Genomic DNA, 121,896 nt, shown 5'->3' on the forward strand with positions numbered 1-121,896 from the left:
CAGAGGCTGTGGTCCTGTTGGGAGGGGGAGGCCATCAGGAGTCATCTGTGGCCACTTGCTCCCAGGGAGTCCGACAGCTGCTGGGGGCGTCAAGGGTGCTGCTGCAGGGAGAGGACACCCAGACTCACAATAGGTCCGCTCCAGACATCCTCCAGCAGAAACTCTGTAGGGGAGCAAACTCCACCCTTAGTGTTACAGGGGGAGAGTGAGGGGCATCTCACTTGGCCTCTGGAGGGGCGGGCCGAGCCAGGGACACTGTCCTTGGCTGGAACCTCTGGAGTAGTGGAGGAGAGAAGACTGGTGGTCGTTCCCTCAGCTTGGCAGGTCTGGTGGACACTGCCAGAACTCCACTCCAGGGCAGTGGAAGGAGATCAGGTGGATGCTCCCTCCACCTGGTAGGTCCAGTGGACACTACCAAGGCTCCCTCCTGGGGTAGTAAAGGAAGAAAGTCTGGCAGACATTCCTCCCGCCCGGCAAATCCAGTGGACATTACCGGGGCACCACCCATCCCAGGGACAACAGGAAGAGGAAGTTCGATGGATGTTTCTCCGGGGTCTGCAGCAGATCCAGTAGACACTACCAAGGTCCTGCTGTCAGGGGAAAGACGCAGCTGAGGGGTATCCGGTGGATGCCCCCTCTATGGCAGGTCCGGTGGATGCTACCAAGGCTCTGCTCCCTTCGCTGGGACTACAGGTGGAGGAAGTCTGATGGATGTTCCTCCGATGGCAAGTCTGATGGGCTTTACCGTGCCCCTCCTCCCACTGGTGGGTAGCAGAAGAGGGAGATCCATTGGATGCTCGCTTCACAGTAGATCCTGTAGACGCTAATGTGCTGCTGCTCTCCTTTGGATACGTAGGACTGGGAAGACTGGTGGTTGTTCCTCCTCTTCTAGTGGCAGGTGCAGTGGACACTACCGCCAAGGGCCTATGTGGGACTGTATGAAAACAAGTCCCACCCCAAGTTTGGTGAGTGCTGTCCTGGTCGGAGGGTTATACACCTGGGCAATGCACTTCCTGCTGGTCTGGCTGGATGGAAGAGAGGCATATGATAGCGAGGGACATGGGCCGGTGTGGCTCAGGGCCCCTGTGCTCATCCTTTGGCCCCCTCTTGGGATGGGTGTCGCGCCCTCCCCGGAGTCTCTTCCTTGGGTGGGTATTTCAAGATCGAATCCACTCAACTACCAACCAGTGTTCTAAGTATGATACTAGAAAAGCTGATAAAAAAAGTTTGGGTAAACCATCTGGAAGAACAGTGTATGATAACAGAAAGGCAGTTTGGTTTTGGAAAGGGAAAATCATGTGATACTAATCTATTAAGCTACTATGATTGAGTTACGGAAACATTACAGAAAATAGAAGGATGGGTGGACAGTATCTATTTAGAGCTTGACTCATTCCTGTAAAGATATAATTAGGTAAGAACACACACACATGCTCACTGGCTTAGTGGTAACGCTCTCGCCTGCTTACTGGTGGACGGGTTTGCGCCTCGCACAGGTTGCGAAAAGTTTCACGGATGAAGCGAGTGGTTAGTCCCCCTTGAGCAAGGGGATGGATGTGTGCGTGTAAGAAGGTCACAGGCTTGCCCTTTGATTGGACTATATAAGCTCTCAGCTCTTTTCCGGGAGGGTAAAAAGCTGACGATCATGACCATCACGTGATCCTGCTGACTGACTGACCCAGTGAATTACAGGGCATCCAGACACCTCAAGTGACAGCACTGGGAACAGCAGCACCCACTGCCGCTGAGCCAAGACATGATAATCCAACCCGTGGGGAAACGTGTCATGCTACACGGTCAATCAGTACTGACTCCCCTCAAATAGTATGCATCAGTGCTACGCCTATCAAAAATAAATTTTGTGACCTTAAACCTCTACTGGCTACAGTAAGAACAGATACTATAGCAGAGTCATGCTACTGGGAATTATTTTATTGGAGAATTCCATTCAGTATCCTTACTTTTCAATTATTTCAGAGATCAATTCATTCAAGATGGAGGAAGAGTGGCACTGTATATCCAGGACTCCTGGATCCCATGAACCTCACTGTGGATTCAGGTGTGTACAGATTATGTTTGATACTGTCCACCACACTAGCTCACTGATGATGATATAGAGGTAAGTCAGCTTTTTATGCTTCTTGTTCAAGGGTCAAATTCTTGTCCTCTGAACACAAGCGACTGAGCTAGGGTTCCCTTCAAGACCGGGTATAGAGCATGCAACTAGAGCAAAAGGGCATAAAAATTAGGGTCAACCAACCTTACACGTACATTGCCTTAGTTACAACACAACACTAAATACAGTTGTTATGCAGCGTGTTCAGGGTTCAACTTCTTGAACACAGAACACAGGCATGGACTTCGATTCTTTTGTTTGGGACCGAGCAAGAGTATGCAACAAAGAAATAGGGCTCAAACACAGGCTAACCAGTCTTACACATTTATTACCTTACAAAGATACAATGCAGAGCACAAGACATATGGCACAGTACAACACTTATTGACACATAAAGGTTGGACACAGACTAGATCCCAGATAGGTGCAGGTGGCAGCCAGATGTGGGAGGTGGGCCATCCGGGGTGCGCTCTCAGGAGAGGTGCTTGTCTCGGGGGGCATGGTAGGGTGTCCGGTGTGGGCTGTAGGGAGGCGTCGTGAGTGGCCCTCTCCTGGTGGGGCCCTTAGGTGAGTGGTGGCCCTCGGGACTGGGGCCAAACAGGGCTAGTAGGCGCACTGCTTGGTGCTTGCCCTTAGAAGTGGTGGGAGTCCTGCTGGAGGGTCTAGGCTGATCCTGGCCGAGGGTCGGGAGCTGCAGTCTCGTCAGGATGGGGATGCCGTCAAGGGCTGCCTGCAGCTGCTCGCTCCCAGGGAGTCCGACAGCAGCTGGGGGCATCGAGGGGATGGATGCAAGGACAGGACACCCAGGCTCATGACGAGTCATCTCCAGCCATCCTCCAGCTGGAACATTGTAGGGGAGCAATCTCCACCCCTAGTGGTGCTGGGGAAGTGGAAGGGGCATCTCACTCGGCCTCTGGAGGGGCAGGCCGAGCCAGGGATGCTGCCCTTGGCAGGAGCCTCCAGGGTAGTGGAGGAGGGAAGACCGGTGGTCATTCCCTCAGCTTGGCAAGTCCAGTGGACGTTGCCGAAACTCCACTTTAGGGCAGTGGAAGGTGGTCCGGTGGACGCTCCCTCCGCCTGGCAAGTCTGGTGGACGTTACCAAGGCTCCCTTCTGGAGTAGTGGAAGAAGGAAGTCCGGTGGACGTTAACGGGGCTCCATTCGTCCCGGGGGCAGCAGGTAGAGAAAGTCAGGTGGACATTCCTTCGCCTGCAGTCAAGCCGGTGGACATTACCAAGGTCCTGCTGCTGGGGAAAGTTGCAGCCGAGGGGAATCAGGTGGAAGTCCCCTCTATGGCAGGTCCGGTGGACACTAACAAGGCTCTGCTCCCTTCCTGGTGACGACAGGTGAGGGAAGTCCAGTGGACATTCCTCCGACAGCAAGTCCGATGGATGTTACCGTGCCTCTGCTCCCAGTGGTGGGTGGCAGAAAAGGGAGATCCGATGGACGCTCCCTCTCCAGCAAGTCCAGTGGACATTACTGTGCCGCTGCTCCCCTTGGGGTGTGTAGGTCCGGGAAGATTGGTGGTCATTCCTCTTCTAGTCGCAAGTCCAGTGGACATTACCAAGGGCCTACATGGGACTGCGTCAGAATAAGTCCCACCCCGAGTCCGATGAGTGCTGTCCTGGTTGAAGGGTAATGCAGCGGGGCAATGAACTCCTCGCTGGTCCAGCTGGGTGGAAGAGGGGCCCCCGTGGCCTCCTCGTGGGGTGAGTGTCTTGCCCTCCCTGGGGTCTCCTCCTCGGGTGGGTATTTCAACAATATTAATATTACACACTGTACAGGTAAGAGTCAAAACAAGACAGCTGGACTCTGGTTCAGGCTGCTGTGGAGTTTGGCTGCTCACAGTTGTCATCTGCGTGTGGGAAGAATCTCGTCAGGTGTGCCCTCCCGCAGGAGGCACAGGACCACTGCTGTCGGGCTTGAAACGATCATGTACTTGCCGCCCACCCAAATACCGCTGCTCCTGACGTCATCTCCACCTCTTACTCACACAGCCCTTTTAGACCGAGGCCTGGGTCGAGTGGGACTACAGAGGGAGAGGAGGAAGGCGGAGAAAGGAGTGAAGAAGAAGACGGATGCAGGGCAGACAAATATGGAGCGAGGGACGATAGGACAATGGATCGCCAATGTCAGAAGTTCCTGAAAGCAGCGTATAAAACATTCCGACGTAAGCATGGTGCTGAGGTTTTGGCACGTGCTCAGCAGGAGTGGAAAAGAGCACAGGGAACTGGGAGACAGCGAGGGCTGGAGAGAATTGCAGAGGAAAGGGAAGATGAAACACAAGAATAAATGAAGTGAATAAGGGAGTGATGGGAAAAGGAGGGTGACTATGTAAGGAGGGTGACTGTGTGAGGGGCAAAAAACACCCAGGACGTAGATTAATAATAGCTCTTGAGGGGCCGGGGTGCAGAGGCTAATGTACTCAGAGTGCCCTAGGGTCCCGGTGGTGGTTGTCATCTGTGAAATCTCCACCCATAATGGTGTGCCAGTGAGTGAGAACAGAGGGTGTATACTGGGATGGAGTATGGTGTATTAGTGACTCAATATCCGTATGGAGGTGTATATAAGCATGCTCATGAGAGAGATGGGGCTAGAGAAGGTTTGGCGGTCAGACAGAATTGTCTTGTGTCCAGCTGGGATAGATGGGCAGAACAGCCACGACCATGGGCTTCGTGGTACTGGTGAGTAGAAGTAGTTAAAGAATAGTCTTGTGGGAGAGTAACACAAGGTGAATAAGTGCCGTTAGAGTAAAGTTCCGGCAGTCTTTACTTGGAAAACCAGCAATATTATTTGACACGAATGTTCAAGGTCGTGGCGAATATTAATTAAGTAGTAGAATTAACTTAGAGTAAGACTTATAACATTTAAGTGAACCTTTATCACTCACGGATGGTTGTCTAGTCTCTTGAGTAAGTAGACTGAAGTCATATATGGCTATCAAGTTAAGTACTCAGTTGCTATTAAGTCATAAATAAGCGATTGATACTTCCCTTGTGTCGAGATGAGACTCGGGATATTAAGTTAATGTTATAGCTGTGTAACTTGTTTCTGAAGTAGTGTAAATAATCTGTAAAAGATTGTAAAAAATTGAAGTAAAAATTGTTTCTGTGTTTTGTAACCTTAGTGTGGAACTGTTAATTTTTGGAAGTCCGGGAGGGAGTCTAGGGCAGAAAGGGGTACTTAATATCTTGTTGTCCGAACCTACGAGGTTGTAGGCCCCCTCTGGGCTTGTCTCCACGCTCTCCACTGCTACTGTCACACGATACCAACTACTCATTAGTGGCAGCCGTTCACCGTACTTGGCGAGACTGAGTGCGAAGCATACCAAGGGTTATGTACAGAGTGTAGGATACGACACTGCCAAGGGCTGGGGCGTCTGGAGTGGGTTGCTGGGCGGCATGGAGGGAGGCCTTTCCCTAGTGGGTCCTCGGTGGGGAAGGCAGCCTTCGGGACTGGGGCCGTGCAGAGTGAGTAGGTGCGCTTGTCTACCCCCGTACCTGGAGGAGGACTGCATGCCGATAGGGCTGTGGAGGTCACGCCCCAGAGTTCTTGGGGTGCCCCTAGGTGACTGGGGGCTACATTCTCGCTCGGGTCGGGTCGCCATCGGGGGCTGCCTGCGGCGTCCCTTCTTCCTGGAGTCTGACAGCGAGGGGTGTTGCCGGGGTGCTGGCTGCAGGGCACGGATCCTCGGATTCACCACGAAGCCTCACCAGATCTCCTCCAGCCGCAACTCCGCTTAGGAACTGTGGGAAGAGAGCAGGGTGTCCCACTCGGCCTCTGGGTGGGTGGTGAGGCAAGCACGTGACGTCCTCCGTTAGTCACAGGGGCAGCAGACAAGGGACGTACAGTGGCTGATCCCTCCCCGGCGTGGACGGTGGCCATCATCGAGGTCCTGCTCTCTGAGGAGGTGGCAGACAAAGGACGGATGGTGGCCGATCCTTCCCTGTCATGGATGGTGGCCTTCATCGCAGTTCTTCCCTTCTCTGGGGCCACAGCAAGGAGACGTACGGTGGCCGACCTCCCCCCGGTGCAGACGGTGGTAGTCACTGCGGTGCTGTTCCCAGGAGTGGCTGCAGGTGAAAGGCATATGGTGGCCATCCCTTTCTGGCGAGGATGGTGGCTGTCGCCATGGTCCTGCAGGGTGTAGTAGCTGAAGAGCGTACGGTAGCCAACTCTTCCTTGACGCAGACAGTGACTGTCATTGCGGTGCTACCTGGGACTGTATTGCTAAAAGTCCCACCCCGATCCTGGTGAGTGCTGGCCCGGCTGGAGAGTAGTCTGCCGGGGCGACATTCTTGTGTCTGGCTCCGTTGAGGGAAAGAGGGGAGCAAGGTAGTGGGGGACATAAGCCTGTCTTGAGTGGGCCCTTCGTGTGCCCTATGCACCACCCTGTGGTCTCCCCCTGAGGTGGATGTTGCGACACCCTTTCCGTGGCTCCTCCAAGGCTCCATGTGTTGCCACCCTTTCTGTGTTTTCCCGTTGGGGTGGGTATTTCACAGCTATTAAAGGAAAATGGTACTGCTATCCTAGGTAACTTCAACTGTCACTGGCCAAACAAAACAGGAGATGCAAAAGCAAGAAGGCTGACCAACTTTGCTGATGAATTCTTAACTCCATGAGTAACCAAGTTCACTAAGGTGAAGGACCCTAGGTGTTTGTCACAGAAGATGACCTCGTTTCCAGCTTGACTTTACGATACACGAACCATTAGGGGTTAGTGACCATAATCTAATGAGACTTTTCCTGCATGTACCTAAGTTTGAAATCAAGTGTCAGCAACACAGTACACCTGACCTAGGGAAAGAGGACTTCAATGGGCTTCGACAGGGAGTGTGAGCAATGCATCTGGAAAAGTGATAGAGTGTGTATAATTTCTGTTGATCATTCAGAGACCATGTGTGCCAGAGCAAGAAAAGTTTGTACTCTAAGTTAGTTTGATCATCACTGTTCCAACCCAAATGGTTTGCATTTGAGACGGCAGCAACAGTTAGGGCACAGCCACACTGCTCGCTGCTCACAGTGAAGGAAGCAGGGAGAGTAGCACTGCAGATAGTGGTCTGCATAGAGGGAAGAAGTAAGCGATTTTGTGGCCATACAGGAAGTGGGGAATGCAGTGTGGTGGGACGTCAGCCATTGATTACTGTCCCCCAAGACCAGTGCAATGGCACTATCAAAGCTCTCTAAAAAAAATGTTTTAGTGCAGGATGCATCCTTAAAATTTGATGACCTTTTATATCGGTATTATTATTTTCTTAAGTTCGTGGCTACAGGTGCATTGTTATGCTGCGTACTCAGAGTTCAACTCATTGTCCTTTGAGTAAGCATGCAACCAAAGGAACAGGACTCAAACACAGGCTGGCCAATCTTACCTGTATATTACCACAAAGATATATACAAGTGCAGGACACAGTACAATGACACAAAACAAACACAACTTACATGTATACTGTACAGTATTACCACAAAAGATACAAGTGCAGGACACAGTATACAAATAACATAGAACAAACACAGTATTAATACATAAGAATAGGAGTTGGACTACAGGAGACCATGTAGTTGCAGATGTCGGCCAGGTGTGTGTGGGAGGCGTCCCGTCAGGTGTGCGTCCTCGAGAGAGGCGCAGGGCCCTGGTCATATGATGGACCGTCTGGTGTGGGCTGTGAGGCGGCTTTGAGGGAGGCCCTTCTCTGGGGGGGCCTTGGTGCATGTGGCGGCCCTCAGGACTGGGGCCAAATAGGGCGAGCAGTGATGCTGCTCTGCGTTTGTCCTTGGAGGAGGAGGATGGCTCACCGGTTGGTTTGGGTAGATTCCAGCCTGGAGTCTTGGGTGCGTCCTTTGGTGGCTGGGGGCTGCGATCTCGCTGGTGTCAAGAGGCCGTCAGGGGCTGCCTGCAGTGTCTTGTCCTTGGGGAGTCTGGCAGCGGCTGGTGACGTTGGGGTGCTGGCTGTAGTGAGCACATTCCCAGGCTCACAATGGGGCCACTCCAGACATGCACTCTCCAACAGGGACTCCACTGGGGAGCAAGCTCCGCTCCTAGGGGTGTAGGGGGAGCAAGAGGGGTGTCCCACTTGGCCTCTGGAGGAGTGAGGCAAGCAAGGGATGCTACCCTCAAAGGGAGCCGCAGGGGTAGCAGATGAAGGAAGTACAGTGGACATTCCCTCCCCAACTGTCACAGTGGGTGCCGCTGCAGTTCTACTAGTCTCTGGGATGGCAGGTGAGGGAAGTACTGTGGTCGTTCCCTCCCCAGCAAGCACAGTGGGCATTGCCACGGTCTTGCTGCCAGTGGTGGACTGCAGACAAGGGAAGTACAGTGGACATTCCCTCCCCTACGGGCACGATAGGCACTGCCGCGGTTCTGCTTTGTCCTGGGAAGGCAGGTGAGAGGAGTACAGTGGACGTCCTCTCCCCGACAAGCATGGTAGGCATTGTCGCAGTCCTGCTCCCGGTGGTGGGCTGCAGACGAAGGAAATAAGGTGGACGTTCCCTCCCAAGTGGGCACGGTAGGTGTCGCCGCGGTTCTGCTTTGCCCTGGGATGGCACGTGAGGAAAGCACGGTGGACGTTCCTTCCCTGGCAAGCACGGTGGGCATTGCTGTGGCTCTGCTCCCAGTGGGTCCTGCAGGTGAGGAAAGTACAGTGGATGTTCCCTCCCTGACGAGCACAGTGGGCGTTGTCGCGGTCCTGCTTGGGTACGTAGGTGAGGGAAGTGCGGTGGATGTTCCCTCCTTGGCAAGCACGGTGGGCGTTGTTGCAGTCCTACCGGAGACTGTGTGAGCACAAGTCCCACCCCAATCCTGGCGATTGCTGGTCTGGCTGGAGAGTAGTGTAGCGGAGTGGCATACTTCCCGCTGGATCCGTTGAGGGGAAGAGGGGCGCATGGTGATGAGAGATGTAGGCCTGTCTCTTCTGGGCCCCTTATGTGCCTCCCTGTGGTCTCTCCCTGGGGTGGGTGTGTCATCATCCCATCCATGCACCTCCCTGTGGTCTCCCCTTAGGATGGATATTTCACCCACCAACCCCTACCGCCACTCCCCCACCCCGCACAACACCACAATCCCCCGAAATCCAGTCTCTCACATACTTACACCCATCACCCTACTATGTCAAAACCACCCCCCTTTGCAGCAGTACTTTTGCATCCACTTCCACGAATGACAAGTCAATCCCCAGGTCAAAGACCATCATCTGACTCCCTGCAATGACTACAGCCACTACCTTCGCCACCATCTCCTCACTCCAACCACAGCTGAACCAAGTCAGCATGTTCATCTGATATGTCTTCTGGGTCTCACATGACAAGCAACAAAGAAGAATTCAGAAGCTCCAACACTTGCCCTGCCTGTTAGCCCACTCTCTCCACTCCAGCTCCTTGATCCTCATCGAAGACCCCACCAGAGAATCCGATGAGCGATCCCGCTCCTGGTACCGCCTCCTCCACATGCTTAAACCAACCACCACCACCAGCCGAGAACAAATATTCAACCTCCTGCCACAAGGACGTGGCTTACAAGATGGTGGGGGTGGTAAAATACCCAGGGCCCCTGTCACGAGTCGGCGCGATTTTATATTTAAATAAGCTCGTGACATTAGACTTTGGTGGGAAACCGCGAATTCTGGTGGAATCTCAGTATTTATCACTCAGTCAGCTGCCACGTATTCACCCGATCGGGAGTGTTTTCAGAACAATTTTTCACTGTGTCATAAGTGATCGTCTTTGTGCGCGACTTTAGCACATCTGTTGAGTGCTTTGTTATGGGCGTGTTTCGCTCATTCTAGCCATTAGGAAATGCGGCTCGACACTTGTCTCTCTCTCACTATTTGAACTCAGTCAAGGTTTGAGCGCCGCGGAAGCAGGTAGTGTGTGTGGCAGCGTCCTTCCTCAGCAACGACACCTAGTTCCCACCACCGCCGTTGGATTCCCACCTAGCGTGATTGGCGAGAGGCTCAGCGTATGCAGTGTCTAAAATACCCGCCGCCGGACCACCCACCCCGCCACCCCCCACCCCACCACCGGGCCGCTACCACACCACCACCCCAGGAGGACACAACGGTGGGGCTAGTGACCCAGGTCAAGAGGGTCACCGGGACACTACTGTCCTGAGTCCCTTTTCCCCGCAACTACCCCAACACCAGGTGACCGGAAAAAGCCAACGACCTTGCGGGTGGGACAGCCATCGCCAGAATTGGGGTGGGACTGAACAAGATTCAGTCCCAGGTAACACCGTGTTGTTACACCCTCAAGGGCAGGAGGCCCAAGGCTACAGCCTAAAGTGTGTACCAGGGTAGTGAGACCCTCAGCTATGGCCTTAGTGCACACCGGAGAGAGAGTTGCCTCTGTGCATCCCTCTCCTGCTGTTCTATCCTACGGCAGCAACGCCGCGCCGACAGCCACTGTATGTGGCAGGGAAGGAACGGCCACTGTACGCCCTTCGGTTGCTTCTCTACGGGAAGGTCAGCTCCCGGGTACAGCTAAAGTACGTACCAGGGTAGAGAGGCCCTTGGCTACAGTACATGCGGCTTTTCCCTACTACGGGAGCAACACTGTGCCGACGGTCACTGTATGTGGAGGGGAAGGAGCGGCCACTATACGCCCTTCAGTTGCTCCTCGTAAGACGGGTAGGCTCACTGCCACAGCCACAGTACGTACCAGGGTAAGGTGACCCAAGGCTCCGGCTTCAGTACGTACCGGAGAGGACACGGACTCCGTGAATCCTTCTCCTGCCTCTCTCCCCTGTGGGAGCCCTTCGTCACCATCCGGGAGTGTTGCCCCAGAGGTGTTGCCAGAGGGGTGGCAAGGCCCGATACCAGACCTACCTCCTACACCTGGGAGATCTCTGTTCCTGCCAGACACCCGACGGAGACGGTGCCAAAACCAACCCTGTCGGCTCCTCTCCCTATAGGCGACCGCAGTCCCAGGACCCCCAGGCCCGACCAGCAGACTCCAGATGAGGGCAACCCAGGCTCCCTCACTCCACGGAGCCAGAGACGACAGGCCCACCTCCTCCAGCTGTTCGGCCCCAGTCCCGAGGGCCACCTCTCAGGTCGAGGCTCCCGGACAGGAGGGCCTCCCTGCACCTCACCGACGAGCAGGACCCGGGCAGTGACTCCCCTGTGGGTAGTGCATTGCCCTTTGCAGGCCGGGTCTCCCTAGGGTTCTCCCCTCACGCCCCTGCTACGGAGTGAACATTACCCAGGAAATACAGGTAAATAGTGATGCCCCTTGTACCGAGAACAAACCAGGGGAAATAACAGTGAACAGTGACCGAGTGAAGGCCAGTGTAAAACCAGTGACAGCTACTATTAGTCCAAAAGGACTCGATACCCGGCAGAACAGAAAATGACTTAAACCCTCAATAAGAGAACTTATAGTAATTGTGTGAGTCCCCAAGTAAAAGAACTTTCAGTAACTGTGAATGAAGAATAAGGTGCGCGAGCGAATCAAAAGCCTGTGTATAAGTGCAGCCGCGACTAAGTGACTACGTCAAGTGTCGCGATCCGCACCCTATCTTATTTATAGTAGTATTTCCCCCGCGGACTCTTAATCTTGTTTATTCCCCTTGTTTCTAACTAAGTATATATTCTGCCTAAAAGTGAAATACGGGTATCAACATATATAGTTCAGGACATTAGTGTACATGCATTATATCGTGTATTAAGTGTGACTGTGCATTGTGGTGTCAAAGGCTAACTTTGTGTCCCTGTCTCCTGTATCTCAAATATCACTGTGTTGTAACGGTGTAGAATTAAGGCAACAGATGTGTTAAGGTATACTGCCTGGTTTTTATGTCCTGTTCCTTTGTGGGTGCTTTACTTCCGGTCCGGAAAGAGGACCCCACTCAGTCGCTAGTGTTTTTAGGACGAGAAGTCGACCTAAAAACACTCAGCATAACAGCGTCCTTCCTCAGTAACGACGCCCAGTCATCCACTTTGTCCACTTTTCTGACCAGTATTTCTTTTCGTTTTTCCTAGGTTTAAGGTTAGCTTTTGAGTGAGCGAGTGAGTGCGATCTCCTTATTTTGAATTCACTTTGAAATGTAACGTAAATTTATTTTATTGTAATCAATAAATTTAACAGTTCTTTTTCTTGAGCTTAATGTAATGTAAACTCGCGTTTTATTTTCCATATTAAGCTTATTTCACTTATAGCTCCTAGTTTGCATAAACGCTTTGCTATTCATAACTGGTACTTAGGCCAGTCCTTTTGTATTAAGCTTAAAATCCGTTGTGCAACCAGGAGTTAATGCATCAGCAAGAACTTATTTATCATTAATAGCATTAGTTATTGATTGTCAGGGGTGGAGTCACTTTCTCCAGAGGCCAACAGTACTAATAAACAGCATTTGTGAGTAATTAGTCTCTGCTGTGTACTGTTGAGAAAGTTTATAAATTCTCGTCCTTAGAGAATCGGCGAAGCCGGCATAAAGTAATCATTGCTTGATTTTAACAAGACAATTCATTGTCCTGTTCTCAATATTATTGAATAATTATTCTTTAATACTGCATACTTTTTAAAAACCCTGTGACACTGGCGACCTCATTCCAGGATATTAACTCCTAGCTCTAAAGCTATTCACGAGATAATACTCACTCACTCATACTTAAGTATTTATCATTAAAGTCTATAGGCACTATCTTACTGGTGATTATTGATTCAGTTCTATTAATTTACGTAATAGTTTTCACAGTCAGTTGTTTGTTTATATTTTCTTTCTTTACCAGTTTAATTAGATAAAACTGGTCACCACTAATCTGTGCCTATATTCTTTATTCTTGATTACTGGCATCTTTCTTTGCAAAAATTGCAGTCAGTACTGAGTTGCTAGTTTATTTAGATTGAGTTAGTATCATGTCCACCAGCGTCTATGTACAGGAAGCCGAAGATATGGGGCTTACGGAACCGGAGAAAATAAAGGACTATGTCCTCTCTCGGTTTAATTACGAGCAGCAACGCGAGAATGATGCTCGTGAAGAGCGTCGACTTCAGCGTGAGGAACGCGAAAAAGAGCGCGAACACGAGCGGAAACAACTCGAACTCGAGTTAGAACATGAGTGTGAACAACGAGAACATGAACGTGCCGAGCGAGAAGCACGCGAAAGACATGAACTTCAAGTGTTGAAGCTCAAGTGAGATTCCTTGGCTTCAGACACATCTGGTGCAGCTGGCCCAAGCTTCACGAGCGCTATCCCTGCACATATTATGGCGACCCCACACATCAAGCTTCCCCCATACAAGGAAGGCGAGCGAATCGAGCCATACATAGCTCGTTTTGAAGACATGACTCAACTTTACCAGCTGGATGATGCAGCTAAGCAGCTTCAGTTTCTTAGCCTGTTTGAGGGCCCTGCCCTCGATATTCTCCACAGACTTCGTGGAGACAATCTCACATATGAGATGATGAAGGCCGCACTCATCAAAGCGTACGGTCTCACAGTTGACGACGCCAAGAGTCAGTTCATGAGGGCACGTTTACAGGAAAAAGAAACTGCCGTTCAGTTTCTTGACCGGCTTACTGCTTACTTAGATGAGTGGATGGAGAAAGATGAAATTCCTTTCACTCGTGAGGGGATAATTGACCTTATGCTGCGCATGCAGCTGGAAAAGTCGTGGCCTACTGAACTTATGGCTCAGTTTAAGATCTGCTAGGTAAAAGATGCCAGCCAAATGGTGAAGAAAGCTGATGCATTCTTCACTGCATACGGGTATCAAACTCGCAAGCAGCATACCTGGAACAGGAAAGCTGATAAATCTGGGAAACCGTCTCAGACTGAACCGCAGCAACAAGGCCATTCTCAGAATAATGGCCAAGGTCCAAAACCGCAGTGGAAAGATCAGGGGCAAAACACTCAGAAGCCTGAGTGGAAGAGGTACAACAAGTACCCTAATCAGCAGTAGTATCAGCCACGCAACCGACCAACGGGACAAACCTTTTCAGCACCAGCCCCAGTGTATCGGAGGCAGGAGGCGAACGCAGCCTTCACAGCATGGTGGTGTTGTCCCTAGCAGTACGGATACTTCCCCACAGTTCACTAGTCCCACAGCGACAGTGAACCTCCCCCCAAAGATGGCCAATGCTCCATCTCCCCAGGCAGTGAGTATGACCCCTCAAGTATCAAATTCTCAGGGCACCATGTTTGCCACATCATTTATTCAGCAGCCTAATCAGTGGCTAGCTGCTTCCTCCACAGGCCCTCTCACAGGTGACAGTGCCTTCCTTGTTCAGCCAGGGTTTGTGGGAGACATTGCTGTGAAGGTCCTGAGAGACAATGGATCCTCAGGTTGCTCTGTCAGGCAGAGTCTAGTTCGGTCTGAGCAGTACACAGGTCGACAGATCCAAGCTAACCTTATTGATGAATCAGTGAGATTGTTCCCTGAGGCACGTATCCAGGTGGCATCTCCATTTTATACTGGTACGACACTCGCAATTGTCATGCCAGAACCTTTATTTGACCTTATCATAGGCAATATTCCCGGTGCCAAGGATAGTTGCACCGAAGATGACGCTACTCAGACTTCAGCTGCAATAACATGAGCCATGGCTGAGGCTCCAAACTGTGTCACCCCGGTGACCACTGAATCGCCGCAAGATCTGATGTTCAGCCAAGTTGTTGTTCAAGAACAACACTCTGACCCAACACTTGCTGCCATGCGAAAGAAACAAAAGGGTAGAGTGATAAAGTATTCACATGGAGGTCAAGCCAAGTTCCTTCGTAAACAAGGACGGCTGTACCGTGAGTCACGAACACCCCAGGGCGAGGTTCGGCTGCAGTTTGTCGTTCCCGCTAAGTACCGCCTAGCAGTGTTAGAATGGGGTCATTGTTCAGCCTCAGGAGGTCACATGGGCAAAAGGAAGACCCAGGGCCGTATCCGAGCTGACTTTTTCTGGCCAGGGATGGGACGGGACATAGTTTTGTGCGTTCCTGCAATATGTGTCCACGTACCAATAATCAGGGACATGTCCTTCCTGTGCCGTTTGAACCCACACCCATAATCTCTGAAGCAGTTGAAAAAGAGGGCAGTGGTAATGTGGGTGTAGAGCCGATGTCTTGCCTACTAACTGATGACTAATACGGGCAACTGTTGTGTGCTGGGTTCCATAAGATAGGCGTTCTCAGAGATTTGAGTAATCCAAGGACCAGCCTGGTTCCCAGTTAAAAGTGTACCAGTAATTGCTGACATCTTGCCCGTTGGTCCCACAGGACACGTTACGTCCAGGACTTGTATATACATATGTACCGTAGGTTAAGGGGGGAAGTTTGAGAACTCTGCAGAGACAGTCCGAGGCTGTGTATGAATTACCTTGTGGAACGTCTCGAGCTGTGGGCCTCTCTGAGGATTCCCGGAGAATGCACATTATCCACATGAGTGTTCACACCCACTGTGGGTGTTAAAACATGACCTGCCCGAGATTGCGTAGCGATTCTCAGCTTCTTGTCATTAATCGTACGTGTAGAGTTAGGTTAACCAGTAAACTGCCTGTTCTAAAAGATTTGAGCAATTCAAGAACTGGCACGTTTCCTGGTTAATAATGTTAGGTTAACTAGTAAACTGCCCATTCTAAGAGATTTGAGCAATTCAAGAACTGGCACGTTTCCTAGTTAATAAGCGTTAACCAGTAAACTATAAGAGTCCTGGGAGATTTGTGAATCCTAAGACTATGTTTCCTGGTTAATAATGACATAAGTGCTGATTGCTAGGCAGAGAGAAATGACACTTTTGATGCTCCATCTTGATTCCTTTCGCAGGTGCAGCTGGCGGGTGCAGCATTGCCATGCAGAACAGCTGATCGTCCCTGATACATCCTGCTGCCTCTTCTCTTCTGCCTCGTCGTCATTTATTATTGATTTGCATTATGTAATTTTACACGTAGGTACAGTTACACCACAACTGTCACACCTACACCGTGTATTACATACATCACGCTACATAACAATTAGTTGTTAATGTAAATGTAGCGAACTTTTCGCTCAGTTTGACCTGAGTACAGGATTTTTCACCTTCGTCACAGAGTTTTTCCCTCAAGCTTGCTTCTATTAACGTAAATACGAGGTTTTTTCGCTCACTGGCGACTGTGACTTTCTCCTGTAGCAGGATAGCACACACACACCACAGTGTGAATCTTGTGCGAATGAGTTAGGATTTATATGTATGTATAATGAAGTGCTTTTTTCTGAAGAAAAAAAAAATTTGATTTTCATGGGGCGTAATGTCACGAGTCGGCGCGATTTTATATTTAAATAAGCTCGTGACATTAGACTTTGGTGGGAAACCGCGAATTCTAATGGAATCCCAGTATTTATCAAACTCAGTCAACCGCCACGTATTCACCCGATCGGGAGTATTTTCAGAACAATTTTTCACTGTGTCATAAGTGATCGTCTTTGTGCGTGACTTTAGCACCTCTGTTGAGTGCTTTGTTATGGGCGTGTTTCACTCATTCTAGCCGTTAGGAAGTGCGGCTCGACACTTGTCTCTCTCTCACGATTTGAACTCAGTCAAGGTTTGAGCGCCACGGAAGCAGGTAGTGTGTGTGGCAGCGTCCTTCCTCAGCAATGATGCCTAGTTCCCACCTCCGCCATTGGATTCCCGCCTAGCATGATTGGCGAGAGGCTCAGCTTGTGCATTGTCCTTCCTCAGTAACGACGCCCAGTCATCTGCTTTGTCCACTTTTCTAACCAGTATTTCTTTTCGTTTTTCCTAGGTTTAAGAGTTAGCTTTTGAGTGAGCGAGTGAGTGCGATCTCCTTATTTTGAATTCGCTTTGAAATGTAACATAAATTTATTTTATTGTAATCAATAAATTTAACAGTTCTTTTTCTTGAGCTTAATGTAATGTAAACTCGCGTTTTATATTCCATATTAAGCTTATTTCACTTATAGCTCCTAGTTTGCATAAACGCTTTGCTATTCATAACTGGTACTTAGGCCAGTCCTTTTGTATTAAGCTTAAAATCCGTTGTGCAACCAGGAGTTAATGCATCACCAAGAACTTGTTTATCATTAATAGCATTAGTTATTGATTGTCAGGGGTGGAGTCACTTTCTCCAGAGGCCAACAGTACTAATAAACAGCATTTGTGAGTAATTAGTCTCTGCTGTGTACTGTTGAGAAGGTTTATAAATTCTCGTCCTTAGAGAATCGGCGAAGTAAGTCGGAATAAAGTAATCATTGCTTGATTTTAACAAGACAATTCATTGTCCTGTTCTTAAGTATTATTGAATATTATCCTTTAATATTGCATATATACATAAAAACCCTGTGACAGCCCCAACATGGCAGGTCGAAGCCCAAGAAGGAGACAGAGAGCTGGCAGCACACCCAGTGGCTACAAGTCCCTCAGGCCTGAAACTGCCACACCACCCCTATTGCTGATTGAGCCACCAGTACCAGGAGCGATGAGGGCTTGTCAACTTAGTTCTTGCTAGAGGTGGCTGGCACGGTGGCTTAGTGGTAGAGCATCAAGCTCGTAATTGGGGGATTGTGAGTTCGAGCCTCGCCCGGGACTGCTGTGCCGGGAGTGGTAGCGCGTTCCTGTAACCTCACGGGGCTATATGATCCAATACAGGGTCTAGCTTGGGGGGACGCCATTTTTTTGGTGATGCAGAAGGAGTTCCAGTATTCTAGCGTGCTTGCTAGATGCGCCATCCCCCAGCTTGCTGGAGGTCACTTGGCAATGCAGAAGGAGTTCCAGTGTGCCTGCTAGATGCAGCACCCCCGAGCTTGCTAGAGGCAGCTTGGCAACAGAGTAGACCACACACTCCCCGACGCCTGGCAGGCTTCCCCAACGTGACGCTGAAGCTGGAGGGCTTCCATGTCCCCTCCCACAGGTAGAGAGTGCCCTCTTACCCCTGGAAGAGGAATTCCGGGCTTGGTAACATAAACTTGTTGTCCCGACTGTCTTGGGTCCCAACTTCACCGCTACACCCAATCTGGGCATAAACCACAAAACCCTATCCCCAGACAGGGAGAATGATCGAGCCAGACGTCGGGCCTCCACTTTTCCGGGGCCAGGGTCGTAGCCTATCTCCCCCTTAGCCTTACCGCCACTAATTCACCACACTAAACACCCATACAGACGTAGTTAACCCGGCCCCCTTCTTTTTCAAGAGAATACCCCGGCGGTGTCATATCCGGGTCATCTCCCTCCAGATTCTCTCTTCACCCCAGTTGACAATTTCCTACAGATAGATCTCACGATCTCGGATGTAAAACTGTGTATAAAGGGTAGTGAGACAATAAATTTTTCGCCCTGCCATCTGGAGTTTCTATGTTACCCTGTACCTACTGTGAAGGTGTACTGAGACTTGCTACGTTTGGTGTTCCTCTCTCTTATGAAGAACCCCAGTGGACTAGGAAAATCTTAGTATTAATAGTTGGTATGCATGGTGTGCCTGGAAGAAATGAAAATGGGGAACGAATGATAGGGATGTGTGTTGAGCGAGAGATGGTGATTGGAAATACGCTGTTTGAGAAGAAAGATTTTTGTAAGTATACATGGGTGAGACAGGAGGGTGGAAGGGTTGTTGAAAGAGCTTTGATGGACTATGTGGTTGTGTCTAGGAATGTAATAGGAAGATTGTTGGATGTGAGAGTTCTGAGAGGGGAGGGTGGAGGTATGTCTGACCACTACTTGGTGGAGGGAAAGTTAAGAGTAGGTATGAGATGGGTGAGAGCTAGGAGGGTTAGGTGTGGCAGGGAGGTTTTGAAAGTGAGTTAGATAAAAGAGAGAAAATGATAGAGTATCAGGAGAAATTGAAAGATGAGTGGAACGCAGTGAAAGATCAGGAAAATGGCAGTGTGGAGGAGGAATGGCAGTTGTTGAAGAGTGCTGTGGTGGGGCATGCAGAAGAGGTGTGTGGTGTGAGACGTGTGGGTGGTGGTGTAAGAAAAGGAAGTGAATGGTGGTGCGAGGAAGTAAGTATGGCTGTGGCAGAGAAGAGACGTGCATATGAAGTGTGGCTGCAGAGGAAGGATGAGGTGTCATATGAGAGGTATAAGGAAAGGAGGAATAGGGCGAGAAGAGCTGTGCGTGATGCTAAAGTGGCAGCAGATGAGAGGTGGGGTAGGCGGCTGACTGAGAATTTTCAACAGAATAAGAAAATGTTTTGGAAGGAGGTGAAAAGGGTGCGAAAGGGAGAGTCGGGGAAGGAAGAGTGAATAAAAGCAGAGGATGGAAGGATGTTAATTAAGACTGATGCAGTAAGGAAGAGAAGGGCAGAGTATTTTGAAAGACTGTCAAATGTAGAGGAGGAAAGGGTAGCTGAGATTGTGGCAGATGGAAGGGTGCAAGGAATAAATGTGTTGGGAGAGTTGAATGATTCTTTGATCACGAAGGAGGAAGTGGAGAAGGCAGTAAAGGAGATGAAAACAGGGAAAGCTGCAGGTATGGATGGGTGTGCTGTTAAATGCCTGAAGAGTGGTGGAGTGACTATTGTTGACTGGTTAGTATGATTGTTGAATGTGTGCTTGTGAAAGGAATGGTGCCAATTGACTGGCCAAGTGCTTGTGTGGTCCCGTTGTATAAAGGCAAGGGTGATAAGTATGAATGTACTAGCTTTAGGGGTATAAGTCTGTTGAGTGTTGTAGGTAAGGTGTATGGCAGAGTGTTAATTATGAGAGTTAGAGAGGGTACAGAGGGAGTAATTGGTGATGAGCAGTTTGGCTTTAGGAGAGGGAGGGGATGCGTGGATCAGGTGTTTGCTGTGAGATAAATGTGTGAAAAGTATTTAGCGAAAGGCAAGGATGTGTTTTGGGCATTCATGGATTTAGAGAAAGCGTATGACAGAACTGATAGGGAGGTTTTGTGGACTGTTTTATGATTGTATGGACTTGATGATAGGTTGCTAAAAGTGGTGAAAAGTTTTTATCTAAACAGTAGAGCATGTGTAAGAGTGGGAAATGCTGTGAGTGATTGGTTTCCCGTGAGAGTGGGGCTGCGACAGGGATGTGTGATGTCGCCTTGGTTGTTTAATATTTATATGGATGGTGTTGTAAGAGAGGTGAATGCAAGTGTTTTAGTTGGAGGTCTGAGTCTGATCAATGTCGATGGTGGAGAGTGGCATCTTAAGCAGCTGCTGTTTGCAGATGATTCTGCACTGGTGGCTGATTCAGAGGAGAGATTGAGACAGTTGGTAGAGGAGTTTGGAAGGGTCTGTGAAAGGACGAAATTGAAAGTAAATGAGAATAAGAGTAAAGTGATGAAGTGTACAAAGTTGGTAGATGGTAGGGGGATGAATACAGTTTTGAATGGTGAGTTGCTTGAGGATGTGGAGTGTTTTAAATATTTAGGGTCGCATGTTGCTATGGATGGAAGAATAGATGCATAAGTTTAGAATAAATGAAGTAGGAAAGGTGCTGGGAGGAATGAAAAAAGTGTTTAGATGTCGTTCGCTTAGAGTGGATGTAAAGAGAAGGCTGTATGAGGATGTTGTGGTACCGATTGCGTTATATGGGGCTGAAACATGGAATATGGGTGTAGCATAGAGGAAAAGTTTGAATGTAATGGAGATGAGGTGTCTGAGGAGTATGTGTGGAGTGACGTGTATGGATCGAGTGCGAAATGATGAAGTGCGAAGGAGAACTGGAGTTGTTCGGGAGATGGCTGGTAGAGTTGAGCAGAGGGTATTGCGATGGTTTGGGCATATGGAGAGAATGGATAATGAGCGATTGGTGAAAAAGATAACTAGATCTGATGTGAGAGGTGTAAAACTGAGAGGGAGACCACGAATAGGATGGATGGACAGTTTGAAGAGAGCTCTGGATGCGAGAGGGATGTCTGTTGAGCAAGGAAGAGTGGCTGTGCGTGACAGAAATAAATGGAGAGAAATTGTGAATGAATAAATGATGACGCAGCCCTGAGGGGATATTCTCCCTCATTTGGTGTGATTAGCTAGTCAGGTCAGGTGCGAGTAAGGGGATGGGTCTATTATGATGTGGCAGGGGTAAACCAGCTCTGCTGTCGGGCCCTGCTGCTGATGTCACTGATTGCACAGCGCAGTTGACCCATGTGTGGTGTGGTGCGGTGAGGATCTGTCCCTTCTCCCCTTTGGGGCTAAGATGAGATTGACTGTTTGAATGGATGAGTAAATGGGGAGTGCGTCGTCCTGTCTCGGCTACCCCCCTTTCCATGGGGGAAGCAGCCTAAGTATATAGATAGATATAGATAGATTTCTAGACCTTACCTTACGCCATCCTGTGGTTGGAAACGAGTAAAGTAATGCATGGTGCATTTGCCGGTTATCATAAACTGAAGGAGAGCAACTATTTCAATCAATCTATTTGTAGATGTAACTATACATGTAATGAATATAGTGCTTTCTAGAACAACGAGGTAAGGATGATGATGGAGATAAAGGGCTTTGGCCAAGCTGTGGTAAACGAACGAGAGCTGAAAGTAAACTATAAGTTGTCATTTCTGAGTCCTCCCATCGGATAGGCTCACTGTAATCTACTGTATTTTTATCTTAGTCACGATAAGTTAGGTGATCAAAAAAATAAAAAAAAAGGAAAAATATGTGAGAACGACTAATTATAAGTACTACAGGCGTTGGCGCTTACAAGACAACAGTTAACTAATCTGTCAATTGCAAATGCAACACTATTCTTGTAACTAGGGGGATTAGTTCCGAGAAAATTTTGTTAGTTTTATAGTTCGCGAAAGAGTTTCGTCCAAATTAAGCTTTTATGCTTAAGAAAAGTGGGATCAAGTTGTACAAATATGTGCAAGAAGCAACATTTCACGATATTCATGTATTCTTCGTTTCAAATGTAGTTTGGATGTGGGTATATGATGAAATAAATGCAGGACTTCTTTGTCTCCTGCACGAGCTTCGAAGTCCCAACTACATACCAACCTCTCAAGAACACTATTACTTCTTAATTGTTTCTGACAAGTTCTTTTACTACTTACCAATAAAACGATTAATATTTATATGTAAACCGTTGAAATGCCAATGATGTATGAATAGTTCTTGAATTGAGGTTAATAAAAATGACTTGAATAATAAATCCTGTAGGATTGGCAGCCATGATGTCAGCCACAAACAGCTGATTCCCTGCTGGAGTGATGGCAGTGGGCAACGGGGCAGCACTGCAGAACATGTGACGACAGACAGGTAATTTTTTACTCCTATGACATACTCATGAACATGTCATACACACACAAGAACCAGTGAACATACCATCCACTAGGAGGAAATGTGAACTAAGGTGTAGTAGTGGTGTAGGGGTAGAATGAATGATATAATGGTTGTTGTGGAGGGGCCAGGGGTCGTTGAGAACATTGGGTTGGATGGGAGCCACTAGACTTGTTTACCAGTTCGTTCCTCCATCACGAGGAGTCACTGGCATGCTCAGGCACTACCTTCACCACCACACAGGCTTATGAAACACTCCCATACTTTCCCACAGCCTGACATGAACCCGGAAATTTGACAGAAAAATAAAGACAGGACGCCAGGCTTGGTGACAGGCATAGCGACAGTACCGGAAGGTTTGCACATTATTCAGTTGACGTAGTAGTTTACCTTTCCAGCTCTATCATTTTATCCATTCTTAGGTAATCAGGTTAGTGTGGTCTTCACGTTTTAATATGTCTACATAGATGTCTTCTAAATCAGATTTGTAGGAAAGACCCAGTCAGGTACCATATACAGTTCACTGGTGGTTGCATATTGCTTAATCAGTGTTTAATAGAAATTGTAAAAAGAAACCTTGAGTTTAGGTGCTCTGGATCAGAAAGGTGCTTGCTGGTTTTGAGTTTCATTTTGGAGGAGGTCTTTGTGATTTTTTAGAATGTGTGCTTATTATTATTCCTCCTGCTTATATGGAGAAAAATTGGATGTGATGTTACTTCCAAAGCAACTGATTCCAGAGAAAATATATATAAGGAGGCAGTACAGTGCAGTTTAATGTCAGCTTTCTTTAATGAAATTTCTCCCAGAAGTTATAAATAAGCAAGATATTTTGAGGCATTAATGTGTGACTGGTGGTCAGGGTGCCTACAGTGTTTATTCACATTGTCTTCTTCTTCTGCAGCTTTGCCCATGTTTATATAGGGTCATTTCTGACCAGTTGTCTCCATTCTCCTCTGTGTCTAATTGCTTCCTTTTCTATATTCTTGTCCTTCATGTCTCACTGTATACAGTCCATCCACTGTCTCCTCGGCCGACTCCTTCTCCGTCTACCCTCCATTTCCATGCCCATCACTCCTCTTCCCACATAATCCTCATTCCTTCTCATTACATGTCCGTACCATTGTAGTCGCGTCTCTTTCACCTTCTTTGAGATTTCCACAATCTTAATCATTCCCCTAATTCTCTCATTCCTGATCTTATCCATTCTCGTGACCCCGCTCATCCATCTCAGCATCAGGATCTCCGCCACGTGCAGCTTTCTCCGCTGAGACTTCTTTATGGGCCAAGCTTCCAAATCATACGGTATATCATAGCAGGCCTTACCACCATTCTGTACACTTTTCCTTTCACTCTTTCAGTTATTTTTATATCACATAACACTCCTGTGAAGGAGCATTGTAGTGTGGATGTGGATGTGATAGGAAGCGTTAGGAGAAACACATTGAGGTGGTTTGGCCATGTGGAGAGTGAGAGACTGGCGAGGAGAGTGTATGTGAGTGAGGTGGAGGGGGAGAGAGGGATGGGGAGGCCAAGAATGAGATGGAGTGGAGAGGTATATGAGGGAGGGGGGTGTGAGGTGGGAGCAGGGCAGTGAATGGCAGGGGACAGGGCAACATGGAGGCGATTTGTTTGTGGCCATCCTGTATGGGATTAAAGCGTGGTGCAATAGATAGATAGATAACATTCCTGACATACCCCTCCATTTTCTCCATCCTGCCAGTATCCTGTGGTTAATTTCTGCATCCAGTCTGCTGTCAGCTGTTGTTTTTGAGCCCAAATACTTGAATGTCCTAACTCTTTTCAACTTTTCTCCCAGCAAACTCACATCTTCCTGTTTTTATCCATTTAAGCATAGATATACCATCTTTCTCCTACCAATTTTAAGTCCTCTATCCTCCATATTCTTTCTCCACTTCTCCAACTTCTGTTCTACTCCCTCCCTGGTGGTATCTATCAGCACAATATCATCTGCAATCAACATAACCTGTGGAGCGTCTTCAGTGATTCCTCTCCCCAAAACATCCATTAACCCATACAATCCCACCATCGGCATGGTGCCGACAGTACAAAACCTCTAGCTTAATCCCAGCGACGTGATGGTGCCGACAGCAAAATTTGAGCACTGTAGCGCATCTCAAACTTTTTTTTTTTTTTTTTTTTTTTTTTTTTTTTTTTTTTAATGCGAGGAAGAAGGAACCAAAGGCATGAGCCCGCAGTAACAGTTCCCTCCAAGAGAAAAACAAAATACAATAGAGAGCCAAATTCAAGATCCGATCATTTTGAGATGCCTGGACACACTACGTTTGAAAGACTGGAGATCATAGGCAGAAGGAAATACAGACAGAGGGAGACAGTTCCAGAGCTGACCTGTTGCATAAATGAAAGACTGGGAGTAACGGTTAACTCTTGCATTAGAGAGTTGGACAGAAAAGGGATGAGAGTTTGCTGCCAGACGGGTGCTACGCGCCCGTCGTAGAGGTGGAGGAATGCAAGCAGACAGTTCAGAGGAGCAGTGACCATTAAAGTAGCGATAGAAAAGAGATAAAGATGCAACAGTGCGACGAAGAGACAGAGGTTGAAGGGAGTCAGTAAGAGGAGGAGAGTTAATGAGACGAAAAGCCTTTGACTCCACCCTATTGAGAAGAGCTGTATATGGGGAGCCTCCCCACACATGAGAGTTGTACTCCACACAGGGGCGGATAAAACCCCTGTATAGAGTCAACAATTGTGCAGGGGTAAAGAAAGAGCGGAGTCGGCTTAGCACACCCAATCTCTTGGAAGCAGATTTTATAAGAGATGTAATATGATCTTTCCAAGATAAGTCCCGAGTAAATGAAACCCCAAGCATGTTCAAGGATGATGCAGGATTAATCTGAATATTATTAAACATTAGTGGGTATACCTGTGGAAGATTTTGTCGGGTTGATAGGTGTAAGAACTGAGTCTTAGATGCATTAAAGACAACCATATTATTTTTACCCCAGTCAGAGATATGAGCCAAGTCAGACATTAGGTGTGCCATAGCCTCATCCCTTGTTTGTTGAAGTAACTGTTGAGATGGGCGTTGCGGGAACCGAATGGAAAGGTGAAGGGTGGAGTCATCAGCGTATGAGTGGATAGGGTTAGATGTACAGCTTAGAAGATCATTGATGAATAAAAGGAAGAGAGTTGGTGATAGGACAGAGCCCTGAGGAACACCACTGTTGATAGATCTTGGAGAAGAACGATGGCCGTCTACGACAGCAGCTATAGAACGACCAGAAAGGAAGCTAGCGATGAAGGCACAGATAGAAGGATAGAAACCGTAGGAGGGCAGTTTGGAAATTAAAGATTTATGCCAGACTCGATCGAAAGCCTTTGAGATGTCAAGTGCAATGGCAAAGCTTTCGCCAAAGTCCTGAAAGGAGGATGACCAGGAGTCTGAAAGGTAGGTGAGAAGATCGCCAGTGGAGGGTCCCTGACGGAACCCATACTGACGATCGGAAAGAAGGTTGTGATAGGAAAGATGCCTTAAAATTTTTCTATTAAGAATTGACTCGAAAACTTTTGAAATACAGGACGTTAAAGCAATTGGACGATAGTTGGAGGGTTGGGAGTGGTCACCCTTCTTTGGGACTGGCTGAATGAGAGCAAACTTCCAGCAAGAAGGAAAGGTACAAGTTGACAGACAAAGGCGAAATAGTTTGCCTAGGCAGGGTGTAAGCACAGAAGCACAGTTTTTGAGAACAACAGGAGGGACCCCATCAGGCCCATATGCCTTGTTAGTACTGAGGCCAGTAATGGCAGAAAATACATCAACTGAAGAAATTTTAATGTCAGCCATGAGGAAGTCAGAGGGGGGAAGTGAGGGAGGAACAGCACCGGAATCGTCTAAGGTGGAATTGGAGGAGAAAGTCTGTGCGAAGAGATCTGCTTTATCAGTAGAAGAAATAGCTACAGAACCATCAGAGTAGAAAAGAGGAGGGAAGGATGATGAGGTAAAGTTGTTAGAAAGATTTTTGGCAAGGTGCCAGAAGGAGCGGGAAGAATTCGAGTTGGAGAGTTGAGAGCATTTAGTATGGATGAAATTATTTTTAGTAGAGCGAAGAACAGACTTAGCACGATTCCGGGCAGAAACGTAAAGATTATGTGATTCAGGGGTGGGTTGGCTCCGGTACCTTTTGTAGGCCTTCTCCTTGTTGCGGACAGCATTAGAACAAGCGTGATTAAACCAAGGCTTTCTTGCGTTAGTCAAAGGATATGAGAAAGGAATGTATGCTTCCATGCCCGAGAGAATAACCTCCGTAATGCGCAAGGCACACTCAGATGGCTCACGGCCATGGAAGCAATAATCATTCCAGGGAAAATCAAAGAAGTACTGCCTGAGGGCCTCCCAGTCCGCGGCTCCAAAATGCCAGAGACGACGTTTCCCTGGAGGGTCCGCAGGCCGTACTGGAGCGATAGGACAGGTTAAGGTAATAAGGTTGTGATCGGAGGAGCCCAACGGAGAGAAAAGATTAACAGAGTAAGCAGAAGGATTAGTTGTGAGGAAGAGGTCAAGTATGTTGGAGCTCTCTCCAAGGCGGTCAGGGATACGGGTAGGGTGCTGTACAAGCTGCTTCAATCTAGCTAATTTTTGCTAAAGAGTAGCTTAATGTATTGGCAATACTGTGTCCAAGCAACTGTAGTACCGGTACTGAGTTTGATTCTGCATGGCTGGGTAACATCAGTTTGCCACTGTCCGTCGTAGTGTCAGAATGTCGTGAAAACTACGCCATTATTCCGCTTCACTGGGCTGCAGGAGGCTGTTGAAATTGTCACTTGGACCCTTCTTTCCCTCATTTAGTGATTCTTCAGAAAAGGAAGACCTGGATGACTTTTGGGGAGGAATATGAGCCAGTTGAGAAAGATATTGACAACAGGGAATCCCCCATTCTCTCTCATCCCACCCAGTTGGGTGGGAAAACGTCACTCACGGCTTGGGAAACGGCTAAAAACACGACAGACGGCCATCCTGCTCTTATTTCTCCTATAAGGAGTACTTTTTTTTTTTTTTTTTGCTTTCCCTTGATTTACAGTATATGTCCTTTTGGATTGTTTTATGCAATAAATTTTTTTTCCGTTTTTGGTCCTGGATTGGGTGGGTATAAAATTGCAAAAATGCCTGGGATGGTACAGGTTAACAAATCAGTGATACAGGGACTTAACAAGGATCCCTGATGTAACCCAACTTTTACTGGAAACTTCTTTGTCACACCAACACTACTTCTGACCCAAGCTCGCACCTGGTCATAGATGAAGTATCCTCAACGAGTCACACATACTTTTTCTGAAATGCCCTTCTTCCTAATACATCTCCATAATTCCTGCCTGAGCACAGTATCATATGCTTTATCCAGGTCAACAAAACTCACATACAGCTTTCTCTGCTTCTCTCCAAATTTTTCCTGGATTTGACGCACTCCAAAGATTGCATCTGTTGTTCCATTTCCTGGCATGAATCTAAACTGTTGTTCACCAATGTCTGTTTCCTCCCTTAACCATTTCTCTATTATTCTCTCCCATATTTTCATTGTGTGACATCAGCTTTATACCCTGATAGTTCCCACAAATGTCACCTTTTTCCTTATAGATCGGTACTATCACACTTTCTCGCCAGGCCTCTGGTATTTTCTCCTGATCATATATCTTCTGCGTTAAATCTACTAGTGCATCTACTCTTTCTTCTTCCAATCTTTTCCTTGCTTCTGCTGGTATTTCATCCAGTCCCACTGCCTTCCCATTTTTCATCTTCAGTGCTGCTTTGGCTTCCTCCTAATTTCAGGTGTTTCCCTCTCATTTGGCATCCCATCTTCAAAAACATTCCTCACATTTTCCTCATTCAGTAACTTCTCTAAGTGCTCTATCCACCTTCCATTTATGCCCTTCTCTGTCCTTAGTACCTTACCGCCACCATCCTTTATCTGCTTTATATGCGTAAGATCTTTTTTCAGTTTGTTCCTTCTTTTTCTGAGTGCAGAGATCTGCCCTTCCGGTGTTTCCAATTCCTTGTAGAGCTGATCCTTTGTTTTTGCCTTTGCTCTTGGCACTGCTTTTTTGGCTGCTTTATTTCCTGTTTATATTCACTTTTTATCTTCCTTGTTCCCAGTTCTGTCAAATTTTTCTACTTCAATGTCTGTTTCCTCTCTAGCACGGGCACGGGCCAAACAGGGTAGTACTCCCAAGGGGTATGGGAATGCTGGTGATAGGGAGAGCTGGAGCTCCTGTTTCACTAGCTGTCTAACCATCCCCCTTTGCTGACCTTTTCAGTGTGACAGTAACATGGAGAGTAGACCAGCATACTCTCCCAAACATTGCCTCACACTATCTATGCACTACACCACATGCACTTTACATTTCACACAACGTATCCCACTACGTTACAGGGGTTGGCGCCAGCAAGGGCATGCGGCCAGAAAACTTTGGCCCCGCTACATAGTGGTGGTCTTCTGGGGGGAGGCGTGGCGGGGGGTTCCGCCGGCATAGATCATGGGTCCAGGGTGAGATGGGGCTCGGGCCTGTGCTAGAGGGTACAGGGCATTGCGGTTCCCAGGCTGCCGCTTCCGCCCAATAGAGAGGGGCCCAAACCTGGGAGTAGCGCCCCAGGAGGCTGCCCTATCAGTGGGTGTATAATGGCGGGATAGTTGCAGTGCCAAGACGCGCTTGGAGGGTGTCCCTGCAGCTGTCCTGGCAGGGTGCCCCAAGGCCACTACCACAGCCACTGGTAAGCTGGTGGGCTAGGGGTCGCAGATCCATTGCCTGGACCTGGGACTGTGCAGTGAGTGGGACCTGTGCTATGTCTGTCCCCCTTTATTAATACTGAAGATGACAAAACAAAATAAGTTTCAAAGCAAGCCTGAGGACAGTAAACCACCCATGGGGATGAGGGTGGGTTCATGGAATGTGGGAAGTTTGAGGGGAAGAGCGGGGGAAGTCGTTGAGGCATTCAGTAGGAGGTGGGTGGATGTGGCGTGTTTGCAGGAAGTCCAGTACAGGGGTGGATCAGCCGGAAAGATTGTTGAGAAGGACTGTTGCTATAAGTTGTTTTGGCAGGGAGGGACAGACGGATATGGAGGTGTCGGTGTGATGGTTGCTGAGAAATGGGTGGAATATGTTATGAATGTTTTGAGAGTAAGCGCTAGGATATTGGTAGTGAAAATTCTGTTGGGAAGAAAGATAGCTGTGATTATATCGGCATATGCTCCACAGGGAGGATTGGATGAATCAGAGAAAGATAGATTTTGAGATGATTTAATACGTGTAGTGGGTGGTATGCGGGATGATGAGATAGTGGTTTTGAGAGGGGACTTAAATGGTCATGTAGGTGAAGCAGCACAAGGTTATGAAGGATTGCATGGGGTATGTTCGTCTGGTCTAAGGAATGCAGAAGGGGAAAGGATACTTGAGTTTGGGGAGGCAACGGACATGATTGTGTGCAACACATATTTTAGGAAAAGAGACAGTAGGTTAATTGCGTGTGAGTGTGGGGGAAATAGCAGTCAGATAGATTATTTTCTGGTTAGGAGGGCCGATAGGAGGTTAGTGAGGGATGTTAAAGTTATAGGAAGTGTGGAGTGTGTGCAGCAGCACAAACTATTGATTTGTGATATGGTGCTTAAAGAACAAGGGATGAAATAGAGGACTTATGTACCTAGGAGGAAAATATGGAAGCTGAAAAAACTAGTAAGGGATGCCTTCTATAGCGAGTTGAGGAGAGTGGTGGCTGAACAAGGAGCTGTAGACAGAGGCATTAATGAAGAGTACAGAGCCCTCAAGAACAATTTCTTGAGAGTTGCTGATGTAACATGTGGTTGGACAAGAGGACCACCAAGACATAAAGTAACTTGGTGGTGGGATGAGGGTGTAGAAGCTGCGGTTAAGGAGAAAAGAAGGCTTTTCCGGGAATGGAAGAAGGGTGGTAGCAAAGAGGAATATTTGGCTGCCAAGCGTAGGACTAGAAGAGAGGTATACAGGGCAAAGTCTGAGTCACAGAGACTATTACTTGATAACCTAAATCATGGGGAAAGGAATAATATGATATTTAGGGTGGCAGGTCAAGTGAAGAGAGATAATCGGGATATTATAGGTGAGCAGCGTGTGAAGAATGATGAAGGAAGGGTACCGTAGTGGTTAACAGTGAGGATATTAAAGATGCATGTAGAGAGCATTATAACCGGTTGTTGAATGAGGAGTTTGACTGGGACAGGGAAGGTATGGAGCCAGCAGATCCAGTGTCTGGCCCTTGGCCTTTGATTGATACTGCTACTGTGAGTGAGGCAATAGGCAGGATGAGGGTGGGGAAGGCAGCAGGTGTGTCTGGGTTGACTGCCGAAATGTTGAAGGCCTCAGGCGATATAGGGGTGAGTTTAGTCACTGACCTGATAAATAGGATTATTTATGAGTGTGTTGTCCCAGATGACTGGCTGAAGAGTGTAATTGTCGCACGGCCACCGGGTTAAGTCTTTCCTAACTACCATTGAGAGTGTAACACAGACTGCAAGCCATGAGTACATGTTCGGTGACAGCAGCCATCTGCCTCTCTACTGAACATCCAAAATCACCCGGTCACCAGAAGTTGTGTTTCCTCTTGGCCACTGGGGGTCTAACAGACTCCAAGCCACGAGTAAATGTATGGTAAAAACGCCTAGGCTATCTGCCTTGTTACAGAAAGGTGAAAATCCTGCCCACAGTCTGACTTCCCCCCCCTCCCATCCCTCCTCCATACCTTCCCAGCTCCCCCCTCAGTCCCTACCCTCCACCGTGGTGATAGCACTGACTCGTGAGTATTCAGAGTTTTTTGCAATTTTTTTGACTACTGTTGGTCATATCGAAATTCTGCAAAATCCACGCAGAAGCTCATGAAATTTAGCATCTAGACATATGTCCAACTCTTGGAAGGTGCTGGCAAAATTTAGCACTAGGATGGTGGGAAGTTATATGAAGATAAGTTTTACTCCTGAACACTTTATTCTCACTGCATTTCTGTACATTTACTTATCAGGTTTGTGTGTTTTTATTAGCTTATAGCATAAACACCAGCAAAGATGATGGTACTGTATATATATGATGTATACCAATAAAACCAATTTTCAGTGGCATATTTGGCCGTGGAATTTTTTTTTTAGCCCTGGGAGCAATCACTCATCACAGATAACTGATTTTCAAATCTTCTTCAGATTTTTTGTGGATTTTTGTCGCTAATGCATTTTCTTGATGTTTAGCATTAATATGGACAATCCTATGTGTGTTTTGATGTCTCAGTGTGGCAGAATGACTGGAACACTGCCAAAATGAGGAGTGGTACTGTACATACATTTGTGTATAGGTGGGGTGTTTTTTGGTTTTCAGTTTTTTATGGTTTTCTTGCTGTATAGCATTACTTTGGATATTCTTTTTTTTTTTTTTTTTTTTTTTAATGTTTGTTGTGGTGTTTAGCATTACTTTGGATATTCTGATATGTATTTTGATATCTAAATATGGCAGATTGACCTAAAAAAGTGCCAAAATTAGGAGTACTGTACATACATTAGTATATAGGTAGGATGTTTTTTGGTTTTCATTTTTTTTTTTTTTTTTTTTTTCCCCGTGGTTTTCTTGGTGTTTAGCATTACTTAGGTTATTCCTATGTGTCTAAATATCCCTGAATGACTGGAAAACACTGCTAAAGTAAGCATAAGTACTATACAAATAGGTTAGGCATAGGTTGGATGTTGGATATAGGTAGGGTCTGGGTACTGTATAGTAGGGGAATAGTGTCAATTATCCAGATATTGCCACTACACTGACATGCCTTTGGCTTTGTTATGTCCGAATAAATGAGGGATTACTGTATATTATGGTATATTACATTACTGTCATTCAGTTTCACACAACAGTGTTGATATTTAACAAAGAGAAATAGGTTTTTTAAACTGTACGGGAATGTGTTAAACCAAAGCCCGCAGTGCCCTCTAATGGGTTGGAGCTTTTCAGAAGCACCACATTAACAACTGCTTCAGTTGTACACATATATTTCTTTTTGGCCAGTAGCTGTCTTAACATTTCCATCTGCCTCTGTCATGATAAATCTTTGTAATAATTTCTGGAAATGTTACAAATTATCAGATTGTAGCACACTGAGGCTGTGGGCAACATGGTTATTATGGGTCACATGTTGTGTAAGGATTTATTACTTATCCCTTCTCAGGTCAGTAATTTTCTTGATTCACCCCATACTTGACTTGGCGATAAATCTATGATTGTCATTTTGTTATAGGATTCGTTCGTGTTACCTTCATTTCCATCAGAAATAACCAGTTTCATGGATATACCCCACCCCTGGAAATGAGTGAATTACAAGCCATTTTAGGCATTATCTTAAACTGATTTCACTTTAACTTTGATTCCATACAGCTCCATCCTAATCAAAGCAAATAATCAATCCTGCCTTAGTTATTAATGTCATATTCCTGAGAAACAGTAAATGGTAGAGTGCCTGGTTTATTACAGAGGCCAGGCAGCAAGTGATTGGCTGGAGGGCATCATGTGACTCCCTTCCTGGCTGCCAACTGATTAGATTTTTAAATTTTATATTGCCATTCATTATTGATTTCTGACAGGTGTCACAGAACAAAAGACATTTGCAGAGATGAGAGCCAGCTATAGAACCTTCCCAAAATCACTGGATCAATTATAGGCTGAAATTAGAAAAATACCATCAGGTCTACTGCTGTAAGTTTCATTCCCTTGACTTCAGTTCTATAATTCCAAGTACAGTACACTGAGTACAGTACATTTTTAGGCCGAGAAATTTTAGGAAAATTGGAATAAAATGCATGGTACATTTATATCACTAATTTGGTTACATAATCTGATTTAGTCAGGAAATCTTTTTGAGCTAATACCATCAAATTCATCCTGAGCCATGTATGGTAGTCATTTCACAACTTATTATTTTGCTATCAAATTTTGGCCATTTGTTGTTAGTTAGGGTTATTTTAGTACGCCCCTTATATACTCATGTAATCGTTCAGCGGGTAATAAAATTTGAGGTTCATTTATTGGTAAGGAACACAAAAATGATGCTCACTCCTGGTAGTTCTGTAATTTGGTAGGAATTAACAAAATAGAGGCCCAACTCTAGGCACTGGGAGTCAAGTCTACAGTGAGTCAGCCATTTTTTATCCTTACAAATTTGCGGGTAAGGGGATGGGTCTGTTATGATGTGGCAGGGGTAAACCAGTTCTGCTGTCGGGCCCTGCTGTGGATGTCACTGATTGCATTGCGCAGTTGACCCTTGTGCGTTGTGATGCATTGAGGATCTGTCCGTTCTCCCCTTTGGGGCTAAGATGCGAATAAATGTGTTTGAATGGATGAGTAAATGGAGAGTGAGTCGTCCTGTCTCGGCTACCTCCCTTTCCTTGGGGGAAGCAGCCTAGGTATATAGATAGATAGATAGACAAATTTGGCCAAGTGAATTTGGCACTCAACCCTGGGGAGAAACAGTCAGACCCCACACACTCAGATACTCACAGAGGGTTTCGAGAAGAGACTAAGCATTGTTGATATGTTTGTATTGTATTTCAGTGTTTTAATTTGGAAAAAATCATTCTTACTTAATGGGAAAATAAATGAGATGCCAAAAAAAGTGGTTCCGATCTGGCTTCTGATCGTCATATGTGTTTGTAAGTTTCAGTATTAAGTCTTAAAGTAGATAGATAAACTTAGAATTGTGGAAAGTTTGTTTATATTGTTTGGTTAATTTCCTGTGAAAACACATTGGATTGTGCAGTACCTCTTTATTTGACATGTACGGGTTGAAAGTCAGGTAGGGTGTGTGAGCATGATAAAGCATTGCAGGAAGTAAGCTACAAGTCCCATTGACTCGATTTGGATGTTCCCAGTTTTGGTAGCAAGATATGAAATCGCCAATATGGTTTACTGGTGTGATGGTTTGTTAAGAGAAAAGGTATGATACGTCAGTGTGGTATGCTGCTGACTTTAGCTTTGGTTTTTGAAAAGACAGAAGAGACCATAGAAAAAAGTGAGAACTGGAGGGATGGGACAGAGGCAGAGGGACTGAAAATTTTGATTTGAAAGACAAAGGTCATGGTTAGTAGGTGTGATATTGTATTGAAATAAGGTGCATCTGTCAAGTGTGTGAAGAAGTTGTTGAGAGGAATTCTGTGTTGTGTAGCCACAACTTTTACCAAATGATTTCAGTGGCCTTGAAATAGTAGACATCAGAATAGGAGAAATTTTCATTGTAGTATAAGTAGGATTAACTGTGCTGGAGTGTGTGGTGAAATGCTGAAGCATGGGGGAGAGATAGTAGTAGAATGGATGTGGAAGATGTGCAGATTGGCCTGGGAGGAAAGTAGAATCCTGGAGGATTGGAAGTCAGGTATAATTATTCCCTTGTACAAAGGAAAAGGGGAAAAAGAAGTGTGTGGTAATCATAGGGACATTTGTCTTCTTAGTATAATAGGAAAAGTGTATGGTAGGATACTTACTGACAGAGTTAGAGAAAGAACAGAGAAATTAGTTGGAGAAGAACAGGGAGGTTTTAGGAAGAGAAGAGGTTGTGTAGATCAGATATTCATTCTTAGATCTTTAGTGGAAAAGTTTCTAGAGAAGGGAAAGAAGTTGTATGCGGCTTTCATGGATTTGGAGAAAGCATATGACAGGGTGGATAGACAAGGATTGTGGAAAAAGTTAAGAATATATGGAGTAGATGGGAAGTTGTTGAATGCTGTGAAGAGTATGTACGATGGTGCGAAGGCTGCAGTGCGTGTGGATGGTGAACTAAGTGAATTTTTCTCTTTGAATGTTGGGTTGAAACAGGGATGTGTCATGTCTTCATGGTTGTTCAATCTGTGCATGGATGGGGTAATAAAAGAGGTACAAGGTAGGGTAGTGGATGTTGGAGTGGCCCTGGTGAGAGAGGATAGTGTTTGGAAACTCCCTGTACTGTTGTTTGCAGATGATACGGTGTTGTTGAGTGAAGACGAAGGGGAGTTGCAAGGCTTGGTGGATGAGTTTGGGAGAGTGTGTAAGAAACGGAATCTAAAGGTGAATGTAGGGAAGAGTAAAGTGATGGTCTTTGAGAGAGAGGAAGTCAGTGAATGTACAGTGAGGTTGGATGGTGAGGAATTGGAAAATGTTAGTACGTTTAAGTACTTGGGTAGTGTGATGAGCAAGGATGGAGGTTTGGAGGGTGAAGTGCTTGAAAGGGTACAGCAGGGAAGAAAGGTTGCTGGTTCTTTGAAAGCAGTGATGAGAAACAGGGAAGTGAGCATGGAAGTGAAAAAGTTACTACATGACAGTATTGTGATACCAACTCTAACGTATGGAAGTGAAGCTTGGACGTTGTTGGAAGAACACAAGTCAAGAGTGAGAGCAGTGGAAATGAGTTAAGAGGAGCCTGTGGAGTCACATGGAGAGACAGGCTGACGAATGAGGATATAAAGGAGCATTGTGGTGTTGATGTGGATGTGATAGGAAGCATTATGAGGAACACACTGAGGTGGTTTGACCATGTGGAGAGGATGGAGGGTGAAAGACTGATATAGAGAGTGTATGTGAGTGAGGTGGAGGGGGGAAGAGGGAGGGGGAGGCCGAGGATGAGATGGAGGGATGGGGTGGAGAGGTATGTGAAAGAGGGGGGTGTGAGTTGGGAGCAGGGCAGTGAAATGGCGGGGGACAGGGCGACTTGGAGGCGATTTGTTTGTGGCCACCCCAAATGGGATTGAGGCATCTGGCAATAGATAGATAGATAGATCTGCACTGTGAATGTTGGAAGTGTTTATTCGAGTGACAGTCACTTGGATTGCACAGAGGTGGTTAACTACCTGGATGACCAAATGAGTGTAAGAGGAGGAGCAGTGGCTAATTTCATTGCAAGAATGAGAACTGGGGGGTAGAAATTTAAGGAACTGATATCTGTGACCATTAATGGGCTCCCATTTGGTGTCAAGAATATTCTTTGCAAAATGTGTGTGTGGAGTGTTTTATTGTTTGTCAGTGAGAATCATCCTATAGGAGAAAGGGTATGAGCTGTCTGGATTTCAGAAACACAGTAATAGTGTGGATGGAAGAGTTGGGTCACCTTAAATGGTAGACCTGAGAATAATGTTCTGTGAGAGTGAGAGTTAGCATAAGAAATACCAAATAGATGAAACAGCTGAGGAGGGTCACAGGTGTTATAGGGAAAAATGCCCGAAAGCAGACTGAGGAAGACGTGGGGTTAGGTCCTGCATGGAGATCTCAAGGCTAGGGGATTGGGCAGGAAAATGGCTGAAAATCTCAGTACTGTACAAGAAGAGCTACCATCAGGAGAAGAGGCCAGCATATGTGTGTGTGGTCAGGGGTCTCTGAATATTATCTAAGCATAAATATGATGGAGCAAGATGAACTGTTGAAGGAGCATACGTATCTGGGAGTAATAATCAAAAGATGTCAATTTGGAAAGGAAATAGAGTGGGACAGGTAAGTACGTGTCTTAAAATGAAGGCCTTTATATTAAACATAGGTCTGAGGGTGGAAGCTGCAAGAGGCTTCCATTGTGTGGTAGGGTTCACATTAATGTTTGACTTTTTTTTTTTTTTTTTTTTTTTTTTTTTTTTTAATAACAGAACGGAGGAAGGAAAAACAAATGAGTAAAAAAATTAATAATCCATACACCAGATTACTGGTGTCCTCTGTTCATAAAATATCTGTAACAGTTAGACTTGAACAGTTGTGGGTTGAAATTTGGAGGGAAACAACTCTGGGGAAGCGAGTTCCAGAGAGATGCAGTTCGGGGAATGAAAGAATTCTGATAGGCAGAAGTTCTGCAATATGGCTGAGTGACATTCCAGTCATGAACGCTACCAGATGCCTGTGTAGCACGAGGGAAGGCATGGAGAGGTGGCACCATGGACGCAACTTCAACTGAGCATTTGCCAAAAAAATATCTGTAAAATAATGCAAGGGAGGCAACATTCCTTCTTACTTGCAGGGGAGGTAGTTTATATGTAATGGCAGGGTTGTTAATGATTCTAACAGCTTTATTCTGAATTTTGTCTAGTCTTGATGCAACCTTTCCACATCCATTCCACAAGGGTGAGCAATATTCAAGCTGAGAGCACACATGACTCTTATAAATTATAGCTAACTGCTCATCAGCGAAGAAGTTACGGACTCTGTACAATAATCCAAGTTTCTTTTAGGCGGTTTTAGAAAGTGATCTAACATGAGAGGTCCAGCTGAGGTCACTGTTAAGTGAGACGCCAAGAATTTCAATACCTTTGGAGATGGGAATATTAGTAGCACTGAAGATAATGTACGAATCTGGCAATATCTGTCTATTAGTAAACTGTATATACTTAGTTTTACTAGCATTAAAAGAGACAAGGTTGTTTTGTCCCCATTCACTGATTGTAGATAGATCTTGATTTATGGAGATGGTTGTACTGAGTTGAGAGGTAGAGATATTAGACTCTGTAAATGGATGTCTGAGTGTGAATGAACAATGTAGTGTTGAGTCATCTGCATATGAGTGAATGGGATTGTGGGTGACAGATAAGAGATCATTAATATGAACTAGAAATAGGGTAGGCGCCAGAACTGATCCCTGCGGCATGCCGGCGTTAATTGAGTGGAAATTGGAATATACATCATCTACTTTTACTCTTATTTTCCTGTCACTAAGATAAGAAGAAATCAAAGGAACAAAAGACATTAGTCGATAGCAAGGGAGTTTGGACAGCAGGGAACGGTGCCATACTCTGTAGAAAGCGTTAGAGATATCAAGAGCTACTGCATGAGTTTCTCCAAAAAGATCAATTGATTGGTGGATGGTATGAGTTAAGAGATTGAGTATGTCAATGGTGGATCTTTCGTGGCAAAAACCATATTGTCTATCAACTAATTAAGTTGTTGGATTCAAGATGTTTAACATTGTGCATATTAATTAAAGTTTCAAATACCTTACCAAGAGAAGATGTGAGACTGATATAATGTGAAGGGAAAGTCAGCAAGTAAGCAGTAGGAATGAAGTAATTGGTAAATGGTTATGGAATATAGAGTGGATTGCATAGGAAATACAGTACTTTTAATATGATTCATTAAAGATGTGGAGTATGGAATTCTGTTGATAATAGGACAGAAGAGTAAGTTAGATGTTGTTGCAACTCCAGGCTTATCAGGATATGAATGCAATGAACTGCAGGAAACTGGCTACTTGAGTGAGTTGCTCCCAGAGGCCTTTTGTTTATGTGATGTTAAAGGATTGTCTGTAGCTGTTGTAATGGTGTGGTGCATGAGATGGATGATGTGGTGTGTTAGAGCTCATTGCAATGTAGGCATGGTGGATTGTTTAAGAGTTGTATTTTTTGTTCATACTGTAGCAGGGAAGGGTGGTAATTATATTGCTGTCTGCCTGAAGCTCTTTTCCTCTTGATAGGGTTTTTGTGAGAGGTGGATGTCTGGTGGTGGTACATGAGGGATTAAAGTTTTGGATGGCTGTGGTGACTATATTTATATTTGCATCTTTGAAGTGCATAGTGTTGTGTGGAAGAGGAGGAAGGTTGTTGTTTAGACACAGTAGGGTTTGGCAGTATGGCGTGATCAGAATGAATACGAGATGGGGCAGTGAAAGGGGTACCCTATATGTGAGTGAGTTTGAAGGTGAGAGATGGTGTTGTAGGCCAAGAAGTTGGATGGATGTGGTAAATGAGTGTATGAGAAAGTCAGGCTTGGATATTGATGAGGCTAGGGTTTAAGAGAGGGGTGAGTTGGTTGGATTATGTGAAGAGCACATGACAAGGGTTTGACACTACAAAAATCGAGAAGCATATTGCCAATAATGCTGGCTTCAGATCCCAGTGTAATTGGCAAAATATAAGTGGATTTTTCCTGTGTTAGTACAGGTTTCTTTTATCATGCTGCCATGCCAGATGTGCTTTGGGTATGATTAAAAGCTTCTACTTCCCCAATTGCCAGGTGGGTTGTCTCTTCTCTTTCAGGCCTGCAGTGGGAGTGGGAGTACCTTGGTTACAAGTATGTGACAAGGTGAGAATATTTTACCTGGTTGTGGTACAGTGGAAGGCTACCTGGCTCATTATCTGAAGAGTTCCGGTTCAGTTCCCAGCATTACTGGCAATATGTTGATGTTTCCTGTGTTAATGCAGGTTTCTTTCATTATCCAGAGAACATTGTTTTGTGAGGGACTATTTATATCCGAATGGCCAATTCTGATCAAAGATTGATAACCCAAGTACCACTTGATGGGGACTGATAAGCACTAGGGACAAAGCTGATTTATGACCAATAGTTATCCATGTGTTTGTGTACTTGGCTGTTTCAGCCTTGTCTAGCACTCCTTTTGAAAAGTTAATAATAAGATTCATTTTTCACATCCTGGTTTATCAGAGGGTTTTACCTTGGATTGCAGTGAATGGAGAAAATATATATAGAGTTGCATATGACCAAAGTTGACACCTTTTATATTTGTAATACGTTAGTTAATGGAATAACTTCAGTAGACATATGTGATGTGCATTTGGTTTTGTGTGTGAGTTTGAGCAAGGATATTGAAGGTTTAAATGCTGTTTGAATGGTTCTGTAGCTTGTTTCATTGGACACTCTGTTTGAGTTCTGCGTATGTGCATTTTCTTTCACCGTGCCTGGACCTTAATTATTGAGAGTAATCATTGACCTTATGTAATAAACATGAAAAGGGTTGGTAATAACTCAGTCTTTTGTGGTAGGTGGGTACTCTCACAGTCAGGTCAAGCACTGACACTTCTTTTCCAGCTGTGGTGATAGAAGGTGATAAATGAAATGTGTTAGCAGTATGGAAGTAGTCAGCAGAGGAATGTGATGTTCATGGGAGAATGAGAAATACAGAAGGCAGAATTCAATGCTGTTTTGGGATTGTTAATGAGCTTTAGCTTGGGATAGTACAGACCATAAAAAATGTAGTGGTGTGGAAGATTGAGAGATTTAACCATTGAGTGCTGTATGAAAAGATCATGTGTTCCACCCAAGAATAAAGGAAATGGTAATGGTGTGACATATGTGTGGGTTTTGTTGTTTATGTAAAGTGATTACTATTGGGAAGTACAATAAGGATACAGCAACAAGTAAAAAGTACAAAAGTGGGAGAACTACATTGTGAACAGCATGCTTAGTGAAATGAGCCACATGGTTATTCACACATCATTCATTGTGCAAAATCCAGCTTCCTCCATATATGCCTAACCATATATGTATAATATATATATATATATGTGTATGTATGTATGTATATGGTAATCCCTCCACTATCCGACATAATAGAGCCAAAGGCATGTCTGGAAAGTGGTCCCGTCCGGAAAGTGGGCCTCTGCCTGCAGGACTGGTACTTATGGACCCAAACCCAGCCTAACTTTGAAATCCACCTAAATAACTCCCAACGGACATGCATAGCACCTATTTAAACCAATTTAAGACCTTATTCACAACAATAATGAACATAAAGCATGAAATAAATGAAAAGGAACCAGAGAATAAGGAATTAGAAGTGGTTATGGAATATATTTATCAGTGTACAGGCTACTTACAGCACGTCTGTGGCTGCCTCTTCCGAGGCTCTGGTAGTGGTGAAAATGCTCTTGAAGCACGGACAGTAATCCAGTGTTGTCTGTCTATCTATCTGTCTATTGCCAGGCACCATAATCCCATAAGGGGCGGCCACTTGACTTTGAGTTATTGGTTTTACGGGGAGGGACACTAACCCTCCACCAACCCACTTGTTGACACGGAGGGAGCACGTATGGGTTGGTCATATGGTTACCACCCAGCGTTGTACATGGTTTCTTGGCTTATAGGAAACCATTTGGCTTGTCACTCAATGTAAAGTCACCTGTAAAGGAAAGAAGAGCAATAAGAAGTGACAGGAAAGATGGGAGATATAGGACGAGAGGAGGGCAGGCACAGAAAAAGAATGATAAAGGCTAAGGAAGAAGTAGGCAGCACTACATCAAGTGAGTGGATGATAGTCGCCACCACCTACCCCCAATCCAGTGTTGTGCTACACTTAATTCTTTGTACTGTGAGTTATAATTGTTTAACATTGCACATTCCGTTCTTAATTGCGCGATGCCAGTTTCAACCGCCATTTTGCACTTCACACTTAATCCTTTGCACTCTAAATTCTAATTTCTTAACACTGCACAACACTGTAAATTCCCACGTGGTCTAGTGGCGAGGTATTATAGTTTATTCACCGTTTATTCACAAAAACGAGCACATGCGGCATCCATTGCGATGAACATCCACCCTCTGCAGTGGTTAGGCAGTAACTGGGGAGCAGGGGAGGGAGGAAGAGGTGAAGGGGTGCATAAACAAAAGCTGTTTGCCTCTTCTTTGGAATTTCAAATTATGGGTGGGAAAAAATTCAGAATTTTGGGGGGATTTTTTTTCTTTTTTTTGGCCATTTTTGGGTTCCGAAAGTCCAGGCCCACAATGTCCAGTGAGTAGGAAGTCCGGAAAGTGGGCATCCAGCTAGTACAGGGATTACTGTATATATATATATATATATAGATAGATAGATATATATAGATATATATATATAGATATATATATATATATATATAGATATATATATATAGATATATATATATATATAGATAGATAGATATATATAGATATATATATAGATATTTATATATATATAGATAGATAGATAGATATAGATATATATATATATATATATATATGTATGCATTTACATATATATATATATATATATACATATATATATATATATATATATATATATATATAGATATATATATATATATATATATAGATATATATATATATAGATAGATATATATATATAGATATATATATATATATATATATATATATATATATATATATAGATAGATAGATATATATATATATATATATAGATAGATAGATATATATATATATATAGATAGATAGATAGATAGATAGATAGATATATATATATATATATATATAGATAGATAGATAGATAGATAGATATAGATATAGTATGTATATATATACGAGGTGCTACCCAAAAGTTCCAGTAATTTGAATATTGTAGGAAAATAAGTTACCTTGCCTCCTAGTTCTCACTGTCGCCTTTGAAGTAGTCCCCTTGGGCATGTATGCAGTGGTCCCAGCATTTTTTCCAAGAGTCCATGCATCCCTGGAAGGCTTTTGGCATGATGGTTTGGAGCACCTCCTGCTATCTGTCTGTATCTTCTCAGTCAAGTCAAATCAGCACCCTTTCAGTCGTAATTTCAGCTTGGGAAACAAAAAAGTCGCAGGGGGCAAGGTCAGGCAAATGGGGTGGGTGGGGAATGACTACCATGTTTGTGGAAGCCAGGAACTGCTGAACAACAATTGATGTGAGGGTGGGGGTGTTGTCATGATGCAGGACCCAGTCCTTGTTCTTCCACTGTTCTGGACATTTGCAACGGATGTTCTCCCTCAGACGCTGCAAAACTCCACAGTAAAACTTTCCGCTGGCAATTGACTGGGTGAGATGAATCCCTTGTGAACAATCCCTTGGATATCGAAGAAAACGACAGGTTCTTTGTTCCATGAGGTCTGCCATTACAAAACTGCCAAACCACCTACACAACATGTTACAATAGTAAGTGTAGCCCATCAACGCGTCCACTCACAGACACGGCTTGGATCACACTGATGCACAAGGGGTGCTGCTGACTCCTCCTAGCGGCAAAAGGCAAAACTGCAAACGGTTGGCTCCCTCTGTTCAAATTACTGGAACTTTTGGGTAGTATCTCGTGTGTGTGTGTGTGTGTGTGTGTGTGTGTGTGTATATATATATATATATATATATATATATATATATATATATATAATATCGAGATATAGATATACAATATTGATATATAGATATGTGGAGCCTCGTGGTAGAGTGTGCGTTTTCGTACGTGGGAGAACTAGGGTTCACGCCCCGCCAGGGTAATAAACTTTGGGAGCATTCTTCCAGTCACGTACTGCTTTGACGGACATAAGGGGTGCTATGGTTAAACCAGTGTCGCATACAATAAAGTATGCTTGTGCCCAGTCAGCTTGCGCGGGTCGATTACGTTTGGTTCTAAGAGTACACACATATCCAAAGCCACTCCAACACTACAGTCACACTTACAAACACTTCTCACCCTAAATACAGTCTCTACCAGACAGCCTAGCCACTTGGTAAAGATACATAGGCTGTATCATCCCCACTTCGGTGGGGATAGGTCGGTCCTGCAGTGGACACTCAAATGGCTGATGATTTTATATATATACACAGTAATCCCCCCAATATCCGATGTAATAGAGCCAAAGGCACATCCGTAAAGTGTTCCTGTCCGGATAGTGGGCCCTTGCCTTCTGGACTTGTACTTATGGACCCTAACTCAGAAAAACACCTATACAACTCCCTCTGGACATGCACCTATTTAAGACCCAAATCACACCAATAAGGGACATAAAAGCCTGAAATAAATGCAAAAGAACCATAAAATGAGGTTTTAGAGGTAAGTTTATACAATATTAAACATTCTGGGTACTTAAAACAAGTCCCTGACGCCTGGACTGGTAGTTATGGACTGTAACCTAGCTTAACTCAGAAAAATACCTCCCTACTGCACGTGCATAGCACCTAAGACCCTATTCACACCAATAAGGGACATAAAAGAGTGAAATGAGGTGTTAGAGGTAAGTATGGAAAATACAGTACAATATGAAATATTCTGGGTACTTACAGCAAGTCCCTGGCCATCTCGATGAATAACCCGCCTCCTCTCAGACTCCGATAGTAAGGAGGAGTTCCTGAAGCACTTGCAGTATACTGTTCATGAAGTCTTGCACTGAACTTAGTCATTTGCACTCAGAATTCCATTGTCTTGTCTTACTTGCGCTCCATTGTACCTTAATGAAATAAGTGTTGCACTCTGCACTTAAAGTCTTTCCGCTCATAAAATCATTTTCTAAACATAACACACTCTAGTTAATTTACTTTACATTGAAAGTCAATTAAATCTTTGTCTTTTCACTCAGAATTCTAATTCCTTAACACTATGCACTGTTTTTTTTCATTGCACAACACTAAATTCCCGTGTGGTCTAGTGGAGAAGTTCTAGGTGTTTAATCGCTGTCAGAGTCCGAGAGTAGCTCTTGCAGGTGACCTAGGGGTGTGGCTTAGCTTGGGGATGGCTGGAGTAGAGTCACACTGAGAGGAGTCCGCATCCTCATCGCCATCCTCATCGGAATCTTCAAGCTGGGTACTGACACCTGCAACTGAAGATGCGATCTTGATTTCAGACAATGTCTGATACCCAGGATCGCCCTCGTCGTCATCCAGCCACTCATGCACTTCATCCACATCAACATCGTCCCCATGCGCACGTAGACATGCATGGAAATCATCCACGTCAAAACCTAGGAAATCATGCTCCACATCTGTTCCGAGAAGCAGACGAGACCAACCATTTTCTAGAGTCTTGACAGGGATTTTCCTTCCATGCACTGGCCCAGTTGTAGATGGCATACTTGATGTTGTAGCGGCGAAGGTTTTCCAAAGTCCGCTGGCCTTGCGTGTCCCGTCCCTCCCTGCTCTCGTCCTTGTCCTCGAGAACAACCATCACCTCGTCCAGGAACTTCCGTCGGTAATGCCTCTTCGTTGCCACAATCACTCCTTGGTCCATTGGTTGGATGAGAGCAGTAGTATTAGGTGGCAGAAACATGCACCTAATGCGGCCATTCTCAGCCACCAAGTCCTTGTCGCACGAGTGGGCAGGTGCAGTGTAGAGGAGGAGGGCCTTTACCTGGTCGTGTGGGATTCCCGGTTTCTCCGGCTGGTAATGGATGACCTCCTTGACGAAATGGTGGTGGAACTAGTCTTTGAAGATATGGGCAGTGAACCATGCCTTCAAGGAATGGTACCAGACGATAGGAAGGACATCCATCATCCCACGAAGACACCGAGGCTGCTTTGCATGGCCAACAAGAACGGGCTTAAACCGGTGCATGCCGTTAGCATTGGCACAACACAAAGCAGATATCTGTTGCTTGCAGAGCTTGAGGCCAGGTACATGCTTCTGCGTCTCCTCGGCTAGAGTGTTCGTAGGCAAAGAGCAATAGAATAAGCCAGTTTTGTCAGCGTTGTAGACTTGACGGAGAGTGAGGCCCTCCCTTTCGATCAAGCGCTTCACCTTGTGCCGAAACTCGTCTACTTCATCCTTTTTGGCGTCCAAAGCTTCGCCATGAGACTTACGGTTTGGAAGGCCATGTCGTAACTTGAACGCGAGGAGCCAACCTTCGGATGCCTTGAAGTCTAGGGTGTCATGATGCCTTGCGAACTTCTCAGCAGCAGCCTTCAGCTGCGTGCCACGCATTATCACACCAGCAGCACGTTGCTATCGATGCCAAATCAACGTGGAGCGGTCGACTTCAGCAAACTTGGGAGTAAACATCACCTTCCTCTCCACGTTGCGTTTGCTTTTCGACGAGAAGTCAGCCATGTACTGCATGAGTTTGTCTCGGGATCTCTTGATATCAAACAAAGTAGACTTTCTCCTCCAATTCCACCTTAGACGATTCCGGTGCTGTTCCTCCATCACTTCCCCCCTCTGACTTCCTCATGGCTAACATAAAAATTTCTTCAGCTGATGTATTTTCTGCCATTGCTGGCCTCAGTACTAATAAGGCATATGGGCCTGATGGAGTCCCTCATGTTGTTCTCAAGAACTGTGCTTCTGTGCCTACACCCTGCCTAGGCAAACTCTTTTGCCTTTGTCTGTCAACTTGTACCTTTCCTTCTTGCTGGAAGTTTGCTCTCATTCAGCCAGTCCCAAAGAAGGGTGACCATTCCCAACCCTCTAACTATCGTCCAATTGCTTTAACATCCTGCATCTCAAAAGTTTTTGAGTCTGTTCTTAATAGAAAAATTTTAAAGCATCTTTCCTATTACAACCTTCTTTCTGATCGTCAGTATGGGTTCCGTCAGAGACGCTCCACAGGCGATCTTCTCACCGTCCTTTGAGACTCCGGGTCATCCTCCTTTCGGGACTTTGGCGAAAGGTTTCCATTGCACTTGACATCTCAAAGGGTTTCGATCGAGTCTGGCATAAATCTTTAATTTCCAAACTGCCCTCTTACGGTTTCTATCCTTCTATCTGTGCCTTCATCTCTAGCTTCCTTTCTGGTCGTTCTATAGCAGCTGTTGTAGACGGCTATCGTTCTTCTCCTAGATCTATTAACAGTGGTGTTCCTCAGGGCTCTGTCCTATCACCAACTCTCTTCCTTTTATTCATCAATGACCTTCTAAGCTGTACATCTAACCCTATCCACTCATACGCTGATGACTCCACCCTTCACCTTTCCATTCGATTCCCACAACGTCCATCTCGGCAGTTACTTCAACAGGCAAGGGATGAGGCCATGGCACACCTAATGTCTGACTTGGCTCGTATCTCTGACTGGGGTAAAAATAATCTGGTTGTTTTTAATGCATGTAAGACTCAGTTTTTCCACCTATCAACCCGACAAAATCTTCCACAGGTATACACACTTAAGTTTAATAATACTCAACTTAATCCTGCATCATCGTTGAACATGCTTGGGGTTTCATTTGCTCGGGACCTGTCTTGGAAAGATCATATTACATCTCTTGTAAAATCTGCTTCCAAGCGATTGGGTGTGCTAAGCCGACTCCGTTCCTTCTTTGCCCCTGCACAATTGTTGACTCTATACACTGCCCCTGTGTGGAGTACAACTCTCATGTGTGGGGAGGCTCCCCACATATTGCTCTTCTCAATAGGGTGGAGTCAAAGGCTTTTCGTCTCATTAGCTCTCCCCCTCTTACTGACTCCCTTCAACCTCTGTCTCTTCGCCGCAATGCTGCATCTTTATCTTTTTTTTATCGCTACTTCAATGGTCAATGTTCCTCAGAACTGTCTGCATGCATTCTTCCACTTCTACAGCGGGCACGTAGCACCTGTCTATCAGCAAACTCTCACCCCTTTTCTGTCCAACTCTCTAATGCGAGAGTTAACCGTTACTCCCAGTCCTTCATTTATGCAACAGGTCAACTCTGGAACTGTCTCCCTTTGTCTGTATTTCCTGCTTCCTATGATCTCCAGTCTTTCAAACGCAGTATGTCCTGGCATCTTGAAATGAATGGATCTTGAATTTGGCTCTCTCTTGTGTTTTGTTTTTCTCTTGGAGGGAACAGTTTTGCAGGCTTATTGCCTTTGGTTCCTTCTTCCTCACATAAAAGAAAAAGAAAAAAAAAAGATCGGGCCAGGTTGAATTCACGAAGGATGCATGAGAAAGACCATCCTGCATCCACCTTGTCCAGTATCTCCCTCTTCTTCTCCAGAGTCAGAACCACTCTCTTCCCCTTCTCAGGCAGCGGGGCCATCATCACACACACTAATAAGAGGCACGAGAGCAGCAGGTAAGGCACCACCAAAAAAGCAAGCATGTGGGCGGCCATGATGACGAGCGTGCACACACAACGAGAGACAGGCGGTAAGTGGGGAGGATGTAGGGGCGCTCTAGCGGATGTCGACGGAACGATGCACCAAAACACAGCTGGCCCGTGCTGCGTGCGAAGTTCAAATTATGGGCGGGAAAAAGTCGGATTTTTTCTCATTTTTATCGGTTTTTGGCCCATTTTGGGAATATTGGATCCCGGGACGAAAATGTCCGATAAGTGGAGATGTCCGGAAAGTGGGCATCCGGATAGTACGGGGATTACTGTATATATATATATATATATATATATATAGATAGATAGAGATATATATATATATATATATATATATATATATATATATATATATACTGTATACTGTACACGGAAATCCCTCCACTTTCCGATGTAATAGAGCCAAAAGCGTGTCCAGAAAGTGGGCCCGTCCGGAAAGTGGGCCCCAGCCTCCTGGACTTGTACTTATGGACCCTAACCTACCCTGACTCAGAAAAACACTTATACAACTCCCTACTGGACATGCATAGCACCTATTTAAGACCCAAATCACACCAATAAGGGACATAAAAGCCTGGACAATGCAAAAGAACCAGAGAATGAGGTTTAAGAGGTGAGTTTGTATAATATTAAACATTCTGGGTACTTACAACATGTCCCTGGCTCCTGGACTGGTACTTAAGGACCCTAACCCAGCCTAACTTTGAAAGCCACCTAAATAACTCCCTACCAGACATGCATAGCACATATTTAAACCTATTTAAGACCCTATTCACACCAATAATGGACATAAAGCATGAAATAAATGAAAAGGAAACCAGCGTACTTACAGCACGTCTGTGGCTGCCTTCTCTGGCTTTGGCAGTGGTGAAAATGCACTTGAAGCACGTACAGCAATCCATTGTTGTGCTGCAGTTACAGTAATTCTTTGCACTGTGAGTTATAATTGTTTAACACTGCACATTGTTAGTTGCACCACACCAGTTTCAATCGCCAGTGTGCACTCCACAGTTAATCCTTTATGCGCTAAATTCTAATTCCTTAACACTGCACAACACTGTAAATTCCCATGTGGTGTAGTGGCGAGGTATTGCAGTTTATTCACTGTTTGTTCACAAAAAACGAGCACATGTGGCTTCCGTTACGATAAGCATCTGCTCTTGATTGGAATTAGGCTGTGACTGTTGATGATGGGGTAACAGAGTTGCCAGATCGCAACGGCCACATTACGAAACTCCTCAGTTTTCATTACCAAATTCGTAAAGGTAGCATTTATTCTTCACTAATTATATATACAAGTGGAAATTCATGTAATCACTCTTCTGATAATTAACAGCATGTTGATTATTTTCATGCTATATAGGCTAGCAGATTAATCAGAGAGAGCAAACAATCCACCATCTTCATCCTGTGTATCCTCACACATATGAAAAATCTGTTTGGTATTGCATTATTCTGATTCATTACCAAACGAATTTTTCATTACCAAATTAGCCCACATTTAGTAATGAAAAAGACCAAATGGCAACCCTGACAGGGGAGGGGGAAGGGGGGAGGAAGGAAAGGGTGAAGGATCCATGGTTTAACAGCTGTACAGCGCTGCGCTGCAATTTCAAATTACGGGTGGGAAAAAATTCGGATTTTGGGGGGATTTTTTTCTTTTTGTGGTCATTTTTGGGTTCTGAAGGTCCATGCCCACAATGTCTGGTAAGTGGGGTGTAAGTGGAGTGTCCGGAAAGTACAAGGATTACTGTGTGTATATATATATATGTATATATATATATATATATATATATATATATATATATATATATATACACTGTATATATATATATATATATATATATATATATATATTGGGGGAGGCGGTGGCTGAATCGGTAGAGAGGCGGCCTGCAGTCCTAATGGACCCAGGATCGAATCCCGGCTGGGGCAGGGAATAGTTTAAGGATTTGAATTTCTTAAAAGCAGACTTTCCTGATCTACCAGATGACCCGCCGAAATGTCGCAAAAATACCCCCGGTAATACCAATACACCAGTCCTGTATGAGACAGCCCTAGCATGTATTCAATAGGCAAGGTGGGTGTTAGCGCCGAAGTGGTGACATGTGGAGGTGTAGGAGGACTACTGGGCCTTGGAATAGGTCACTGCCCCCAAGAAATAGGCCCTGAAGCCTTTGCCCAGAGTCGGACAAGTAAAAAAAAATATATATATATACATCTATATACTGTGTATATATATATATATATATATATATATATATATATATATATATATATATACTGTATATATATATATATATATATATATATATATATATACTGTATATATATATATATATATATATATATATATATATATACTGTATATATATATATATATATATATATATATATATATATATATATATATATATACTGTATATATATATATATATATATATATATATATATATATATATATACTGTATATATATATATATATATATATATATATATATATATATATATATATATATATATATATATACTGTATATATATATATATATATATATATATATATATATATATATATATATATATATATATATATATATATATATATATATATATATATATATATATATATATATATATATATATATATATATATATACTGTATATATATATATATATATATATATATATATATATACTGTATATATATATATATATATATATATATATATATATATATATATATATACTGTATATATATATATATATATATATATATATATATATATATATATATATATATATATATATATATATATATATATATATATATATATATATATATATATATATATATATATATACTATATATATATATATATATATATATATATATATATATATATATATGTGTATGTATATTATTGAGAAGTGGGATTTGCTGGATAGGAAGTGCTGGAAGGTTCTCAGTTCTTCTCGTATATATATATATATATATATATTGTTGAGAAGTGGGATTTGCTGGATAGGAAGTGCTTATGGTTCTCAGTACTTCTCGTATTTTTTCAGTTACGAGTTAGAGTTAGTGGTGGGTGATGGCGACCATCATCCACTCACTTGATGTAGTGCTGTCAACTTCTTCCTCAGCCTTTATCATTTTTCTGTGCCTGCCCTCCTCTCTTCCTATTTCTCCCATCTTTCCAGTCACTTCTTATTGCTTTTCTTTCCTTTACAGGTGGCTTTACATTAAGTGACTTTCCTTTACAGGTGGCTTTACATTAAGTGACAACCCAGATGGTTTCCTGTAAGCCAGGAAACCATTTACAACGCTGGGTGGTAACCATATAACCAAACTATACGTGCTCCCTACGTGTCAACTAGTGGGTTGGTGGAAGGTTAGTGCCCCTCCCTGTAAAACAAATAACTCAAAAGTCAAATGGCCACCCCTTATGGGATTATGGCATCCGGTAATAGATAGATTGAGTCAGAGTTGCCAGTTAGCCTGCTGTTGGTGAGCAGAGGTATAGTATTGTGTATAGTTATGCATTAAATTTTAAGATCTTTTTCTCTGTAATGTTTTATATCTTTTTCTCTGTAATGTTTTATATGTGATTGTTTTGTTACATTATGTAATTTTATTTCAGTTTGTATGCTAAATAATATAGTGTTACATAGTGTTCAGTGAAGATTGTATAGCTCCAGTACTTGTGAAAACGGTGAAGTGTAGGTGGCATGTGTTAAGTATATTATTTGGTAAATACAGACCACAAACTTGAGAAACTAATGCTTATTTGCCATGCCTTTATATATATATATATAGATAGATAGATAGATAGATAGATGGATAGATAGATAGATATACACAGTATATATATATAATGTGTTCGACTCAGGGCATAGGCTTCACAGCCTGCTCACAAGGCCCAGTAGTCCTCGTACATTCCATACACCTCTACATGTCACCACTTCGACACTAACGCCCACCGTCCATACTGAATACATGCAAGGGCTGTCTCATACAGGTCTGGTGTATTAGGATTAGCGGGGGTATTTTTACGACATGTTGGTGGGTCTTCTGGTAGAGCAGTAAGGTCTGCTTTTAATTAAATTCAGATCCTTAAACTGCTTCCTGCCCCAGCGGGGATTTGAACCTGGGTCTGGTGGGACTGCAGGCTACCTCAGTTGGACACTGAAAGGCTGACCACAGAGGAACAGCTCATTGGGCAACGTCTTTCCTATATTGAACTACTGCTGTTGGAGCCTGTGGCAGTATGCGTTGGAGGCTATATCTATCTATTTGTCTATCTATCTGTCTCATCTCATCTCATCTCATCTCATCTCATCAGCCGTTTGAGTGTCCACTGCAGGACTGGCCTATCCCGACCGAAGTGGAGATGATACAGCCAGTGTATCTCTACCAAGTGGCTTAGGCTGTCTGGTAGAGATTGTATGTAGAGTGAGAAGTTCTTGTAAATGTGAATGTAGTGGAGTGGCTTTGGATGTGTGTGTAGTCTGTGAACCAAGTGTAATTGGCCTGCGCAAGCTGACTGGGTGCAAGCATACTTTATAGTAAGTGACACTGGTTCAACCACAATACCCCTTGTGTCCGACAAAGTAGTACGTAGCCAGAAGAACGCTCCCAAAGTTTTTTACCCTGGCGGGGCACGAACCCTTGTTCTTCAGTGTACATAAACGCACACTTTACCACTGTACCACAGAGGCTATATATATATATATATATACATACATACTGTACATACATGCATGCATACATACATAAGTAATGTATACACATACATAGAAAGAGAGAGAGAGAGAGAGAATCATCAATCCCATCATTTTTCAGGTGGTGGGATGGAGGTGCGGGACTTGAATGTGGGTGACCTGCTGGGGTTGCTGGAGAGTCCCCAAGAGGAGGTGTGTCAGGAGGTGCGCTCACTCCTCAAAGAAACATTTGTAAGTGTGCGGGAGTCATGGCTTGTCACTGGGCTCCTTGAGTATTTCTACGTCTCAAACAGGTGGGTCTTCTTGGATTTCATTATTGTTGTGCATGTATAGAGTAAGAGACAGTTGATGTGTAGGAGCATTATGGTGTTGATATTAATGTTATTGAAAGTGTTAAGAGAAATACTTTGGGATGGTTTGGCCATGTAGAGAGGATGGGGAGAGAGATTAACTAGAAGAGTGTATGAGTGCAGTGGAGGGGGGAGACCAAGGATGAGGTGGAGGGAAGGAGTGAAAAGATAAAAGAGAAGGATGTGTGAATTGGAGGGAGTGCAGCCAAATGGCATAGGACAGGGTGATATTGAGGCAATTTGTTTCTGACCACCTCTTCCAGGATTAGGTCATCTGGCAATGAATATTGGTAGATAGATTTATTTTTACCCAACAGAGACCACGAACCTGTTTAAAAAAAAAAAAAAAAAAAAAAGTGTAAAGGTGATGTTAAATGTCTTTTTTGATTGGAAAGGCATCATTCGTCATGAGTTTGTTCCATGTGGTCAGTCAATAAAGAGCTTTACTTGGAAGTCCGTAACCCATTAGCTTCTGGGGTTCCTGTGTGATGGATTGTACTGGAAGGGTACTAGCCTAAGCGTACTGCCTTCTGCCTATCGGCTCATAGTTATGAAGCTCATAGGTCCCTGCCCTGGGGTTCCCTTCTTTATTAACTTCTGAAAATGCCCAGTTCTTTCCTGTGTTGGGGACACTGGGCTGAAATGGTTTGAGCGTTTGAGGCAGGCAGTGTGAAGGAAGACGCCTGAGGCGTGGACAAATAAGACCTGGATGCTGCACTATGACAGTGCCCATGCCGATGGGTTGCTCCTTATGTTTGACATTTTGGCAAAATTCAGGACGACTATCATCCCCCAGCCACCCTTCTGGAATGGCCCCTGCGGACCCCCTCTACAGTTGAAATCCATCCTGAAATGTCGCCAGTTTCAGATGATAGAAGGAAATTTGCCAAGTGCACAAAACACATTCACTCAAGTGCTTGTGCCTCGGTGACTTAGTGATGTGGCATGATGCGACTAAAGCTTAAAGTCACCGCTACACAGCTCTCCCATCGCGATCACTCTATGCTAGCTTGTTGGTGTGCTGTTGAAAAAGTTTGGTTTCATTTTGGACAGACCTCATACAACTGTCCATGCTGTCCCTGCATCTCATCCTTGGTCTCTTCCACCTCACTCACATAGACTCTTCCAGTCACTGTTTAATTCTCCATCCTCTCCATAGCTGAACCATCTCATAGTATTTCTCTTTACACTTTGTCACATCCACATAAACACAATGCTCTTTACATCCTTATATTTCTGTCCATCTCTGTATAACTACACATCCTCCTCTCACACATACAGGAGATAGTGAGTTGTGATGTGCAAAAAAATCAGTAAGTCAGAGGTGTTATGAAATCTCCAAAGCCACTTAGAATATGCTTCAAGGGTTAAGTTCATTCACAGTCATGGGGTAATCATGGAGCATAGCTAGACTCAGGCTATTTTTGTCTCAAATAGATGGGTCTCCATTGATGATGTTAATTAGCCCCAGGTGCCCATCATTCTTTCACATGTAGTGCTTCCTTTGTGTGACTACATTGATTGATAACCAAATGTTTTCTTGTAGCCAAGGAACATTTTCCACCATTGGTTGTAACTATACTGTATATATCCAAATGTATGGTAGTTGTGAAGTGAAGTGGGTTAAAGTTACTGTAGTGTACTAAGGTGCCATAGTTAGGTGTGACCCATACAGATTTATGTGAGAGGTGGTAAGGGTTTATTGCTTACAAAATACTGGTCAGGGAAGAGTGCAGTGCAAGAAAAAAACTCCAGAAGTCACCATGTTGAAGGGTAACAGTACAGTTGTAGTTAATTCTCTCTCCCCCTCCCCCCCCCTTTCCTCCCACCTTTTTTCTTTTTTATTATTATTATTATTATTATAGGTTTAGGGTTAGGATGTTGACTGTGAAGCAAGTGGTACTCATTTTGACTCAGGGGTGTGTTCAAAAACATCTTTACCAATACCACCATTAGTAGTATGAATTGGGGAAAATGAGCAAATCAACATACAGTATATATATATATGTATGTATGTATACCGGATATAGCCTAACCCCTTCAGCTGAATTATATCTTTTGCCATTACATTTTTGCAATTTATAGACAATTTAATTCAGCTTAGGAGAGACTTTTGAAGTACTGTAGTGGGATTAGATGTAGCTTTTTATTAATCCATTTAAATTCTGGCAGGAACAAGAATGAAATAAATGGGCATGGCCGGAATCAAGGGATTATTGTGAACGGATTAGCAGGAAACTAATGTTGATATGAATACTGATAGTGAAGATTTAATGTAATTATTTTGTTTCAGTGGTCGTCTGCTGGACCTGTTGGTGGGTGTAAGCGAGCCCCACGACCGCCACTTACTGGACCGCATACTAGAGGGACTGAAAGGCAATGATCGCTTCCGCCACACCTACATCTTACTCTATGCTGTCCGTCGCCAACCCCCACCCATGTGGCTGCATAAACTCCTGGAACATGGGGTTATGAAGGAGCTGTTTCACCTTCTTATATATGGAGAGGATGTGCCAGTGTTGGTGGGGGCAGTCTTGGTGCTCGTTGTTCTGCTGCCAATACTGCCGCTGGAGTTGGGCCGTCGGTTCATGCAACCCATCCTGGAGGTGTTCTGTCGCCTGGTGCGCTGGACACCCAAGAAGGAGGTGGATGAAGCCTTCCAGCCATTCCTCCAGGTGGCAGTGTATTCGCTCTTCCATCGGCTTTATTCCCTCTATCCCTGCCACTTTCTCACATGTCTCCGCATGAACTTTTCCAAGCCGAGTGCTGCCCGGTGCTTCTTCAGCACCCTTAAGCCCATGCTGGAGAAGGTGCGACTCCACCCGGTCCTCATCACAGAGACTAAGGAGACTGAAGTGGCCAGGAATCGGTGGGTTGGCCTCGAGACACACCAGCGGATTCTTGAGTGTGCCAAACTCTGCATCGACCCTCTGGAAGCCACATGTGAAGACGTCTGTGGCTCATACTTCGTCCTAAACAGTGGGGGTGACATGGCCTTCGATGCTCTCCCTGTCCCTACCAACTGGCTACTGTATGCTGTGGAGAACAACTTTTGGTCACCGAGTCTTGCCCTGTCCACTCCTAGTGCCCCACCATCTGTCAGGGGGCAAAGCTCGTCAGTTCCCCAAACACCTGTGTTCCCCATTAGTACTCCAAACCTGAAGTCAGGTGGGAGGATAGCAGAATCTCCCCCTGAGGCAGCCATCGAAGCGACCCCTGACACAACACCCTTTACCTCCCCAGTGAAAGTGGAGACCAGTAGTAGCAGTGGGATGGTGTCACGTAGAACAGCCTCTGCAATGTGTGCCCTCACCTTAAACACTGCCATGCCCAGGGATACACAGACCAGCCAGACTGCAGATGTTGAGGCCAATTCCAGCCCACTCTCACCTGTTAAGAAAGACCAGTCACCATTCAAGTTTCCAGATGATCAGTGTCAGGATATTTTCTTCATGCGAGCAGAAAAGTCAAGCATCCTTCAGAATAAACTAAAGGAGATTCTAAAAGAAAGGCAGCAGTGTGTGAAAGATGATAAGCAAGCGGAGTGCAAGAATGACAGTGAACAGAAAGAGTTAGTTAGTTTGAAAGATGGCCAAGAGTGTAGTAGTGCAGCTGTGGTCTCAAAAAAAGTGCTTTCAGAGAGAGAGGAAGAAGGCATAAGTGAAAACGAAGTTTTGGTAGCCACTAAGTTAGTTGAAAGCAAATCCCAGGTAGATGTGAACAGTAGAAAGCGCAAAGTATCGATGTATGATAGTAGAAATGTAGATTTAGCACAGTTAGGAGTTGTTTCACAGCAGGTTCCTGATGGAGGTGAATTAGACTTTATTAGTGGTGAAACTAAGAATACTGAAACAGATGAATTAGACAAGAACTATAGAGTACCTATACGCATTACCCTTGATCGTAGAATATCCGAAGAAAAGGAATCTGAGAGTGGTGATAGCCGGAGATCTTCAGGTGAAACAAACCCCTGTGATAAAGAGAGTGATGATGGTGAGACTCTAGGATTAGGTGTACCAAGCCAGAGATCAATGACTGACTTGGTAAAAAACATGAGAACAATGAGATTACGATTCCTTAGTCAGTGTGGGCCTCCTCCTGACCTGTCACAGTATAATTTAGTTGGGGTTACACGTTCAGTTGTATCCCCAACTAAACCAGGTAGTTCTCAATCCACAGGGCTTCACAGGTGTTTATCCTGTCCCAATCTGGCTGCGGAGGGCCAGTCGCAGGCACATTCAGCCGTGGAGGGTCGGGTGAGAAAGGAATCGGCTGTATCTTCCCTCACGCTGTCTCCGATACGTCAGGCAGTCATGACAAGTGAAGCAACGACACAGACAGAGGAAACAACTGTAGTTAACCCTTATGAGCAGCTTCTTGATGCCCTGTTGCCAGGTCCCACTTCAGCACGTAACAAGAAGACATATGATCGTAGTACAAAAGATTCAGAGTCCAGTCCGTCGCCACATGAGCTATTAGACCAGTACCTGCAGCTGAGTGCCAAGGTGGGAAATGAGAGTAAGAACATATTGTGGCAGCAGACTGTTAATTCAGGCTCGCAATATGATGCTTTGAAGAATCAAGTGCGCCTTATGCAGGTGATGTTGCTGATAGAGCGTTACAAGCGAGAGGTGCACGCTGAGCATAACCGCCGGCTGCTGGGGCGAGCGAAGCGGGTGTATGAATTGGAAGAACAGCAGCGGGGATTAAATGATAAGGTGTCACAGCTCGAAGAGGAAATTGCACACTTAAAACTAGATTTGCAAAATTCAGAGACGAATGCCTCTGCTAAAGAGCAGCAGCTGCAGTCACTGTTGACCCAGCAGCAGGCCAAAATGAGTCAGATACAGGTAGAATGTGATGATGCTCAAGAACAGAGAGAATTATTGAAAGAACAGTGTAGTGCTCTGATTAAAGAAAATGCTTCGTTAACATCACAGCTTCATAAAACCCAAACACACCTGCTGGAGAAGAATCGTCAATTGAATGTTCACTCCCAGCTGACTAGTGAAAATGAGACACTGCGAAATCAGGTGGATCTATTAAACAAGCAGGTGTGTTTGATGGGTGAGGTGCAGGATCAGTACAAACAGGAAGTATGGAAGCTGACCATAAATGGGGGACCTGCGGCCAAAGTAGGGCTGGAACATGAGCGAGCAGCGGCACAGCAACAACAGCTGGAGCTTGAAGAGAAGTGTCGAATTACCGCTGCCAGTCTGGATGCTACGCGGAGTCAGGTGGAAAACTTAGAACAGTCGTTGAAAGAAAAGACTCGACAGTTAGAAGAACAAGCCAAGGCAATGACCTCCATACGAGATATTGGTGCCGAGCAGTGCCGGGCAGTGGAAATGCGATGCCAGACCTTGATTTCAACCAACCAGACTCTAGAGACCTTCTTGCTGGAGCAGAATGATCGTATTGACCGGCTGGTGAGGCAGGTGAGGCGAACACAGCGAGGGAAGTCAGTGGGTAGTGATGGGTTGGACTTTGATGTGGAGCTTTCAGTGTCTCCACCTTCAGCCAGTGGTTCTGGGAGTGCAGCAGGGAGTGTTGCTGCTTCCCCCCCTGAGGAGCCACAACACCCGCCAGGCTCTATCATGGCCCGCCAATCAATTGTTCTGAACAAGCTTGATGTTTTAGCAGAAGGAGAGAGTGAGTTGGAAACTGGTGCCCGCAGGAAGACATAGAAAAGACTTAATGTTTTAGTCAGAGGGGAGAGTGAGTTGGATACTGACACTCACAGGATGACATACAGTAGAATTAATAAAGTTGGTTTGCATGGAAAAAATGTTTGGTGGAAGATATTTGTTGTTTTGTGGTGGATATTTTTTGTGGTGGGTCTAAATAGGGCAGACCATTGTTCCTTCACTTGGTAAGTTACCAAACATAAAACATTTACCCTCAGAATGTTAATTGGTGCACTTGTGGTTTTTGGACCTACCTAGTGCCACCTTGGTGAACCTGGATGGGCATTGGAAGAGTTATCAGTATAAATGTGATTTCTGGATATTAACGCTTAGCATTCGGGATGGGACTCCCAAACATATTTACTGTTGATTCCGTGCAGTAACTTTGGCGTGGTTTTGCAGGAGAAATTAGGCACAGGAGAAAATTCTGCATTCCCAGTTTCTTGTTCTTCATGCATAAAGCAGATATCAGTATCGGTATAACTTCAATCATTTTTGTTTTGTAACTAAGATATGTATTTTTGTAGGAGGAACAGGAGACTTGGGAAATCCCTGCTCTCACATTTCTTTGTACCTCTGCAAAAACAAATCATGGTTATGACTGGAATTGATTCTAAGTTTATTTATGTGTCCAAGGGTGGATGTAAAGCTATATCAGTCAGTATGTTAAAGACTTGTCATGATTAACCCCCTCAGCCCTTGTACAAGGTGCCCTGTAAATAATGCTCCAGTAGAAGCTCATCTGTTGGCATCTTACATCTTGTGGAGCTGGTAGATTTGCTGTGGTCATAGGTGTGGGAGTGGGAGTAGGAGATGAGTAAGTGATGAAAGTTAGACACCTTTAAGTGATAAGTCGTCCTTCCTACTCAAAAATTTGCCTGGCAGACTGGAAGGGGAGTGTTTTACTGTATATGGACCACCCTGTTTTTTTTTTTCTTGCTGTCCCCAGATGATTTTAGTCGACTTGAGAAAGGCCACTGGTATTGGAAGAATTATTGAAGGCTGTATCTGACCTCTTCATTTCTTCAAGTTTCCTATGTTAACTATAGCCACATGGAGGTACCAAGGATAGCATGTGGATGTTCAAATAGTTTTTCATCTGAGGGAAGGTGGCCGCTCCCAAACTTGAATACTTTGTCATGGTTGCATGAAATTCAGTGAGCTTTAGTTACGAGGTAGGAATGAGTGTCTTGGATTGTCAAATTTACCCTTCAGTCTTGTCAGATTTACCCTTCAGTCTGACTTCATTTGGCCAAAGCCTAACTAAAAGGGGTTAGGGATTTTTTCAGGTTTGGTTAAACATGTTATAGTTAGATGGGGTTAACTTTCTTATGGATCCAGTAGGATTATTGAACCTGCTCAGTCTTGTGACATCTTTTTAAATTTAATTTGTTATTCTGGCTTCAGGCTCATTTGAATAAGAACCCAGTGGACTACAAGATGAAATTGCCCCAATCCTGTAGTCCATCCACCATTCTACCCTAGAGAGATAGTGAAAAACTTCACTCTCGCCATTTCAGCTTGAGAGACTTTTTAAGCTAGAGGGGTTTGATGTATCCCTTATTGACTCCCAAGTACAAGACGAGTGTTACAAAACGTATTCATCTGGCAGTGAGAGGAGTACAGTATGAAAGATGCTCTTGGGCTGAAGGATTTAGTAAGGATATGGCAGATAATTTTATTCATCTGATTAGGACCTGGTATTCAATTGGTTAACCCCTTCAGTCTGATGACATATTTTTCATTTGACTCGTGCTGTCTTGATTCAGCTTCAGGTAAATTTTTCAAACTGCAGGGTTTAGATATAGCCCTTTATTAACCCCGGCACTACTACAGGTCGTTAGGTGTGGAGGTGACAAGAATAAAAAGCAGAATACATCATTGGAATGAAATGATTAATATGTGAAATAAATTGGGATAAGAGGTGTACAGTATTTAACCCACTGTGCCTGGGGATGTCTTTTTCATATTATTGTCAAATTCTGATGATTTTATTCAGCTCATGATAGACCTAACTTCAGGAATTAGATAGTCATAATAAACACCCTCAGAACAAGAGGGAGTTCCTCAGCTGACTGGTATAATGTTTTTTCTTTAACTTTGCCTAAAATTGCTATGTCTAGATATTGCATGCTGAATTGAAACAATATATTAACATTAGAAGTCAAGCAAGTCATGAAAAAGTGCTACCGGTATGGAAAGGATGTAGAGCCATAGCAGTCTTTTTCTGCCACAGAGCTGCATGGAATAGGTTGCAGTAGGATAAAAGTCTGGGCCATGTTGGAATAAAGGCAGTATAGCAGCAAGAGTTAGCAGCAAAGGATGGCTTGGAGTATCGCAGTGCTGAAGGGATTAAATAAAGCTGTATCAAACCCCTCCAATTTGAAAAGTCAACCCTAAAATTTGTAAAATCATAAGATGGCAAAAATTGAGAAATAAATCATTGGATTGAAAGGGTTAAATTGGTGTATGTGGACCATGTTCTTGTCATTTGAGAAGGCTTTCCATTCCTGACCTAGGAGGCTTGGTCCTGTTAATGTAGGAACCTTTTTTCAGATGATGTAGTTTTAATGTATTCTTGCCATCTCCAGATGAGTTTTATCAGCGTAGATGAGACTTTTTTGATCAGGAACAGTTAGATATAGCCTTCATTTATGTGTTTGCTGTAACAGTTTGTTACTTGCTGAATGATTAATCTAGATTCAAGGGTTAAAACTCTCAACAGGGCAAGGTAGAGAGAGAAGAGTGTAAGCAGATGGTATAATAAAAGTGAAGGGAAAAAGTGAAGCCTTCATTGAACTGCAGATGTTACTGGTTGAGTATACAGCAAATTCTAATTATGAATAATCTGTTTTGAAGTTCCTTTTCAAGTATGTAACACACACAAAAAAGGCTGATCAAGTTCAAATGCCTCCCAGAAATTTTCCAGTCACTTTTTTTTTTTTTTTTTTTTTTTTTTTTTTTTTTTTTACCATAGCTGTGTATATAGGATGTACAGAAAATCTATGACATTATGGAGCACAACCCCGATTTGTAGTGAGGATCACATGTATAGTCAGTTGCTAAAGCTCATTTGCCTCCTTTGCTCCTTTTCTTTACTGGCTTCATATATCCCTACATGTTATGGAGTGGATTAAGATGCATATTGTCATTATCTGTGGGTGATAACATACATCTTTGGCCACCATGTCTTAGTCAAGCATCCATGAATCCAACAATGAGAAAGAAGCAGGGAAGGTGAATGGACTTCAGTAATTGACTCTACAGTTGTCATAGTTTGTGATCACCCTCCAGTCCTGCCACTGGCTGGAGCAAACCATAGGCAGGGTATGACATTAAATGACAGCCAGTTATTGATACTGTAAATCTTTTCAGACTGTATGAGTAAGAGTCATTGTGGACTGTTTCATGCTGTCTAGTTAAGTTCAAATTATCACCTTAACACAAGATGACAGGTCTTGGTTCACTGTGAGCATGTGGGTACAACTACCCTCCAGCCAGTTGTGGATTAGAAGGTGAGCATTAAGTGTGGCTCACAATCATATTGTACTTGTAAATTACAAAATACAGATGTTTATCAGCACCAAATTATATATATATCAGTGGAATTCATGAGATGCACTTAAACGTGGGAACTTCAGCTGATCAAGTCTGGTTGTCCTTTATGAGTTAACCCCTTCTGTCTTGTCTGTTGAGGTGCTTTGTATTTTTTCTTGTGAGCTCAGGTTGATTTTACTTGGCTTAGGAGAGATTTTTATATGGATGGATATGTCACAGCTTACAGTAACCCTTTCATTAGTAGGATGCTGTCCTAAACTGAACCCAGTCATTTGGTGGTGGCCCAACAGAAATAAAAAATGTCATGGAATTGAATGGATTAAAAATGGTCCATTATGGATGATTTCTGAAGTAACTAGTCATAGCCTTCATGTTTTAGGCTGCTCCGTTGGGTGGGATTGGTAGTAAAGGACCTCATTATGTGTTTCATTTTCTGCATTAAAACATTCTGCTTGGTGAAGAGGTAGGCATTGAACAGGTTGGGAAAAAGTCAATTGATGTATAAGGAAAGATGGTTTGGAATGGTGGATTACAGAGGATTCAGAATAGATTCACTTAGTTGCCACTGAGTCAGGATTGGGGTTGCTTAATTGCAGAGAATACTTGTTATACATTGCTTTTATTAGCCCCTACCCCCTCTCTTTTTTTTTTTCCCCTTATTTTAGAAAATTAGTTGTCCGCCTTTTCCTTTCCCCCATCCTTCTTTCCTTCCATCCTTCTTTCCTTCCATCCTCTTCTGTCTTTCTTTCCTTCATTCTTTCCTCGTCCTTGTGCCTATAGGTGACTTTACACTCCCTTTTCTGTATTTCTTTCCTTCATTCTTTCCTCTTCGTTCTACCTGTGGGTGACTCTACACTGAGTGACTAGCCAAATGGTTTCCTGTGCACCAGGAAACCACTTACTGCACTGCGTGGTAACCATATAACCAAATTATGGTGCCTGGTGGTTTAGTGGGTAATTAAGGTGCTCCAGTTGGATTGAGCCGGTGAAGGTTTATATCCAAGAGGTGGTTGGGGTTTATTGGTCACGTAATGCCACTCAGAGATGAGTGAGGCTGGTCGCTCATCTTAAATGTCAGGACCAACTTGCCTAGCCCCTTCTCATGGGGCAATGTAGGATTGGATGATGGATGGATGGATTATTATTATTATTATTATTATTATTATTATATTTTTTATTATTTCCAGTATCAGGATTTTGCTCATATTCAGTATCATTTGTTTTTTATTTTTTTATTTATTTATTTTCTTTTTATAGTACAGAGCCTTTCCAAAAAAAAAAAATAAATAAATAATAATAATAATAATAATAATGTGTAAGATAACCCTTGCTTTGAGGAGGACTGCCTGTACATCCATATGCTTATCACTCACACCTTTGAAATTGCCTGATGTATTGTTGATTCATAGGCTTAGGAAAGGAAGGATGACAAAATGAAAGGAAGGATGACAAAATGAAAGTTGCTGACTGGGAGTGATGGAGTACTGAAAAGAGAGAAAGAACAATGTACAGTAGGTGGGTAAAAGAGAGGGGAATGTGAGAGTGGAGAAAGTTTAATGATGGAGAGACTTGGAGGCATTTATTCAGTATCACCTTGAATGAGCTCTGGGATTATGCATGTGACACAGTGTATAGTTCAAGTGTAAGGGAGATGTGAGGGAGGACAGTGAGAAATTATAAGCTTGGAGGCATATTCATCATAGCCACTTTGGATGAACTGTGAATGGAGTGTGTTGCTTGTTTAGAGCACTGTATTTGTAGGTCCTTATTCTTGTCAACCTACAAGTCTTTCAGGAACCTCTTCCTTACCCATTTATCTCTGTATCTGGCTGGTAAATGTTGCTTTGTATGATATCTCTGCAGAGTATTTCAGTGTTAGGATGTTTGGAGTACCACAGAGGAATATTAAGTTGTAATATGCAAAATAAATTACTATGGCAGAGGTGCTAGACAACACCCTAATGTCACCTGAATACAAGGCAAACTGATGGCTCTACCACACACATGAGTTTGATCCACAAGAGGCGAGTGGAGGTGGTTCAGTTGTGCCGCCCGGGGGAGTAGGCTAGTCATTCACTTATTAAATCTACTGGACCATCATAGCCTGTTCTTAGGTACCTGCACCTTGAAGGGGGTAATACAGGAGTGGCTTTTGCTGTTTGTTTATTAACCCATCCCATAGCACAAGAATGAAAAAAACAGCTTTCAAGCCTGACTATACTTCAAGGGCCATATCTTATTAAGGTAGGAATCAGGTATACAGTATTGTGACCCATAGGTTGGGGTAAGAGTTGGAAGAAAAATACCACTTTGTTGATGTTACATTCTGGACATGGTGTTTTTCAGTGCCAAATATATAGTAAGTGACTGAGAAACGACATGACTAGAATGTGCCTTACAATACTGTTTTCTTCCAATTTATATTTCATCATACATGTTAGGGTATTTTTTCATCAGAATATGCGCAGTTGTGATCGCAGTGTGACAAGACCCTAAGTATTAAAACAGATCACGGTTATAATAGTGTGGCCAGGATTGCTTGTTTTGGCTGGGATATCTGCCAATGTAGGTGAGATTATCTTAAGGTATAGGAAGTATTTTTCTACTTCATCTTCACCAATACTCTAATTCTAAAAACACTTATCATTATATATTTTGGAAGTATTGTAAATTGATATATATGAAAATTGTTCCATGTATTTGTATGAATAATGAGCTTTCAAGCATAAGCATTTTCTATATTCAAATTTATCACTACATATTTATAGAGTATATAGAGTACACGTGCATATTTATATCATTGGACCCCCTTCAGCATTATCTGTTTCTAATTCACTATTACTAATGCCAGATGGTTTCACTTGGCCTAGGAAAGATTTATAGGACTGACGATTGCAGGGGACAGGGTGACATAGGAGATGATTTGTTTGTGGCCACCCATAACAGGATTAAGTTATCTGGCAATAGATAGAAGATATTTAACACTTTCAGTAGAGCCACAGTTTTAAGATGCTGGTGCTGTATTGCCCCAGTATTGTATAAACTTTTCCAGTTGTTCTGAGAATTAATTAGCTTAAATGATAACTAGTGAATGGCGTATTAGAGATTGTTTCCAGCACCTTCACTATAAAGAAGTCTGTCATAAGCTGAGTGAAATCATCAGACAGAAGCAAGAATTAGATAACAAAGGTGATTTTGTTGAAGGGATTAAAAAGATGATTATATACACAATAAAATAACCAAGTTGCTGTGTATTAAATGCATCAGTAGCTTGATGCACTGTTTGTTGATTGCTTTTCTGTAATGTGTGTATAATCTGCTTAAATCATTTAGGTGAATCTGACAGTATCTGTGATTATGATTGTTCAAACTACATATTAGTAATAGATTATCAAAACTAGCAATCACTTTTCAAATGTCAGTGTGCATGATGGAGTCAGGGTATATTGCAGGGGTTGTATTGTCATCAGGTTAGCGTTTGGATGGATGTATTTTATGGTTTATTCTTATTTCCTTCAATTTTTTTTAGTTGGGAGATTTTTCAGACTGGAAGCATTAGCTGTAGTCTTCCTTAACCCCATTGAGTGCTTGGGTATTTCCTAAGCTGAATTAAATAATGTGTTAACAAGAATTAAATAACTAACTTCCTCATGCTGAAGGGGTTAATATTCACTTGTTTGCTGTTTACACAGTTTGCCTCTACTGTATTGCATAGACTTAACTGTTTCAGTTTATTTTTGTATGCTGTACTATACTTTATTAATATTTGCCACTGTTTTATGCCATTTATGTTTATGTGAGCTGAAGTGACTGGTTGTTTTTTAATATCAGTTTCCTTAATTCAGAAGAGTAATGTGTATCATAATTCATCCTGACCTTAATTGCTGCTCTCTCAGCTTAATAGCTTGGTTCATGATGGCAGGGAATATTACAAGGTAACCAATAGCCAGTCCTGGTTTACTCATGCAGTGTTTACAGGGCTGAGTCTAGGCTGTCATAGTCCAGCACATATAAGGGTAGATGACCAGCCAGCTTCTCTTTGAAGGCATTACCTGGTCAGAAAGCCTCCAGTCACCCAGGGGCGAACATTACCTGGTCAGAAAGCCTCCAGTCACCCAGGGGTCGAACATTACCTGGTCAGAAATCCTCCAGTCACCCAGGGGTCGAACATTACATGGTCGGAAAGCCTCCAGTCACCTGGGTGTCGAACATTACATGGCCAGAAAGCCTCCAGTCTTCTTTTGGGGGTCAAACTTATGCATGTGCACAGTTCTTGTCTTAACTGGAGCAGTTTAACCACTAGATCACCAAGGAGTGTCTGCTTTTTCTTTTTGTTCTCATTTTTTGCCTTTCCCATTTCTCTTCCATTGCTTGTGATGTATGTTTGCTTTGAATTATTGCTTTTTGACCTTTTGATAGCTGGTGCAAGGCATCCATCATTCAGGTCAGTTCACTAGGAAGTGTCATAATTTACCGCAGCCCCTCCCATGCCAGGGGATCTACTGTAACTAGTGAGCACTTGGGTTAATATATCCATATACCAAATTATAAAATGGAGTTTCCAGCCCTGCATCATCTATGTTTAGTTAACCATTAAAAGTTGCTAAGAATATGAGGGTACTGTAGTATTCTTTTTTCTTCAGTCACTTGAGAAAAGTTGTCAGTAATATAACAAACAGCAAAGTTTCATTTTTAGAGAATGTGTCAGGGCTTCAATGGAAACTGTATATTGTGCTGTATTTGAAGGGAGAGGTGGAAGGGGGGAGGGAGACTGGAGATAGTGTGGAGAGGTATATGACATTGGTGTGGGATGCAGGAAAGGCTGCCTGATCAGAGGCCAGGGCTACTGGGAAGCAATTTGTTCATGACAAGCTCTTCAGTTTATTTTACAAAGCCCTTCACTTTAAGCAGAACTGTATGGAAAAGTTTTGATATATGGAACACATCTCTTGGGTATGATAAGAACTGCTTATACTGGAACATAGTTGTGAATTATTGGAGCCAACTGTATGTTTGTAACAGTGAATGAGCTTCGTGGCTAGTGCTTAGAATGCCCCGGTTGGAGTGACATCTTTGCATAGGTTTTAATCCCCAAGAGGTGACTGTAAGATATCCTGTAATGGCATCAGGGGAAGTAAGCTGGTCATCTGCTCTTAAATATGCAGGATTATAATAGCCTAGCCTTGAGCCCCTCATTTCAATGGGTTATAATAGGATTGGCTGAAACTATTTCTAAGTTCAATGAAAATATGACTTTGTATGAGGCTACAACTATAGTCATTTTACTCTAATTGTACGAGGCTACAACTATAGTCATTTTACTCTAATTTGGCCAAAAATTGCAATCTCCACCTTAATCAAGTTGTAAAAGAATAACGTTTGAATATGAGTAATTGAAAATGGTATAGAGCCACGGTACTTTCTTTTTCTGCCACTGGACTCTATGTTCTAAGCTGCAAAAGGCCAGAAATTTGGGCCAGGTTAAGGTAAAACAAGTATAGCATACAGTATTACGTTGAAGAGACCCAGTGATGTGTAGTTTTGAGACTATTTATTTTTGTTACTCCATCACCATGAGGTATACCATTTTATTCTTCCTGAAAACATACTTTATTCAAATTAGGAGAGCATCATTAAAAAAATCATTCATATCTCACATGTCCAGTTGAAAAATTCTGGGTGGCAGCAGACGTTCTGGAGATATTATGGAAAAAGTATTGTAGTTAACAACTTCAATATGGTGGATATATATTTTGTTTTATTCTTGTTATTTTCAGTCTTTTCTTCATCGTGGGGGAGATGTTAAACTAGAGGAATTATATGCAACATTTAGTAACCCCTTTACAACATGGAAACTCTCCAAAGTTGACAACCAGCTAGCCTAAAAAGTATATACCATATATAATACATTATATATATATATATATATATATATATATATATATATATATATATATATATATATATATATACATATATATATATATATATATATATATATATATATATATATATATGAGCCTCTGTGGTACAGTGGTAGTGTGTGTGTTTCGTACACAGGTGAGCCAGGGTTCGCGCCCCGCCAGGGTAATAAACTTTGGGAGTGTTCACCCAGCCACGTACTGCCTTGGTGGACACAAGGGGTGCTGTGGTTGAACCAGTGTTGCTTACTATAAATTATGCTTGCACGCAGTCGGCTTGCACAGGCTGATTACACTTGGTTCACAAACTACACACACATCCAAAGTCACTCCAACACTACAATTAGCCTACACTTACAATCACTTCCCACCCTACATACAGTCTCTACCAGACAGCCTAAGCCACTTGGTAGAGATACATTGGCTGTATCGTCCCCATTTCGGTCGGGATAGGCCGGTCCTGCAGTGGACACTCAAACGGCTGATGATGATGGTGATGATAGATATATATATATATATATATATATATATATATATATATATATATATACATACAGTAGAACCTCTCTCATTCGGACTCTATGGGGGGAAGGGTTGTCCGAATTAGCAGATTGTCCGGACCATCAAGGTAATCTCCAGTTCATTTAGAAAACTATCTACATATGGTATGTTTCTTAATTATTATCACATGTGGCATATGTCAACCCTACGTAACTGCAGAAGATGAAAGGATACTAAAATAACCAAACTAATCATGTACGATGTATTGCATAATTTACAGGTAAGGCCATGACAAGAAACTAACCTACATTTTAAATTGTAGTAAGTGACTAAGGCCTGTGTAGGCAAAAAAATTAATTAATTAACTAATATTTGGAATAAAAATAAAACTTATGTAGGCAAAAAATACATTGTCATCTTTGGCATATTGATAACACCCATATGGGCAAGAAGCTAATGTTTGATGTACAAGTAAAGCACATTTAAGTACAAAAAATAACTTACAGTAATCATTAAACACTGCAGAATATTCTGACCCATTTTTGTGTAAGCAAACTCCTCCTTTTAACACCTTTATTCATTACAGAAGCTACACTTGCATTAAGGGGCATGGTAAGGAGGATTAACTTTTGAAATACAGCGTAAAAATATAAATGGTTGGTGAACTAGTTGATGGAATGAATGCTAGCGTCTGTTTAAACTGGCGCCCATGTTGCGACCTAGCGTGATCCGAGACTACACGAATGACGATCGCTTTCCACGCCAATACTGAAAATGACTTTAGAATTACTTTCAACATATTTTTGGAGCTTATTATTTTTAAATTTTGTCCGAATTAACAGAAATCCAGATTAAAGGGGTCCGGACCAAAGAGGTTCTACTGTATATATATTTTCCATTCCTCTCCTTCATCTTTATTTCCTTCCATCTTCTTCTGTCTTTCTTTCCTTCATTCTTTCCTTTTCCCTCTGCTACTGTGGGTGACTCTACACTGAGTGACATACCAAATGGTTTCTTGTACACCAGGAATCCATTTACTACAGTGGGTGGTAACCATATAACCAAGTTTTGGTACCTGGTGGTTTAGTGGGTATTTACGGCACTCCAATTGGATTGAGCTGGTGAGGGTTTATATCCAATGGGTGGTTGGGGTTTATTGCTCGCATAATGCCACTGAAGGATGAGTGAGGCTGGTCACTCTCATCATAAATGTCAGGACCAACTTGCCTAGCCCCAGGATCCTATGCTCCTCATGGGACAATGTAGGATTGGATGATGAATGAATGAATGATACATATATATATATATATATCCATCCATTGCCAGACGCCATGTATCCCAAATGGGGTGGCCAAGGGCTTAGAGTTAATTGTTTTACAGGGAGGAGCACTAATCCTCCACCAACCCCACTTGACACGTAGGGATGCCAACAGCATCTGGTGTTCCCAGGCGGTCCCCCATCCAAGTACTAACCAGACCCAACGTTGCTTATATATATATATATATATATATATATATATATATATATATATATATATATATATATATATATATATATATATATATATATATATATATATATATATATATATATATATATATATATATATATATATATATATATATATATATATATATATATATATATATGTATGTGTGTGTATACATGTATATGAACACAAAACTTAATACAGAAGTGGTTAACTGGACACGGAATATCAGTATCATGATAGGGGTCGTATGTAAACATTTGGAATAGTTTAGTAGGGTGATAAACAGTTTCAGCCTAACTTTGCCCCCCTTTCTGTCAGGCCAAAACTTGAATTGTAAGTTTTGGATGCATGAATTTTGATGAGCCTTAGTTTTGAGGTTTGATTGAGTCTCCTTGGTTACTGGTTGTCACCTTTTCAGTTTTGCCACACTTTGCCAGCAGCTGAGTTGAAATAGACAAGGGATCTTTGTCAGGCTAGGAAGCGTGCACCATTGTGAGAAATGGTTTCTACCCACCATTTACCAGTACCCTTGGCTAGAGGAGAGTTACACCTGGAGAGTCGCACCAAATGAAGACCTGTTGTCCAGTGTGAAGTTGACAGTCTGAATCCTTATTAGATGGCACAAGCAACAGTTAAAAGTACTGTATCTCTGTTGCTTGTGCAATCTAGCCAAGCTCCAGATTACTAAGAACAGGTCATCATTTGCTGTGAAACCCTGACTACTGTACAATTTCCTTCCAACCACAGATGTAGGGATACAGGGTGAGCAGAGGCTTGTTTTAGTCTGTTTTCATCTGAAGGAGCTGGGTTACTCCTACAACTTGAATAATAAGTTGTGGTAGTGTGAAATTCAGTGAGCCATAGTTAGGAGGCAGAATGGGTCTCCTTGGTTACTAGTCAAATTTATTCTCCAGTGAGATTACACCTGGCCATCAGCTGAGCTGAAGGAGATTACAGATCTTTGTCAGATAAAAGCAGTGGACTCAAGTGCACACGATTTTAAAAAGTGTCAGACTTGTGGGGCCCAATAATAATGTAAGGTAATCAGTACAGCTGTTGACATCTAAGGGGATTTATGTATTTTCCTGTGACTTTGTTTATAATAACACTTACTGTGGATAAAACAGGAAATGCCTCTTGTGCATCATGAAAATATGGTTAGGAATACTGAGCATTTTAGCAGTATCCATTGTCTCAAAATTTTCTACTTTGTGTACACCCATACTTTTTTTTTTTTAAATTGAGCTTACTTGTCAGAGTAGGTGATGCAGTATTTATTGACCTTTGACTTTATACTGTATGGTAAGTCCTTGTTATACTTTTTTTTTTTTTTTTTTTTTTTTTTTTTTTTTAAATGGCAGTTAAGTACTCAGTATGTTATAAATAGACTGCCAATTAAAGTTCCGTTGCTACCTATAAAGTTGATTTGCCACTTCCCCCTGTTTAGCACAATGAATCTGGGTGACACACTTTTTAGTTATTTTCTGATTCCAGATGATTTTATTCAGCTTGGGAAAGTCATCATAGTGAAGGGGTTTGTTATGGCTGTATGAACTCTTTCAGTTCTAAAAATCTATCCGAGGCTGAATAAAATCTTGAGCTCTGTGGCTTAAAGCATCTAATATATGGAAAGTGTACACTATTGTCATTTTGGAACATCCCAGATTTGTAACGAGGACTGATTGTACAGAAGAACATCAGTTATATGGAATGCCGATTACTGACGTTATTACAGTTTCGTTAGCCCTTTTTGTATGAATGAGTTATTTTGTTGTTGCTGCTGCTGCTATCAGGCTGTTCTATTCTTAGCACTGCTAGATGACTTTATTTAGCCCCCGAGCTGAATAAAGTCATTAGGACAAATCGTGAATAGAATAATTAAAAGTACATAAAATAACAGATACCCTCAAGTTTAGGGGCTGAGTGAGTTGTTATTCTTGTGTGTGCTGTGTTCATATTTTAAACTGGTATTGTTTTATGGGCTGATAAATACCTTTTCTTGTACACTGCCTCCACCAAACTTTTTAGCTGATTCCTCATACCCCTTCATGACAATTATATCTTTGTATATTAACCCCTTCACACCAAGGATGCATTATTATTATTGTTACCATTAGTCAGTTTTATTCATCTTATATGTCCTGCAATTTAGGCATTAATGAAGACTTAATCTAATCCCATCAATTTCAAAATTTTCTTATAAGTGGAATATTATTGTCTTGAGATAGCAAGATCAAAATATGAAATGCCATCAGACTGAAGGGTTTAAGTCTTGCTACCTCCACACTTTTAATACTTTTACTCTTTTCAGTTGAAGGATGTTTTCCTTGTCATATCCAGATGATTTTATTTCCCTCTGGAGAGATATCTCCAACCAGAGGGCTAAGAGGTAGCCATCATTGATTCCTTGAACTTAACAAGTCTTTCAAAAATTAAACAAATTGTTTGGCAATAGCAGAGAAAAAAAAATAATTGGGTTGAAAGGATTTAACTTTGGAAAGAACTGTGGTATTGTAGGGGTTAGATAAAGACTATATCAGTCCCCTCTAGCTTGAAAAAGCTCTTGTAAACAGATGAAAATAGTTGTGTGGTAGCATGAATAAAGACCTCCTGAGGCTGAAGAGGTTAAGGGGTGTTATGACATTTTTTTACACTACAGTTATTGACATTGTTTACTGTACCTGGCTTTGCTGACAAGTGCAGTTATTTATTGTTTGAAGATTTTTTAAATTTATATTTTAGTATTTGTTTTGTATTTAATTTGCATTATACTGTTTTTGAATTGTTATACCATGTAATATCAAACCCTGTGATATAAATTGAGCAGGTACTACCGTATTGCATCTGGCATCTACCAACCCATGTAAACACATGACTTGTGGTTTGTATGAGTGGTTTAAAGCATGTGGAGTTGCTAGAGAGGGACATCTTCACATGGTGGCACCAGTATATCTGGGCAGCTCCATTGCCTAGTTATACAGTATACAAATGTGTCTCAACTCCAGATTGTCCCAGTGGGAAAGGGTGGAATGCAGAAGAGCAGCTTCAGCAAGCAGTCCACTGTTTTACTTCAGATGAGCCTGGAGTCTCAACAGCTGCAAAGTACATGGATGCTCTAGTACATACATGTAGTCAGCCTGTCATATACAGTCATGAGCTACAGGTTTATGGTGTCGGGATGAGTGACAGATGCACCGGGATGGTTGATGTCCCCCCCCCCCCCCCTTTGTTTATAGGGTGTTTTTTGGGTAAGTGTTGCTCTGCCCAATATTATTGTAAATATTTTTTTTTCTTAGATTCTTTTTGTTTTTTTTATTATTTTGCATCTGAAGGTTATAAGGTTTGGGCAAGATTCACAAACAAATGTATGATCATTTGCCTTAGTTCTGATGTTATTGTAAGAAGGACATTTTCCTTTCCTAGTTGTTCCTGCATATCAAATCTTGATTCTGAGAGGAATATTATCATGTAACTGAGATTTGTTATTGCAAGAAGACAAGGAGAGAAGAGTGTACAATTTTCCTCTCTGATTATCGTCATCCAAACCTGACTCCCATTGTTATAAATGGGATGAGTTCACCACAGAAACAGGAAAGTTGAAAACACAGATATTAGTGTGTCCCACAGAAATGGACCACATCTCCTTGCACTAACCGTTTCTCCTAGAAATTTGACTCCAGTTTGCAGTATTTCTGAGATAACTGGAGGTGTTTTGAATGCCCTGCCATTTAAGAGGCTGATTATTTCTAGCAACTTTATTCTTTATAATTGCAGCTGTGGTAATGTATTGTCAGTGGTTTGAAAACTGAATGGTGAGGCAGTCCTCACCCATGGAAACCTAATAAAAAAGAATTGCCAGTTGTGTATTGTATTCACCCTTCTACTGTTTCCATACTGTTGATAAAACCTTTTCTCGAGTTATGTATTATGTTTGTTCCATTCAACTTGGGACAAGTTTTTGGTAGTGAAGGGCATACTGAACCTATTAACCTATTAGGACTGCTGCACTTCAAATAGTCTCCCAAAGTTGAATGAAAGCATCTGGGGATAGGAAGATTTTAATTTTAAAAATGTCATTGGATTGTAGAGATTAATTAAATTTGAAGTTTAGGCAGGGAATGGAAAACTGAAGAGTGAATTAAGTGTAAGGGAAGTTTTGCCTTTTTGTTCAGTTGTACACACAAGGTGCTCAAAAATTAAGGCAAATGGGTGTCTGTAGGGCACAAATGGAGATTTTATTTTTATTCATTCGTCATTCATCATCCAATCCTACGTTTCCCGACGAGGAGCGTAGGAGCCCGGGGCTAGGCAAGTTGGTTCTGACATTTAAGATGAGTGACCAGCCTCACTCATCCCTGAGTGGCATTACATGAGCAGTAAACCCCAACGACCCCTTGGACATAAACCTTCACCAGCTCCGATTGGAGCTCCGTAATTACCCTTTAAACCACCGGGCACCAGAATTTGGTTATATTGTTACCACCCAGTGTAGTAAATGGTTTCCTGGTGTACAGGAAACCATTTGGCTTGTCACTCAGTCCAGTCATCCTCAGGCAAAAGAAAGAGGAAAGAAAGACAGAAGAGGGAGTGTAAAGTTACCTGTAGGCAGAAGGACGAGGAAAGAATGAAGGAAAGGCAGACAGACAAGAGGATGGATGGAGGAGAGGAAAGGGCAGACACCCGAGAGTAGCAGTACATCGAGTGGATTTTATTTTTAACGTACAGTATAGGAAAACCCTTCTTCCAGTGTGCTCTTTTTACTTCCTCTGACCTAATATGTTCTGGACATACAGATGAAATTGTTAGTTTAGGTCCTTAGAAAGACTGCCTCTCCTTTCAAAGACAAATTACTGACAAAGTAGACACCAGAGATGAAATATCTCCCATTTTTTCCTGAGCAAGCCTCAAGAAATGGCATATTCATTTACAATATCCCTAAGTGGCCAGGACTATGGATAACTGACTCTTAGTAACATGATGATGATGAATTCAAAGAAACTGTCACATTTAGTCTAATATTCAATAGTGCCTAGGAATAAATGGAAAGTATGTGGACATGAAGTATATTTTTATTATGGATATCCAGTGATTACAATGACCAGCTGCTAATGTTCACAGACAGGAGGCTAAGGGAAACTTTCAGCACTAGAGTACTGTAGTGTAATATGTATTTAGCCTGGTTCTCTTCTAATGAGTAAGCAAACATGTAGCACATTTATAAAAAAATACTTGTGCAAAAATATGAATGACTACATCATAGCTATAATTTTTATATACATTTAAAGGCTAACTTTAAACTTGAAATATTTCAACTACTTGCCCACAAAATGACATCATATATCTTTTGCTTAGTTTTACAAATATAAATACAAAACATCTTAAACACCTACACTCAAAACTACAGCTTTTTTGCCACAATGCAAGACATGATGACAACACACAGGTCCTGAAGGCCCCTTGCAATTACCATACCTAACACCTCCTTTATCAGTACAGTACACTTACCGGAAAATAAATTAGTGAACTGGACACCATCAAAAGCATACAATGCAGCACAAGCTTTTGAGGAGGCAGAGATAAATTTAATGATAAATAACAACATGTAAACCTTGTACTTCACATAACCATGAGTGTCTGCAATTTGACACTCCATCATATGCTCAAGCAAATAATAATATAAAACAGTTCAATATCATGCAATGTAATATACATAATCTTTTATAATAGTCAATACATTTTCTATATTTCCCTTCTGCCTGAAGCATGAACTTTGCCCATCTTTTCCTCAATCCCTATGCCTAGAAAAAGCAAATTTACTACAAGACTGACAAAGTTTTCATACCCTGCTTTCCTTAATACCGTACTTTCTCAAAACCCATTAAAGCTTGTAATTTAAACACTATTTTTTCTAGCAGGAGGTAGCGATCATTTGGTGCATTATAATAGGAATATAACCTCTGTGCTCCTGGAAGATTATCATAATTGAAAATTGGGAATTTGAATTGTTTCTGTTATTTACAGTGACAGGTGTTTATTATGTTAATTTTGTGTTATGTAAGAGTGCTCGTCTACAGTCCTCTTACCTTCAACTTGGCCCGGATTTTCATTCTTTTTGGCTTAACTTACATACCTTAATGGCAGAAAAGGCTAATACTACAGCTCTACACCTTTTCCTCATTACTTTTTTATGACTAGCACCATAATCTAGTGTCAATCTATTGTTACAACTTTAGCATTCAAGATGATGAGATGACAGTTCTAGACCAAGTTAAAGTAAAAAGAGCATAGGAGATGTTACCCTCTTCACTACTAATGACTATTATTTTCTTTTATTCATGCTACCTCCTGATAATTTTATTGAGATCAGGGGTCAATTCTAAATGCCTCTGGAGATTTTGCAACATCCCCTCCTTACAGTAAAAAAGTCGCCTCATGACAATATTGTGATCCCCACTCTAACAAATGGAAGAGAAGCTTGGACCTTGCTGGAGGGACACAAGTCAAGAGTGAGACAGTGGAAATGAATTACTGTATTTGAGAGGTGCATGTGGAGCTACATGGAGAGAGAGAGACTGACAAATCAGAAAGTGAAAGAGTGTTGTGATGTGGTTGTGATAGAAAGTGTTCGGAGACATATGCTGAGGTGCTTTGGCCATGTGAAGAGGATGAAGAGAGAGACTAATGAGGAGAGTGTATGAGAGTGAGGTGGATAGGGAAGGAGGGGAGAACAAGGATGAGATGGAGGGGAGGGCAGCAAAATGGCAGGGGACAGGGTGACATGGAGGCAATTTGTTTGTGGCCACCTCTAATGGGAGTAAGGGATCTGGCTACAGACAGAATGGTAGAAGATACTCTCCCTCATCAATCCCCTCTGTACATCATACCTCGGTATCCTCTTGTATGTTACTGTCGATACTGAAATGATCAAAATAACATACAAGAGAATGCTAGGGTGTACTATGTAAAATACCACTAGGAAGAGGTGTTACGAAGCCTCCAAGCCTCCAATGCCACTTAGAATACTGTACATTCCTAGGACAGATGTCTCATGGTAAGTGGATTACCATTCATACTCTAATTTAGCCTAGATTTTCATCTTTTTGTAGCTTATTTCATGTACCTCAATGGCATAAAATGACAATGCTACAGCTTTACATCACTTTCATAGCACTTCTTTGTGACTAGCACCATATTCAGGTGTTGATCTACTGTTACAAATCAGCATTCAAAATGGAGAGGTGACTTTTTTTTGGCCAAGGTAGAGAAAAAATGGTATAGCGGAGGTTTTGTTTAATCCCTACAGTGAGAAGGGTCCTTCTTGAACTAAATAAAATCATGAGGTAGCAAGAATAAAATATGAGTGATGACCTAAAGTGCTTAACCACCTCTGTAGTGAAACTCCAATGCAGTTCACTCAACAAAGATGTCTATTTTTCCAAACTTCTGTTCAAGTGTCCTTTTATATTCTACTGCTCTTCCCTTCCCTTTACCTCTTTTTTTTTTTTTTTTTTTTTTTTTTTTTTTTTTTAAAGGATGACAACTGGGTGTGAAGGGTGAGAATTATGAAAGTTGAATGTAGAGTTGAAAGGAAGACTAAAAAAGATCGGGGAAATGGTCATTCAGTGAGAAAGTGAAATAAGGGAATGAAGAGAGAGGCTGCTAAACATTGAGCAGTGTGAAAAGCTACAATCAGGTGACCAAGGTAAAGCAATGCAAGCAGGTTGGAGACTTTATAAATGAATGAATGATTTCAACATGACTCTCTTTCATACCTTCCCTTATTTTCTTCTTAAATTCACACCAGTAGTTACTTCCCAGTACATTCTCTTAGCCCTATAAATATTACTTGTGAAAACGTTACTGTGCTCAGTTATCCATGTCATCATTAAGGAATTACACAGATAAGTAATGACCTTATCAATAAATCCCTTCAACCTGAGGCTTTCAATGAATTCTTGCCATCTCCAGAAGCTTTTATTCAACCTATATCTCCAGATGATTTTATTCAACCTGGGGAAAACTACAACTAGAAGGGAGAAATACAGCTTACAGAAACCCCTTCACTACTAAAGCACTCTCCTAGGGTAAATAAAAGTCTCTGGCAGTAGCATGATTGTAATGGGAAATACTGTACATCAACAAGATGAGGGGAGAGGGTTGCCACAAATAAACTGTCTCCCTGTCCCCTGCTATCAAGATGTCCTTCCTCCAACTCACACCATTCTCATTCATATCTCTCACGACATTATTGCACACAAACCTAAACAATGCAACCTGCCTGACATGTTAATAGAATGACAGTTGTGATATGAAAATGATCAATAAGTACCAGTGATGTGCTTACCAAAGGTGATGTTATATAAACCTTAATTTAAAATAGTTTGTCTTTTAATATAAATTATAACCCTTCACCTCAAAGGCTGTATTTATAAATCTCCCAAGGTTATGTTGTGTATATAACTGCCCGTATAGACAAAGTAGTCTGTAAACAGCTCCCGTTCCAGTACCTCTGTGATAGTTAACTCTTATGATGACTTGTTTATCCTGTAAATGCATTAGGATCCTTTATAAATACTTCCCTCAAAGATGTGTTAATACAGGGTGGTATTCTCCCCAGCATAGTAGGCTCTCTACCACTTCTTCCTTACCAGTACATTCCCGGTAATAGCAGAAGTAGTGGCTGTAGCCCCAGGTTCATCTGAAATTTGAACCCCATGAAGTGCAAGCTAAAGATGCCCTTCTGCAGTCCAATGTCCTGTTGGGAAAGGGTAGGGAGGGAGTTCAGAGATGTTTATGTAACCAGGCAGTGGAGCCACCCAGCTATATCAGTGCCACCATGTGAAGGTGTCCCTCTCCAGCACACCATATTCTAGCAAACAGCATACAAATATCCTCTGTAGTCAGTTTGTTTTCATTTGACAAAGATCCCTAACTCCCTTTCAGCTTAGATGATGACCAAATGTCTGATTGGTGGACTGATTTAATTCCTACCTCACAATTAAGGCTTGTCAGAGTTCATAAAACCACAAAAATGTATTCAAGTTGTGGGAGGGGCTCAGTTCCACTTGGTGAAAACAAACTATGTCGTGCAAGTTACTTATCCAGTCCATCCTGATGATAATCCATGGATTCTCTCTTTTTTTTTTCTTTTTTTTTTTTAAATATAATTCCTGCCATCTTGCAATGATTTCATTCAGCTTAGGATAAACTCTTCAGATTGAAAGATTTGATCATAGCCTTAATAAACCCTTCAACACAAGAGCCTGGTGCTGGATAGGAATGCCTTCATGTCGTGGCACTAACCTAACTGCACAACTCCTTTGCCTGGTTCTGCAAACTTCCCTTGCCTCCCCCCTCACAAATCCTCTGAAAGAAGGAAGGTGGACCGCAGGACGAGGGCAACTTCAGTCTGCACTCCACCAGGCTGACATTTTAGATGTGCCCGGGGGTAAAACAACTACTACCACTACCTGAGGCCTTTCATAAACGGAATAAAATTGTCTAGTCAGTGGCAGGAATAAACTATAAGGCCATCACCAGTTTTCAAGAAGTTAATACAAAATACAAAAAAACAAACGTAAACTTACTACATTAATAACATGCCTGTATAATTAATCACTCCAGCCTACTGATATCCTTTCCTGCTTTATTCTTAATATTGCCAGGCAATTTTATTTACCTCAGAGAGAGAATTTTCAAGCCAGAGTTTTTATTTTACTTTAAACCTCTTTCCTTGGCTGAATAAACTCATCTGGCAGTATCAGGAATTACATATTAGATCCTCAGGCATATGGTTTGCCTCCCTCAATACGATAATGTATTTTCTGTTTTATTTTTTCCCATTTTTCAGATGATATATACAGTATATATAAATTTTTTTTGACTGGGTGGGTTATTTACCTCTTTAATTCCTCTATCATCCATTCCTTTACTGCGTCATAAAGATTAGTGGTGCCCTGGGCAAGGCTACTTAGTCCTGACACTTAAGGGAAGAGTGACAAGTAACTCATCTAAGTGGCATTACACAAGCAATAAATCTCACCCAGCCCTCAGATGTCAACTACTACTGGCCACATCCTGTTGCAGTGCTTTACCTTACTACACCACAAGACATCACTCTCATCACATGGTTAACCAATGTAGTAAATGGTTTCCTAGGTTTGTCGCTCAGTGTACACGCTACGTAAAGGTAGCTCGAAACTGTGTCCATGGAAGGTGGCCATCTCTTCATTTATAAAGAACCCAAGCTGAATAAAATCATCTGATACCAGCAACAAAAAAATTGGAAATGGATCATCATACTGAATAGTTTACTGCGTAATAAACTGTCCAAATAACCAGGAAAGATGTGCCTGGGAGCCTACTAAACTCACAAGGGTACAGCCCACGCACTCTGGAAGCTGATGAGATGGACCACCTAAAACATCTTCTTCTTTACTGCCGTGTATCGTTCCATGTACTGAAACAATAATATTTCAATTAACTGGTGAAAGATTCTACACATATACCCATGTATAGGTGTATAAATGTATGTTGCATTTATGTGCACCAGACCCTTGATTTAATGTATCTTGACAGACTGGACACTGGCTTTAACAAACACTATGAAGCCACCAAACATCCGTCGGCCATAACAAACGATGTCAGTTAAACGAGGTGCAACGAGGCACAATACATACGTCTCATGAAGAAGTGCAATTACTAGGATGTGAAATAAACCGCACAAGGGCAATAAACTGCAAAATGGGTATACAGTAGTTTTCATTTTTAATACTAGCATATGCTAATGTACCCATTTGTTTTCAAACATGTGCTTGAAATCCCACCTCAGGGAAAAGCTTTGTATATAATGGCTTTTTGGCTTTTACAGCTCAGGTCCTCCCCCCCCCCAATTAGTCCATTACAGGGAGGGTCTACTGTATATTGTTAGTATGCGTGTATGTATATGGGTTTACTGATCACCACAAGCCAGAATAATGTACAGGATAAAGTTCTTTTTTCTCATGTAATCGTTGATCATAAGAGTTTTAATACTTCTTATGCCCTAGGATTCTCTTCAGCACAGTAGGGTCTGACATTAACCAAAATGAAATGGAACGTACATAATTTACTGCCAAAGAATGCAGAAAGTATTAAGAATATATGGAGTGGATGGTAAGTTGTTAAATGCTGTGAAGAGTATGTACGATGGTGCCAAGGCTGCAGTGCGTGTGGATGGTGAACTGAGTGAATTTTTCTCTTTGAAGGTTGGGTTGAAACAGGGATGTGTCATGTCTCCATGGTTGTTCAATCTGTACATGGATGGGGTAATAAAAGAGGTACAAGGTAGGGTAGTGGATGTTGGAGTGGCCCTGGTGAGAGAGGGTAGTGTTTGGAAACTCCCTGTACTGTTGTTTGCAGATGATACTGTGTTGTTGAGTGAAGAAGAAGGGGAGCTGCAAGGCTTGGTGGATGAGTTTGGGAGAGCGTGTAAGAAATGGAATCTGAAGGTGAATGTAGGGAAGAGTAAAGTGATGGTCTTTGAGAGAGGTGAAGTCAGTGAATGTACAGCGAGGTTGGATGGTGAGGAATTGGAAAATGTGAGTACGTTTAAGTACTTGGGTAGCGTGATGAGTAAGGATGGAGGTTTGGAGGGTGAAGTGCTTGAAAGGGTACAGCAGGGAAGAAAGGTTGCTGGTTCCTTGAAAGCAGTGATAAGAAACAGGGAAGTGAGCATGGAAGTGAAAAAGTTACTACATGACAGTATTGTGATACCAACTCTAACGTATGGAAGTGAAGCTTGGACGTTGTTGGAAGGACACAAGTCAAGAGTGAAAGCAGTGGAAATGAGTTATTTAAGAGGAGCCTGTGGAGTCACGTGGAGAGACAGGCTGACGAATGAGGATATAAAGGAGCGTTGTGATGTGGATGTGATGGGAAGTGTTAGGAGGAACACACTGAGGTGGTTTGGCCATGTGGGGAGGATGGAGAGTGAGAGACTGACAAGGAGAGTGTATGTGAGTGATGTGGAGGGGGAGAGAGGGAGAGGGAGGCCAGGGATGAGATGGAGGGATGCAGATGAGAGGTATATGAGAGGGGTGTGTGTGAGTTGGGAGCAGGGCAGTGAAATGGCAGGGGACAGGGCAACGTGGAGGCAATTTGTTTGTGGCCACCCTGTATGGGATTAAGGCGTCTGGCAATAGACAGAATGTAGTATGTGGGTATCCATCTCCTCCCACTTGAAAGTCTCTCTCTCTCTCTCTCTCTCTCTCTCTCTCTCTTTCTTTCCACCTCACTAACATACACTTTCCTGGTCAATCGCTCATTCTCCATTCTCTCCACATGGCCTTCAACTTCTCTTGAAGGGGTAAATGATGTCTGTCTAACCACTTGTATTAAAAAGGTCTCCCCTATGCTGAATAAAACTGTCCGAAGAAGCCAAAAATTATTATAAGTCTTCATTTTTGTTTTATTCCTTTTTGCTAATATGTCCATGAGAAATTACAGACACGGTGTTTTAATAAAGTTTTAATAAAGTTTTACCATTACCTATGAAATTGTTGTGCCAGTGTCCCCATAGCTGCAGGAACATTTATAAGGAAAAACTGACACTAAAACCCATCCCTTACTTAAAATCAAGACTGCAAGTACAAACCTCCATCACCTGAGTATATATGTAATGGGCATGAAGAGTGAATGTATGTTTATCTATCCACAGCCAGATGCCATAATCCTGTAAGGGGTGGCTGTCTGTCTTTGAGTTAGGTGTTTTATGGGGAAGGGCACTAACCCTCCACCAACCCACTGGCTGACACATAGGGAGCACATGTGGGTTGGTTATATGGTTACCAACCAGTGTTGCCAAATGGTTTCCTGGCTAACAGGAAACCATTAGGCATGCCACTCAATGTAAAGTCACCTGAGAAAGGAAAGAAGAGTAACAAAAAGCAACAGGAAAGATGGGAGAAACAGGGAGAGAGGAGGGCAGACATAGAAAATGAATGATAAAGGTGAAGGAAGAAGAAGACAGCATTACATCAAGTGAGTGGATGATGGTCGCCACCACATACCACCTATGAATGTATGTGCTGTATGCATAAATGTATTAGTGTAAGCTGTTTGTACTGGGTGTGTATGATGTAGCTACAAAAGTGTGCCTTCTCACAGAGGTGCTGATAAAACTTATCGACTCAGTTGCTCAGTTGTATAAATGTCCCTCAACTCCCTCCTGATCCCCCTACAGGATGACAGTGGATTACAGGAGGATGGGAAATTCAGCCTGCAGTTCACTGAGTTCACATGCAGATATGCCTAGGGTTGCAACTACTACTACCACCATGTAGGTAAGATCTATACAGTATGTATGTATGTATGAGTTTAGGCAAGCTGTACATGTATTTGTACACTCCCTCACCTGTGCATACCCTTCCACCTCCTCAAACTCCTTCATCTTGAACAGGTTGCCGTCGATGCAAAGAAGCGAGACCTGTGACTCTGTCAGCAGCTCCTGAGGCACCCCACTCACACTCAGGCAGTTTTCCTCCAGACGCAAGGTTTTTAGACGCGGACATGACGCAATGGAGGGTGATATGGATGAAATCTGAGGGCAAAATTGGTGATATGGATGAAATCTGGGGACAAAATAAGTGATGTGGATGAAACCAGGGTACAAAATAGGTGATGTGGATGAAACCAGGGTACAAAATAGGTGATGTGGATTAAATCTGGGGACAAAACACATGATGTGGATGAAACCTGGGGATTTTGTAGGATATGTATAAAATCTAGACAAAAAATTAATAGGGATAAAATCTTGGGAGAAAATTGGCGACAGAGACAAAACTTTAGTACAAAATGGTGATATGAATGAAATCTGGGGACAAAATAGGTGACATGGGCAAAATCTGGGGACAAAATAGGTGACATGGATGAAAGAAGAGGGGGTGAAAATAGGTAATACAGACGAAATCTTAAGAAAAAATATGTGATAGATACATCCGAACACAGCCACAAGAAACCCACAATGCCAATGAACTGAAAGGGTTATATTAGAATTAACTGTACAGACATTAATACAGTATGCATTATGAGACAGACAGATACAGAAAAAATGTAAGGTTGGAGAGTGGCAAAAGCAGTTGTCTCTTTATGTTCATTATTATTAACCCCTTCTGCCTCAGCTGATAGCCAGGTGTAGTCAGATTACAAGGCTGATTTGGCTAGTAACCAAGGAGATCCATTCTTACTTCGAAACTATGGCCAAGCATAATGTACATTTAACCAACACAATTTAGTATGCAAGCAGCGGGAGTCACACAGCTCTGCCAGGTGAAACAAACCAACTGTACCTGGTTCATGTTTAGGTTCACTTCAACAGCCTGCAGCTCCTCCACTCCACCAGGCACCTCTGTTATCTGGTTACCACTCAGGTCCACCACATCCAGCTGGGGCAGACCACACAGGCACATTGGGAACTCTGTCATCTTGTTGTCACTGTTAGTGGATATATACAAAGTCACTGTTCGTGCATGGATGGTCATGCCTGTGAGGTGAAGTCAGGATTCTGGGAGCCTGAATGGTGAGTGAATGAGTGAGTGGCACATTTTATTGATGGACTTGAAGGTATAACATTCCTTGGTTCAATAAACTTATCTGCATTAACAACAAAATTAATCTCGTACCAGACAATGACAAACTTGAGGCATATCCTCTCCTGGTTGAATAAAGTCATCTGGATATAGCTAAAAATATGATCAATAGGGACATCACCATACTGAAAGTGGTTTATCCATTTAGCCTATAGACATTATTTGAATTTTTCCTTTCCCTAGATTACTATAGTTTATTTAGCTTGGAAACAATTTACTGACATGAAGGGCAATGCTTAAGGCAATATCTAACCCCTCAACTTCAGAAAGCCTCGCAATTTTATTCAGCTTAGGGACGATTTCTACAAGTGAAGGTGGAGTGGTCAAGTCTATATCTATCCCTCAGTTCAAAATCTCTCCAAAGCTGAAAAAGACATCATCGGACTAAGAGGGTTAACTGCACACATACCTGTACACCTGGATATAACCATCTGGTGATAAATATAATCACCTAGTGATAGAATGAAATTACTATCATTGTTTACTATAGGAGACTTGAGGTGCCTGAGGTTAGCCATAGAATGAGGTATGGCAGTGACAGGACTGGCCACCACCAATGACAAAGAAGTCTAGGTAACCATATCGTATCATTTATAGGTCCCAACATGCTATCCACCCTTAATTAAACAGAACCATACCGAGCCAGTAAGCATAAACTAAAGTACCTTATTATGACCGACTTAAGGTGCTTGAGGTTGGCCATGGACTGTGGTAAGGCAGTGATTTGGTTGGACACCAGCGACAGTGACTCCAGTTTGCTGAGTTGACCCATGCCATCGGGGAGACTACCTGCAAATGGACTCTACTTTACCAGTATATATATATAGTGTACAACATGGTAAGTCAATAGCACCCCACTAGAAGCTCATCTAGTGGTATTTTATGGGTTACAGGGATGCTCAGTCTGCTGGTGTGGGTGTTGCAATGGGAGAAGGAAATGAACAGATAATGCAGGGTCAACACACGTAACACTGACTATGCCATCCCCACACCACAGGAAAATCAGATGGAGGAGTGGAAGAGGAGTGTTATACAGGGACCACACTCTACTTCATCACCAACAAACCCTTACCATCACTATTAAAATTAAATCAAATGACACCAAGCTTCCTCTGTAGGAATCCCCACCTTAAGGTTAACTATTGTACACCTGATATTATAGACTGAGAACTAATTAAAGAACCAAAACCAGCTAATTACTTCCCAACATTTCTGGAAACGACTGAGAAATGAGAACTCTGAAATAAATAATAAGATTAGTAGCAATTTTGGGTCTCAGCTTGGTCCATGACTCTCTTTACATGCAGATGAGTTTCCTACCTAAGACAGATCACTGTGTAGTTATACTTGTACCTCTATTATACAAACTTGGCCTGGATTTATTTTATTTCGCTGTATATTTCACGTAGCTCAGTGTCACAAAAAGACAATACTGCAGCTCTATGTTGTTTTCATGGCACTTCTTTGTTACTAGCACCATATCTGAGTGTTAATCTACTGCCAAAACACAGAATTCACAATGGAAAGAGCCAACAATTTAGGCCAAGTATATAGTTATCAATTTCGTAGCCACACTTCACAATCATAGCAATGTCTCCCAGAGCTAATGGTACTGCAGCCAACCACTTAGTACTGTTCACCATCCAGTATTATCATCCTCTTTATCAGTATTACACTAGGCACTACAATCAGTCCTCATCAGCCATAAGACAGGGATGTGTTCCAATATATCACAACTACATTCATAAAACTGGTACTGGTACTCTAAATTGTGGAAATCTGGCAAATCAGCTTAAACGGCAGCAGTGGAACATTAATAGGTAACAATTCTGTAATCTATCATGGACTTGGCCCTTTCAGATTTAGACCACCATTTATATTTCACTCTTGCTACAATTTATTTTCATCAATGCAGGACCCTCTTTTGCTATGCACAGAGATGGAGCAGATGTGTGTACAGTATCTATTAAAAGCACTCCACCAGAAACTCAGCCAGCAATATTTCATGTGTTGCAGGCACAGCTCAGACCGATGGTGTGGGTGTGGCAGTGGGCAGGGGAAATGAATTACGAGGCATCCCAGCAAGACACGAGAAACAGCCCAGCAGTCTGAGGAGCATCTGGATCACCTTTCATGTATGTTGTTTAGGTGAGTAGGAGAGGCACACACACACACACACACACACACACACACACACACACACACACACACACACACACACACACACACACGAGAGAGAAAGAGTACTCATAACCTGTTGGTGCATCTTCCCAATACAAAACTTATCAAATGTGGGTACTGCTGTCCTATCATTATCAAAATCATCATCTTCATTATTATCGTCTCCATCATTATCATCATAATTAATTTAATCACTATTATCACCATCTATCTATATCTATTTATTGCCAGACGCCTTAATCTCATACAGGGTGGCCACAAACAAATCGCCTCCACGTCGCCCTATCCCCCACCATTTCACTGCCCTGCTCCCAACTCACACCCCCCTCTCTCATATACCTATCCACTCCATCCCTCCATCTCATCCTCCCTCTCCCTCTCCCCTCCTCCATCACACTCACATACACTCTCTTCGTCAGTTTTTCACCCTCCATCCTCTCCACATGGCCAAACCACCTCAGTGTGTTCCTCATAACGCTTCCTATCACATCCACATCAACACCACAACGCTCCTTTATATCCTCATTTGTCAGTCTGTCTCTCCATGTGACTCCACAGGCTCCTCTTAAATAACTCATTTCCACTGCTCTCACTCTTGACTTGTGTCCTTCCAACAACGTCCAAGCTTCACTTCCATACGTTAGAGTTGGTATCACAATACTGTCATGTAGTAACTTTTTCACTTCCATGCTCACTTCCCCGTTCCTTATCACTGCTTTCAAAGAACCAGCAACCTTTCTTCCCTGCTGTACCCTTTCAAGCACTTCACCCTCCAAACCTTCATCCTTACTCATCACACTCCCCAAGTATGTAAATGTACTCATATTTTCCATTTCCTCACCATCCAACCTCACTGTACATTCACTGACTTCACCTCTCTCAAAGACCATCACTTTACTCTTCCCTACATTCACCTTTAGATTCCATTTCTTACACACTCTCCCAAACTCATCCACCAAGCCTTGCAGCTCCCCTTCGTCTTCACTCAACAACACAGTATCATCTGCAAACAACAGTACAGGGAGTTTCCAAACACTACCCTCTCTCACCAGGGCCACTCCAACATCCACTACCCTACCTTGTACCTCTTTTATTACCCCATCCATGAACAGATTGAACAACCATGGAGACATGACACATCCCTGTTTCAACCCAACCTTCAAAGAGAAAAATTCACTTAGTTCACCATCCACACGCACTGCAGCCTTAGCACCATCGTACATACTCTTCACAGCATTCAACAACTTCCCATCTACTCAATATATTCTTAATACTTTCCACAATCCTTGTCTATCCACCCTGTCATATGCTGTCTCCAAATCCATGAAAGCCACATACAACTTCTTTCCCTTCTCTAGAAACTTTTCCACTAAAGATCTAAGAATGATTATCTGATCTACACAACCTCTTCCCTTCCTAAAGCCTCCCTGTTCTTCTCCAACAAATTCCTCTGTTATTCCCCTAACTCTTTCAATAAGGATCCTACCATACACTTTTCCTCTTACACTAAGATGACAAATGCCCCTGTGACTACCACACACTTCTTTTTCCCCTTTTCCTTTGTACAAGGGAATAATTATACCTGACTTCCAATCCTCCGGGACTCTACCTTCCTCCCAGGCCAATCTGCACATCTTCCACATCCAATCTACTACTATCTCTCCCCCATGCTTCAGCATTTCACCACACACTCCATCAATTCCTGGGGCATTCCCCGATTTAACTTTCTTCATTGCTTCCACAACTTCTATCCTACTGATTTCTTCCTGTCTTCTCGCCTCCCTCCTTCTCCCAGCCATTCCCCAGCCACTTATACTCGCATTACTTCCATCCTCTACGTTCAACAATTCCTTAAAGTGTTCTCTCCATCTGCTCACTTTTTCTCCCTTCTCCACTAGTAATCTACCATTTTTATCTTTCACTCCCCTGCTAACCTCACTTCCACCCTGTCTTACTCTCTTCATCTCTTTCCAGAACATTTTCTTACAGTCCCTCCACTTTACACTCAAATTCCTTCCAAATTCCTCATCCATTCTCTTCTTACTCTCTCTTACCAATCTTTTCACCTCTCTCTTCCTTTCTACATACAGTACAACTCTCTCTTCCGCCTCTCAACTTCTTCCATGTCCCTGTTTCTCATCCATTCATTGTATGCTTTCTTCTTTTGTGCCACAGCCTGTCTCACCTCTTCATTCCACCATGCTGTTCCTTGCACCCCCTTCCATCTTCTCTTCACCCCACACACCACATCACATGCTGCACATATTTCTTCCGTGAATATCTTGCACACACCTTCCACGTCCCCCGTCTGCTCCAATTCATATTTACTCAATCGTTCCTCCACTTCTCTCTTATATTCTGCCTTTTTCTCATCCTCTTGTAACCTTTCCACTCTCCTTGCAACTACTCCTTCCTCCCCTTCTTCTATTTCTCCATCTTACTTGGACCTTGATTCTGACCACCACCAAGTGGTGGTCAGAAAGTCCACTCCCGCAACCTCTATATGCTCTTGCATCCATTGCACATCTTCGCATCCTTTCATCCACACACACATAATCAATCATTGTCTTCCATTCATTCAGTTCACCACCCACCCTTCTCATCACTTGCCATGTATACCTGTGGATCATTTTGTGCCTGAAGAGGGTATTGGCTATCACCAACCCCCTCCCAGCACAAATGTCCACTAATGCACTGCCATTCTCATCTATCTCAGCAGGCACACCCCACTCACCAACTATTCCATCCACCTTCACATTCCCTACTTTACCATTCTTATCACCGATCAAAAACACTCTCTCATTCCTTCCAAACTTTTCCATGCACACTTCCACATTTGTCTAGAACACTTGCTCTGCTTGCAAGATTTTGTGTTGGCACATACACACACACAATCGCCCACATTTGTATTGCAACTTTCAATCTTACCCACACAATCCTTGAGCCAACTGATCCATACTCTCTTATGTTCTTCTTCCATCTTTTACTCACAACAATACACACTCCTTCCTTTGCCCTCTCATTCTCACCTACTCCTGCACATATACCCCATCCATACTCCCATTCGCTCACACTCTCACCTCTCCATTTAGTTTCAGTTACTCCACATACATCCACTTTCGCACCCTCAAGCACCTGGACAATCTCTCTCTCTTTCACCTCATCATTCGCACCCCTTACATTCCATGTCGCGATCCGTACCATGTCCTTTGTCCGGTCCTTGATCGTCATCTTTTGGTCAGTCCATGTCTGAGGCTTCCTGTTCATCTTTTTAGTTAGCTGTTTTCCGGGGAGGGGCCCTAACCCTCCGCCAACCCTTTTAGTCGCCTCATATGACAAGCAGGGATACTGGGGGGAGTATTCTTGAAAACCCCCCTACCCCCAGGGGTCACAATTATCACCATCATCCTCATTACCATATCTGCATCACCATCACAATCACCAATATCACCATAAAAAATCATCACTGTTACCACCACCACCCACACGATCACCATCATCATCAAGCCATACTTAATCTATTTCCATTGGCGTTGAGATGTTTGAGGTTTCCAAGGTCACACACTGTCGGAGGAAGGAAGGTGAGCTTGTTGGAGGAGAGGTCAAGTGTTCGCAGTACCTTGGTCAACACTGATAAGTCTGGCACCTGAGGAAGAACACCACCATCAGTACTGTATATTTTTTGGTATTTTTACAGCCTTGGACTCTGACTCCTTTTGGTTAGGCTGCATTAGATCAGTTAGAGTACAGTACCAAATGGAGGGATGGAGTGGAGAAGTATACGAGAGAGGAAGTGCGTGAGCTGGGAGCAGGGTAATGAAATGGCAGGGGACAGGGTGACATGGAGACGATTTGTTAGTAGCCACCCCTTATGAGTCCCGGGCGAGGCTCGAACTCGCAATCCCCCGATCACAAATCCGATGCTCTACCACTGAGCCACCGTGCCGCACATGTATTAAAAAAATTATTGCATTATAAACTTAATATTAAAGAAGATTATAAATCTAGGACTAGGTAATAAAACTTAAAATTAAACCTTAATAGTATCTTAGGAGAAATCTTTTAAACTGAAGTGGTTAAATAAAGTCTTCATCAACTGCTTCATTAGCGGAGATTTTTCATATCAGTGCTTAATAGTTCAATACCTAAAATACGAGGAAATGCAAGGATTTGTGATGCAAGGTTCCTTAACTGAGCAGGAATGACTACATCAGCTATTACGGTAAAGTTTTCCCTTTACACCAAACTACTCTAAAGTTACAATATAGTGCCAGTGAGTCGCTAGGGAAGCCATATAAATCTACAAACTGTGGCATGACCTCGTTTCACCCAGGTTAAAATTAAAAGCACCTTCAAGTTACCTCAGACAATTTCCTATTAGATAACACTAATGCTCCTGTCTTTTGCGCTGTTTCCATGTGGGCTTTCACCCCACTTGAGGATGTTTGCCCCATGGCGGCTTACGAATTGAGAAACAGACACTGCCTGATATATTGACGATATTGATGACAGGCGCGCCTGTCTTCCGCCATCAGCTGACTCTTGTAAACAAAAGTACTTTTCATTCAGTTTTCCTTATACTAAAGAATCCTGTTCGTAACGTGTTCAGAATAAATATGATAAACATATAAACGACCATTATTTGTCTGAAATTCATGTTTATGAAGCATACTGCGTGGAGCCGAAAAATCTTACATTCACATCAAACATTTTTCAACATAACATATAAGGACAGAAAGACATGTAACGTGAGGGTGAGGCTGAAAATATTAGTATGCGTACAACATACCAAGAAATCACGTGAATCCGAAAATTGTAGTTTCCGAAAATGTTAACGTCAGCTGTAAAATGTTGGAGAAAATGCACTAGATGTTACCGGAGGTATTTGCCTATTACGTAATCAGCTGGTGTAAACAGTTATTTATAATATTGATGTTTCAATAGCTTCCTAAGAAAATGGAAATGATTATGTAAAAGTGATTTGGATAAGGGTTATGAAAATACTTAACCTACGTATAGTGACGACCTTTAGTAGAATTTCTCAGCGTTTTGTAACAAAATTTATTAAAGATATTCAGATCAATTTAGGAAACTTAATTCATTATATTTACTGATAGAATAGTTTTGGTAGGAAGGACTGTTTATTTGTTATATATTTAACATCTAGCATTACAACCAGAGTATATTTACACAATGGCTGGCGTGAGTCCTTCGCTGAGTTTATACGATTTACCGGACGAAATATTATTGAAAATACTTTCGTGCAATGCAGTCAAGATATACGATCTGGGAACGATATCCAGGACTTGTACAAGACTAAAGCGAATAGTGGAAACACAAAACCTATGGCGAATTAAACTGCGGCTACAGTATGTGTCTCAGGGTGAACAATGAATCGCCTTTTATCAGAGCAGCCCTAAACTGCTCAGCTGGCCGCATTTACTGCTGTTATTGCTGTAATTCTTTTTACTGTAAGCTGCTGCTATTTGAATTAACTCTTTGCAAGCTTTTAATGATCATTTGGTTATTGAAGCAAAGAATGTTACCAAGTCGGCATTTTTTACAGGAAGCCTTTAACCATCACTTGGATATTTATTTATGCAAAGGATAGGAATACTACATTACTAATAACTTTGGAAGCTGTTAAATACCACTACCATTTATTAAAGCTAAGGTTACTAGGCTGGCACTATCCCTGACTTTACAAAATGAGATGTTAGCATTTAAAGAAAATTATCTGGTGGTGGCAAGATTACAATAGTAGTTCTTGTGAAAAGGTAAAAAAATAATAATAATAATAAAAATACTGTTAACTGTAGAATATTATGACATTAGAGGACATGGTTTTTATTGACATTATATCGACTTACTGCCAGATATCTTGGTACTGAATGGGGTGGCCATGAAAAAATTTTCTCCACCACCAGGCAACACCCCTACTCTCATATTTCTCCTTCCCATCCTTTCATCATATCTTTAGTCTCCCCCACCTCACTTACATGAACTCTGTCACTCATTCTGCATTCTCTCCATATGCCACATGTATCAAGGTACTTATCTGGTACTGAATACAAAAACCCACACTGGCAGACGAAAAAAGATGTATTCCAAACAGTTTCGGCGACAGCTGTCGCCCTCTTCAGTGGGTCTACAGACCAAGAGTGGTACATACAAATGCTGAGAAGCTGCTTATATGCAGGAGCTGCTTATATGGTACATACAAATGCTGAGAAGCTGCTTATATGCAGGGTGAGGACACGTTTTCCCAACCACACCTGATGTGACCTCACCTGACTCTCCCTCTACTCTGTCCACGACCTGAGTGAGGGATTACAAGGGGCGGCAAGGACCTTGCCACTAATCCTCTCATCACTGGATCTAATTTATACATTCCTTCACTATGGTTAAAATTATTATATCTCTCTATACATACAGCTTCCACAATCCTACGTTTCTTATAGTTACTGTACTACATTTATACAATATTTGGCTAGAATTCCAGTCGATTCTATAGTTGTTTTCCGAAGAGTGAACGTACACTGCGTTATTTATGTTGCCTATCTCACAAGCATATTTGTGTTCCTTAATGCGAGTGTCCAAATCCCTTCCCGTTTCACCAACATAAACCAAATCACAGTCTCTACATGGAATTTTGTATACCCCTGCAGTTTTGTTACTAATTGGTTTATTCTTTACCAGCATTGATCTTAAGGTGGAAGTATATCTAAATGCAATGTTTACATCCAAATCATGACTCACAGACTTCACCAAGCTAAGATTTGACATACGGAACCGTGATGTATGGCTTATTTTGCTGACTTTGTGATGTTGGTCTAGGTACAAAAAAGGCTTTTCTGGCTTCAAAATATGTTTGCCTTATAAACCAACTGGGATATTTTAGATCTAAAAATATTTTCCATATCTTGACATTTTCCGTGTCCAGATGTTGGGGACTACTAATTCTGAGTGCTCTAAGGAACATAGAAGAAATAACTGACATTTTAGTGAACCTGTGGTGGAACCACAGGTCCACTAAAATGTCTTTCCTGCAAAAACAAGTCATGGGTACAACAGGGAAATCAATCTTAAATATATTTTAGAATCCCACCCCAGAATGTGAATCTGGTGGACTGCAGGAAAGCCACAGCAGACAGACATTCTCAGAGATCTTCTATTGAGGCTGTGTTGATGAATTGTGTGTGTTAGGAGAATGAGGTGTGTTGAGGTTGTGTTAAAGAATTGTCTGTGTTGTGAGAGTGAGGTACATGAGGTGAGTAAGTGTGTTGTGGTGTGTGGGGGACTTCATTACAGTGAGTACATAGTGGATTGCTTGAGTTGCATTTTGTGTCAGTTCTGAAGCAAGAAAGGGTGATGTTTAGTCTTGCTACTAGTAGGTAATTTTCTTTAGGTAAGGGAGACCTTGTAGTGGAAGGGTTGTTAAGTTGGAGTAGGTTTGGTAGAGTACATGTGACTGCATATGCAATCAGCTGGACTTGTTGTTGATAGTTCTCTGTATGCTTTCATTTCCCTCTTTTGGGATCTTATTTCATCCCATCTTCAGGAGCGAATATGACATGATGGTGGTAATGACGATGGCACTGTTTTCAGATGGCCCGAGGTGTGGGAGGAGCTACCAACTTCCTGCAACATTACAGATTGGCGCGAGGAGGTGAAGCAGTTGGTGTGTTTCCAGCGCGAAGTGAAGCATCTCGTCTCTGGCCTAAGCCCCCGCCTCTACCACACTTCCCACCTCACCACACCAGTATACCAGGAGGTTGATGCGCTGGCCATGTCAACTGAACGTGCTCCTCTCTACATGATCAGCGCACTCAGGAGGATTGTTGAGGATGGACCTGAGTTAGTATTTCTTGGCTTCTTGGGGAGTTACTTGAGCATGTGGAGTTAAATGGAAATAAAGATAGAGAGATGAAGAAGTTAAGGAGCATTGTGATGTTAATATGCATGTGCTGGAAATTGGTAGAAATACCTTGAGGTAGTTTGGCCATGTGACAAGAGTGGAGGATGGGAGATTGACTTGGAGTGTGTGTGTGAGTAAGGCTGAGCATGAATGGGAGACCAAGGATGAGGTGGAAGGCTAGGGTGAGAGGTGTTTGAATGAGAGTCGTATGAGTTTGAGGAGGTCAGCCTGATTGTGGAGAACAGCATAACACGGAGGCAATTCATTTGCGGCCACCCCTTCTGGTATTAAATGCACGTGCTTCTCTTCATATAATCAGTGCACTCAGGATGATATGTCAGGGATGAACAAAATTAATTTCTTTTATCTTCTGAGGGGATATGCTTTTCTCCTAATATTTCTTTTTATCTCTCTGGGGACATATTTTGCTTATTTTTCTTTAATTAGTTTTTTTCCTTCTTTTCTTTTTTCAAATCTGGGGATGTGCTTTTCTCTTGAATATTGTTGCTTTTTTCTTTCTCTCTCTTTGCGATGTTTTTCTCCAGCTTGTGTTTTTTCTTTCTTTGTTTTGCCTCCAGGGATACATGTTTCTCTTGATTAGTTTTATTTATTTATTTTTTTACTCATGGATATGTTTTCTTTCAGGTTATTGCTATGAGTTGTATGTTTATTTGTGGATGTATTTTTCACCTTTTTATTTCTTTGGGGATACCATTTACTATGCTGGGTGGTAACCATATAACCAAAATTTGGTTCCTGGTGGTCTAGTGGGTAATTATTGCGCTCCAGTCGGATTGAGGTGGTGAAGGTTTATATCCAAGGGGTGGTTGGAGTTGATTGCTCATGTAATGCCAATCAGGGGTGAGTGAGGCTGGTCATTCTCATCTTAAATGTCAGGACCAACTGCCTAGCCCCGGTGTAGCGTTCAGATTCGACTCCCTAAAAATCCTGACTCCTTACATTCATTGCGCATGCACCATTGGCTGTCAGAAACATGCCAGACATACAAATCATTCACGCTGTAACTGTGGAGAGAGAAGAACTCGTAGCTGGTTATTTCATCTTTCGGTGAATTTGGACTAGAGAATTTCACCCACAATAATCTCAATCAATTTATATTGTTAAGCCCGGTCATTTTTATGATTTTACAATCTTCATCTCACGTTTATGTTTTTTCTTTTCTCTGTCATAATGTATGATGGGTCTAATTCGTTGAGCCAAACAAAACAAGGGTCGAATCCACTGTAAACAAAGAAGTTGCGGTGTAGTGAGATATCTTGTCCTTTTGAAAAATCTTCAGATGCCATAAAGCATTCAACATACTGCATATGGTTATTCTTTGAATACATGACTTACAGGATCAGCTACCTCCATCTCATTATGCTTAATTAAAATTTAGATTCTCAGCTCCTTTCATTCCTTCCTCTTGCTGCCTCTCATACTCTGTTCACAGGGTCTTTTCTCTCGTGTCTCGCCTGTAATCAATTCTTTTGGTCCCTGGTTTAAGTTAAGCTTAATGTATGTGGTCTGACATGCCACCTCCAGAACCCTTGTACTCATACATATTTGTTTCCTTGGAACTGTGGAGAAGAAGTACATATTCTAAAGAAAGTATATATATATATTTTTTTTTTCAATACAGTACTAGGGTTTAAGTCATATACCATAGCCACTGCTGTAACACTGTTACTTTATCATTTTGATAAAGTAACAGTGTTTTAATGATATTGGTGCAATGAAATATTTTTGTTTATCCTCTTGTTAAATTACACTCCTGATAAGGAAATCCATGACAAGACATGTTGAAATGCAGCAGAAGGCTTGTATTTATGATAATACTATTTTTTTTTTTTTTAATCTATCCATCTATCTATCTATCTATTGCCAGATGCCTCAATTCCGTTCGGGGTGGCCACAAACAAATCACCTCCACGTCGCCCTGTCCCCTGCCATTTCACTGCCTTGCTCCCAATTCACACCCCCCTCTCTCATATACCTCTCCACCCCATCCCTCCATCTCATCCTCGGCCTCCCCCTCCTCTCCCCCCCTCCACCTCACTCACATACACTGTCTTCATCAGTCTTTCACCCTCCATCCTCTCCACATGGCCAAACCACCTCAGTGTATTCCTCCTAACGCTTCCTATCACATCCACATCCACACCACAACGCTCCTTTATATCCTCATTTGTCAGCCTGTCTCTCCACGTGACTCCACAGGCTCCTCTTAAATAACTCATTTCCACTGCTCTCACTCTTGACTTGTGTCCTTCCAACAATGTCCAAGCTTCATTTCCATACGTTAGAGTTGGTATCACAATACTGTCATGTAGTAACTTTTTCACTTCCATGCTCACTTTCCTGTTCCTTATCACTGCATTCATGGAACCAGCAACCTTTCTTCCCTGCTGTACCCTTTCAAGCGCATCACCCTCTAAACTTCCATCCTTACTCATTACACTACCCAAGCACTTAAACTCACTCACATTTTCCATTTCCTCCTTATCCAGCCTCACTGTACATTCAGGGGCTTCATTTCTCTCGAAGATCATAACTTTACTCCTCCCTACGTTCACCTATAGATTTTGTTTCCTTCACACTCTCCCAGACTCATTCACCAAGCCTTGCAGTTCCCCTTCATCTTCACTTAACAATACAGTATCATCTGCAAACAGCAGTACAGGGAGTTTCCAAACACTGCCCTTTCTTATCAGGGTTGCCCCAATATCCACTGCTCTACCCTGTATGTCTTTTATAACCCCATCCATATACAGATTGAGCAACTGTGGGAACATGACACATTCCTGTTTCAGTCCAACAGTCCAGTAGAAAAATTAACTGAGTTCACTATCCATACGCACTGTAGCCTTAGCTCCCTCATACATACTCTTCACGGCATTCAACAACTTCCCATTTACTCCATATATTCTTAGTACTTTTACATTCCTTGTCAATGCACTGTCATATTCATTCTCCAGGTCCATGAAGGCCACATACAACTTCATTCCCATCTCTAGAAACTTTTCCACTAAAGACCTAAGAATGAATATCCGATCTACCCAACCTCTTCCCTTCCTGAAACCTCCCTGTTCTTCTCTAGCTAATTCCTCTGTTATTTTCGTAACCCTGTCAATAGGTATCCTACCATATACTTTTCAAGGCAAATTCCTGTATGATTACTACATGCTTCCTTTTCTTCTTTTCCTTTGTACAGAGGAGGTTGTTAAGAGATGGAAGAGAGAGAGATATGTTGAGAGGAAGAGAGATATGAAAAGATTAGTAAGAAAGTGGAGGAGGAATTTAGAAGAAATTTTAGTGTAAAGTAGAGGGAATGTAAGAAAATGTTCTGGAAAGAGGTAAAGAGAGTTAGACAGGATGATAAAGAAGTAAGTCAGGGAGTGAAAGTTAAAAATGGTAGATTGCCAGTGCAGAGGGGAGAAAAAGTGAGCAGATGGAGAGAACACTTTAAGGAATTATAGAACATGGAGAATGAAAGTAATGAGAGTATAAGTGGCTGGGGAATGGCTGTGAGAAGGAGGGAGGTGAGTGGGGTTACTGAAGGCTGTGTCTGACCCTTCCAGGTTGAATATTCTCTTTAAACTTTATAAGATCATTGGGTAGTAAATGAGAATTAAATCAAATGTTTATCATTGGACTGAAGGAGTAAATAATTGTAAGCCCTCGTGTTTCGTCTGTTAACCACTTCACTCTGATGACTTATTAGATATTCTGTTATTGCCAGCACCAGGCGGTTCAGGTCATCTATGGAGAGTTTATTTTTATTTTTATTATTATTTTTTTTTCCCCTGGAGATTTAAGATATAGCCTATGTTAATTTTACATGTCCAGATGAACCTGGTAACAACAATATCATCATCAGCCAGTAACAACAACAGCGTTAGCCAGTTCAGTAATGGGTCTGTCCTTAAGTGATTTAAATCATCTGGTGGTTGCAAACATAAGCTAAAAATACATCACTGTATTCACAGGAAAGATAATGGATTAAATCATTGGATTTGTACATCAACTGTAATACTGTAATTCATTGTACTGTATTTGCAGTAGTGTGTTTATTATCATCATCATCGCTGTGCTTCAGTATCGTACGTCAGTTCATTGTTTTGAAGTGCTGTATATTGCAACATTAAAATATCATGTTATTTGCATCATTTGGCATGTAATCATCATCATTATCATTGTCATTATCACCACCACCCTGTTGGTTTGTTGTGTGTTAAACAATTCCATCCACGCTGGTGAAGACACCCACGTCAGCCAGTGGAACTCACGCCACCGGCTGCACTGCGTCCACGCCCACGACCCCCACAGAACCCCCCACCCCCACAGGACCCAGCACAGGCACAGAACGCACCACCCCAACAGCAATCGCCAAATGCACCGAACCAACAGGAGCCATCCTCGACTCAGCCACGACCCAATTGGCAGAGGGTGCTTCCCACAGCCACCCCACATCCAGCAAGGTGGTGGAGGAGTGGATTTATATGCGATTGTGTGGTGCTAATTGTACTTACCACTGTTGTGCTCATTGATTGTGTTTTGTATTACCATAACAGCACAGTATCAAGGACCAGTACTTCCAACAGCCACCCCACATCCAGCAAGGTGGTGGAGGAATGAATTTGCTGTTGTGTGGTGTTAATTTTGCTAATTACTGCTGTGTGCACTGATTGTATGTTATACTACCATAACAGCACAATACCAAGTACTTCCAATGGCCACCCTCCATCTGGCAAGAATGGAATTGTGGGCTGTATCATGTTGGAAACTGTACAAATTCTTGCTACACAATTGGTTGGGGAATACTTATAGCATATGTTTTTCTATAATGCATTTATTCTGTTTTCATGGCAACATAATGTATGGTGACTCAAATGGCAAACCCCACATCCAGCAAAGTGGTGGTGGACTAGAGTTGTTTGTTGCTATGATTTGCCAGTTCTAACTACTGCAGCACCCGTAGAACAAAATACCATGGCCTTTTTTTTTTTTTTTTTTTTTTTTTTTGTTAACAATATGATTCAAGTCCTTTCAGTGGCCACCTCACATCCAGCAAGGTAGTGGAGGAGTTTGCTGTCGTGTGATGCTAACTGTGCTAATACGGTACTGCAGCGCACATTGGGTGGAATACTATACTGTATTGTGTTGTTTCTATAGCACATTTATTGTCATGATAATAACATGCAACTGAGTACTTCAAATGAAAACCCCACACACTGCAAGGTAGTAGTGGAGTGGTTTTTGTGTGTTGCGGTGTGTTGTGCTGTTTCCTTTGCTTGTTGATTGGACTGTTGTAATCATTGTGATGCTTTTTTTTGTTTGTTTGTTTGTTTGTGCTAACTACTGCTGTGCTTGTTAATTCAAAAACAGTACTTGGTAGGATTTTTTTTTTTTTTTTTTTATAATAATTAACTTTGAGCTAACAACCACTGCATCTGTTGATTGGAATACTACGGGGCATTTCTTCTAACCTGACGAAGAATCCTAAGCCTGTTCAGATATGCCTCACCCAAATTGGCAGTGCATGTTCCTAGTGGCCACCGCACATGTAACAAAGTGGTGGGGGAGAGGTGTTTGTTGTCATGTCTTGCTAAATAATGCCATGGTTTGTGATTCTTACCTGATGAAGATCCCTGATGCCTTTCAGCTCAGTTGAAGGTCAGGTGTAGTCAGAATGGATGGTTGAAATTATCAATAATCAAGGAGACTCGTTCCTATCGTATAGTAACTGGTCATTGCATTTCATGCGACCACGACTGTACAGGTTCTGGAAGTGGCCAATTCTCTTAGCAGAAACCAAATTGACCATAATTAGAATGCTGATTGTTTACTAACCTTGAGTGAGGGTGATGTTTTACTGTACTAATGATGGATAGACTGATATATTAGCTGACTCAGCGGCACAAGACGCTCTTGCTTGGTCTGTGTTCACTGTTCATTGTGACAGAGTTGCTGCCACCTTTACTAGTAACACTTGCAGAACCAGAATGCTCACTCGTGGTTTGTTTTTGAACTTTATTGCTAAATGACTGATGATTGATGCTAAGTGAACCCTGAAGGCACTTTGTTATTTTGTGGTTTGATTGCCCCTGTCAGGATGATGGCCTTGCACATGGTCAGTGCCCAAGAGGTGCCTGGAGGCTTTCCAGTCATACTGCCCCTTAGAGGTGTAACATCTAAGGTTAGGTTGCCATTGTCATGCTAGGATGAAGGAACCAAAGACCAGAAGCCTGCAAGATTATTCTGTCAAGAGCGAGAGAGAGAGAGATCCATTAATTTTGAGATACCTGGACACACTGCATTGAAAAGACTGGAGATCATAGGCAGTAGGAAATGCTAAAGTTGTGTTTTAACAGTCTTAGGATGCCCACCTATGTTGGTTGTCTTTGTACTTTGGGTATTGACAGTTTCAGTATCATTTGGAGGTTAATATCACTTCTTCCAAATGATTTTATTCATTTTGTGGAAGACTTCTTGTCATGAGTCAAATGAAGGCCGTATCTGACTTCTCCACTATAAAAAATCCATTTGGAGCTGAATAAAATTGTCAGGTGGTGAAAGACCATAAGACTGAATGTTTCCTTAATTGATAATAGGCCTGCTCATATTTGATTTTGATGGATTAAATTATAACTCATTTGATCTAACCTGACAGAGATCTGTAACCCATTTTAGCATAGCTGATGGCCAAGTGTAGTCAGACTGGAGGGTTGCTCTGACTAGTAACCAAGGAGACTCATATTTACACCATAAGTTAGGTTTGTAAAATTTTTTGAAACCATAACTAAGTATTTATATTGTGAGAATGACCCAGTTCCCTCAAGTAAAAAGAAATTGACTCCTGTAATACAGTACAAACTTACTAAACCACTGAATTGGGTCTTGATATTGGCACTTGCAGAACTGTGAAGCATACCCATAGTGGTACTGTAAGTGTTAAATGACTTAGGAAGTAACAATGACAATGTTTACAGTTTAATATTCGTTTTCGTTTTTAAAGGCTCCAACATGCTTGCATGTGTCGGCCTTGGTCACCTAATGGCGGCTCTCCACGCTGCACGATCCATTGCAGCCTCCCTGTTCAGTCCCTTAACCCTAAGGTCACACTTAATGACCTCGTCCCATGTCTTTCTCGGTCTACCCCTCATAACCCCACCCCCAATATTAACACTTCTCACCTTCCTCACCCAGTTATCATCCCCCATCCTCTTCACATGTTTGTTTTAATATTGAGAGTTAAAATTACTGTATTTTTTGTGGAGGAGTCTTTAGCAAGGGTTCCACCCCATGTTTTTACACATTGGTGTGATAGTCGTTTGACTCTAGCTGGTATGTAATATGAAGTGAGTAAATCTGATTATGCCTAAAGATGGAGTCAGGATTCAAGGCCTTCAGTAGTGAGTGAATGAGAGATTGACTATTGGTTGTTCTTCTGCTGTGAGGTTTTTACTTGCTTTCTGGATCATAACACACCTCATCTCTTACTGTAGAGGGAAAAAGGTTGGAATGATGATGATGATGGTAATATTATTGTACTTCATTAGCTTTATTATTACTTACCAGGAGCACTTTTCACCCTTAATAAGCTTATAAATTAAAATTCATAACAGGAAGAGCAGTTTGGATTTTTTTTTAGCAAAACAGTATGAGTAATTGGGAGTTGGGATGAATAAGATACCAGAAAGTCTACATGGTCCCTTGTGGTCTAGTGGTTACAATGCTAGTTGGAGTGCTGGTCTGACTGAGATTCCATCCCTAAGTGGTGACTGATTTTTTTTTTTTTTTTTTTTTTTAAATCACGTAATGCCATCAAGGGAAGTAGTCTGGTCATTTATGGTACTCTTATATGTACTAAACCTCAAATTTGTACACTTCATTGGACCTCCTCATTCTTATATGTACTAAACCTTGAATTTGTACACTTCATTTTACTTCAGAGGAGGTACTGTAATATGGAACTGGTTATTTTTTATCAGCATTAAAGGGATATGGGTCATTGGGACATCCAGGAGAGAGAGAGAGACAGACAGACAGACAGACACAGAGACTAGGAGAAGGCAAGAGAGAAAAAATTCTGCCTTTCCCATACACTGAGGATCAGACTTTGGTAAGACAGAGAGAGAAGTATTAAACTCATGTCTTCTAGTAATGTACATTAGTTAGAATGCCTCAGTGAGAGTGACAACCTTCGATCTTAGGAGTGGCTGGAACTTTATCGGCCATGTATTATCATCAAGGGAAGTAGGCTGGTCTTATACCCTCAGGTGTGCAATAGTACTGCTTCACTAACTTGACCTAGATGTTTGTCCTTTTGTAGCTTATTTCATGTACAGTATTTCAGTGACAGAAAGACGTTGCTACAACTCTACATCCTTCCCGTAGCTGCTTTTTGTGACTAGCTTCATATTTTAGTGTTAATTGTTTGTTACATCTCAGCATTCAAGGTAAAGTGATGGCATTTTTAGGCCAAGGTAAAGTAAGAAGAGTATAGCCTTGGGTCCCTACATCTTAAAGTGGGCAAAATGGGGTTGGAAATGACTATTTTTTACCTTCCCACAGATATAAGAACCTGACCGAGAAGCACTACGCCCTGAAGGTGATGAGTCATGTGCATCAGGAATTGTGCCGGCAGGAGTGGACCGAGTTCCTTGCCCTGCCACCCATACAACAGTCACTGGAGGTTGGGGCTGCGTTTATGGCACGATGGTTCCAGCCCCATGCCCACATCACTCTCAGGAAGGTGCATAGACTCACATGTAATACAGTATTCTTAACCTGTTAGTGATGATGATGATGGTGATAGCAATGGCAAGAGCTGTGTTTCACATAATTGATATGAAGGTTGATATGATGGTATTAAAATTATCATGATCACGATAATTGTGGCAGTAGTGTTGGTGGTGGTGGTGGTGATTATGACTCAGATGGTAATGCTAATGATGATGATGATGATGATTAGGATGATGGTAATGATAGTAATGTTATGATGGTGATGATGCATTTCAGCTGGTGGGTAAGATGGATGGCATGGCAGAGGAAGTGTGCCGTAAGCTAAGCACTCAACACCCAGATCACCCAGTGCTCTCACAGGCATTCATCCCACCCTCCACCCCCCTCAAGGAGTCACGGTGGTCCACTGAGAGATGTAAACAGCTCTTTAAGTGCATCAATCATGTTTTGTTCTCACAGGTATGTTAGACATGGCTTTATATCAGGATTCCAGGGGCTTGAACGGGGAGTGAATGAGAGTGTGGCCCATTCACTTTGGCCAGACTTTTGTTAGCTCTCCCACTGTTAGGCTTTTTCTTGCTCTCTGGACCCTACATCACTCTATTCTTAGGCAGGAAAAGAGATCAGGATGGTGATGAAGTTGAACATACACAGTACATTCATTCATAACGGGTAAGCACCACAGGGCGCATAGCCTCACTGTCCCTCTTACTCCATCCACAGGGATCAGCTTGTGCAACCCTCCAGGCAGTGACTCTTCCCCCTCTTAATCAACCTATTCCAGCCATGAGCTTCATGTCCTTTCCCTTGGTCTCCTCCACCCAGGTTAACTCTTTCAGAGATCACTCTGCAAGTGGGATCACCCTCAGGAAAATGTGCCATGTACTTATATCAGTGGAGTTGGCACTATTGTATTATGTGGGTATTAGGTCTTGATTCAGTCTCATGGAATAGTCGCGCTGTTATGCAGCTGGTCATACCAGTGGTATCTAATGATCCTGTGAAGGCATTTATTACCAAAGGAGTCATCGTGCTGCTTCATTCGCTATTTAATGTCCATGTCTCACAGCCATACAGTCAGACAGGGAATGATTTTTTTTGTCCCTCTGCACAAATAACAACAATGCCAAATACCTGAGTTGACTGAATCCATAACCCTGTAGGCCAGCTCAGTGCAATGAGAATTTCATCATCTGACCTAACATTGGTATGGAGCACACTGCCTAGGGAAGTGAATCTCTTCAAGACTTCTTCATTCTTACCACATGCTTGGACAGGCTGAACTGCTTCTTCCAGCAAGTCACCAAATGTTTGAGCCATGGTCTTAGCCCAAGAGATCTCTAATCCCAATGGTTTTGCATGCCCGCGAATTTCCTCGATAGTACTCGGTAGTACAGTCACCCCTTGCTGTTTGATGAGGTTACGTCAAGTGAAAGCTCATCGTATAGCGATTTATTGTATGGCAAGGTTGATATAACTTGAATTCAGTGGGGATAGGGAGAGGAGTTTATGACCACATAACCTTGAAAAAAAAGGGGGGGAGGGTACTTTTAGGCTTACCGTCAACGTCCTCAGTAGCACCGCGCATTCCATTAGGGGTGGCATCCTTGTCAGACTCAATTTCCAAGTCACAAATTTGAGTATTCGCACAAAGCAAGTTATTGCTTCACTTAATATCACATACTTCACTATTTGATACACACTTGCACTGGTATTTGGCAATAGCATTGGTGTGTTAATGGCCTTTCATCCATAAAATGGAATGAAAGGCAGATAGTTACAGCAAATTTAACACTGGGCAGCTAGTATCTTGGTTCAAACAGCTGACTGAAGTGCATCATTTTAGTGAATTCACCATCATTTTGCCATCATTATAGCAAAATTGGGAATAACTTTTAGCTTATCATTCTAGCAATTTATCACATAGTGAACAGACATAAAAGGGAAGGGTGCTATTGAGACAGTCTGTGTAGTGTCAGATGGTTGTTTTTTATTTCTTTGTGTAAGGGGCTGATGCTCCATAAAATTGCAAAGGTGAGATGGATCTTACACTGAAGTGATGAATTGTTTTCCTCTGATATTCACATGATCCTTGGTTACTAGTCAAATGAACCTTCCAGTCTGACCACACTTGGTATTCAGCTGAGCTGAAAGGAGTTTAGAATCATTGTTATGTTAGAACAAATGTAGTACTGTATAATCTCCCTTGGCAGAACAAGCTGGTGGGTAACAATGAAGACTACTACAACCTGAAGAACTCCCTGATAAATGAAGTGCTGGAGTCAAAGCGCGGGATCCCCATCACCCTCAGTATTGTCTACTTTGCTGTCTGTCACCGCCTCGGCATGCTGCTCCAGCCCGTCAGCTACCCATCACATTTCCTCCTGGGTTGGAAGGTGCCAGGGTAAGGGAGCTTGGGTATAAGACCATCACTATCCAGTATATTTCCTTGTGGGTTGGAAAGTGCCAAGGTATGGAAGGGTAGGAGATACAGTATACAGAGTATTATACATACATATACATATATATATATATATATATATATATATATATATATATAGATAGATATATAGATAGATAGATAGATATATATATATATATATATATATATAGATAGATAGATAAATATATATATATATATATAGATAGATAGATAGATATATATATATATTTATATATATATATATATATATATATATATATATACACACACACAGTAAGACCTCATTACAACGGACTAATTGGGTTTCAAGCCATTACGATAATAGCGACATCCGGACTTCCCCGTGCTAATCCAGACTTTTTCCGATATATCAGACATTAGTCCAGATTTCACCAAGGGTTTTTAAACTGTTTTCACTACCATTACGGTACTATACATTAATCAAATGGTATAATGTATATAATAATACTGTACTGTACACTGATAAACATCTCTTTTATTCACCTTATTGTGGTGAACAGAGCTGAAGTGGTCAGGCAGTCTGGACTGCTTTTGGCTTTATCGGACAATATCCGATGTATAAGAATTTAGTCCGGTAGCTCCTCGAGTCTGATAAAAGTGAATTCCGGTCTAATGAAGTCTGCTGTATCGAGGTTTTACTGTATATGTATATATTTTTCAGTAAGATTTTCAGTAAGACCTTGTTGGAGGGACAGAAGTCAAGAGTGAGAGCAGTGGAAATGCGTTACAGTAACCCCTGGTTATACAATGGGGTTCCATTCCTGAAAACCCCATCGTATAGCGAGCCTATTATAACATGGTGTCAGTGGGGATATGTTCCCAGACCTGCCTAAACTCTCACCTGCACACACCTTAGCACTCACATACATGAAATATCCTTATGTTTAAACATTTAAAGTAACACATTAATAATGAATAAAGAGGAAAAAAACATGAAAACTACATTATACAGTAGTACTTACTTTTACTGATGCAAGTAGGGTTGTTGATGTGGTTCCGAGATAGTTCGCCGTGGGGTCGGTTTGCTGTCAAAATATGGATGATTCCCCGTCAGGACAATTCCCCGTCATTCTATAAATATACTTATTATTGATTAATTGGTACATTAATAACTAATTTTCAGGGGGATCTATCAAAGTCTATGTTCATTCAATAGCGTAGGCTTTGGATATCGTTTGTAAGTTGCACTTTTAAACAATAATTCACTTGTATCTACCTCGCTGTAGACTTTGAATTATATTCTAGCATCACCCACAGCTGTCTTCATTAATTTCCATTGGTATTACAACATGCTGGGTATATTTTAAAATGACTTTGAAGAGGTACAAGTATAAAAAACTAGCATACTTGCTAAATAAACTAATGTGTAAATAATCGACGGGGAATCGTCCTGACAGCGAATAGTCTTGTTATTGTTGTGGTGGCGAATTGTCCTGAAACCTTTATATACTGTAGACAATATGAAGATTATTCTTATAATTCCAAAGTATGTCGATCGTTCACTTAACCCCTAAACCGCGGGGTTGTTTTGGCGCTCCTTGAGTGTCCCGTGGGGATAATGCGCTCCGACAGACTTTGTAAAAATATTTGCCAAAAATCAGTTATTAGTCTTAGAATATCACAATTACATATGCTTATGGCACATACCTTCAGCTTTCTCCTGGGATGTTTGTTGAGCCTTCATCAAGTACCGTAGGACTTGTGGAGACCTCTGAAGTTGGGTAACAAAGTCTCCACTTTACACTTCCCAACAACCCGTAATATGATTACCATAGCCTGATCTTATCACTAGAAACACTATTCTGTGATTTTCAAATAGCTTGGAATCCATACTCCAAAAAAAAAACACTGTGAAAGCAATGAAAATTATGAGCGCATACCAGTTTCCCACTTGCGCTCGTTCACCGCTGGTATTTTGTCATTTATTATTCATAAAAACACTCACAGTTTATATTTCTATTTCTATATAACACTTTTATATATCTGCAGTCTTTATCCATAAGTTTCCTTCAGTAATGGTAGTTTATTGTCACTGTAGGCATTCAATTTCTCTTTCAGTAAAATACGTAGCATTCACTTTCTCATCTTGTTTACTGCGTTGAGAGCGAATCTGTCACTTTCACTTTCATAACTCATTGTATTCATTCATGCTAGAGTGAAACTTTCACATTCATTACTCCTAGTATATATACCCGTATTCTTATATTACTACTCATTTTGGCAGTGTTTTGCTGTCTTTTGGCTCTTTTTTGACATTAAAACACACATTGGAGTATCCAGTATAATCCTAAACTAAGAAAACAATGCATAAACAACATAAAAATTACCAGTATCCCTCCTAATTTTGGCAGTGTTCTCCAGTCTTTCAGCAGCATTTATACATCATAACACTCATGAGAATATCCAGTGTAGTGCTAGACTAAGAAAACAATGCATAAACAACAAAAATCCACAAATATCCTTCATGTAATGCACAGTACCCCTCAGTTCACTGGTCTTTCTGCTGTACAGTATTTAGACATCAAAACACACATAGGAATATCCAGTGTAATGCAAAACACTAAGAAAGCAGTGCATAAACAACAAATGTCCACAAAACATTCAGTGAAGATGACGGTTGCAGTATTTTTAACCCTATTGGGAATTCAAAAAGTTTTTGAGACACCAAGAGTGATGGCTGATTCCATGGCACAAAGAAAAACATTTATTTCAATTTTAGTTTGCCCCCTGGAAATTGGTTATATTGGTATAAGTATACCTTCATCTTTTTTGGTGTTTATACTGTAAGATAAGCTGTTGAAAACACACAAAACTGATGAGTTTAAGTCCAGAAGTACAGTGAAAATAAACTTGCTGGAGAATAAAAAATCCATCCATCCATCCATCCATCCATCCATCATCCAGTCAACTTCCATATACTGTATTCTAGTGCAAAGTTTTGCCCACACCATGTAAGAGTTAAGCAAATGTCTAGATGCGGAATATCATGAGCTTTCTTGTGGTGTTTTCAGAATTTTGATGCAACCAATAGTATTCAAATAAACAACAAACAACTTAACGATTCACTGGTGGCGATGCAGGGATGGTGGGCGACGCACGGGTGGGGAAGGACTGAGGGACGGGCAGGGAGATAAGCCGGGCAGCAGTGGGCATGGGAAGGGAAGGAGGAGGGATGGGGGGGGGAGAAGTGAGGGATGCCAGGGGACTTTCACAGTTTGGTGAGGAAGCAGATGGGTGCTTTTGCTATGCTGATGGGTTAGGCTCTATGTTACTTGTGTGAGGCAGGTATGTTCCTATTGATCCGGCCGGTTGGAGGACTTTCAACATTCGATAGGGACCCAAACAGCCATTTTAGCTCAGCTTGTGGGTTACATTCTGTTACCCACGAATGGACAGAGAGGCCGGTGAGCCACTCGATGAACTTTTTTGGCATTCTAGGCTGGCAGGCCATCAATCCCGGAAGTTTTATGTCCTGGCACGGACAAATAAATCCCGATACGGACCTAATTGAGGCAAGGCTTAATGTCCGGATACAGCGCGTCTGGACGATTGAGGGATTACTTATACATACATTCATACATAATTTAATCCTGTGTTGCCCCATGAGGAGCGTAGGATCCTGGGGCTAAGCAAGTTGCTCTTGACATTTAAGTTGAGAGCAGCCAGCCTCACTCATCCCTGAGTGGCATTACATGAGCAATAAACCCCAATCACCTCATGGATATAAACCTACACAGGCTCAATCCAATTGGAGCACCTAAATTACCCACCAAATCACCAGGTGCCATAATTTGGTTTTATGGTTAACACCCAGTGTAGTAAATGGTTTCCTGGTGTACAGGAAACTATTTGGCATGTCAGTGTTGAGTCACCCTTAGGCAGAAGGAAGAGGAAAGAATGATGGAAAGACAGAAGAGGGAGTTTAAAGTCACTGTAGGCAGAAGGAAGAGGAAAAAATGAAGGAAAGAAAGACAGAAGAGGAAGGGAGGAAGAGAGGAAAGGGCAGACACCCAAAGCAGCACTACATCAAATGAGTGGATGATGAGCACAGCCAAAAAGCATTGTAAATGGTTTCCTGAGTTGCAAAAATCCATTAGGCTTGCTGCTCAGTATAGAGCCACCTGAAGTGGAAAGAAGAGAAACAAAAAGTGACAGGAAGGAAAGGGAGAAGTAGAAGAAAGACGGGCAGACACAGAGACAGAATGAGAAAGGGGACAAAAGAAATTGGCAGTGCTACATTAGGTGAGTGGATGATCGTCACCACCACCTACCACCCTCATAGGACCTGTAATGCCGAATTACAAGTATCTTTGAGTATACCATCTGTATTTGTCGGTTTCTTACAGAACTGAAGAGTACGAATACATAGATGCATTCAACAAGGGCCGACGCCTGAGTGTGAAGGAGCTGCTTGCTGAACTGCCACTGGAAGAAGGTATTGAGAGTTCTCCATTCCTGACCCCTTGTCCTCCGTCACAAGTGTTTCAGCGCATGATTCGCAATATCATGAATGTAGCTCAGATGCAGGCACACATCTCAGATCACCTGGAGCTGTTCTGTCCTGCCACTGAGCTTATGAGTCTGCTGACACCTAATGACCGCACTGTCCAGGAACTTTTGTTGAGGTTAGTGTAATTGCACTTTCACTCTTATCATCTTACCACATTATGACTTTCTTATTATTTGCTAACCTTGTGACGCCAGACACCATTTTTTTTTTCTTCCCCTAACTAAACATTTCCTTTATTCCACAAGTTGTCCAGATCCATTTCCTCACAATTCTTTGACCCCAGTTCAACCACTACTTAAGCCTGGCATTCATGTGTCACCTCTTTTTCTCTAAGCTTCTTCACTTTCAGTTTTTCATCCTGATTGCTCCTCTCTCTCTCTCTCTTTATCCATCTCACTCCCCTTACCACCCTCATATCAGCTGTCCTCCCAAGCATCATTCTCTCAAAAAGCACTATTCAATGGCTCCTTTCAGCACTGTCAGCATTCCCTCTGTACAATGTACATTTATACACATCTTTATGCCTAAAATATGAATCGCAAATGCTTAAACTCCTTTCCTAACATATGCCCTTCATTAGAATCATCTAGTAGCAACAAGAGTAAACTAAAAAGGACATCATCACCCAGAGTCAGGGGTTAAGGCTGTGTTTAACCTATTCAGTTTGAAAAGCATATCCTAAGTTGAAGAAAGCCATTAGGAGCTAGCATGAGTAAAATGCAAAGACACCACTAGGCCCAGTGTGGTAAATGGAAGATAAATTTAGAATAAAGCATGTGATAACTGTAACTCCTCCCTAACCACCCATTTTGCCCTGTAAGATGAAGGTCCACAGTGACCACATAGTACTGTGCATGAATATGAGACACTGGGCATACCAGACTTTATAACTCCCCCCCCTTTTTTTTTTTTTTTTTTTTTTTTTTTTTTAATGCAAGATGTCCCAGGACTCTTGTACTAACTTCATGAGGTGATTCTGGGATTCATTTTCAGCAAAAAATGATAAATGTTCATCAATCCAGTTCACATCTATTACAGAGGTACAGTTACTGATGATGTGATGTGTAAATTATGAGGGGAAAGGAACGGTTTTTGCTCATAAGGTTATCAATAATTGTAGTTTTGTTATGGTTGAGAATTGGACCCATGTTGATATAGCATTTTATACTCAAAACTAGCCCATGAATCACCTCCTGAAGTTAGTGCATCAAGTCCTGGCATATCCCGTGTGTGTGTGTGCATATATATATATATATATATATATATATACAGGTAACTCGCACGGAACACGATCTCACGGAACGCGCTCGCAATTATACACGGTAAGGGCTGGGATACATATAAGACAACGTAAGATTAAAAAACCATTATGAAAACTACAAATTAACGCAGGAGAGGCCTTTGAAAGATCAAATCCTCGAGCGTCACCGCTTGTTTTGATTACGTGATGATCTAGGCGGGAATTATTCAGTGAGGGAGACATTCCCGAATACAGTAGCACAGTATTTGTAAGTTAAATATTTACAGTACTGTACTGTTCTGGTAAGTTTATGTGCAACTTAAAGTACTATTAAATAACGTTAAAGCAAGAAATAAAGTCTTATAACCAGTTTACCTGATAGGCGTCAGAATATTGCCTTTTTTATTTGTTCGTTTTTTTCCACAGTGCTGTTCAGTATTTGTAAGTTAAATATTTACTGTTCTCGTATGTACTGTACTTGTAAGCACTTAAATAAAGTTAAATCATTAAATAAAGCCTTGTAACCAGATAACCCGAATTATATGATTACCCATGATCGGCGTCGGAATATTGCCTTTTTTGTTTGTTCGTTAAACTCTTACTGTACTGCTTTTCTACAGTACTGTATTTGTAAGTTAAATATTTACTGTTCTGGTATGTACTTTTAAGCAATTAAAGCATTAAATAAAGCCTTGTAACCAGTTAACCTGATTTATATGATTACCCATGATCGGCGTCGGAATATTGCCTTTTTTGTTTGTTCGTTAAAGACTTATAATAAGAGAAAAATACATTTTTGTCTTGGTATCTTTACCTATTTGCTCAGGTTTGCTGTAATGGTTTGCAACTTGTAGAAAACTGTGAAAACTTTCGGGAAGTGAACGAAAATCTGGGACATGACCTTGACTTCACCGTCTCATGTATCATCTGTCACGTAACTGTCAGTTCACCACCGGCTATCGTGATGAGTGGATGTACGATTTTTTCGCTCGTGGCCATGCCTAACCACACATAGTTACACCCATTATCTCGACCCAGACAGAAAATACAACCTTTTTCCTCCCTTGCAAAACACAAACAACCACCCTGTTTACGAGACAGCAATATATATTGCGAAAATAACAAGGTAAAATGATAAAGATGAACGAAAAATGATTGAGAAAGATGAACATGTTATGACGGAAGAAATACGTTTTCCCTGTCTGTAAACGTATTTATTTCTGCTTTGTATCTGTATTCGTAATAATTAGACTTATTGTTAGTTCTGAAACTGCATTACGATTCTATTTTTAGCCATTCTCGTGGTGTGGGAGCTGGAAGTTGTGACACAACTTCCTTATTGCTAATCGGACTGACCCTCCACTTTATTCTCCCGTGGCAGTCTAGCCTTGGAGGACGTGCAGTTTTCTCATTTAGGACCGAAAATTCAACTCTTTCGCTCCCTTTTCCAAGCATGGGCACAACGATAACGTAAAAAATAACTCGAAACTACCATAAACATATATCAAAAAGGTGAAAATGTATTCATAACATGTTTTTTTTCCAGCCATTCCTAACAGATTATGTACTGAAATCATTCGATATCACAGTACTGCATTTCTAAGTTAAATATGTACTGTTCTGGTATGTACTTGTAAGTTAAAGCACTGGTACCAGTTAACCTAATTTATTACCTATGATCGGCGTCGGAATGTTTCCTTGTGTTTACGTACAGTATTTGTGTGTTGAAGTTTTGCTCAGGAGTACTGTATTTGTGAGTTATAACATTAAATAAACCTTCTAACCACTTAAAGTGCTTTCTAGTGACAGATAACAGCAAAACAACGCATTTGGGGGGTCTAGGGAGCAAAATACGGAATAGTTTAAATATACGCGATTTCGCACCTAACACGGCACGGTAGGAACGAAACCCTCGTGTTCCGTGCGAGTTACCTGTATATATCATCAGCAGCAGCAGCCGTTTGAGTATCCACTGCAGGACCGGCCTATCTCGACCGAAGTCGGGACGATACAGCCATTGTATCTCTTCCAAGTGGCTTAGGCTGTCTGGTAGAGATTGTATGTAGGGTGAGAAGTGCTTGTAAGTGTAACTGTAGTGCTGGAGTGGCTTTGTATGTGTGTGTAGTTTGTGAACCAAGTGTAATCGGCCCGCGCAAGCTGGCTGGGTGCAAGCATACTTTACAGTAAGCGACACTGGTTCAACCACAGCACCCCTTGTGTCCGCCAATGCAGTAGGTGGCCGGGTGAACACTCCCAAAGTTTATTACCCTGACGGGGCGCGAACCCTGGTCTACCCATGAACGAAACGCACACTCTTCCACTGTACCACAGAGGCTCCATATATATATATATATATATATATACACACTATATATATACACTATATATATGGAGCCTCTGCGGTACAGTGGTAGAGTGTGCATTTTGTACACTGGTGAGCCAGGGTTCGCGCCCCACCAGAGTAATAAACCTTTGGGAGTGTTCACCCAGCCACATACTGCACTGGCGGACACAAGGGGTGCTGTGGTTGAACCAGTGTCGCATTCTATTAAGTATGCTTGCACCCAGTCGGCTTGCGCAGGCCGATTACACTTGGTTCACAAAATACACACACATCCAAAGCCACTACAACACTACAATCACACTTACAAGCACTTCTCACCCTACATACAGTCTCTACCAGACAGCCTAAGCCACTTGGTATAGATACATTGGCTGTATCGTCCCGATTTCGGTCGGGATAGGCCAGTCCTGCAGTGGTTACTCAAACGGCTGATGATGATGATGATGATGATACTATATATATATATATTATATATATTTATATATATATATATATATATATAGGTAGGTGGGGTCGCTCACCATCCACTCATTCGATGTAGTGCTGCTCTCGGGTGTCTGCCCTTTCCTCTCCATCCTTCTTTCCTTCCATTCTCTTCTGTCTTTCTTTCCTTCATTCTTTCCTTGTCCTTCTGCCTACGGGTGACTTTACACTTCCTCTTCTGTCTTTCTTTCCATCATTCTTTCCTCTTCCTTCAGCCTGTGGGTGACTGTACACTGAGAGACAAGCCAAATGGTTTCTGTACACCAGGAAAGCATTTACTACGTTGGGTGATAACCATATAACCAGATTTTGGCACCTGGTGGTTTTAGTGGGTAATTATTGCGCTCCAATCGGATTAAGCCGGTGAAGGTTTATATCCAAGGGATGGTTGGGGTTGATTGCTCATGTAATACCACTCAGGGATGAGTGAGGCTGGTCACTCTCATCTTAAACGTCGGGACCAACTGCCTAGCCCCGGGCTCCTACGCTCCCCATGGGGCAATGTAGGATTGGATGATGGATAGATGTGTATATATATATATATATATATATATATATATATATATATATATATATATATATGATTTATTAATGTTCTGGAAAGAGGTGAAGAGAGTAAGACAGGGTGGAAGTGAAGTTAGCAGGAGAGTGGAAGATAAAAATGGTAGATTACTAGTGGAGAAGGGAGAAAAAGTGAGCAGATGGAGAGAACACTTTAAGGAATTGTTGAACATAGAGGATGGAAGTGTTGCGAGTATAAGTGGTTGGGGAATGGCTGGGAGAAGGAGGGAGGTGAGAAGACAGGAAGAAATCAGTAGGATAGAAGTTGTGGAAGCAATGAAGAAAGTTAAATTTGGGAAAGCACCAGGAATTGATGGAGTGTGTGGTGAAATGTTGAAGCATGGGGGAGAGATAGTAGTAGAATGGATGTGGAAGATGTGCAGATTGGCCTGGGAGGAAGGTAGAGTTCTGGAGGATTGGAAGTCAGGTATAATTATTCCCTTGTACAAAGGAAATGGGGAAAAAGAAGTGTGTGGTAATCATAGGGGCATTTGTCTTCTCAGTATAATAGGAAAAGTGTATGGTAGGATACTTATTGACAGAGGTAGGGGAATAACAGAGGAATTTGTTGGAGAAGAACAGGGAGGCTTTAGGAAGGGAAGAGGTTGTGTAGATCAGATATTCATTCTTAGATCTTTAGTGGGAAAAGTTTCTAGAGAAGGGAAAGAAGTTGTATGTGGCTTTCATGGATTTGGAGACAGCATATGACAGGGTGGATAGACAAGGATTGTGGAAAGTGTTAAGAATATATGGAGTAGATGGGAAGTTGTTGAATGCTGTGAAGAGTATGTATGATGGTGCTAAGACTGCAGTGCATGTGGATGGTGAACAGAGTGAATTTTTCTTTTGAAGGTTGGGTTGAAACAGGGATGTGTCATGTCTCCATGGTTGTTCAATCTGTACATGGATGGGGTAATAAAAGAGGTACAAGGTAGGGTAGTGGATGTTGGAGTGGCCCTGGTGAGAGAGGGTATTGTTTGGAAACTCCCTGTACTGTTGTTTGCAGATGATACTGTGTTGTTGAGTGAAGACGAAGGGGAACTGCAAGGCTTGGTGGATGAGTTTGAGAGAGTGTGGAAGAAACGGAATCTAAAGGTGAATGTAGGGAAGAGTAAAGTGATGGTCTTTGAGAGAGGTGAAGTCAGTGAATGTACAGTGAGGTTGGATGGTGAGGAATTGGAAAATGTGAGTACATTTAAGTACTTGGGTAGTGTGATGAGTAAGGATGGAGGTTTGGAGGGTGAAGTGCTTGAAAGGGTACAGCAGGGAAGAAAGGTTGCTGGTTCCTTGAAAGCAGTGATAAGAAGCAGGGAAGTAAGCAGGGAAGTGAAAAAGTTACTACATGACAGTATTGTGATACCAACTCTAACGTATGGAAGTGAAGCTTGGACGTTGTTGGAAGGACACAAGTCAAGATTGAGAGCAGTGGAAATTAGTTATTTAAGAGGAGCCTGTGGAGTCACATGGAAAGACAGGCTGACAAATGAAGATATAAAGGAGCGTTGTGGTGTGGATGTGGATGTGATAGGAAGTGTTAGGAGGAATACACTGAGGTGGTTTGACCATGTGGAGAGGATGGAGGGTGAGAGACTGACGAAGAGAGTGTATGTGAGTGAGGTGGAGGGAGGGAGACGGAGGGGGAGGCCGAGGATGAGATGGAGGGATGGGATGGAGAGGTACAGTATATGAGAGAGGGGGTGTGAGTTGGGAGCAGGGCAGTGAAATGGTGGGGGACATGGCGATGTGGAGGTGATTTCTTTGTGGCCACCCCGAACGGGATTGAGGCGTCTGGCAATAGATAGATAGATAGATTAATGTTGGTGGTAACTCTTATTCTTCGCCAATCACCCAACTTTCCATACAGGATCTACTACACATTAAAGATCCACTATGACCGCATAGTAGCTGGCTGTGAGGCTCTACTAGCAGAGGAACACTCGGTAATCCTGGAGGAGATGCTTGAGGACTCACGACAGGTCCTCCTTGAGCAGACACAGGAGAGGAATGCACCCCCAATTACCCCAAATGTGGCGAGGGGCCCGGAGGTGAAGTACACAACGGGGCTGATTATGAAGCACAGGCGATACCACTATACATGTGTGATCTTTGGCTGGGATAAGGTGGGTTCTCTGGTCTTTGTGTGTGTGTGTGTGTGACGACGGTTTGATGTTGTCTGTGACGAGTGATTGCTCCCCGGGCTCAAAAAAAATTCCATGGCCAAATGTGTCGCCGGAAATTGGTTATATTGATATAAATGTTTACCATCATCTTCACTAGTGTTTATACTATAAGATAAGCTAGTAAAAACACATAAAACTGACAAGTAAAAGTACAGAAATATAACAAGAATAAAGTGTTCAAGAGTAAAACTTACCTTCATATAACTTCCCACCATCCTAGTGCAAAATTTTCCCAGCCTCTTCCAGAAGTTAGGCATATGTCTTTTATAGATGCAGAATTTCATGAGCTTTCTCATGGATTTTGAAGGATGTCAATATGACCAATAGTAGTCAAATAAATTGCAAAAAACTTTGAAAACTCACGAGTCAATGTTATCATCACGGAGGAGGGTAGGGACAGAGGGAGTGAAGGGGGTGCCGGGAGGGTATGGAGGAGGGACGGGAGAGGGGGAGAAGCAAGGCTGTGGGCAGGATTCTCCCCCTTCTGTCAACAGGCAGATGGGTGCTTTTACCATAGATTTACTTGTGGCTTGTGGTCTGTTAGACGTCAAGTGGCCATGCGGAAACACAGCTCACCATGACCGGGTCAGTCTGTAGGGAATAGGCTGCAGCACCACCCTGATCGGCTGGTGCTGCAGCCTGTTCCCTACAGAATGACCTCAGAGATAAGGAATAAGGGACTGAATAGGGAGGCTGCCCGAGATTGAGCAGCATGAAGAGCCACCATTAGGTGACACAGGCCAATGCATGCAGGCATGTTGGAGCCCTTCAGAATGAAACAAAACAATGTAGGTGAAGAGGGGGGGTGGGGAAGAACAGAATGAGGTGGAGGAATATATGAATGAGGAGGGTGAGTTGAAGAGAGGGCAGAGTGATGGCAGAGGACAGAGTGGCATAAAGGTACTTCATTTTTGGTCACCCTTTCCAGGATTGAAGTGTCTGGCTGAGGATAGATAAGGTGACCCTTAGGTAGATAGTAAATAACCTTCCTTCCAGTACTTTATTGTAAATGACATGGAGGCAGTTCATTTGTGGTCACCCTATCTAGGATCAAGGAGTCTGGCAAAAGATAGATTGATAATAAATAACTTTGCTTTCAGGATTGTAAGATGCCAGATGACTGGGTGCGTCGTATGGGTGTACACAACCTTCAGTTCAAGACCATGCAGCCTTTCTACAATGTCCTTGTGTCTGATGGATCGCACAGGTACGTTATGCCTTAGGACTTGCTGGCTAAACCACTTCTCCATGGTACTGTACTGTTTACCTTATTTTTGCCATCATCACATCCTTTTTTTCAGTTTGCAAGAGATGTTTCAAAGGGGGAGGAATTTGGTAATGCCATCATCAACCCCTTTACAGTTGGGAATCTCTCCTTAAGCTGGATGCATATGTCTGTACTCTTTTCACATCAAGTTGGTCCTCTTTTTCATATTTTTTGCAGCCTATTTGATGTACCTCAGTGAAAGAACAGGAAAATATTACAGTATGGCACTGCATTCTTTCCATAGCACTTCATTTTGACTAGCATAATTTTCTAGTGTTTATCTGTTATTACAGCTCATTATTCATGATTAGATGGCAGTTTTAGTCCTAGTTAGAGTAAATGCAATAAGATTAAAATAATGACTCACTCGATGTAGTGCTTCTCTTGGGTGCCTGCCCTTTCCTCTCTTCTTTCCTTCTTTCCTTCCTTCCTCCCTCTTCTGTCTTTCTTTCCTTCATTCTTTCCTCTTCTTTCAGTTTACGGGTGACTCAACACTGAGTGACAAGCTAAATGGTTTCCTGTACACCAGGAAACCATTTACTACACTGGATGTTAACCATTTAACCAAATGTGGCGCCTGATGGTTTAATGGATAATTAAGTTGCTCCAGTCAGATTGAGTCAGTGCAGGTTTATATCCAAGGGGTGGTTGAGGTTGATTGCTTGCGTAATGCCACACAGGGATGAGTGAGGCTGATCACTGTCATCTTAAATGTCAGGACCAACTTGCCTAGCCTCGGCTTCTACGCTTCTCATGGGGCAACACTGGATTAGACGATGAATGAATGAAAAAATACATCACATAATTCCCTCATCTTCCTGAGAGACAGACAGACAGACTTACACAGTCTCACCAGATGTCTACACCTCCTCACTGTACACATCACCTCACTAACTCAGTAACTAGATGTACTGTTAAGTCTGTGCTTGTTTTGTCCCTGTGTGGCTTTACACCATCTCATTCTCACTTCAGTACAGTCAAATCTGTAAACATATACCTTGTCTATTACCTGTGTTTGCTGCCATACAATACTGCATTTTGCCCACACGAAGAACATATACACTTGTTTTCCTACATAGAGAGTCCTTTTATTGTCAGTAGGGGCAACGGCTCGTTGAACATGATCTTCCTTGCATATAGCACACCTATGACTGGTTATATCTTGCAGTTTACCTTTCACACTACAGTATTGTATAACCTCCTATATCTGAATATCCAGTTTTAAAAAACCTTCACTTTCCAAAATATTTTTTCATGCAGCAGTGCTGATATCATCTGTCTGCACACAAGCAGTGCATATTTGAAGACAAAGTTTATTTGAGGAAAGGTACTGCAGCAACTGATATGGTACTTCATTGAATTTGCTGCCCATGGTAGTGGAGGCTAATTTTTACTTGATTTTCTTGTAGTTATCTCTCTATGAGCTTCCTTGCCAAAGTATTCCAGTTTCTCTAAAGTCTTTGGATGCAAACATTTTGGATTTGGGAGTTTGTACTGTACTACATCTCTTTATATGCCCCTCCCCCCCCACAAACGCCACACTTGTTGCATTTATTATCAACGCCTTTCCAGTAGATGGAATAAAGCCACTGACCATTCCCCACCAATGGATCCCAGTCCACCCCCACTTGCTGCAAGTATTATCTTCCATACAAATCCTCTTCAAACCCCTACACAGCATGCCATCCCTCCATTTGCTGAATTTTCCCAGAGCAACTTCCTTGCTATCAAGTCATTAACAAATCTTCTGTATACAACAACTCACACAGCAACTACACTTGGGTTAGTGTGAAAGGAAACTATGATGATGATGATGATGATATAACTAAACAGGTGACAGTAAGGAAAAGTTTCACCCCCTTTCCAGATATGCAGCACAGGAAAATCTTGAAGTGTCTGTCAAACCCAAGCCAGTGAGTCACGGGGACATTGGTAAGTACTTCCAGGAGTTCACTGGTACCCATTATGTACCAAACGCCGAACTGAAGCAGCAGTACCCAGAAGACGAGCCCATTCGGTTTGACATGTTGCGAGAGTGTGGCTTGTAATATGTGGGTGATGATAATGATGATGATAATGGTGATGATGATAACTTTGATAAAATGCGAATTTAATGAGGCTTTTGTAGATGTCTTAGTTTGTTTGGAGCTCATGTTAAATTATGAAGTCAGCAACTTGATATAAGTTAATGTTTGTATATACAGTATATGTCAAAATATGGTATACATAGTGAAGAAATCAAAAGCAAAAATTCTCTTCCAGAGAATGTGTAAGAAAAAAATGTCTCAAGCTCACTTGTGTTTATGAGGTCTGGACACATTGTTTTTAAAAGACTTTGGAGAGATTCACAGACACATTCACATTTAACTCCTAGTTGTATCTGTTATTTGTTTGTGCAGGAAGGACTAGGTGAGTGAGAACATATGCCACTTTTTTCTTTATTCAAATAGTCATCTTAGATACATAAGGAAAATTGAGATGGTTATGGCTTTTGCAGGAAGGACAAGAAAGGGAAAGTGCAGGAGGGGGTAAATCTGGAAGCAATTTGTCCAAGGCTGTAGATAGATAGTTGAATATTTAAGACATAAAAGAAATTGTCAGGGTGTAATATGCATAACTCATTGCTAAGAAAAAATTGCTGTGAGGTCTCTAATGCCAACAAGAATACAAGCCACAGTGTCTGAGATTATGTTGCACTATCTGAGTATGAACTAAAACTAACATAAAATATTTATAGAGCTAAGTAGGTATGAGGCTCAGGGAGTCAGAAAGGCAGATCAGTGTCACCCCTTGAATCTGGGTGTTTTTTTTTTTTTTTTTTTTTTTTTTTTTTTTTTTTGCTAACAAAGGATTTTATTCAGGTGAGATAAGGTGCTTTGTATGTAAGGGATTTATCAAGGCTGTATCAATCCCTCCAGTTCAGAGTGTCTATCCTAAGCCGAATGAAATCATCTGGAGATGGCAGGAATACACTGATAATTATATCCCCAGGCTTAATGGATCAAGGTTAATTTATAGATAATTTAAGGGTGAAGTTTGTGCTCCAGGGCCTCATGAGAGTGAGTGTAACACACACGTTGGTGGAATGTTGTAGAATTTTGAGCATGGATGAATGTATAGTTGGTTTGTTTTCATTTGATGGAAGTGGGTCCCCCAACACCTTGAATACTAAATTGTGGTTACATGAAATTTGATGAGCAGTAGTTATGCGGTAGGAATAAGTCTCCCTGATTACTTGTTAACCTTCTAATCACAGTACATGGCCATCAGCCTAACTGAAAGGGGTTGTGGATTTTCATCAGGTCAGAACAGGCATACTACAGTATACTGTAGCTACTAATGCACTTGGCTTGATACTGTGATAGGCTGCAACTGCACATAACA

The 121,896-nt window shown here is 42.4% G+C and overlaps 3 protein-coding genes and 1 non-coding gene across 4 annotated transcripts; 2 read left to right on the top strand and 2 right to left on the bottom strand.

The window, feature by feature from the left end:
- Positions 1-52,608: 52,608 nt before the first annotated feature.
- Tsc1 (tuberous sclerosis 1 protein hamartin) lies at positions 52,609-58,516 on the top strand. Its single transcript, XM_080285047.1, has 2 exons — positions 52,609-52,772; positions 55,123-58,516. The coding sequence occupies exons 1-2, from the start codon at positions 52,609-52,611 to the stop codon at positions 58,514-58,516; spliced, it is 3,558 nt and encodes a 1,185-aa protein (XP_080141173.1).
- A 20,640-nt stretch (positions 58,517-79,156) lies between these two features.
- On the bottom strand, positions 79,157-91,317 carry LOC145415951 (uncharacterized). Its single transcript, XM_080285055.1, has 6 exons — positions 91,159-91,317; positions 90,311-90,443; positions 85,282-85,405; positions 84,317-84,461; positions 83,383-83,568; positions 79,157-80,448 (listed from the first exon to the last, which is right to left on the bottom strand). The coding sequence occupies exons 1-6, from the start codon at positions 91,249-91,251 to the stop codon at positions 80,407-80,409; spliced, it is 723 nt and encodes a 240-aa protein (XP_080141181.1). The 5' UTR covers positions 91,252-91,317; the 3' UTR covers positions 79,157-80,406.
- On the bottom strand, positions 90,672-90,743 carry TRNAT-UGU (transfer RNA threonine (anticodon UGU)). The gene has a single exon. It is a non-coding gene; the product is annotated as a tRNA-Thr (tRNA).
- A 673-nt stretch (positions 91,318-91,990) lies between the features above and the next one.
- LOC145416096 (F-box only protein 21-like) lies at positions 91,991-120,619 on the top strand. Its single transcript, XM_080285188.1, has 9 exons — positions 91,991-92,166; positions 94,406-94,654; positions 103,293-103,473; positions 103,740-103,922; positions 105,677-105,867; positions 110,274-110,552; positions 116,930-117,185; positions 118,346-118,452; positions 120,380-120,619. The coding sequence occupies exons 1-9, from the start codon at positions 91,991-91,993 to the stop codon at positions 120,558-120,560; spliced, it is 1,803 nt and encodes a 600-aa protein (XP_080141314.1). The 3' UTR covers positions 120,561-120,619.
- Positions 120,620-121,896: the final 1,277 nt, after the last annotated feature.

This window comes from Coenobita brevimanus, chromosome 104, assembly GCF_032717465.1.
Source record: "Coenobita brevimanus isolate Jiangsu-jjx chromosome 104, ASM3271746v2, whole genome shotgun sequence".
In the NCBI taxonomy this organism is placed as follows: domain Eukaryota; kingdom Metazoa; phylum Arthropoda; class Malacostraca; order Decapoda; family Coenobitidae; genus Coenobita; species Coenobita brevimanus.

Bases quoted from the DNA above. Each gene is read 5' to 3' on its own strand.
- LOC145416096 (XM_080285188.1), top strand. From the start codon at position 91,991: ATGGCTGGCGTGAGTCCTTCGCTGAGTTTATACGATTTACCGGACGAA. The intron at 94,655-103,292 runs GTTAGTATTTCT...ACCTTCCCACAG, and splicing joins ATTGTTGAGGATGGACCTGA to ATATAAGAACCTGACCGAGA. The intron at 118,453-120,379 runs GTACGTTATGCC...CCCCCTTTCCAG, and splicing joins GTGTCTGATGGATCGCACAG to ATATGCAGCACAGGAAAATC.
- LOC145415951 (XM_080285055.1), bottom strand. From the start codon at position 91,251: ATGGGGCAAACATCCTCAAGTGGGGTGAAAGCCCACATGGAAACAGCG. The intron at 84,462-85,281 runs GTACTTTAGTTT...ATCCACTAACAG, and splicing joins CTTAAGTCGGTCATAATAAG to TGACAACAAGATGACAGAGT. The intron at 80,449-83,382 runs GTGAGGGAGTGT...TTATTGTTTCAG, and splicing joins AGGTGGAAGGGTATGCACAG to TACATGGAACGATACACGGC.
- Tsc1 (XM_080285047.1), top strand. From the start codon at position 52,609: ATGGAGGTGCGGGACTTGAATGTGGGTGACCTGCTGGGGTTGCTGGAG. The intron at 52,773-55,122 runs GTGGGTCTTCTT...ATTTTGTTTCAG, and splicing joins TATTTCTACGTCTCAAACAG to TGGTCGTCTGCTGGACCTGT.